Below are 139,310 nucleotides of genomic sequence, written 5' to 3'. Positions count from 1 at the left end.
GGGGGGGGACGACATATGAAAGCGAGTTTCCATTATTTCCTATGGGGAAACTCGCTTTGATATATGAGTATTTTGGTTTACGAGCATGCTTCTGGAACAAATTATGCTCGTAAACCAAGGTTCCACTGAATAAGTAATGGAGAAAGAAGCAGAGATTTAAAAAGTATTAATACTACGAGAGCTTTCTGTAGAACTGTCCAGTTAACCATTTTTGGCTCATCCTGTGCATCGGTGCCATTAGCATGTGGCCATTAGTGTATGGGTCCTTAATGCCACTTAACTAGAAAGTTGGGAGATATACGTCTCAAACTTAAGGCCCAAATTCTGTAACTGACGCTGTCGTCGGCAGTCACATTAAAAGTGGCCACCGATCACGTGTCAATCATGCGATGGTACCTGGTACAGAATCGCACCTCCAGCAAAGGTAGGCACTGGAAATGTAGGCCACGGATTTCCTGGTCTACATTTCCAGCGCCTACCTATGATGTGAATCGCGCCTCTGTAGGCTCTTTAGGCCGCCTAATGCCACTTTCGGTGTTAGCAATGTCCACAGCAGTATTAGGTGACCAAAAGCGCCTAGGGAAGCATGATTCTAGAGACAGTTTTATAGGTGCCAGTAGGTGCCTTAAAACTCAGATAAAAATGTTGTTTTTGTTTTGCTTTTTTTTTTTTTTTTTTGTAAATCTTTATTAGTTTTCAATTATTAACAGTGCAATACAGTGAATTTGAACATAAAAGAATCAAACAAAAGCATTTTGAATATACAAATATTTCAAAAACAAACATTTTCACCCCCCCCCCTCCTCCCCTTAACCAATGAAAATAGAACCACATGTATAATTTCAATAGAACAGATATAATGAATAATGATTATAATGTTTTCCCATCCTGGATGTATAAGGAGGTCAGATAAAAAGAAAAGGTACATGACAGCTATTGTGACTCAATAAATGATGTCAATGGGCTCCACACCCTCTTAAATGCACTACTATATCCTAAAATGTCAGCATTCATTCTTTCATATTTGTAGCTAGAACATAAGTTTGCCCACCAGAAAGTATAATTAAGTCGATCATAACTCTTCCAGTTGCGTGTTATCATCTGGATGGCTATTCCCATCATTATTAAGAAAAAACGGCTTTTATAACGATCCAAAGAAGGTTTAATATGTAGTAAGGTACCACAAATTATGGCTTCATAAGTCAATGGTATGACCCAAGTACAATATTAATTTGGCCCCATATCAACTTCCAAAAATTAAGTGTCAAAGGACAATAAAACAACAGATGTGTAGGAATGCCCCACAAAGGAAACATACATACACGCAATCTTAGAGTCAGACCCTGCCTGTGTTCTGATGCCATGGATCAGAACTTATCAGATCTCCATCCCTACACAGATGATTCAAAGTCCCTATATCAATGCCAGCAAAATGTTGTTTTAACAGCAGTTTTTGACTGAGTTTGGGCACCTATCAGTGCCTTTTAGAGAATCTGGGCCTAAGTGCATGAAAATGGCAAGATGTGGTTTGGGCAGGACAATGACATGGCAAATTGGTACTTGTTTATTTCCCATTTTTGAAGGGGACTAAATAAACATCTATATCCTAGAAGATTGACCTTGGAAGTTATGTCTGCTACCAAGCAAATGTGGGTTTTGACAGCTTCGCTCATAATGCTTCAGTGATTTTTGTCCCCTCCCCCACTCAAACATAAATTGGTAAGGAATATCAGTCTCTATGAGAATGCTGGAAAAATATATATTTACATACTTAAAATAACAAAGATAAGCTTGGCCTGACTGCTTTATTTTATGCACTTTTGTTTCATTTTCAGCACATACAGCACATGTCACCCTTCCTGATGACGCCACTTTTGGTGAAGCTCAGATCTTGGTAGAGTGGAATACGAGGGAATGCAGTATTTTTGAATCTATGATATGGTGCACCTCATTATTGAAGGTGATCTCCTGCTGAGCCGCTTTGAATTGTGACCGTCAATTCAAGTTGGGGCGTTTGAGTGCCTGCAGCCATTCAGATAAGTGCCTGGATCCAAGCTAATATTGATGCTTGAATTATAACACATTGCATAGGGGACAGGGGAGTGTGATGATCGTCCCCACAATAACTCTTTAGCGGCTCACTTGTGTTCTGGGAACTGAACACTTCAGATACAAAACTTTATTGTTATTATTCATTTTGAATTTTGAGCTTCAGTAATTATTTGAGTATTTTCAATATATCCTATACATGTATGTCTTAATTGTGGTCATTTCATATAGGATTTTGTTGATTTTAAACTCCTAAATATAGTGGTTCAATTCTGACTTCTATGTCCTCTATAAAATGAGGCTGTGGCCCTGATATTCAGACCATGGGAGGCAGCCCAGCTACCTCCCATGGTGGGTGACAGTCCCAGATATTCAACACCGGGGACCAATGTTCCCTCTAAGGATTGATGAGGTGTGTGCAAAAAAAAATATGCATGAGCGACAAGTTACATACTCCACAAATTTATGAGCAAGCGCGGAGGACGCATTTTTAAACAAATGTAGTTTATCCTTGTACTCCTTATGTATTTTTAATCATCTATGGATATGTTTGTATGTTTATTGTTCAAATGGTTTTATTTATTTCCCCAAATTTATTTTTGTTATACGCATTGAAAATATTTGATATTGCGTTTAAATCAAAATCTCAATAAACTTGAAACTTGAAACGACTGCCCGTGAGATTGTGGGAGGGTTAAATACTCAAAACTTAGAAGAATAACAATTTACTTAAAGTTCTTTTAATTACGTAATATCATCAGTTCTTCAATCTTCACAAATATTCTCTTCGATTCTTTTCAGTTTTCCAAAGATTGTAGACCTTTTCAGCATTTACAGTTTGTCCAGAATTTAAAAAGAGCTTTGTTTTCATTAAATTGTCCAGATGCTCAACATCTAGTCTGTTTCTGTGTTTTGTCTTTATGTTGTTCATCAAACTGAATCCTCTTTCACAGTCAGCACTTGAAGCCTGGAATGTACCGCAGATATCCAGAAGCAAAAATAAGTCTTGAAGTTGATCCTGCTGTTTTGTGAATGCAACTAGATCTGCAATGTCTTAACTGCTCCAGTTTGCAATTTTCTCATTAACAATCAATTTAACTTCTGGAAACTGCTTACAAAGTTCTTTCTGGAATGCTTTGTTGTCTTTTTCCAGAAGAACATGGTATCGGTTTCCAAGCCTCTTCATCTGCTCAAGACCAAATGTATAATCCTCTAAGTTCACAGCTGTTGAAAAACATTCTTTGTCAAATACTGCCCAATCTTGTAATTCCTCATCTAGAAATCTATTATCCAAATGTTCACATGTCTGCTGAATGAACTTAATTATTGACTTTGTGTTCACTAGGTGCTGAAATGACGAAAGCAAATGGCTGGCATTTTCGGTGTAGTGAGGTTACTCTCCAAGATATTGTGATCTGAGTTTCTTTATTTTTGCCTTTGCAAACTGAAAGGCTTCCACAGTAGACCACAAACTTCTTTGAAAAAGTTTACACAAGTAATTGCAACATGGTGTTCTGGATTCTGTAGTTTCTCTAGGCAGTATTTATGGACCGGGTCTTTATTCTCATCAACCTGTTTTCTACAGTATTCCACTAAAATATCATAGTTCAAAACCAAAGCATTGACAGCAAAATGCCTGGATAACCACCGAACTTTGTTGAGTGGTCTGAATGCAACCACTTCTGCTTCAGCAGCTTTGGCCAAGGCCTCAAATTTATCCTTCTTGACAGATGATCTGCAGAAAATTGTGTAAACAGTTCTCAGCAGAGTTTCTATCTCCTTCATCAATGGTATATCTTTCCATGCATCATCTATTCCCAGATCCTCTCTTTGTGCCACACAGTGTTGTTCAGACAAATGTGGAATTAACTGGTGAAGAAATGCTGCTACCCCTCTCTGCTTGCCTAGCATAACTGAGGCTCCATCAGAGGTAAACATAACCATCTTGTTCAAATCTAATTCGTTGTCTGCATAAAATTTCTGAATGGCTCCAAGGATTGACAAGCTATCACAAGCTGTTAATTTAAAAATTCCAGCGAATACAGTTTTATGGACTGAATTATTGGCATTTCTAAATTTCATGTACAGAACTAACATTTTGGAAACTGAAATATCAGTTGATTCATCCACGATCAAGGTATGGTAAGCTGCATTTTTAATCTCCAATAATATTTCCGACCTAATGGTTGAATTTATACACTCAACAAATTCAAAAGCATAGTTTTTGCTTCGCCAGCTTTCTGGTATCTTTACATATTTCACAACATGGTCATGAATTGCCTGCACCGATAGCATTGAAGAATTTATATTAACAGCAAGTAAAACGTTATCAATGAGTATCTTTACCTCATCAGGAGTCGCTTGTTGCCTATTAACTAATTCTTTTCTGTTTTCACGATCTTCTTTCGATTCTGTCAGCATGTTTTTCAACAGACTTCTGCTTTTGTTTTTCAGTTTCGTGACTGCTTCAATGTGCGATTTTTGGCTCAAATGCCGTTTTAAATGATCAACTTTCCAATCGGTCCACGTTTTTCCTGATGTCCAGTCGCTATTGTATTCCGCTTTCATGCAAATTTTGCACTTAACACCATCAGTTTCTGAGTAATAAAAAATTTCACCAAGTAGCACGTGCTGTGCGGTGCCATGCGGTAAATCCGTTTCAACATAGCATTCAGTCAACCACTCTGTTTTAAAACCCAAGCACCTCTTCTTGCCTGTGTTACATAAACTTTCCTCAGCTCGCCGCTTAGACATGGCCATGAATTCTTTAAAAATAGTGAATTCTTTGGTATTTAAAGTAACTTAATCCCTATGTTCCCTCTAAGCTGAGCACATGAGCAAATGCTCATATATTCTAAGAGTGTCACTCACAGATTTTATATGTTAATAAAGCAAGATGGCTCCATCACCACATCCCCCCCCCCAAAAAAAGATTCCTTACAGCACTGGGGAGAAGGAAGAGGAGCTAAAGTGCTACGATTGACATCTTCTGCAGTATGCTCGCAAGCATGCATGGATAACCCTACAGTTCAGTATACCATTCCTACTGCACTGGAAGAATTTTTAGGGTTTGGACAAAATGGTCTTGTAAACCTATTAATAGTAATGTTTAAGGCAGAGGGTGCTGGTGCAAATCTATTAAAAAGGAGAGCTTTGGGAGGCACTAGTGAGCCCATTCAAGATGGAGGTCTAACATTGTTGCTCTGCTCCATCAGCCTACCTTTTGGGATAGCCTGTATTCTAGAGGCACATATCAGTAGTCTGGTTCATTTCTCCAATGCCACAACACAAGCCCAGTAAAATAGAGGCAGCTTTTGCTATGAACTCAAGAGCAAAAAGACCTAAACAAGATCCACCTTCACCGATCAAGGAAACGTCTCTCAAACCACACAAGGACAATATGGGTGAGGTGGCGACAACTGCAGCGTATCTCTGATCGCCTTACGGAAAGTAAAGGTGACATGAAAGAGCAGGGCAGACCGCCGCCGCCGCCGCTTCCTTTCACCTCCGCTGCCAACACTAAGGCGAGCAGGGCAGACCGCCACCACCGCCGCCGCCACTTCCTCTCCGCCGCTGCTTCCTCTCACCTCTGAGCGACACGAGAAAAAGCATGAGCGACGCCACTGAAAAGAGTGAGCGATCGCTCATGCGCTCACCTTAGAGGGAACACTGCAGTCGGGGACATATCTGGCCACCGGCATTTGATTATGTGTTTTGTATTTATGTTAACTTTTGATGACCAGAAAGACAGTGTATAAATAAACCTCAGGTTTTTAAATACTTCTCTATACTGTTTTATGACACATGGTTCCATGAAGTTACTTCCCTTCTTTCAGTTCCCCCTTTTCTTCTTATCCACTTTCATAGAAAGATTGATGCAAATACTTCCATTTACAAATGCAATAGCTCTTGCAAAGGTATCTGTGCTCACAGGGGGTTTTTTTCCCCCTAAAGCTGGTTCACACATCTTGCCCTGAAGCATGCTAGACAGAAGTTAAGAAAAGATAGGTTAAACAAATGTTTGTCACTGGGGCTGTGGTCTGTGACTTAATAATTGTGATAAAAGGAAACAAGGGTGGGCCTCCTAGTCAGCTGAGATAGAGAGATGTGCCCACAACACTTTTTTAGCAGAGCAGCTCACTGATGCCCGAGGTCTGCAGTTTCTGAAAGGCACATGGCTGAATTTTATCACTTTAAATAAGTTTTGCAGATGAAGCAAATTTGTATGAGTTTGATTCATCCCAAATCAAAAATTTTAAAATACAGTATTTGCGCCCCAAAGATTGTGGCAAACACTGTCAAACAAAAACGTCTCATATTAAAACAAAAAGGCCAGGAGAAGGGCGAGAGCACACTGCAGGAAGTGGTATTTTTCTGGTGTTTATCCAATAAACAACTATTCAAAAATGTTTGCATCGGGGATGTTTTATTGATGCGTATCAATTAAAAACCTAAACTCGGGGAATGCTTTGTTGTTGTTTTTTTGATGCCAGATCACATTTTACTGTAACTGGGAAAAACACACACACAAAAAATAAGTGGCCAGATAACCAGGGCCACAATTACATGATGTGTACAATTCTGCAGATCGGACCTTCAAAAAGATGCAAACAGGATAGAGTCAGTCCAAAGAGCGGCTGCTAAAATGGTTAGCGGTCTTCAACATAAAGCATATAGGGAGTATGTGGTGCAGTGGTAAGAGCTACAACCTTAGCACCCTGAGGTTGTGGGTTCAAATCCCTCACTGCTCCTTGTGACCCTGGGCAAGTCACTTAATCCCCTCATTGCCCTAGCTCTTTGGAGAGAATGGGATAGAAAATGAATTAAATAAATAAATATCTCCCCTCTCCTGCCTTTCCTCCAATGTATGCATATTGAGATATTTAAGTCTGTCTTTATATGCCTTATATGACGAAGTTAATTAACACCGAAGTTCCTCAGTATGCCACACTTAAACTCTCAACTGGAGAGCCTGTGGTGTGTGGTGTGTGGTGACTGTCCTCATCAGAACTTAAAAACCAGTGTTTTATCAATTCATCTATATCTAATTATAATTTTATAAGATTTTTGTAGTTATTTATTTCATTTCATTTCCTTATTAAAGTGCCAGTGCTTTTCTAAAGTTCAATCTGTAAATATATTTATAAATACGTTTGTAATTTTTATGAAAAGTGAGACTTAGCTTTGAATCATTACTCTTTCATTCCCCACCGACACATTTCATTCTTCTTCAGGGTTGGAGAAAATACAGGAATATTCAGGCTATTAGCGTTTAGCTTATTCCAAAAAATATCATGCCAATGATAACAATCCCAGCATGATTTTTGGAATAAGCTAAGCGCTAATAGCCTGAATATTCCTGTATTTTCCCCGATCCTGAAGAAGAATGAAACGCGTCGGTGGTGGTGCAGGCCTTTTGGGGGGGCAGGCAGGGTTTCAAGGGTGGGGTGCAGGACTTCAGAGGGGACAGGAAGGACTTCAGGGGGGACAGGCGGGCCTTCAGGGGTGGGGTGCAGACCTTCAGGGGGTAGTGCAGGCCTTCAGGGATGGGGTGCAGGCCTTCACGGGGGGACAGGCAGGCTTCAGAGATGGGGTGCAGGCGTTCAGGGGGGTGCAAGCCTTTGGGTGAGGCAGGCAGGCCTTCAGGGGGACAGGCAGGCTTCAGAGATGGGGTGCAGGCCTTCAGGGGTGGGGTGCAGGCCTTTGGGGTGGACAGGCAGGCCTTCAGGGATGGGGTGCAGGCCTTCAGGGGAGGTGCAGGCCTTTTTTTGGGGGGACAGGCAGGGGTGGGGTGCAGGAGTTCAGAGTGGACAGGCAGGACTTCAGGGGAGACAGGCAGGCCTTCAGGGGTGTGCAGACCTTCAGGGGGTAGTGCAGGCCTTCAGGGGTGGGGTGCAGGCATTCAGGGGGGACAGGCAGGCTTCAGAGATGGGGTGCAGACCTTCAGGGGGGATAGGCAGGCTTCAGAGATGGGTGCAGGCCTTCAGGGGTGGGGTGCAGGCCTTTGGGGGGACAGCCAGGCCTTCAGGGGTGGGGTGCAGGACTTCAGAGGGGACAGGCAGGCCTTCAGGAGGGACAGGCAGGCCTTCAGGGATGGGGTGCAGGCCTTTAGGGGAGGTGCAGGCCTTTTTTGGGGGGGGACAGGCAGGCCTTCAGGGGTGGGGTGCAGGAGTTCAGAGGGAACAGGCAGGTCTTCAGGGGAGACAGGCAGGCCTTCAGGGGTGGGGTGCAGACCTTCAGGGGGTGGTGAAGGCCTTCAGGGGTGGGGTGCAGGCCTTCAGGGGAGGTGCAGGCCTTTGAAGGGGACAGGCAGGCCTTCAGGGGTGGGGTGCAGGACTTCAGAGGGGACAGGCAGGACTACAGGGGAGACAGAGGGGCCTTCAGAGGTGGGGTGCAGACCTTCAGGGGGTAGTGCAGGCCTTCAGGGGGGGACAGGCAGGCCTTCAGGGATGGGGTACAGGCCTTCAGGGGTGGGGTGCAGGCCTTCAGGGGGGACAGTGCAGGCCTTCGGAGGGCACAAACCTTCGGGGGAAGAGGTGTAACAGGGAGGGAAGGGGGGGTTCAAAGAGATCTGCATATGCCGGACTTTGGGGGGAAGAAATAATGGGTCTAAAAACAGAGGAATGGGAGAGAGATGGTGGACAATGGGATTTAGGAAGGAAAGGAACAGAAAAGGAGACAAGTTGGACAAGGGATGGTGTGGAGGGGGGCATAGAGATACTGGATAGGAGGGTAGTTGGAAAAAGAAAGGGAGAGATGGTGGACCCTGGGGTTTTGGGGAAGGAGGGAGCGATGCTGGATGAAAGGGTAGTTAAGAAAAGGTGGATCTGTGGATGGAGACAAAAAAGGAAAGATGCCAGACTTCCAGGGGAGGGAAGGGAAACGGAAGGGGAGGACAGAGATAGAAGATGGATGATTAGCACGGAGAAAGAAGAAAGAAGGAGACCCTGGCAAGCAAGTTATCAGAAGACAACCAGAGCCGGGGACCAACAAGATTTGAATAATGACCAGACAACAAAGGTAGGAAAAATGATTGTATTTTCAATTTAGTGATCAAAATGTAGCTGTTTTGAGAATTTATATCTGCTGTCTATATTTTACTAAACCGCAATAGCGTTTTTAAGCGCAGGGAGCCTATGAGCATCGAGAGCAGCTTAGGGCATTCAGCGAAGCTCCCTGTGCTAAAAACTGCTATCGCGGTTTAGTAAAAAGGGAGGAGGTATATTTGTCTATTTTTGTATAGTTGTTACTGAAGTGACATTGCATAAAGTCATCTGCCTTGATCTCTTTGAAAAAAAAACCAGAATATAAATGATAATTAACATTTTCTCTGCGTACAGTGTGCTTTGTGTTTTTTTTAATTTGATTGTTGGTAGATCATTTTGACTTGGTCATTATAAAAGTAGCTCGCAAGCCCAAAAAGTGTGAGCACCCCTGTCATAGAACCTTCAGTCTAGTCTGGGCCGCTTTTGAACTTGGTATGTTTCTTTTCACAGTTTTTCCTTCATACCAGATTTGGTTGTGTTCTGCTAAATTTTTGAAGAATTATTTTGCTTCCAGACAGACAAGCATTTTTTTTTCAATTGAGTATAGTTGTGGGGGAGGGGGTAATAAATCTATTGCTCTGTATATGAAGTCTTAATTTTAAAAGTATACATTTCTAATAGAATGAAGATGGGAACATGATAAGGTCTTGGTATGGCATCTCATGACACTGCATGGTCAATCACAATTCATGATTTCTCTCTATCTACTATTACTAATAATCATTTCTATAGCACTACTAGACATACACAGCACTGTACATCAAAACACACAAGAGAAAGTCCCTGCTCAAAAGAGCTTACAATCTAATCAAGACAGAGAAACTGGACTAGAAGGTGCATCGATACACTGTGCTCAGGTGGGGGAATTACAGAGGGAATGATAAGACAGATAGTGGGACTTAGAAGGTGGGTTGGAGTTTGAAATTGAAAGCATCCAGATTTGGAACTGCAGATAGCTGCACATCTAGCATCATGGATAGTTTGACTATCTATCACAAATACAAGGCCCTAGAGAATGCAATAAGACCTAGAAAGATGCATTTTTGTAACATCCGTATTACGTTTTTTGTCTATGAAATTTTGTTAAAGAAACTTCTTACTGAGGTGCTTTTATTCACAGATACGGATGGTATTTCCATCTCTAGATGGTATTATGTATCTGTGAATATTTGTCTTGAAAATGAGTTTGAAAGGGGGTGGTTATGATTTCAAAATCAGACTACTTTGACTTGTCTGGCATTGTGGATATGCCATGAGATGGCATTGCTGAAAATACCACCCTCTTTGATTCATTCATATCTGATCATGATGAAATATTGGTGCGTCGCTTATATTTCTAGAAGTTTGTTATGTGGTCAGAAAGTGCAGGTATTCCCGGGGCTCCTTTTACAAAGCCATGTTAGGCTTTTTTATTGCCGGCTGTGGCAGTATCAGCTCCGATGATCATAGAATTCCTACGAACGTCAGAGCTAATGACACCATGGCCTGCGATTTTAAAAAAAAGCCTAACTAACGTGTCTTCGTAAAAGGGAGCCTTAAAGAGGCAGATTCTTGATTGGGGTTACTTTTTAGTTAAGGTGCCTCATTACTTTTCAAGAGCATAAGTACACTTTTTGGAGTTATCTTAACTGGACTCCGATAAAGAGAGAATGAATCTTGATTTATTTGATTGTAAGGCTGCCTTCTTGACAACTGATAGGGCTATGTGGATATAAGTAGTAATCTTCTTTATTATTTTGTATAGATTATTTTTTTCTTTTATTAATGCTCGCTGTCATTCTATTCATGGATTAAGGGGGCTTACCGTATTTTTCGCTCCATAAGACGCCCTGACCATAAGATGCACCCTAGATTTAGAGGAGGAAAACAAGAAAAAAAAACATTCTGAATCAAATTCTCCCTGCCAGGCTCAGCACCCAACCCCACACTCCTTGCCAGGCTCTGCACCCTGTCCCCCCTCCCTGCCAGGCTCTGTACCCTGTCCCCCCCTCTGGTGGTCTAGTGGTAGGCTTGGACAGGGCACAAGGCAGGCAGGGACAGGGCACAGATGCCATGGCAAATGACTTTTTAAAATATGCAATGTCACCTCAGTAACAACTATAGAAAAATAGACAAATATAGTGCAACATATAGACAGCAGATATAAATTTTCAAAACTGACACATTTTGATCACTAAATTGAAAATAAAATCATTTTTCCTAATTGTCTGGTGATTTCTTTCTTTTCTTCCTCAGGCCCAACAATTGTCTCTTCCTCCCTCCCTCCCTCCCTCCTTCCTGTGTCCCCCTCAATGCCTTCCAGCCTTTGTCCTCTTCCTTCCCCCATTGTCTGGTGATTTCTTTCTTTCTTTCCTTCCTCAGGCCCAACAATTGTCCCTTCCTCCCTCCCTCCTATGCTCCCCTCACTGCCTTCCAGCCTCTGTTCTCTTCCGCCCGCCCAAGCCTGGCTGCCCGCCGCTGGATTTAATTACCTCCCGCTGCTGCTGCTGTGAGGACACGTTGATGAAGCAGCAGCAACGGGGGGTAGGGACCTCCTGGTTCAGCAGCGAGTCGACCTCGTCAGCACGGTACCACAAGCCATGGCCTTGCTGCGGCCCAAGAGTGAGGGACGAACGGAACAAATTTCTAGGAAGGGTCAGGCAGGTGTAGCGATTGCAGGCTGACGGCCCAGAAGTCTTACCCCTGACATCAATTCTGGCCCGGACCTTCTCTCTGATGTCAGAATTGACGTCGGGGGTAAAGCTTCTGGGCTGACGGAGTGCAATCGTTGCACCTACCTGGCCTTTCCCTTCCTTTACTTGCAGCGGCGGCAGCGAGAAACCAGTAGCAGCAGCAGTGGCGGTGGCAGACAGGAGGCAGTCTAAATAAGGTAACGGGGGGTTGGGGTATTTGCTCCATAGGATGCACCCTTTTTTCCACCCACTTTTTTGGGGGAAAAGTGCGTCTTATGGAGCGAAAAATACAGTAATTTTAAGCATAATTTTCTTTGTTATTTTTCATTTGTGGTTTAAATGTATTTTGTTTCCTTGCCTATTATTTGGAACGTATACTTCAACATCCTAATAAAAATAAAAAGCAGACCATCTCAGATGGCCCAAAGGAGAAGAGCCCAGAATAGAAGAAGGCCTCTGTGAGAGCCAAAAGGGCTGAAACACCAAGTACTAGACAGCTGAAGGGCACACCAGAGCTAAGACTGCAAGTGCTACATTTTATCCTATGAATGTCAGAGCTAATACCACCATGGCTATGGTAATACCAGGACAAGGTTGCTGAGAGTAAGAGAGGGAGCATGTTTGCCCAATTTGAGAAAGATGAGTAAAAAATTAAAAAGTTAATTGGAATGAAATAAATCTATTTTTCCTCAGTTCATAACATGATTGTGTGCACTGACACCAACCAAAAGCAGCTTTTCTCAGCATCTGCACCACTGTTCACATATTCCCTGGGATTTCTGAGGTCACAAATCAAGCAAGACTAAGCGCTGGAGCTACGAAGAGGCATAGCAAATGACGGAGTTATGAGTGGTTGAGTGGTGAAGTTTTCCCTCAATGATACACACAACAATCTGTTAAGAAAGCATGCCAGATGCAGTAATGATTGTGTTATGCATCAAAATTGATTTATTTTTCTTCATGAAAAAGCCTATAAAGTTGAAACTCCGGGCTGTGTTAGGGAATCTGTTTTGCATTGTTTCAGGAAAAAGTACTTGTTTCATAAATTTTGTAAAGATGCATCAATAAATAGGGGGTTTCAAAGTCTTATAATTATGGTGAGTTGTTTAGCTATTTCTATCTTATTTGGAAAATAGACCCCCCCCACCCCCCACCCCTTTTTACAAAGCCGGACTAGTCGCTGCCATTTGGCAGAAGCCATGAAGTCCTTTAAATCCCTACGGGCTTCAGGGCAGTTACTGTAGCAGTCCGCAATATCAGGCTTTGTAAAAGAGGGGAAGAATGCTAGGGTATTGGATGACGGAGACTCAGTATTTGAAGAGTTAACAGTAATGCAGGCTGTTAGTTTTGTCAGCAGGTTGAACAATTTCTTCGAATCTGGTTTGTCTGGTCCAATCATATTTGAGAAACACTCCCGTTTGTTGTTTTTTTTTTAATTTGACGGGTGTAATGTGAGAATAGCTTCCTCCTCTCTTTTTGCAGTGGGTCACCTGATTTTTGCCAGGCCTGTTCCAATTTTGGGCATTTTCTTTTCAGGTTCTTCAGCTCTGTAGAGAACCATGGGGGTCCTTTCACTAAGGTGCGCTAACCGATTTAGCACGTGCTAACAATTAGCATGCGCTAATAGAATATAATGGGCGCGTTAGCATTTTAGTGCGCGCTAAATCGATTGATGCGTGCTAAATCAGCTAGTGCGCCTTCGTAAAAGAGGGGGGCATTTTTTTTTGTCATTTCCTGGTAGTTTTCTCTCAGCTACTGGTATGAGTTTAGTGTGATTTGTATGGATTCCATCCAGTGTGTACAGTTTAGATCAGGTTTCCTAATAAATATATCAGTGGTCTCAAACTCGCGGCCCGGTGGCCACCTGCGGCCCGCCAGGTATTATTTTGAGGCCCTCGGTATCATAATCACAAAAGTAAAATAAAACAGTTTCTTGATCATATTTCTCTAGCTATAAATTACAATATTATTATTAAGACTTACCCAAAAGGAAAGATTTATAAACTATAAACCTCATGCAAAATTGTCATTTCTTAAATAAGACATTAACTATTTTTTTCTGAGGCCCTACAAGTACCTACAAATCCAAAATGTGGCCCTGCAAAGGGTTTGAGTTTGAGACCACTGATCTACACCCTCCCAGCTATTGAAGCCCTCCCCAGCCCATCCTCAACCAAAAGGCCATATACAGACACAGATTGTGCAAGTCTGCCCAGTACTGGCCTTAGTTCTTCAATATTTATTATTATTTTCTAATTCTAGATCTTCTGTGTTCACCCCACGCTTTTTGAACTCTGTCACCATTTTCCTCTCCACCACTTCTCTCGGGAGCGCGTTACAGCCATCCACCACCTTCTCAGTAAAGTAGAATTTCTTTACATTGCTCTTAAATCTATCACCCCTCAACCTCAAATTATGTCCTCTGGTTTTACCATTTTCCTTTCTCTGGAAAAGATTTTGTTCTACGTTAATACCTTTCAAGTATTTGAACGTCTGAATCATATCTCCACTGTCCCTCCTTTCTTCTAGGGCAGTGGTCTCAAACTCGCGGCCCGCAAGGTACTATTTTGAGGCCCTCGGTATGTTTATCATAACCACAAAAGTAAAATAAAACAGTTTCTTGATCATATGTCTCTTCAGCTATAAATTACAATATTATTATTGAGACTTAGCCAAAAGGAAAGATTTATAAACTATAAAGAGTTTTACCTCAAGCAAAATTTTCATTTCTTTAATAAGACATTAACTATTTTTTCTGAGTCCCTCCAAGTACCTACAAATCCAAAATGTGGCCCTGCCTAGGGTTTGAGTTTGAGACCACTGAAATAGATGATTCAGTCTTAAAAGACGGATCCTACTCTGATAACTGGATTCCACCCTGTGATGTATCCCAAGGATCACTGATCTCTCTGCTGCAATATAACATCTTCATAACAACACTACACTCAATCACTCTAGACCAGGGGTCTCCAAAGTCCCTCCTTGAGGGCCGAATCCAGTCGGGTTTTCAGGATTTCCCCAATGAATATGCATGAGATCTATGTGTGTGCACTGCTTTCAATGCATATTCATTGGGGAAATCCTGAAATCCCGACTGGATTCGGCCCTCAAGGAGGGACTTTGGAGACCCCCTACTCTAGACCCAGAAGAATGGATGTTTTCTTATGCAAACAACAGCCAACCAAACTAACCAGAGCCTTAACAGTGTACAAAATTGGTCAACTAAATACCACTTTAGACTAAATACTGAAGAAACAAAATTATTATGATTTGGACTAGAAACACACGAGATCCCAACTACTGTTAATCTAGGCAATGGAACATGCCTTAATATTGAGAAATCCTCCAATGTACAAGGAGTCACATTAGACAGATCGTTAAACCTCAATAATCATATCAACTTAGTCCGAAAAGCTTTCTTCAAACTACAACAGTCAGATCTTACTTCTAACATCAAAATTTTGGGAAATTGGTCCAGTCAATGATTCTGTCATTACCAGATTATTGTAACACGCTGTTCTCAGGAATCTCTGTGAAATCAATGAAAATCTCCAACTGATCCAGAATACAGCAACAAGATTCATACACTACAAATCAAGATTCAATCACATTACACCACTACTTATAGAATTACACTGGCTCCTAGTGGAGAAGCAAGTTGAATTTAATCTATGCTGCTTAGCATTTAAGAGTCTATATGGAGATGCCCCCAATGGATTCCCTAGATTCACAAAACTACTAGGAAGAGCAGCCAAACAGCAAAACTCAGATTGTTTGAGTCTATTTTTCCCTTCTCTGAAAGTGGTAAAGTATAAAGAGATGCACCGCAAATCATTCAACTATCAAACTGAAAGGGTTTGGAACTCATTTTCTAGAGAGACTTGAACCACTGTTCTGTTTCGCAAACATTTGAAAACATGGCTGTTTCAAAGCTTATCAATAGTGTTAGACTGAACCTTAATGCTGCACCATATGTAGATCCTATATAAGTAGCGGCCAAGTATTTGTAATAGAACTAAATCTACCTGCTATGTGTATTTACTGCAATGCAGAAACACTAATTGTAACCCGCCTTGAACTCTGTTGTGCGAGGATTTGGCTACATAATAATAATGACTAGCTTTGAATATCGGGCTCTCTCTGTTTTAGAAATTGTCAGTGTTATACCTAGTAGGGCCACTTGAGGTCTCCATATTACCAAAATGTTCTTTGGAACAAATCAGAATTGGTGCAATAACCCTTTACTGTACTTTGATGTTAGAAATGGAAATAATGCTACCAATTAATATACCATCTTTCCAGCTGCTCTAAGCAGGATACTACTGTAATAAACAGACCAAAAATTAACCAAAGTAAAATAAATAATAATAATATATGGGGCAACTGTATAGTAAAACTGAGCACCCTGTTTTAGGTGCCCAGATGTCACGTGGTAAGAGATTATTCAATAATAGCATCTGGGTGCCCAGATTCTGTTATACTATAGAATATTAGTATAACCTAGTATCAGTTGCCTAAGTCTGGATAGACACAGTTACACTAGCCATAGACCTGTTGCCATCGTGGGCGCTTATCAGTAGCATTGACAGATAGCTAATTTAGGGTGGGCCTGAGCCAAAATTTTGCTTCTGGTCTGGTTGATTTCCTGCCCCTCTGCACATAAGTATACATTAAATCTGTTTCTCATTCGCTCCGTAGTCACCACCCTCTCCACCTCTTCATCCCTTTGCATGCCCCTTCATGAGCACTATATATTGAGCCACCCTGTGTTCTGTGTGTCTGTCATAATTTAGATTGTAAACTCTTTCAAGTAGGGACGTCTCTTGCGTGTTTAATGTACAGCGCTGTGTGCATCTGATAGCACTATAGAAATAATAAATAGTAGAAACTGAAGATGACTGCAAATAACATGCACATACGAGGGGGTGATGAAAAGTTCTCAGCCCAACCAAGAAGGGAATGATGTGAATATGGCTCAATCGATCTGAAACAATGTCCGCAGCAGGAGGCTTGCCCAATTCCTCTTGCCGCCATCCCATGAAGATTACCAGCAGGAGTTATGTCCAATCCCTCCTGCTGGAACCCTCCCTCCCTCCCCCTGAAGATCAATGGCAGCAGGGATGCCCAGTCCCTCCTGCTGGAAAACTTGCCCCCACCCCAACACCCCCCAAGTCCAACCAGATCACCTCCCCCCCCAAATCTTTTTCTTGTAGGCCGACTGGAAGGATGCATACTCCCTCCGGCCGTCAAGCCCACCTCCACAGAATGGGGGGCCTACCCATTCCCGGTGCATCCTGGGATGCACCAGGGAGGAGCCTAATGCCCTGATTGGCCCTATAGGAGGGGCCTTAGGCACCTGGGCCAACCGGAATCTTAGGCCTTCCTTCCAGTGCATTCTGGGATGCACTGGGATTGGCCTAAGACTCTGATTGGCCAGATCCCTTAGACCAGAATGCACTGGGAGGGAGGCCTAAGATTCTGGTTGGCCCAGGTACCTAAGGCCCCTCCTATGGGGCCAATCAGAGCCTTAGGCCCTGCCCCTCCCAGGACGCACCAGGAAGAGGAAGGCCAACCATTCCATTGAAGTGGGCATGCTGGCCGGAGGGAGTAAGCATCCCTCCAGCCGGCCTACAAGAAAAAGGTATGGGGGGTGATCCGGGTGGGCTTGGGGTGTGGATAGGTTTTCAGGGGGCGTTTCTGGCAGGAGGGACTGAGCATTCCTCCTGCTGTTGATTTTCAGGGAGAGGGTCAGGCAGGATAGACTGGGCATCCCTCCTGCCTTTGATCTTCAGGGGGGTGGGGGGTTTCCAGCAGGAAGGACTGGGCATCCTTCCTGCCAATGATCTTCAGGGGATGGTGGCAAGAGGAATTGGGCACTCCTCCTGCTGTAGACATTCGGGGGGGGGGGGGGGGGGCTTCCAGCAGGAGGGACTGGGCATCGCTCCTGCCAGCTGGCTTTGCAGGGGGACAGGTTCCCTGCTGCAGCCACTAAACTAATAGCAGCAGGGAGATTCCCTTGTCCCGATCAGTTCAGCTGCCGCATCTATTTGAAATGTAGGCCAGCATTTTGCTGGTCTACATTTCAAATAGATGTGGCCCTAGGGAGATGCCTAAGGCTACTTCAGGGCAAAACCATGCCCACACCTAACCTTGGGCAAGCTTAGGCGGCCCTATACATCTCCCTAGGCTCGCAAAATTGCCTAACTTTCTAATGCTCAGCATAAATTTGCATGTTGTTAGTGTTGAGTATTGGGAAGTTATTTTTGTGCGCTATTCTCTACAGTGTCAGAGTTCTGAGCATCGGCCTAATGGAGTCATATTTTGTTATGCTGATTTCCTTATGTTTTCTTTTCACTGTTTCAATCAATAAATTGTTTGAAATGTGGTACGGAACTATGCCAAAAACCGATAAACAAGAAATACACAGTGTTTCTAGAAAATGGTTGACAATTTCAATATGAATTTTACTGTTCACCTAGAAAAAAGAAAAAAAGAATTAAAACGTCTTTACAATTTCATAAGACAGATTTAAGAAACGAGGGTACATCACAACTTCTCATATCCCTGTCTGGTGCAGACTGTGATTACGATGTAAACATCAGGGGTAATACTCAGCCCACAGTGGTAAGCAGCTTGTAAGCCATGTCCCAGCTGCGAGTTGACCTAACCCTGGATAATCAACACCAGGACATGTGCAGCTCCCGGCATTGAATATCCAGGTATGTGCGCTGACCTTGAAGTTGATCAGCCATCGGCCAATATTAAGACCATTGCTTTTTCGCGCTCCTAACTTTATGCGCTCATGTAGCTGCTTAGCAGATTGAATATCACCAGTAAACAGCTACGCCAGTTAGGGAATGGTGGTTGGCGCTGAATACTGGCATCTGGCGAGCTCAGCAGTGTTTAACCTGCCTGGTTAAACCTTTGAATATGGAGCTGATCATGTATAACAATGCTGAAATATGGTTGATCTTTCTTTTTTGTTTTGTTTTGTTTTAATGAACCTGATTCTCAATCCTGCCCCCTAGATCTGTAACAAAACCTAGAAAATTGCATCCGTATGCCATCATGGCTAATATCCTATAACAATTCCTCCACTTGATTGTTGTGAGCTCATTCTTCTGTCACCCTGAGAATCACATAGAATGAAGGTGCCACGTTAGCTGCCTCTACATCACAATACCCTTCCAGTAGCACCAGCTGCTCACTATAACACTGTATAGGTAATGCCTGGTGCGTTCAGTCAAACCAATAGAAAAGTCCACAGCAGCAGATGGGCAGTCTAGTTCATCAGTCTCATTTAAAAGTCCAAGAATTTGTTTTCCGTTCATTGTTAATTTTTTTTTTTTTTTTTAATGCCGAACCCATCAAAACATTGATTGGTTGTGTGTTTTTTGGATTTCTCTGGTTCTAGTTTGTTCAAAAGCATTAATCATTATTGCTATCAAGTCCTGAGCAGTATTATTCCAAATCGATATTTCCGGCATACAATGTAATCAACAGTATAATGGCGAATCCTGTCAGTAGACCAGCATTTTGGATAAAGAAATAGGTGAAATCTTTTTTTCTTCCGGTTATCTTTTCTTTCAGCATTTCATTCATCTCGGGAAACTAGAAAGGTAGGGTGGAAAGAAAACAAAAGGAATCATCTTTATGTCACTCCTGAGCAGAATATCACTGCTTAAATCTTCAAGTTTCAAGTTTTATTTCAAAAATTTGATTAATCGCTTAATCATACTTCTAAGCGATGAACATGGCAAAAATAATTTTTTACAACGATCAGGGAAGCAATATATGGAATGTAGTCTTGACGTACAGAACATACAGTACAATGAGGAAAAAATGGTAAGAAATACAACAATTGATAGAAAATGAGGCAAATAAGGGATAAGACAAAAGGGAGGGTTAAGTGAGAAAGGTTAAGAGAAATCAGAGGTCAAAATTTGAGGGTACAATCCTAACTTGGGGGCTAACAGTCAAAAGCATCTTTAAAAAGAAAGCATTTTAACTTGCTCTTATATCTGTCTATAAGCTGATAAAAAATAAAATTGTGGAACACATAGACAAACATGATTTAATGAGACGGAGTCAGCAAGGATTCAGCCGAGGGAGATCTTGCCTCACAAATTTGCTTGACTTCTTTGAAGGTGTGAATAAACATGTGGATAAAGGTGAGCCAGTTGATATAGTGTATCTAGATTTTCAGAAAGCTTTTGATAAAGTTCCTCACGAGAGGCTCCTGAGAAAATTGAAGTGTCATGGGATAGGCGGCAAAGTTCAGTTGTGGATTAGGAATTGGTTATTGGATAGAAAACAGAGGGTAGGGTTAAATGGTAATTTTTCTCAATGGAGGAGAGTAAACAGTGAAGTGCCACAGGGGTCTGTACTGGGATCAGTGCTATTTAACTTATTTATAAATGATCTAGAAATTGAAACGACGAGTGAGGTGATTAAATTTGCAGATGACAGTAAACTGTTGAAAGTTGTTGAAATGCATGCAGATTGTGAAAAATTGCAGGCGGACCTTAGGAAACTGGAAGACTGGGTGTCCAAATGGAAGATGAAATTTAATGTGGACAAATGCAAAGTGATGAACATTGGGAAGAATAACCTGAATCACAGTTACCAGATGCTAGGGACCACCTTGGGGGTTAGCGCCCAAGAAAAGGATTTGGGTATCATTGTAGACAATACGATGAAACCTTCCGTTCAATGTGCAGCGGCGGCCAAAAAAGCAAACAGGATGCTGGGAATTATTAAAAAAGGGATGGTTAACAAGACTAAGAATGTTATAATGCCCCTGTATCACTCCATGGTGCGACCTCAGCTGGAGTATTGTGTTCAATTCTGGTCTCCTTATCTCAAGAAAGATATAGTGGCATTAGAAAAGGTTCAAAGAAGAGCGACCAAGATGATAAAGGGGATGGAACTCCTCTCGTATGAGGAATGATGAAAACTGTTAGGGCTCTTCAGCTTGGAAAAGAGACAGCAGAGGGGAGATATGATTGAAGTCTACAAAATCCTGAGTGGAGAAGAACGGGTACAAGTGGAATGATTTTTCACTCTGCCAAAAATTAAAAAACTAGGGGACACTCGATGAAGTTACAGGGAAATACTTTTAAAACTAATGGGAGGAAAATTTTTTCACTCAGAGAATAGTTAAGCTCTGGAATGCATTGGCAGAGGATGTGGTAAGAGCGGATAGCGTAGCTGGTTTTAAGAAAGCTATGGACAAGTTCCTGGAGGAAAAGTCCATAGTCTGTTATTGAGAAAGACATGGGGGAAACCACTGTTTGCCCTGTATTGGTAGCATGGAATATTGCTACACCTTGGGTTTTGGCCAGGTACTAGTGACCTGGATTGGCCACCGTGAGAACAGGCTACTGGGCTTGATGGACCATTGGGCTGACCCAGTAAGGCTATTCTTATGTTCTTATGATTGCTACAGAAGCATTTCTTGCTGTCGCTTTACCATTTTCTTCTAAGGTGGGGATGGGCAACCGTGGTCTTTGAGTGCTAATAGATCTCATCCATATTCATTGTGGAAATCTTGAAAATCCAACTGGTCTATGACCATGCTCACCCTCTGTTCTAAGAGAAGAGCTATGCAAGCCTTTCATTTCATTACATTTCTAGCATAGCTGAGTTTGTTTCATTCTTCTTTGCTTTTGCAACCCCCCCCCCAAAAAAAAAAAAAAAAAAAAAGAAGTCCCTTATTTAGCTCGTGGGAGGTGGTGGAGAGGAAAACGGTGACAGAGTTCAAAAAAGTGTGGGATGAACACAGACGATCTCGAATCAGAAAATAATGGTATATATTGAAGAAATAAGGCCAGTACTGCGCAGACTTGCACGGTCTGTGTCCTTATATTGCCGTTTGGTTGAGGATGGGCTAGGGAGGGCTTTGACGACTGGATGGTTTAGTTGGGCTGGAATGAACTTTGACGGAGACTTCAGTAGATGGAACCTAAGCACAGTATTGGACAGGGCTTTGGTTCTGGCCCAGAAATAGCTAAGAAGGAAAATTTAAATTAAATCAGTAATTTAAAGAATGGGTAAGGTTGGGCAGACCATTCGGGTCTTTATTTGCCGTTATCTACTATGTTACTATGTACATTTGCATGCTAATGCATTTGGAGTGTAAAAGTCCAGAAACACAGTACAGGATAGGTGATGAGACACATGCGCATACATGGAGTGATTATTTGTGATCTCAAACTTGCTAAACAGTTCAAGAATGCAAGTGATCAGAGTTTGAGGATTGCTATGAAAGGTATTATAGAAAAAAAATTAGTTCATTTATTTAAACAAGTTTTTGTATAACCTTTCCCCTTCCCACCCCTCCTTAATAAAACCTTTAACATTTTCTGATTAGAAACATTTCCTTAATTCCTGGCTTTTCTTGAGCTAGCTCTTTAGTACTATCAAATAAATACCACATAAACATCCTTGCACCTACCCCAGTATATTCAGTACTCTGTTGTTATGGATAAAGCCAAGTTTTTAGTGCTTTAAAGACCCATGATGGTCCAGCAGGTATAATTCAGGAGGCAATTTTGTTCTACAGAGTGAGCATCGCTGTTGGGAATGCTCTAGACCAGTGGTTCTCAAACATGTCCTGGGGGACCACAAGCCAGTTGGGTTTTCAGGATATCCCTAATGAATATGCATAAGAGAGATCTGCATGCCTACTTTCTCCATTATAGGCAAACCTCCTTCATGCATATTCATTAGGGACATCCTGAAATCATGACTACAGTAGTTGTAGCTGTAATTAAGCTGTTTTAATGAGATTTATTTTATTTTGCTGCAAATGTGACTCTTTGCTATTTTACTTTGGAGTTCCTTTCCTAATTTTATGTTTTTTAAAATTTTGTTAACCGCTTAGACCCATGTGTTGGACTAAGCGATATAGCAAATGACAAGAAACATAAACATGTTTCAGAACCACTAATCCAGATCTCCACTCAGCAGGAGGGATGCCACTCCCTCCTACCACCACCCCCGAGACATCCCTAGACAGGAGGGATGCCAACTTCCTTCTGCTGCTGAAACTAAACTAAAGATCATGATTATCAATCTACTACCACCTGTGGTGTGGGAATAGTCAGGACTCGGTGCCATGGTAACATTAACAAGATGACTATAGTAAATAAAATATTCTTTATTTTAGATTAACCTGGTTTTAGCCTTTCTAATTCCAAGAACTGTTAATAATACTGTGCTGTCAAAACAATGCAAAGTAAATTTCTGGTCTCACTATCTGATTGGCTCATCTATACTTTATTAGGTACATACATTCAAGCAGTATAATTGGCTTATGTTTATTCAAAATATTATAGTACATTCACATACCATTATGTCAAATAATTTTACAGTTCAACCCTTCCTATTGTGTACCTATGTCAATGTAAGCTGTCTTTCTCATCTTCAGGACAACTGACAAACTGTACTTATAATATCCAACCTAGTAATTACTTCACTAATCTTAGCCAGGGTCACTGCCCAGTTGGTTCACATACACCTGATCAGAAGCATTCACATCACGTTTATTTAAATATACAAACACAATATATTCACAGGAACTTTCTGTGGAATATCTTGAGCAAATACATTCAGATGGACTCCATATAAATGCATTTGATCAGGTGTTTTTGAACCAATTGGGCAGAGGCCCTGTGTAAAATAAGGAAGCTAATATGCATTAAACACAGTTTATCCATAGTTTCAGTAATTAGAAAGGCTTAACTCCTGATGATATAGTTTAAGACACGTGAAGGAGCATTTTCGAAAGAATATCTGAGTCAGATTTGAGACTTCCTGCTCATAATGCCCCCCAAAAACCCATCCCATCTCATAGCAATTTTCAAACAGGAAAAATGTCCTGATTTCCTATTCGAAAATAAGTGAGAAGAATGTCCTTACACTTGGGATTTGATTTCAAGTCACATTGTAATGATTTTTTCTTTGGGGGTAATTCATGTTATCCCTCCAGGCACAGGAAAATACCTAATGTGCCTGAATGTACACTACTTCAATGGCCCATAAGACTTGCAGGTGCCTTATATCTTTATGTACAGCAGGGGTGTCAAAGTCCCTCCTCGAGGGCCGCAATCCAATCGGGTTTTCAGGATTTCCCCAATGAATATGCATGAGATCTATTAGCATACAATGAAAGCAGTGCATGCAAATAGATCTCATGCATATTCATTGGGGAAATCCTGAAAACCCGACTGGATTGCGGCCCTTGAGGAGGGACTTTGACACCCCTTAATGTACAGTGAGTACTTTTCTGTTCCTGGAGGAAGCCCCAGAAATAAAAATGAATATTACAGTGGGATTTGAAGCTACATCCCCTAGTTTACAGTCCACCTTACTAACCACTAAACTGCTCTGACATTCTTGCTGCTCTGTCCAGAATGGTCATAATACCTGAAATTGACATAAAGCCTGGTTTTCCTTTCTGGATTCACTTTCGGGGAGGAGGGAGGCAGCAACCCCTGAGGGATTAAGGAAGGGGCCATGCCTTAATCTTTCCAGTGGTCAGCAGCTCAATCAGAGCACCTTAATGTCATTAGATAAAAACAACCTTCTTTTTTTAGACATGGAACTTTCTTCCAGTTTGAAAATCACCGTTGGACATCCTACTTTTGGGCCCTCACCAGTCCTACCCATAACAGGCTCCCAATATGCCCCTTTGCTATTTGGATGAACTACAGTGTGAAACATCTAAATTCTGACTTTCCCAAATCAGGATTTGGATGGTTTTTATCAGATGAACGTTTTGGTTTTTTTAAAGCATTTTGACGCATCCATTTGCTTTGAAAATAGAAAAGGAATGAGCTATCGGAATGTTTGAAATACACGTGTTAATGTATTCTGGAATATTTTGAGCAAAGATGATTCTATGCACTTTTTGAATGCGTAGAAGCTGAATCATGATATGAATAACACAGTACAAGCAACCTGGGTCAATCAGAGCCTTAGGCCCCTCCCTGGTAAATTTCCCTCAGTTTGGAAGGAACCACGCATTTTTAGGTACTAATTCCCTTAGATCTTTGGCCCCTGCTTTTATAATAAATAGACTGAGTTAGTGCAACCACTTTATTCAGGCCTAACCAATCAACTACTCAGAACAGTGCAATTAAAAATTTTTACAGAGCTCCCCACCCCCCAAGAAAAGCTCAACAAATCGTGCTATCCCTTTGTTTAAAGAGCAGCCGGAAAAACAGAAGCTGTGATAGGTTTTCATGCTCTCTCAACCGGTGCCTCCTTTGTGCATTCCCTGTCCTCCTCTTATGATCTTTACAATCATAGCAGGAACACCTCTTGTTCATATCTCCTTCCTTACATATCTGCCTGCTTTTTCTTACCTTGTCTCCCCTTTCTCTGGAACACATTTTCATCTGAATTTTAAAAAATGAAGATTTTTTTTTTTAAATTAAGGTTCAAAGCTGGTCAGAAGGAACTGTTTGGGATAGCTCTTAGGATGAGCTTTCATTCCTTTGCTTGTAGTTTCCTTCTCAAGGGACTTCACCATGCAGTAGAATCTGTTTTCTGGCACCCACAGAGATTGATGGATACCAGATAACTGGTTTTCTGGTTAATTGAGAGTGTGCTAGAAACCTTGATTAACACAATCTCCCTCCCCCCTCCCCCCCAGAAGCACCAGCATGGCACTGGTCCTAAGCCACAAAGCCCTCCTCCCTCCTTAGTGACAGAAGCAGGTGGCGGTCCTGAGCCACAAACCCCTTTGCTCCCTCTCTCTCTTCCTTACCCGAAGCACAACGGTCAGCAGGAGGCAGAGGCTGCTCATGGCCCAGCCCCATAAAAAAAACAAAAAGAAAAAAAGCACCCCCATCCCCGCCAATGACAACCCTCCCTGATGTTTCCCCCCCCCTCCCTGACGATTCGGCACCAGCACTGGGAACTGACACCCCCCCCCCCTCCGAGGCAGCAAAAACGGAAGGAAGGATGCCTACTCCCTCCTGCCATACCGACCACCTCTTCCCATGGCAGCAAAATGGCAGATGAGATGCCCACTCCCTCCTGCCACTAAAAGGCCCACTCCTGCACCAGGTGTCCACACCCCAAACCATCCCCTACCCTTCCCCTTTCAAAAAAAAGTCAGGAGGGATGCCCATTCCCTCCTGCCACCAGATGCTCCCCAGAACCCCATCCCCATACCTTTTTTTGAAGATGGAAGCAGTAGGGAAGCACAGGTCCCTTCACCTTTATGACACACCAATACAAAATATTGGGCCTTCCCTCCTCAGTGCATAATGTGATGCACGGAGAGGGGCCAGAGGCCTTGATTGGCTCAGATGCCTAAGGCCCCTCCCAAGAAGATATAAACATAGATAAAATAGGGCTTCTTTTGACTAAGCTGTGTAAGAGCATTTTAACTGCAGGCCGGTGAGGTAAATGCATCTGACACATCATTGAATTCCTATGAGTGTGGGAAGCATTTACCTCTCTGGCCCGCAGTAAAATAATTCTTACGCTGCTTAGTAAAACCCGCGATAGTAATTTAAGAATATTGTGGGTAATTCTATAAAGGGAAGTCATTTACTTTTAGGTAGCAAAAATGCATATAAAAGATAGTATTGTAATCATGTTCAATACAAAATGTGAATACAAAACTACAGTAGATCAGATCCAATTGCATACATTTTATGTAAATATAAAATAAAATTAGAATGAACCTTTTGGCTTACCATATCTGCTAGAGAAATATACAGGAACATCCCACCAGCTAGGGCAAAGATAATGTTTGGTTCAAAGCTGTGGCCCACAAGTATTCCAATCACTAGCCCAATGTAACAGGAACATGCTGATAGAAAGTTGAACAACAGAGCCTGTGGAATGCTCATTCCTGCATTTATTAAAATTGCAAAATCCCCTAAAATGAAAAGATATTTAATTTCATTTCATCTCCTTTTTGTGGCTTAAGTCATAACTAAGTAACAAGTTAGTTAGGGGAGGCCTCCAAAGTTATACCACGGACCCTATGCACTAAAACTTAGCAGGTACTCAAGATCATAGCATGAAATATAGGAAGGTCTGTCATACAATAGCAACATCTACTGATGGGTCGAGGGTAGTGTGTAGAGAATGACACAGGGACAAATTTTTCATTGTCCCCGCAAGTTCTGTCACTGTCTCCGACTCTGCCCCATTCCTGTAAGCTCAGCCTTAACCGCACAAACCTCGAACACGTATGATTTTAACGTGTTTGAGGCTCGTGCAGATGAGGACAGAGCTTGCAGCAATGGGGAAGGGAAAGGAAAATGAGTTCCTGCGGGGATGGTGGAAAAATTTGTCCCCGGTCATTTCTAGTGTGTTTCTCGATTTCGTATTGTTGTAATGACTTGGCTATTCTCAAAAATGTAATTCTCACTACCCTCTTTATAATCACTAATTCTTATTATGTCTTGCCTTCCTTATATTAAGTTCCCTGTAAACCGTGCCGAGCTCTATATGGAGAGGATGCGGTATATAAACTTAAAAGTTTAGTTTAGAGTATACTGAAAGAAAGTTGGAACAAGCAAGAAAAGAACCAGCCTCCTTGATTGGCACATCAGCTCTGGAGCCCCCTCGCCAGCCTCTGAATTGAATGGGAGCTCCAATATGCTTCAAGGTAAATTAAGTCAAAGGAACTACATATTTGGTGAATACAAATGTTGTGGGGGTACTTTAATTCTGAGTATCTGGGTGATAGGTTTGTAATCAAAATTGCTAATGCCACCCAAGGAGTGGAATACAGAGGCTGCCAAGGTTAGCTAGTTTAGGAGAGTGATTATAGACCACTCATCCCAAAGTGTGTTATTTTTATCTGCGTTTCCATACTTTGAAATTAGGGTTGCAGGGTACCTATAATGCATGAGTATGGGTTATTAAAGAGCTTACTTAAGAATAGCTATGGGTAACCTTTCATATACCATCATTCGTGGATATTTACTCTAATGCAGGCTACTATTAAGATGGGTTTATTTTACCACTATTTCATGCTATTTTAGCCCAGATCCCATTTTAATGGAATGAGACCCAGTTATTAATAACCAGGGTCAACAGTAAAATACACATCTAACGGCAGCCCGCATATGATAACATCCCCCATTAGCTGAATTGTTATTCTTAACAAAAACAATAATTTCAAGTCTGTTCAAGTACTAGATGAACTTTCTTGTATAAAGAAAAGAGGATTATATGTGGCAGGAGAGGTCTCTAAGCATTGATGAAGTCCATTAGCAAAGGATATCCTCAAGTAGGGTAGATGCAGGAAAGAGCGCCAAAATGTAGACAACAGGATGATGCAAGCTAAACACAAATGTCATTGCCGGCAGTTCTACGCAGGACTGCTGTGATAAAATACTAACATAAGTCCACTAGTTTCATGCCTAGCATTAGATTGTGAGCACTTATGCTATGTCAAAACCTGGTGTAAATGCTCGCGACTCTTGACAGTTAGGCATATAGGTCCTAATTTATAAAAGTGCCTATGGTTAGGCACCTAGATTGGGGCGCCTACCGATCTAGGTGCCTAATTTTATGTTTTAATTGGTGCTAATTGAAAGTGTCATTAAAAGCCAATTAAAGATTTTAAAAATGAATTAGCCAGTATAGGTGTCTAATAGAGAATGGCACGGTGGCTGTTACTTGCAGCTAGCCACGGTAACCCAAAACGGTGGGGGAAAATATTCACCGTGGTACGGGGTGAAAAAATAGTCACCGCGGGTAAGGGGAGAGAGGCCATTCACGCGCTCCGTGGAGCGGTGAATGGCCTTGTTTCTGCAGTTAAGGGAAGGAAACACGTGCGGTCACCGATCATGCGTAGCCCCCTCCCTCCTTCCTAAAGGGTGTCATCACCACCGCAGCCGTCCTACCGGGCACCTCCCTCCCTTCCCCTTCCCTTCGGGCAATTTAGAATTTTTTTCTACAAGCTGCCGGAGCTGCGTGTGGCTGCCGGAAAGTCCTCCTCTGACTCAACCAGAAACCGGAAGTTGCGTCAGAGGAGGACTTTCCGGCAGCCACACGCAGCTCCGGCTGCTTGTAGAAAAAAATTCTAAATCGCCTGAAGGGAAGGGGGAGGGAGATGCCCGGGCAGATGGCGGCGGCTGAAACGACGACGTCGACGTCCAAGAGACATTAGCAGCACTCAAGTCCTCGATAAAGAAGCAGACTTTGGAGAAGAAAGCTAAGTTATTATGGGGGACACATTTCCTTTCTCTTCTCTCTGTCCAGTTTTAGAAGAGTTCGCTGAAATAAGTTTGTCTGTCGCAATTACTTAAGTAAATAAACATGCCAGACAAATAATTGAAGAAGGGGGAGGAGGACTATAGTGTTATTAGTCCTGCATGAAGGCTCTTAGCCACATCATGAGGTCACCACTGACATTCTATTAGCTTGGCATTCAGTCAGTGTTTGCAAATACACATGCAGAACAGAATAAACAGTAAGGGGTTTGGCTATGGTCTTGTGCCACCTTGTGGGGGAATGAGAGAAAGGTGTAGCAGGGAGCTAGGCTCTGCATCTCTGACACTTTCCAGAAACAAAGAGTAACAGCCAAAACATCTCAAGATCGGCCAAACCCTGAGATAGGAAAGTTCCCATTACCGTAAGGGGAAGGGAGTGAGGGAGATGTTTGGATCACATGAAGGGTGATGAAGAGAGGGAGGGGGTGGAGAGGAACAGACACTGAAGGGAAATGGGGAAGAGAGAGAGTGGGGGAGAAAACGTGAAGGGAAATGGGGAAGAGAGAGAGAGTGGGGAGAAGACGCTGAAGGGAAATGAAGAAGAGAGAAAGGGGAGAAGACGCTGAAGGGAAATGGGGAAGAGAGAGATGCCAGTCTATGGGGGGAGCGGAGGGAAGAAGATGGGTGCCAGACCAATGGGGGGGGGGAGAGAGGGAGACAGACAGTGGATGGAAGGAATTGAATGAGGAGATGAGGAAAGCAGAAACCAGACAACAAAGGTAGAAAAAAAAGTATTTATGTTCTTTTTTTTTGCTTTAGGATAAAGTAGTATATTAGTTGTGTTGATAAACATTTATAAACAAAGCCCTGCCAGCTGAATATCTCTTTCTCTAGTTCAGCAGCCAGAACTTTGATTTATAAAATGACAATTGTACAGAATATTGTTTCTTTTTATACTTTAATAAAATAAGTTCAGTACAAAACTATTTGAGGCTTGTGTGGATAGGATCAGATGATTTGACAGGACAGGGATGTGGCCCGAGCTCGCGGGAATGGGACGGTTATGGGGACTAAGCTCGCGGGGACAGGACAGGGACGGTGACGAGCTTGCGGGGACGGGGCAGAGATGGGGACAAATCTTTTCCCCGTGTCATTCTCTAGTAGGCGCCTACAACTTGAATGTAGGCATCTACACTGAGGCGCTTACCAGCAAGTAGGCATAGTTAAGGGCAGATTTGAGGTGGAGTTTGAGCATGGATCGAGTTAGGTGCCAGTAGGAACATACATTTTAGGCCAAGAAAACCATGGCTTAATATACCAGTGCTTAAAGTATACAGAACTACCAATCCCTACCTTGATTTACGGTAAGCACCACTAGGCGTGATTCTACAAACAGCGCCTAACTTTGATTGACATGTAGTAGTTGCCGCTTTTCTAGATGCCTACCGAGTTAGGGACCTTTTATGGAATTTGGCCCATAACTCCTAGTATTCTATAACCTGCACAATCTCTGACCTGTCTATGCCCCTCCCATTGTCTAAGGCCCCCTAAAAGTTGTGCATGATAGAATTTACATGCACAGCTTCTAGAACAGTGATTAGCATGTTTAACTGCTAATTGGTGCCCATTAACACCAATAAACACTGATTAAAGCCAATAATTGGCTGTTAACTCCAACTAACAACCAATTATTAAATTAAGTTGTGTGCAAAACTGACCTTATTCTATAAATTATGTGTACAGATTGTGACCAGTCAGGCTCCATGCCTGCCTAGTGTCCACCAGGGGAGCCAGAGAGAAACCCAGGTTGAGAGCAGGCTCAGTTAAGCAGGGCGTGGCTCCCTCCATGAAAAGCCAGTAGTTTGCACTTGGCCAAAAGAGGTGAGAGGGAAGTTGGGGGAGGGTACGGGCACAAACAAACCTACCTGGCGAGCTAAGCTGCCAATACTTTTTTGAGACTAAGGTAAGTAAACACCGATCTGGGTCACGGGAGAGTATACACACTTTCGAGTCTGGGGTTGGCTCACATTATAATTCTGGGTCACATTGTAATTCAGGGTCTAAGGGGAGTACACATTGTAATTCTGGGTCTAGAGGGAGTACACATTGTAATTCAGGGTCTAAGGGGAGTACACATTGTAATTCTGGGTCCAGCGAGAGAACACACATTGCAAATTGTACTAAAGGAGTTCAAGTAGCCCAAGCGGGAATACCCCCACAGGGTACACACATTTTCGAGTCTGGGATAGGAACACACTGTAGTTCTGGGTCTGGGGAGTACAGGATAGGTGCACGTTGTAACTCTGGGTCTAGGGAAAGTACAAAACATGCGAATAATGCTAAAGGTGTCCAAGTAGCTCAAGCGGGAACATCCCCACTGAGACGTAACAAACATACAACATGGAGGGCTATGTACGTAAACGCCCACAGTCTGGGAAACAAGATCCTGGAATTAGAAACAGAAATGAGGAATGCCGACCTGGATGTGGTGGCGATATCTGAGACCTGGCTCACGGACTTCCACGGGTGGGACATGGTCATACCAGGTTACAACTTGCTTCGCCGGGACAGGGAGGGCAAAATGGGAGGAGGTGTAGCATTATATACTAAAGATGACATTAAGGTCACCAGAATCACAGATATCCACTACACTGGGGAATCCCTTTGGGTAAATTTGGCCAGAGGGAAGGACAAATGCCTGTATCTTGGCGTAATATACAGACCCCCAAGACAACAGGATGACCTAGATATGGAATTAATCAGAGATATAGAGAATATCACCTTGCGTGGGGACACAGTATTGTTAGGTGACTTCAACATGCCTGATGTGGATTGGGACACGCTTTCCTCTGCTTCCAGCAGCAGCAGGAGGCTATTAAACTCTATGAAGGGAGCAAGACTCAGGCAACTGGTGTTGGAACCAACAAGGGATCAGGCAATACTGGACCTGATACTTACCAATGGAGAAAGTGTCACAGAGGTCTCGGTGGGTGACACATTGGCCTCCAGTGACCACAACATGGTATGGTTCAATCTCACGAAAGGTTTCACTAAATCTACCACACTGACCAAGGTCCTCAAATTCAAGGACACAAACTTCAAAGAAATGGGAGACTTCGTTCACCAGGCGCTACAAAGCCAAGCAGAAACCGATAACGTGGAAGAAATGTGGTCGACTTTGAAAGCCACCATACAAGAAGCAACAAACCGCTATGTTAAATCAGTAAGTAAATGGCGAAGGAACAATAAGCCACAGTGGTTCTCTGCGGAGATTTCGGACCTCATCAAGGAGAAGAAAAAAGCATTCATCTCTTACAAACAATCAGGGAAACAGGACTCTAGGGAAGTCTATCTGGCCAAGTCAAAAGCAGTCAAAACAGCAGTTAGGGAGTCTCTAGCGAAGAACATCCAGAAAGGAGATAAATCCTTCTTCAGATATATCAGTGACAGAAATAAGAACTCAGGCGGGATAGTATGTCTTAGGAAACCAGATGGAGATTATGTAGAAGCGGACTCGGAAAAAGCCCAACTGTTAAATGAATACTTCTGCTCAGTCTTCACCCGTGAGGCGCCAGGACTCGGCCCTCAGCTACAGACAAGGGTTGGCGCAGATGACCCATTTAGTAATTTCGAGTTTACACCCAGCGGTGTCTACTGCGAGCTGTCAAAGCTTAAGGTTAACAAGGCAATGGGGCCTGACAACCTACACCCCAGGGTGCTCAGGGAGTTGTGTGATGTCTTGGCGGAACCACTATCCGCGCTCTTCAATCTCTCCCTTAGTACGGGTTGGACTGGAAGACGGCTAACGTCATTCCACTCCACAAGAAAGGCTCCAAGATGGAGACAGCAAACTACAGACCGGTGAGTCTCACATCAATGGAAACTCTAATCAAACGCCAATTGGATACGATCCTGAACGAGGAGAATCTACGGGATCCCCGTAAACATGGATTTACTAAGGGGAGATCCTGCCAATCCAACCTGATCAGCTTCTTTGACTGGGTGACGAGAAAGCTGGATGAGTTCTATAGGATTGGGCGACACATTGACGAAATGGGTTGGGAACTGGCTTGGAGGTAGGCTTCAGAGAGTAGTGGTGAACGGCATCCCCTCCGAAATGACGGAGATAATCAGTGGAGTGCCGCAGGGCTCAGTCCTGGGCCCGATCCTATTCAACATCTTTATAAGAGACTTGGCAGAAGGGCTGCGAGGTAAAATAACATTATTCGCCGATGACGCCAAACTAAGCAATGTAGTGGGCAAAAGCACAACAGACATAAATTCAATGTCCGACAACATGATGCACAACCTAGTCGAGCGCTGGTCTAGGTCCTGGCAACTCAGCTTCAATGCCAATAAATGCAAAGTCATGCACCTGGGAAGCCAAAATCCATGCAAGACTTACACCCTTAATGGCGAGATCCTAACAAGAACTGAAGCAGAACGAGACTTAGGGGTGATCGTCAGTGAGAACATGAAGACTGCCAATCAAGTGGAGCAAGCTTCATCCAAGGCAAGACAAATCATAGGTTGCATACGCAGGAGTTTTGTCAGCCGTAAGCCTGAAGTCATTATGCCATTGTATAGATCCATGATGAGGCCCCACCTGGAATACTGTGTGCAATTCTGGAGGCCGCATTACCATAAGGATGTGCTGAGACTGGAGTCGGTCCAGAGAATGGCTACCCGGATGGTCTCGGGACTCAAGAATCTCCCATACGAGGAACGGCTGGATAAGTTGCAGCTGTACTCACTCGAGGAACGCAGAGAGAGGGGTGGCATGATCGAGACATTAAAGTATCTCACGGGCCGCATCGAGGTGGAAGAAGATATCTTCTTTTTCAAGGGTCCCGCGGCAACAAGGGGGCATCCGTGGAAAATCAGGGGCGGGAAACTGCACAGGGACACCAGGAAATTCTTTTTCACTGAAAGGGTGGTTGATCGCTGGAATAGTCTTCCACTTCAGGTTATTGAGGCCAGCAGCGTGCCTGATTTTAAGGCCAAATAGGATAGACACGTGGGATCTATTCACAGAGAAAGGTAGGAGAGGGTCATTGGGGTGGGCAGACTAATGGGCCGTGGCCCTTATCTGCCGTCTATTTCTATGTCTATGTCTATGTCTTCCCAAGTACAACATTGCTGGCTCAAGCTAGGGTAATGCCGTAACATAGTAACATACATAGTAGATGACGGCAGATAAAGACCCGAATGGTCCATCCAGTCTGCCCAACCTGATTCAATTTAAATTTTTTTTTTTTTTTTTTATTTCTTCTTAGCTATTTCTGGGCGAGAACCCAAAGCTTTACCCGGTACTGTGCTTGGGTTCCAACTGCCGAAATCTCTGTTAAGACTTACTCCAGCCCATCTACACCCTCCCAGCCACTGAAGCCCTCCCCTGCCCATCCTCCTCCAAACGGCCATACACAGACACAGACCGTACAAGTCTGCCCAGTAACTGGCCTAGTTCAATCTTTAATATTATTTTCTGATTCTAAATCTTCTGTGTTCATCCCACGCTTCTTTGAACTCAGTCACAGTTTTACTCTCTACCACCTCTCTCGGGAGCGCATTCCAGGCATCCAACACCCTCTCCGTAAAGTAGAATTTCCTAACATTGCCCCTGAATCTACCACCCCTCAACCTCAAATTATGTCCTCTGGTTTTACCATTTTCCTTTCTCTGGAAAAGATTTTGTTCTACGTTAATACCCGTAGACCTGCATGTGGAAGAGGCTGGACCCACACCGCTATTTGCAGCACAAGACAGTGTGCGTGGTGGACCAGCAAGGAAAGGAAAGAGGCTTGGCAATCATTTTCAAAGACTGAGCAAAGAACTGTGAGGGGGGGGGGGTTTGTTTGCTCTTCTGGCTGAGGTTGTTTTTTTGGTTGTTTTTTTTCAATCAGTTGTCTGGACTTCCTGAGCCGTGAGATTATTTTGCTAGTTTGATTCTCTGCACAGTTTGTTAAGCTGGGAGTGTTTTGAAGTTTGCCAACAACTGGGAGGGATTTTGAAAGCAGTTTGTGCTTTAGCAGGCACACTTTAGGCACTCCCCTAGACCCAGCAGTGCTATAGGATAAGCTGGAGGCTTTGCTAGTTAAGACTGTTGAATAGCAGTGTATGATAGCAGAGAACTTAACTTTTCTGAAACCTGCTAGGACCAGGCTTTGAAAGCCTTATGCAAGAAGCTCTGTGGAGAAAAAAATCACAGAGGAAATTTTGCCATTCTGTTTCATTCCAACATTAAATTTTCTTTTGGAAACCGAACCTGGAACTTTGTACATTGGTCCTGTTTTTGGTTTTATGCATATTAATGCAGTGCCTGCAGGGTGACTCCATACTGGGTCACACGCCGGTGCAGTTTTAGCTGTAACCACTAGGGGCACTGAGGAGTCCTGTTGGTAGGCTCTGGTGCCGGTTACAAGATTTACATACTAAGCTTAAATTTGAGTACACAAGTTTATAGAATAAGTGGGGATAGCCAACTAAAGTGTGTATGAGCAATGGTCAAGGTAATGTATAGTGGGTTATAAATAAATTATTATCATTATTAATGTACAATACAATTAGTGGAATAAATATGAGTGCGATGAAGATAATTTTGTAGAAATCCAGACTACTGCTTGCATCCCATATTTTCCACTTAAAATACTAGCTGGTTCTTTAATGTTTTTATTGTGTGTGTATGGTTGTTCTCCTCTTTGGATAAGGGCGGGCTGCAAATAATAAACCGTAATGTGTTCCCTGGAGAAATAATCATGCTTTTCCAGCTACATCTCATCAGCTGATGCAAGGACCTTACCAAGTTCATGAGGAAATTCTTCACAAAGGATTGCGATGGATGTACTGAGTCCCTGCATAAGGGACAGCGTAAAGGAAGCCCCAATGGCCAGCCCATCAATGAAATTATGAACAGCATCGCTCAGGGTGATCATCCACGCCAGGGTTCCAATTTCAGAGAGTGGCCTCCACTTGAAATATTTACAACAGCAGGATTGTCCATGTTCAGTCTGAAAGAAAATCTATATTGAGCTACCTGCATATGTAACAGTTCTACCATCCAGTACATCCCATTTCGATAATCATATTTTGCCTATTGTGGTTTTGTTGACTCGGGATATGTCATACTAAGAAAGATGCAAAGAGAAAATATTGCCTTACTGTAGTGAACAAACAACGAAGATGGCAAGAGAGATGTTCTAATAACCATATATCAATTTATTATTTAAAAGCATTCTGTCCCAACAAGGATCCAAGTTTCAGCATAAGTTAAAATATAATATGCAAAAACATACATGTTAAAGAACATTAAAAATCCAATAAAGCTAAAAACACATAACGTCAAATAAAGTACAATATGAATAGATTAAGAATATGCTTATTGGGAATAAAAAGCACCAAGTGAAATGCGAGTGAAAGAATAAAATATAAAAGAAAACATAAAACATAAAATATACCCCCTCTTCTACTAAACTGTGCTAGTGGTTTTAGCGTGGGGAGCCGCACTGAATGGCCCACGCTGCTCCTGACGCTCATCGAGCTCCCCACGCTAAAACCGCGAGCACGGTTTAGTAGAAGAGGCCCATAGTGTTTTTAGGATATTAAGTTTTTATTTACTATTTTTTAATCAATGTTTAAATGTATATGCATTTACACTATGGGCTCCTTTTCCGAAGGTGCGCTAGCGTTTTTAGTGCACGCTACAATGCCACGTGTGCTAACCCCGCACTACACGGAAAATACTAACGCCAGCTCTATGGAGGCATTAGTGTCTAGCGCGCGCTAAAACCGCTAGCGCACCTTCGGAAAAGGAGCCCTATGTTTTATTGTTTGACTGCTAAAAAAAATATGTTGAGATACAAAGAAAAGAGACAGGAATAAAATCAAAAGAAGAAACAAGTGTCAAAAAAATTAGGCTAGCTAGTACTTTCAGTGATGCAATAGCTTTAGGATTTTTTTTTTTTAACTTGTATTTAGGATTTATCACAACTCAGGACTACCACCCCAATATCTCAGCATTGTATGTCAAGGATCAATATCTGACTCACAATCATAAAGTAAAAAATATATGTTTGATTTTTTTTTTATATATATCATTTTTATTAAAGTGTCAACAAGAGAAATAAGCATGGTACAAGATAGAAATATGCAAACAAAGGCATCCAGGAAAAGAATACGTCAAAACATTTTATAACCAAAATGATTTTGATAAAAATAAAGTTATCTGGGTTGAAAACATGAATATGCAAACTCGGACCTTAAGTCATTTCATGTTACCCCAAAATAGAGAGAAAGTAACAGTTCCTGGATTTTGTGATCCTACACTGTAATAAAATTGGCTTTTTCTTGTGATTGATATACATATCGGTAGAAGCCCTATTTTCTGAGGCTTTTCCTACCCCCAGTTAATTAATGGAATGAAATGACAAACTAAGTTTTGTTATTCTGGGTTAGTTTGGTGGATGTTTTCTCATGTATTTAGGGCTCCTTTTACGAAGCCATGTTAGCGGCTTTAGTGCGCGTGATTTTTAATCACGTGCTAACCCCCACACTAGCTGAAAAACTACCACCTGCTCAAGAGGAGGCGGTAGCGGCTAGCGCGACTGGCGGTTTAGCGCGCGCTATTACGCGCGTTAAACCGCTAATGCGCCTTCGTAAAAGGAGCCCTTAGTGTATTGATATATGGAGCACCAAAGAATTTTGGGGTGTTAATTCTGTTTAGAAACATTTATTAGAAGTCAGACTATCTTGCATTTCACTGATGCATGTAATATAAATATTAAAAACCATTAAAGAAGTCAAAATGGACTGTAGAACATTTTTTCGAATTAAACAAACAGGAACAAGCCTCAGATTATGGAATAGATTTTCCCATTCTGGGATTTCTTCCAAGAGAAAGACAACTTCTTTTCTCTTACTCCTGATAACATCACCGGCTTGAACCCATCCTCCCTACCATTATTAAAACATTAATACTTGTTCAAAATTAATTATATAAGTTTATATTTTATTCCTTCAATTCATAAATCTCACTATCTAATCTTATTTCATAATCTAATGTAAAAGCTCTTATAACTCAATGATTTCTCATGGTTGGGGATTTTTCATTTATCATTAGAGGACTACAATTCATTTCAACACTCGAAACCGACAGAGAAACTATGTTTATTTAAAGTGCCCTGGTGCTTTAAAGTGCTTCACAGAAAGTGCTTATGTGCTGTAAATACTTAAATTCATTCATTTCATTCAGTTCAATTCAGTATTTCTCAATGCTTAACCTTTTCCTATGATGTGTCCCGGATGATGGGACATTCCAAAAAATGTCGTTGCCATCGTATGTCCCATGGCATGGCAGTACACCTTCTACCTATCATTTGTCCCATCTATTGAGCCATTGTGTTTACAATAGCCGTAAATGATAACGGTGAATAATACAAAACTTTGCTAAAATAATTACGATTGGAACCAGCGTAACGTAAAATTTATTACGATAGGAAAAGGTTAAAGTACTTAGCTTATTGCTCTTTTTTAGGAACCAGGGCCGTTGCTTATATTTTCAATCTTCCGACAAGGCCTGCGCTTCGTGGGATAAAAATTACATCCCCACTGCGTCAGGGATATGATTCATAGCAACGCTTTTCTAAGTTGACTGCACACCACTGCCGATTCTGAGCAAACAAGGTAATAATGGTAGGGAGGATGGGTTCAAGCCGGTGATGTTATCAGGAGTAAGAGAAAAGAAGTTGTCTTTCTCTTGGAAGAAATCCTAGAATGGGAAAATTTACTTCATAATCTGAGGCTTGTTCCCGTTTGTTTAATTAAAAAAAATGTTCTACAGTCCATTTTGACTTCTTTAATGGTTTTTGATATTTATATTTAATTAATAGATAACCGTTTAGCTTTTTAGTTTTTTGTTGTATTACAACTGATGCATGTAAGCCACAGAAGATGAAACTGGTGAACATAATCTCAAGATACAAAAGGTAAGACAGAATAATGAGATTTGTTGGCTGTAATATAACTTTTGCCCCTTCCCTTTCTTTAAATCCTCCCTCCCATATGTTCATGCTTCTCTTTTCCACCTATCTCCCCTTTACCCCCTCCTTCCCCCACTTCTTTGGTACATTCTAATGTAATGTTTACCGCAGTTTTGCAAGGTGACTTCAGTCTATAGATCCTGTGCCTATAAAGATAATAAGGGTAAAATAATAGGATTTCATATTCTGCCTTTCTGTGGTACAATCAAAGTGGTTTATAATTATTATATGCAGGTACTTTCCCTATCCCTAGTGGGCTCAGATCTAAGTACAGTATTCTCCTGAAATTCGCAAAAAACCGCGAATTCGGTTTTGAGTCTGTAAAAAGACAGGAGAGGGCAGCTGGGGCGCCAGCGGGTGCAGTAAATCATACCCGGTATGGGGGGGGTGGGGGGGAGGAGAGAAGGAGGAACTGGCTGTACAGAAGGCTGACTTGCTGACCGGTGGGGGGGAGAGGGGGTGAGAAGGAGGAATCAGCTGTGCAGAAGGGGGGGAGCCAGTGGTTGACCAGGTGGGAGAGGAGGAGGAATTAGCTGTGTAGAAGGCTGATTGGCTGACCAGGGGAGGAGAGAAGGAGGATTCGGCTGTGCAGAAGGCTGATTCCTGACCGGGGGGGAGAGAAGGAGGAATTGGCTGTGCGGTAGGCTGATTGGCTGACCAGGGGAGAGGAGGAGGAATTGGCTGTGCAGAAGGCTGATTCGTGGACTCATTCCTTGTATTTTCTGACCAGTAGAGGCAGTCAAAAAATACCGCGAATAACTGAGTCCACGAATCGCGAATTCACGGGGGAACACTGTATTGTAATTAGGGCAAAGGAGGGTTTAAAGGAGGATCTATACAGAATGAAACCAGTTGCAAAACTAAGCTAACCTTATCTTAACATAAAACATTTTACAATTGCAGCAACATTTCATCTTGCTCAGCAGTTCTTGGTCATATAATTTTATTGTGGGCTAAATGTTTATTTTAGCAAACATGTGGAAACATTGCCAAAGTTATAGTTACAGCTCGTAAATGTGATTTTAATGTACGTGACTAATCTTTCTATACTTGTCTTGACAGATGATGTGTTCAGACTTTTTAAAAACCCACCTGTAATCACCATAAAGGAAAATCAGCAGCAGTTGGTACTTTGACACCTTGGAATAACTAAGATTACAAGGGAAGTGTACGTGTTTGACTTCTTGCTATACTCCTCTAATCTATGCATAGAGATCACAAAACATAAAACACAGCAGGCATTCCACAGGGAAAACATAACTCACCATGCACAGGCCATCTCTATAAGAGAAATGGTTCTAACAGCTTTTTAAACATAGAGGGGAATAATAATAATAATAATAACAGCTTATATACCGCAATACCGTGAAGTTCTATGCGGTTTGCAAAGATTAAGCAAAGGTTACAAAGATTAAACAAATTGATTGACTTTAAGAGGGGAGGAAGAAAGGGTTAATAGGACAGGAAATCCATTTTTGAGGAGAGAGTGATCAATGGAACAAGTTAATCGCTATAGAGGGGAGAGAGAAGAGAGGATCAGTTGTCTAGATACTTTAGGAACAGGAATAGAGGGACAATTCAGCACGGTCAGTTCAGCACGGGCTGTTTCATCTATTAATATTAAAATACCTTCTCGAAGTCAACATAAGAACATAAGAATAGCCTTACTGGGACAGACCAATGGTCCATCAAGCCCAGTAGCCTGTTCTCACGGGGCCAATCTAGGTCCCTAGTACCTGGCCAAAACCCAAGGAGTAGCAATATTCCATGCAAGCAGTGGCTTCCCCCATGTCTTTCTCAATAACAGACTATGGACTTTTCCTCCAGGAACTTCGCCAAATATGTAACCTATCCTTAAAAACTGGAGAGATCCCGGAGGACTGGAAAATAGCAAATGTCACGCCCATCTTCAAGAAGGGTTCAAGGGGGGACCTGGGAAACTACAGGCCGGTGAGCTTGACCTCGGTCCCGGGAAAAATGATGGAAGCACTTATTAAGGACAGCATCTGTGAGCACATAGAAAACAATGGACAGCTAAAGTCGAGTCAGCACGGCTTCTGCAAGGGTAGGTCATGCCTCACAAACTTATTGTACTTCTTTGAGGGGGTAAACAGCCAGGTAGATAAAGGGGAATCCATTGACATCATTTACCTTGACTTTCAAAAAGCCTTCGACAAGGTACCGCACGAAAGACTGCTTAAAAAGCTGTGGAAACACGGGGTGCAAGGGGAGGTCCACCGATGGATCAAAAACTGGCTAGCAGGCAGGAAACAGAGGGTTGGAGTAAAGGGCCATTACTCAGACTGGCAATGGGTCACGAGTGGAGTTCCGCAGGGGTCGGTGCTGGGACCGCTCCTGTTCAATATATTTATAAATGACCTGGAGGCGGGAACAAATTGCGAAGTTATTAAATTTGCGGATGACACCAAACTCTACCGCAGGGTTGAAACCATGGAAGACTGCGAAGATCTGCAAAAAGACCTAACGACGCTAGAAGAATGGGCCAAAAAGTGGCAAATGAGCTTTAACGTAGGGAAATGCAAGGTCATGCATGTAGGGAAAAAGAACCCGATGTTCAGCTACAAAATGGGGGGATCACTGCTAGGGGTAAGTAACCTTGAAAGAGACCTGGGAGTGATGGTAGACACAACTTTGAAGGCGTCGGCACAGTGCGCCACAGCCTCAAGAAAAGCAAACAAAATGTTGGGTATCATTAAGAAGGGTATCACGACCAGGACGAAGGAAGTCATCCTGCCACTGTATCGTGCAATGGTGCGCCCGCATCTGGAATACTGTGTCCAGTACTGGTCGCCGTACCTCAAGAAGGACATGGCGGTACTTGAGGGAGTCCAGAGAAGAGCAACTAAACTGATAAAGGGTATGGAAAACCTCTCATATACTGACAGACTAAAAAAGCTGGGGCTGTTCTCCCTGGAGAAGCGGAGACTTAGAGGAGACATGATAGAAACCTTCAAGATCCTGAAGGGTATAGAAAAGGTAGACAGGGACAGATTTTTCAGATTATGGGGAACCACAAGTACAAGGGGGCACTCGGAGAAATTAAAAGGGGACAGGTTTAGAACAAATGCCAGAAAGTTCTTTTTCACCCAGAGGGTGGTGGATACATGGAACGCGCTTCCGGAGGCTGTGATAGGCTGGAGCACGTTACAAGGCTTCAAAGAAGGTTTGGATAGGTTCCTAGAGGATAAAGGAATTGAGGGGTACAGATAGGAGTAGAGGTAGGTCATAGTGATAGTCTGGGACCACTGCTCAGGCAGTGGGTGTGATGGGCCGCCGCGGGAGCGGACCGCTGGGCGAGATGGACCTCTGGTCTGCCTCAGCGGAGGCAACTTCTTATGTTCTTAACTTGTCCAAACCTTTCTTAAAACCGGGTACACTATCTGCTCTTACCACATCCTCTGGCAACGCGTTCCAGAGCTTAACTAGTCTATGAGTGAAAAAAATGTCCTCCTATTGGTTTTAAAAGTATTTCCCTGTAACTTTATCGATTGTCTCCTAGTCTTTGTAATTTTTGATGGAGTGAAAAATCGATCCACTTGTACCCGTTCTACTCCACTCAGGATTTTGTAGACTTCAATCATATCTCCCCTCAGTCATCTCTTTTCCAAGCTGAAGAGCCCTAACCGTTTTAGTCTTTCCTCATTCGAGAGGAGTTCCATCCCCTTTATCATCTTGGTCGCTCTTCTTTGAACCTTTTCTAGTGCCACTATGGGCTCCTTTTACGAAGGTGCGCTAGTGGTTTTAACACGCGCTACACGCTAACGCCTCCATAGAGCTGGCGTTAGTATTTTTCATATAGCGCAGGGTTAGCACACGCTAATCTTCAGCACGCGCTAAAAACGCTAGCACACCTTTGTAAAAGGAGCCCTATATCTTTCTTGAGATAAGGAGATCAGAATTGAACGCAGTACTCCAGATGAGGTCGTACCATGGAGCGATACAGGGGCATTATAACATTCTTAGTCTTGTTAACAATCCCCCCCTTTTTTTTTAAACCTGGAAGTCTTCCCTTTGGACAACTTTCTGTTCCAATATAAAAGGAAACCTTAAAATGCGCCTGATTGATCTGTGATGATGCCCCACTCCTTTTAAACCTTGAAGTCACCAGTTGACTGGGAAGCAGGAGAAGACCACGGGTAAATAAAGGGAAAGGAAAGAAGCACCAGGGGGGGGAGCTATGCCCCCCTCCTCTTTCAAACCCTGAAGTCATCAGACGATGCAGAGCCAGGAGATGACCATGGGTGGGTGAAGGGAAAGGATAGAAGTAGAGAATGATACGTGGACAAATTTTTCCCCATCCCGTCCTTGTGAGCTTTGTCCCTGTCCCTGCCCCATTCCTGAAAGCTCAGCCTTAACCACACAAGCCTCGAACATTTATGATTTTAAAGTGTTTGAGGCTTGCGCAGATGAGGACGGAGCTTGCAGGAATGGGGCAGTGACAGGAAAAGAATTTGCCAGGATGGGACAGGAAAATGAGCTCCTGCAGGGACGGGGAAAAATTTGTCTCCATGACATTCTCTAGACAGAAGCACCAATGGGGCGAGGGGGGCTAACTTCCCCTCAAACCTCAAAGCTTCAGCAAGGTAAATGCTCACTATTACAATGACTGCGATGAAACAGCTGCGGTTAAACACCAAACCCTACCTGACCACTAACAATACTACCCCCCCTCAGCCATTCTATTAGCAGAACACTTCCAAAGTAAAATTACTAATGCAAGAGCTACCCTCAATGACACCTCTACCCATCCTAACGAATTCACAATTCTCCCCATAGACTTTATACGGAGACAGTCCAAACTACCTGAATAACCGCCTCATCCACAACACCTCAACCAGACATAAGAAAACTCACACCCCATTCATACCCCCCAATTAAGGAGGTCAAACGGAAAAAACTATATGATGGCCTCCTGGCCACTCAAGCAGCCAAACTAGACAACCAAATCGCCAATCTACTGATGGCATCCCTCGACTACAAGACCTTTAGAAAAGAAATAAAGACCATACTCTTCAAGAAAGCCCTGAAAAAAGAAATAATGCCACAAGTTTCAAACTCCACCTCTCACTAAAGCCAACTACCCCAAACAAATAGCCTTACCCATTTCTTACTCTCTTTGAAAATGACCAATTTTCTTTTTTTTTTTTTTTGTAAGTTCTTGTTGTAATACATCCTGAATAATTCATTTGTAATCCGCCTTGAATTGCAAGGTAACGGCGGAATAGAAATCCCTAATGTAATGTAATGTAATGCTGAACTGGCTGAGCTGAACTGTCCACATTGAGACGGCCGTGCTGAACTGGTCACACTGTATCATCCTATACACCCAACAGAGGGCCATAGAGGAAAAGAAAAGCCCTCTACTCACAGTGTTCTAAGGAGAATGGCAAGGGGAAAATAATGTAGTTTATGAAAAGGAAAAACATAGCCAGCAACAGAAGCATTTTGAGAATAAAGTTAGAATTATTATGGTTCATGACAAGCACTCAGGAGGTATGCCACAGGGGCTCCCCCCACCCCAGCACTCATTCCTTTCCTTCCTCTACCTTGTTGCCACAGATCCAGAGCCTCATCTTCTTCTGACCTCAGCATCTCCCTTCCCTGATGCCCTGATGATGTTGGTGCCCCTCTTTCACCAACCCTCTCCTCTGGCAGTCAACCTCTACCTCTTTGCTGGCAGCGGCAGCCATAACAAAGTGCTTGGGCCAATCTGGCACCTTTCCTCTGCATCTGTCCCAACCTTGCATAAACAGGAAATTGCATCAGAAGGCAAGATAGCTGCAGAGAAAAGGCACCGGGTGGACCCAGGGAGTTTGTTATTACTGCTGCTGCCAGAGATAAGGTAGGGTTTGATCGCCAGAGGAGGGGGCTGAAACATCCTGCGATGAAACAGCCTCGATGAATCATCCCATTCCCATCTATGACTGGCATACAACATTTTTGGTGGTTCTGCCTGGCATATCTCAGCTACCTTGGGGCTTCTTCCATCTTCCTGGCTCTTTAGCTATGTTGGGAAGGGAGGAGGTATTTTATCAAGGGTTTTCATGTATAAATGCTGTTTTGCATAGGTAAGAGGCCTTTAATAAAATTGTCTCTAGGTATATGTACATTTAAGTATGTACGCTGACAAGATGGTGCCTATTTGGGGTAAAGTCTGTACAAAGCAGTTATGATGCATCTGCATTTTAAAAAAATGGTTCATAGTTGCGCGCGAGACACCAGCGCACCGACAATGGAGGGCAGACAATTCAGCGGACACCAGCGCACCGCAGGAAAACTTAGTTTTAAAGAGCTCCGAAGCGGGGTGTGAGTGGGGAACCCCCCACACACACTTTACTGCATAGTGTTCGCGCTGCTGTTTGGGGGGGGGGGGTTTGGAACCCTCCATTATAGAGAAAACGGAACTTTTTCTGATTTTTTTCGGGAAAAGTTCTGTTTTCTCTATAATGTGGGGGGTTGCACCCCCCACACCCCCCCAAAGGCAGCGCGAAAAGTATGCAGTAAAGTGGGGGGGTTCCTCCCATACCCCCCGTCGGAGCACTTTAAAACTAAGTTTTCCCACGGCGCGCTTGTGTCTTGCGCCGAATTGTCAGTGCTCGATTGTCGGCGCGCTGGTGTCTGGCGCGCGATTGTCCCGTCACCAAAAATATAGACAAGTACATGCAAACAGTTACAGCAGCTTCAGAACAGATGTAAATGTGTGCGTTGGTATTTGCGCAGCACCAGGACTGGTTCTGGGAACCTGTTTAATAACAGTACATAGACTCCTAGGTTGCCTTTTTAAAATAGGCCCCTTTTTGGACTCTTCACTTCTGTTATAAAATCCAGCAGCAGCTCACATTCCAAAAAGTCTTGATAGAAACAGGAAAAGCCTAAGCAGCTTACTTCCAGCTAAATTCATACTAATCCCTCAGAAATTACACTGAAAATACATATATATTTTTTTACTAATTGCAAACTAATTTTTTGGCTGGACTCATTGAATAGGACATTTATTTGCTCAGAGGGAAAGAAGGTCGCTGTGAGGGGAGGGCAATTTTTCATCTAGGTGTCTGCAATTATGTGCCATTAAAGTGTAAATGTCTGTGGATCCAAATGAGCTGAAGGAGAGCCACAAAATATCTTCCCATGCGAGGCCACGACACTGCTGACCGGTGTTCGAATGACATCCACCCTACCAACCTACTCTCAGACTCAGAAAGGTAGACATTTCCAAATCCATTCTCTTCATCTATTGAGGCATGCCTTGTCCTTCAGTCATGTGGAAAGCATTCTATAACGCTGAGCCTAAATCCTGAGAATGTCCCTGACCCGCCCATGCTCCTCGCTTGGCCATGCCCCCTTTGGAATTCTATGAGATGAATTGGATGCTCAGATTACAGAATAGGTGTGGATCACATATTCACTTGCAATCAATAATTGGTGGCAATTAGAGCTTTTAAAGCCAATTATTGGGTCATGTTTACTAAAGCTTAGTGTGCCTTAAGTGTTGTATGCACTAAGCTTTAGAAAACATGGCCTATTGAATATCACCAATTTAGCCAATTACTTTAGGCAGAGATCTGCAATTCATGCCGAAAACTGCATGCCAAACTTTGGGCAACCTTTACAGAATTTGGAAATAAATCTGTGTCCGACTCAGATCCCAATGCACAAAAGGTTTCCTAATAAGTAAGGAAACCCCCCACCCCTCCCACACACACACCTTTAAACTGCAGATGGGATGCCATCCCTCCTGCCTTTGCCCCCTTACCCCTGCAAACCCCCAGACTTCTTGACAACCCCCCTCTGATCCCCCTGTACCCTTTTGTTGAAAAGTTGGGGATGAGGGATGCCTACTCCCTCCTGCCAGCAGGCTCGCCTCTTCAAAATGGGGAGCCTTCCCAGTGCATCTTGGGATGCACTGAGAGGGGCCTAAGGCCTTGATTGGCACAGACACCTTAGGCTCCATCGAGTGGAAGCCCCAAACAGCTGACAGCAGGAGAAGCCCCGAAGCCAGTAGCTTCGAGAAGTCCTGCCGGCTCAGCTGATCGGGGATTTCTATGCTGTGTTCAACTCAGCCAGCAGGGACAGCAGCAGCAGCAGGCAGAAGAGAACTTTTTAAAGTTTGACAGGAGGGATGGGAGCAGGAGCTGTGCCTAGCGATTGCTCTTTTAATGGGGCTGCTCTGCACGAATACCCTGCATATAATTTGCATGCTATTTGTATAAAGCACCACTCGGAAAACAAAAATTGTTCCTGCCACGGTATTTTTTATCGTGGCATCAGAGCGTTATGCATTGGGGCCTCAGTTCCTGGCTAGATTGTATCAGAGCAGACAAAAAACATGGCTATGTTTTCCTCAATTTGATTTCCTTTTCTCTCTTTCTCTCCCCTCATTTTCATTTGTAGTCTAATGAAGAGCAATTTTGTTATTTAGATTTGAACTTTCTGTTTTTCTTAATTACTTCTAAATATTTGCTCTGTTTTGCCTAAACTAGACACATGGGGGGGAATTCTATAATGGACACTGAAAAATTCACTGAAATGGACACTGAAAAATTCTATATTGGACACTGAAAAATTTGGTGCTAAGTGCCATTCTTTAAAAGAGTGCAGACCCTCTATAGAGGGTCGATTCCTGTATCTAACTTTGGGTACATTATATTATATGACATTATATTAGTGATTTCTATTCCGCCAATACCTTGCAGTTCAAGGCGGATTACATAAAAGTTTTCAGAAATTACATAAAAGTTTACAGGAATAGCATAAGAGATGTTGTAAGAGTTACATATGAATTACCAAAGAGTTGCGAGATCTTAAGGTGATAAATGTTTGGGTAATAAGAATTACCAGAGAGCTGTCGAGATCTTAAGGTGGTAAGTGTTGGGTAAGTAGAGGCAGTTAGCATTAGTTGGGGGCATATTAGAGTATATTAAGGGTATAGAGTGGGTAGGTGGGGTTTGGGTAGGAACTGGTCGTGTTAGATAGGTTTTGAAGGTCGTGTTAGATATTTTTTGAAGCGTAGGGTTTTAGTATCTTTCTTGAAGGTTTTGTAGTCTGTGGTCGATGACAACAGAATGGTGATTTGTCTGTCCAGTTTAGCTGCTTTGGTGGCTATTAGGTTGTCATATTGGTTTTTTTGTTTAACATTTTTGGATGGTGGGTGTGTGAAAAGTGAGTGGGTTCTCCTGTGCCTGGATGAGGAGGATTGAGTTAGTCAGTTATTCCAGTAGGTTGGGCTTTCTCCACTAATAGCTTTGAATAGTAGGCAGTAGAATTTGAAGTGTACTCTTGCTTGTTTTGGGAGCCAGTGAGAGTCATGGTATGCTTCTGTGATGTGGTCATATTTTTTCAATGAGTAGATGAGTCTTAGGGTGCCAGACTTACACCTGCTGAAACCTGGTATACATACTGGCATCCAAGTTAGGAACGACTGCCCAGTATTCTATAACAATACATGTATTTTTTCAGAATGCTCCTCACACACCTATACCCCTTCCATGGCCAGGCCGTCTTTTGAGATACGCGTTATAGGGGTTAGGCATCCTTCCTTACAGAATAGCACACAGTCAGATGTGTGCACAAATTTTAATGAGAGACAATTAACATCAATAATAGGTTGTTGGTACCCAATTATTGCTGGTTAAATGATTGTGAATCAATTAATTTGCATGTGCATCTTGTTAGCATGCACAAATATAGAATCCAGGGGATAGGGCTAATATTCCAAAAATGCTGAGCTCCTAAATTTGTGCCGTTTTCAGCCAAAGTTAGAAATGTAAGTTTTTAGCTGATAATTCATCTTAATGTTGAAGCTTGTAATATCAAGATTAGATTATTGCAATTCTATATATTGTGAAATCAGTGCAGCACTTTTACGTAGGTTACAGACATTACAAAATTCAGCAGCTAGGCTTCTATTCTAGGCTAAGGTATATGATCATATCACTCCTCTGTTCATAAGTTTATGAACGACCTTCCACAAGTTATGCGAAGAGAACTTTCATCTCCAAAATTTAAGTCTATGTTGAAAACTCATTTTTTTCAATTTGGCATTTAATTTGAGGTAATTTTTAGATTGTCAGTAGCCATGAGAAGACTTTATTCATGAAACCATAACAAAAAGAGGTGGTGTGGGGGGGGTTCTCTCCTCAATATTTAGATTAGGTCTTTCCTATTGATAATGGCATTCTTTTCTTGTTTTAACTGATTTTATTGTGTTTTGTAAGCTACATTGATCTGTTGTAAATTGTGGGATATCAAATTTTAATAAACATAAAATTTATGCTTATAATTTTAGGTCTGTCATTTGTTTGAAGCCGATATTCAGACCACTTGGAGGCAGCCTGGCTAAGACCCACAGTCGGCAGTGAGCACAGATATTCAATGCTGGATTGTTTCCGGTGACTGTCAGTGAATATCCATGGTTTTGTTTTGGTTTTTAGGGCCGGCGCTAATTTATCCAGCTCAGTTAATATTCAGCGCTGGCCAGTTAATAATAGCCAAAGATAGGCCTGCTATTTATGTGGCCTGATTTGGCTGCTAAACTTAGCTGGTAAGCACTGAGTACTACCAGTTATCATACGATATAGCCGGTTAAATTTTAGCCACTAACCACAAATATTCAACGTAAGATAACTGGTTAACTCACGCTGAATACTATTTCAACAGTCAGCAGATGTTTCTGGCCAGTCAAATAGCTTTCAATATCAGGTTTTGTCTATATTTATGAGCCTAATTTATGAACCTGGTGCTGAAAAATCAATGCTAAGCTCGTAACTTTTTTTCCCCTCCTTAAACCCACTCTTATTACCACCCATTTTGCAGGCCCATAAATTTTGAGTCATTTGAGCTTTGGTGCTGGAGAAGGATTTTATGTATGGACCGCCAGAAGAACTAACAAATCGATTCTGGAAGAGATCAAACTGGCTATGTCACTTGAAGCCCAAACAATGAAGTTACGAATCTCTTATTTTGGTCATACTGTCAGAAGAGAAAGATCATTGGAGAAGGTCATCATGTTTGGGAAGATGGAAGGAACCAGGTGAAGAGCGCAACCTGCAATCAGATGGCTGAACACATTGAAAACAACCATGGGGATCATGCTAGAGGACCTAACCGAACTAGCACAAAACCAATCTCTTTTTAGATCTATAATTCATCAAGTTGCTACGACTCAAACAAGGGTCAATGGCACCTAACTAACTAGTGGAATTTGAGTAAAAATGTATGCACTCATCCCTAATAAATTTTCAAAGAGGCTAATTTAGAAGCATAAATCCTTTGAATATCAGTTGCACAATGGTGGTGGCAGCTAGAGGCCAATACTATATTCAGTGCTGCTTTACCTGTTGCCAGTATATAATAATTTGAGTACAGCAGCCAGCATTTAAATTAATACACTGACCACTTGCTGTTGAATATTACTCCCAAAGATTTTTAAATATTAAGCTGGTTTTAAAAGGGTGAGTGCCAAGACTTCTTGAAAAGCGGAGCATTTCTTTATAAGCAGGTTTTGCAACAAGAAAGTGCAATTAGTGAACTGGAGAACTCCAAGGTCTTTTGACTTCCTACCTGAACATGTGATAAAGGGAAGCAGCCTGGTGTTGCCTAGCTTTGCTGATTTTGCAATGATTGGAAAAGAAAAGTGATAAAATTGCTCCTTTGGACTATAATGGGAGAGGCAAAGCTTTGGCAGATACTGTAGCCTCACAGTTGTGACTGATATCTACATGTATGGCCCCTTATGGCCAGTTTGTGGATGAATTTTTTTTTAAAAAACTTCAATGAATCCTCTACACGAAACTACAGCGGGAACTCACAGCAGTTATTTTCATTCGTAGCTCTGCACGGAGCAGCGGCATAGGAAGATCGCTCCTGCCCTGCTTCATCGATAGACCACCAGGCTTTAAAAGTAAGGTGTGGAAAGGTCCCAGAGGCAGGGGGGAGGTGGGTGTGGTTCAGAGTCGGCCTGAAAGTTATTCACAAATTTTTATTATTTGCTAGGGGGTTGTGCCCCTAAACCCCATAAATATGGAAGGGGGAGTATATTCACCCTCCAAAGCCCCAGAATAGTAAGGGCTGGGTCCATCACTGTTTACATTCAGCTTCACTTCCTTTGTATCACTGTTCAATGAATTAGAAATGAAAATCAGTGTTCATACCTGAGTTGACTCCATGCTGATGTGGTCTGCAGTGACACTGCCATTAATCCCCGTCACAGATGGGTTTGCATAACATATTATCCCATTTTTGCACTTGGATTCATTACAGATTTCTCGACCATTCACTCGATCAATTTCTAAATGACTATGACCGTCCTATAATGTGTTGCAGGAAATAAAATATATGTATATTACATTATATTTTTAAAAAAATATTCTAGCCTGCACTTATCAATCAGGTTCAAAGCAGCTAACAATAAGAGCAACTAGACTGACCAGGAATTACATCAAATTAAAATTGTTCTAAAATCAGCACAAAACAAGGTTAGATATCCTAAAATCATTGCAAGCCTAATATATGTTTTCTATTATTAATAAATATTTTTTAAAATATATATCATAATACACAGAACACAAATCAACAAGTACATTATAAATGATTAGATATAATTTAAATATAAACCAGAAAGGCTTCTACAAAATGAAGGAATTGATTTGCTGATCAAATTAAGAGCGTTAGGAGAGAGCTTTTGTTTCTTCTAGCCTACTCCCCTCTCTAATACCAAGTATCTCACCCTGGATTATCCCATCTAGCCCCTACCATCCCACCCCCAAACATGTTTTCTAAACAAAAAAATCTGTAGTTCCCCTTGTAAATAAAGGGAAGACAGAAACAAGGCTGTTGGGATTTTTGGTCTCCATTATATTTGAGTCAATTTGAGTCTTTGACTTCTCTATATATGTAAAGCAACTATCACCTTTCACCTATATTCCAGCACCGAGTTTTGTTTGTGTTACAAAACATAGAGGGGCATAATAAAAAAAAAAAAAAATCTAAGTCCCCTTTTGGCCTAAGGCCCTACACATTAAAAGTAGAAGCAGGGAAAATGTCTATTTTCAAAAAAAAAAAAAAAAAGTCCAAAAGGAGGATTTAAAAAAAAATAATGGCTTACCTCTACGTTCAGCTGTTTAAATGCCCAGACCACCCATACATCTACATACATACATACATTTTTGTTGATTATATGTTGTTAGTGTAGATCAGTGGTTCCCAAACCCTGTCCTGGGGGACCCCCAGCCAGTCGGGTTTTCAAGATATCCCTAATGAATATGCATAAGAGAGATTTGCATACCTGTCGCTTCCATTATATGCAAATCTCTCTCATGCATATTCATTAGGGATATCTTGAAAACCCGACTGGCTGGGGGTCCCCCAGGACAGGGTTTGGGAACCACTGATCTACACTAACAACATATAATCAACAAAAAAAAACAATTCTAAGTCCCAAACGCCCAAAGCCAGGCCTTTTAGGCGAAGGAGGAGCCAGTCCTTCGCCTAAAAGCTGGATTCTGTAACCGGTGTCTGTCAAAAACAACACCAGTTACAGAATCCACCCCCCCCCCTCCAGCAACAATCACGGCAGAAGAGATGGCTCGCCTCCCCTGTGCCAAACGCGGCACTTGGGATCACTATCGCGGCAGGAGAGATGAGCCATCTCTCCTGCCGTGATCCACCCCTCCACCCTGACAAGATCCGGGTAGGAGGGAGCCCAAGCCCTCCTACCCCAATGACCACCCCACCCATTGATCTAATCCGGGAGGAGGGAGCCCAAGGCCTCCTGCCCCAGCACCCCCCATCTGCCCCACAACGATCCGAGCAAGAGGGAGCCCATGCCCTCCTGCCCCAGCGACCATCCCACCCCACCCCACCGATCCGATCCGGGCAGGAGGGAGTCCAAGCCCTCCTGTCCCAGCGACCACCCCACCCCGCTGAGCCAAACTGGGCAGGAGGGAGCCCAAGCCCTCCTGTCCCAGTGACCACCCCGCCGAGCCAAACTGGGCAGGAGGGAGCCCAACCCCTCCTGCCCAGGTGATCCCCCTACCCCCCACCCCCACTAAGGTACGGGCAGGAGGGATCCCAGGCCCTCCTGCCCCGATGCAGCCTCCCCTACGACCGCCCCCCAATCAGCCCGCCGAACCCCCCCCCACCCGCCGACCCGTGAGACCCCCTCCGACCTCGCAATACCACCACCCACCCCCGACACCCTCCCCTTACATTAAAGAAAAGTTGGATGGACAGGTCCCAAGCCCGTCCGTCCGGCAGGCCCGCCATCCTGAAAATGGCGGGCCTTACGGCCTGATTGACCCAGGCGCCTCAAGGCCCACCCACAGGAGGGACCTAAGGCAACTTGTTTTGATAGTATCCTTCACAGATATCTTAGTTCAAACCATGTGCTCCTGAATTTCTGTCCGCTTTTCCCCAATTTTCCCAGTGTTTTTCTAATTTTACATGTGCTCTACCTCAGGAGGTTTTTTTTGTTTTTTTAAATGTTTTATTTATATAATGTCAAGCTTTTGTAACCAAGCAAAAATGCTTGCACAGAAAAACTGCTAATCTTAAGATACATAACTTAAAAACATTAATGAAAAAAATAAATTGTATAGCAGTACAAGTCTTCAAAAGGGAAGGAGATCCAATTAGCACCAGCTGTTCGGTTCCATCCCATTTAAAGTAGAGCCCACAGTAACACCTAATGGTCTCAACAAAGAAATAGAATGGACCATTAGATAGTTGTCAATTATCTGTTTCCCGTAATAAGAAATAGGATGTCATTATGACGTTGTTCATCACGTGATTATTTGACGTTCACATATACGTCCATACACCTTACGTTGATTCAGTTCTCTACGTTGAGATTCTCTGGCGGCGTGTTCCCTCTATTAGGAGATCCGAAGGTAATTTATATTTTGAGTTTATAGAATAATTTTTTTCGTATATGTTAGCTTTTGATAACTGCATTACTTCAGGTTTTTATTTTTTAGTTTTCATTTTTTCCTCCTGATGAAGCAACTCTTGGTGAAACACGATCGGTGTTGAGGAAATTTTGGATATTTTACCATTTCACGTTGAGGAGTTCTGGTTATATGGTGATTTTTGTTATGTTCTAGCAGTTTTTTTCGTCTTGGGGACTCACTTTTATTTTACTATTGCATCAAAACCAGCAACATAAATTTGGAGTAACTCATTGCACGATTGTCAGCACCTATAACAGTTAAAAGTATGCATACTTCTATTTCCATCTTGAGAAGACGTGTTTATTGATCTTGGACTTTGTACCTTTCATTTGACAATCATCGTCATCTGGATTCAGCTAAGTACTTTTTACATTGTTTTATTTGTACAAGTCAACTATAATAGTCCAGATTCAATAAGTGCTTAAGGGCTGGTAGGTAGGTGAGTGCAATGATGTAGCCATATTACATCTTTATTCTACAAACCTGCTGGTTTTGAATAAGATATCACACTGAGCACTCTAATTCAAATTTTAGTATGCTTTATTTAATTTAATAATTTATTATTCAATTCACTTTATTTTTATATTATATCAGATTGGTGAATTTATTATTATAGTTTATTTCTTCAATTTATTTATATACTTTGAGCCCATTTTTAGAACATTCCCCAAAATGTTGCATGGTTCTTAACGAATATAAATCCCTCTTCCCTGCACAATTGTCTGCCTTTTGGGTCCTGGAACGGAAGCATTTCTGAGAATGCTATCCTGGATTTCAACTTTCTGACCCAGGCCACAGTCCTCTTTCCCCATTCCCCCACTGACTCTAGTTCTCTCATTCTTCTCTCCCCCTTCCAAGACAATCCCTCTGGCCCCACCTCCTATTGCCAAGGCTGCCTCTTCTGGTCTACATGGACTGATTCAGCCATCAGAATCATTTCCTCCTGCCTCCATCCCATGTGAATCATTGCCTCTGACTTGCAGTCTGCAAAGGGGCCACATAGTTAATTTATAGAGCGTGTATTGTGTGAATCACTGCACCCTTTGTAAACTATGGATCCAGTATCACAAACTGTGCTAATATCATCAGGATGGTCTACTTCCATTTTAGTGCTGATTTCTTTTTTTTTCTGATTTAAGATTACTTCCAAAGAATCAATACTCAACCAGAGGTAAGCCATTAACTGTATGAAGTAAAGTTTTGAGTTTCCATTCCCTTTAATGAAAGTCAATGTGAGGTTATACAGTTTAGTATGCGGAACTCAAATTGAGGACCACTAAAGATGGCATCCTCAAGTTGGGGACACCAAGCCCCAAGCTCCTGGGGCACCCAAGCCAGGGTATTTTTGCTCTAGGTACGCAGCAAAGTAAGCCCTAACCCAGAGAGCCCTTAAACCAGCTGCAATCCTGAATGGCATCAGCATGACCACCACCAGTTTCCAAGATGCGGTTCTTTCAATGGTTTTGCTTTGGCTTCAAGTTTTGGCATTCTACTCAAACTCCCATGGAATCTTAGCAGCATCGATACATTTGCAGGACTCCTGAGTAAGGTATTTTGCCGAAACACGGCCCTTGTAGGGTCAAGATTCCAGTGTGCGTTTTGTGGCAACTTCTAATAAAGTATTGTATATCTTTATTTCTTGGTTCCAAGTCCTGGTTCCATTTTGTGCTTTTTGGGGTATTTGAGGAGGACAATGGACAATGGAGGACCCTTCTCTAGAACTAAGCCAGTATTATTGCACCATCGAAGAGGCTGATAGTTTGGGGGCTGTCTAGTCAAGGGCCTCCTTATGCCGCACCTTGGGCTGGTGATGCCTTGGCAGTAAGGTTCCTATCTTAGAAATTTTCAGAGCAAGAAGTTCCTGTACCAGAAAGCCATCCTAGTTAAAATGAAAATAAAAGTTAGAAGTTCATTTTATTTCCAAATTATAATGCATTAGTTTCAGTTTAGCACTATTTTTTTTTTTTTTTTTTACTTTAGGCTGGTTTTACTTTGCTGCTTTTTTCATATACTGTGGAACCTCGGTTTGCGAGAAACCCGGTTTGCGAGTGTTTTGCAAGACGAGCAAAACACTCAGCAAACTTTTGACTCGTAAACCGAGCACTGCCCCGATAAACGAGCACTTACAGCCCAGGAAGCGCCGCTTCGGGGGATTCCTCTTCCATCTTCCGGCCAGCCTTCCACGTTGGGTGCCTTCCGCAGGTTGGAGGGCCTCTGTCTGGGCCTGTGCAGCCCGGTGCCGTCCCGCCTGCGCGTTGTGTGTGACGCGCACAGCGTCAATCATCGGCATTGTGCATGTCGTGCTCGGCGTGCAGGTGGGGCGGTGCTCGGCTGCGTGGGGGCTCTCCAGCATGCGGGGGGCATCCGACGTGGAGGGCTGGCCGGCGGATGGAGGAGGCATCCCTCTGAAGCGGCATTGCGGGGGGTCTCCGGCAGCTGGCGGATATTAGATGCATCCCCCCGAAGCAGCACTGTGGGGTTCTTCTTCGGATGGCAGATGGAGGAGGCGGATGGAGGAGATGGCGCTGCAGCACCCGGCACCCGAAAGATACAGACCCCGGGTTCTGGAACGAATCATCGGTGTTGCCACTATTTTCTATGGGGAACTTTGCTTTGATAAACGAGCGTTTTGGATTATGAGCTTGCTCCTGGAACGGATTATACTCGTAATGCAAGGTACCACTGTAATTTGTTTATTACATCTGAATTTTTTTAAAAAAACCAACCAACTGTTTTAAAATCTATTTTTAAGCAATGGTAGCCTGTTGGTTTTATAGGATTATTGCCGAGATGGGTGGATTTAAGGAGGTGTGTGGCATAGTGATTAGAGCTTCAGCACCCTGACGTTGTGGGTTCAAATCCTGTGCTGCTCCTTTTGACCCTGGGCAAGTCACTTAATCCCCCATTGCCCTAGATGCATTAGATAGATTGTGAGTCTATAGGGACCAATGGGGAAAATGCTTGAAGTACCTGTATGTAAACTGCTTTGAATGTGGTTAAAACTAAAAAGGAAGTATACAAGTCCCAATTCTTAGCCCTTTTAGGGGACTCCTTTTCTTTTTTAGGGGGGGGAATAGAGATTGGAGTAGGATAGTTCTCAGATCTGTCCTGGGGGACCCCTAGCCAGTCAGGTTTTCAGGAGATCCTTAATGAATATTCATGAGAGAGATTTGCATGCATTGGAGGCAGTGAATGCAAATCTCTGTTATGAATATTCAATGTGGATATCCAGAAAACCCGACTGGCTGAGGGGCCCCAGGACAGGTTCGAGAACCGTGAAATAGGATACTGGCCACCTATCTGGAAATACCAAGGGCTCCTTTTACGAAACCGCGTTAGCGGCTTTAACGCACACACCTTTTTAGTGCGCGCCAACCCCCGTGCTAGCTGAAAAACTACCGCCTGCTCAAGAGGCGGTAGCGGCTAGTGCAGCCGGCAAATTAGCGGGCACTATTACACGCGTTAAACCGCTAACGCGGCTTCATAAAAGGAGTCCCAAGTTGGGTTGTTTTATTTTTCTATTTTAAATCATATCACACTTTGACTCCCATAAAGGTGATTAAATGTAATAAAATAAACAGATTTTTTTAGGCAGTTATATAGCATGAGGCTACAAAAAGCTCGGACCATCCAACAGTCTCGGCAAGCATACACTATATAAGTATACAGTAAATACCTTTTCATACATTTTCAATGCCATTTTAATAATCCGTTCAATAAAGAAGAGAATGTAGAATCCTCCAAACACAGCCACAGATCTCTCAATGTAGTTATCAATCTTAGGATCAAGTCCCAGGGCCTGCAATACAACACAGTGCGGTTCCATTAAGCAGAGAATTTCAACATATTAGACAGATCCTATAAAGGTTCTCAATCTCAGCTAATAACTCACATATTCAAAAGGCCACAAAACAATCTGTAAAGCAGTATTACAAATAAATGTGATACTGCAAAATTTCACTCCCCTGTCCATAATCCACTATTCCCGGAGTAGCATGCCTGCCTTAAACTCCTTTAGGCCACATTTCATAAGTTGTTCATTTCACAATAAAATCTTGTCGACATTATTTTGGCAGTTTCCCTTATCATTCCATGAATACCTGAAACATAAATAAGTAACATAGTAGAAGGAAATGTATGCTTTTTTTGGAGCTCTGCACAGCACACCATAGCACCGTCTGAAATTCAGAATTGTCAGTTATGAATTAATCGTTGAACAAACAGGAACACATAGTTGAAACAAAGAATATATAATTTATTGACTAGCCGAGTTATCTGGTGATGCTCACGAAATCCGATATCTAATGGTCAAAGTCAAATAAACTCTGCTGCTTCAGGGGCCAATTTCTATATATTTGTTTATGACTTTGAATTTATATTGGAGAAGTACATCTCTGGTCTCTTTTCTCTGGATGTGATGGGGAATGATATTTGGGTCTGGTAAATACTTTGGCTATAGACCAATGATAAATACTTCAGGTAGCATGCTTAAAAGTTGGAACTGGAAAAACATTGTATATCTGCACCCCTAATTCTAAAGCAAAAGTTATATATCTCAGTGGTTCTTAATGAAAATCTAATAAGACCATAAGAATAGCCTTACTGGGTCAGACCAATGGTCCATCTAGCCCAGTATCCTGTCATCATGGAGGCCAATCCAAGTTACAAGTACCTGGCAAAAACCCAAATAATAGCAGCATTCTATGCCACCGATCCAGGGCAAGCAGTAGCTTCCCCCATGTCTGTCAACAGCGCCATCCACAGGATTACAATGGGTGGCTCAGTATTTTTTTTTTGTTTAAATATATTTATTGAGAGTCAAAACAGGGTAAATAGCCAAACAAGCCACAACAATTTTCCTCAAACATAGCATATAACCCCCGCCCCCTTCCCCTATAACAGAACAGTCGAGGAGCACAAAAAAAACAAAAACAAACAAACCACATATTATAAGTTCAATAGTCAACTTTGGGCATATGGAGTGAAGTCCATCCAAAAATGTTCCCAAATTGAACAAAAGCGACGTCGCATAACAGAATCAATATCAGCAAAATCTCTTCTTTCCAAGGAAGCATGGACTATCATCAGCGATCTCCAGTGACCATAAGTCAGCGGTTCGTCAGAGAGCCAACTGGACAAAATAGCTTTCTTTCCCATCAACATCGTTCTTGCCACAAAGGCAGACAGACATTCCTTTATATTTAGGGGAGGCTATAATATAAAAGCTAAATAACGCTCTGGGAGTTGGAGTCCATCGCCTGTCCCATAAAGAGGAAACATATTGTCCCAATTGGTTCCAAAACAAAGTAATATGGGGACAGGACCAAAACATGTGCCCCAAAGATGCACAAACTTGAGGACACTTAGGACAGCCATGGGACTGGGTAATACCCATCCGGTAGGCTCGCATGGCGATATAAAAACGCGTAAGATGATGGGTGGCTCAGCATTTAACTCTAGCTGGTCAGCAGCACGAATTGATAAACAGGGGTGTTAGTTAACTTACCCCATCTTTTATGAAACTGCGCTAGAGGTTTTTAGCATGAGCTGGTGAAGTTAAGTGCGCCAAAGCTCATAGGAATTCTATGAGTGTCGGAGCACTATAAACCTCTAGCGCAGCTTGATAAAAGCTGGCCTTAGATATTGTTTATGAAATATTAATTTTATTTTGTTTTATATGACACATTGTATATATTATATTTATTTTTTAGATAACTACCCCTCCCCCCCCTTTCTTTTTACTAAGCCACGATAGAGATTTCTACCGTGACTTGGAGCGCTAAATGCTCCAACGCTGCTCCAACGCTCATAGAATTCCTATGAGTGTCAGAGCATTTAGCACTCCAAGCCGCAGTAGAAATCTCTATCATGTTTAGTAAAAGAGGACCTAAGTTTTCATGTTTTGGCCATTTTCTAACTTTACATATGTGCTTATATATCAAAATGGTTTCATTTGTATTTCATGTTTATTTTAAATTAATTCCTGTGGGTTCTATTTATGTATTGATTCCTGATGCAGGTGTTTAGCCAAAACATGATCCATGTCAAGTCAGAGATTTCAATAAGGAATTTGAAGCACCGTTCATTGGCTTTGTCATCTCCACTGATTTTGTTTTGTTTTGTTTATTAAAGAAACCTGACTATGACTAAATCTTGCTTGAATTTTTAATAATCTTCTCAACTTCATCTACTATAATTGAGTCAGATTTAAAGTTTTTAAAAAAATTAACTGTGATGCCAACACTTATGTTGGAACTGTGGCTAAGAAAAGCAACACCTCTTTCTAGTCTTTGAATTATTTGGCTTCACTATTCAATACTATGTGTCCTTGTAACAGACAAACATGTCTTCAATTTTACACCACACATCCCCAAACAGTAGTTTGTTAATATTTTTATATGCATTTGCATAAGTAAATTTATTGCTCATTGTATTGCATATGAATGCAGTACAGGCAGTCCCCGGTTTAAGAACGCTTGACTTATGTCTTACTTATGAACCGGGGTTCTGCCTCTCCCTTCCTGTGCCAACGTGCTCTTTATAGAATCACACCTAGTGGCGATAAAGTGGGCTTAGGCATCCATTGACATCCTAACCTTAGGTGGACCTTATTTATGCCAGGGTTTTCTTGGCCTAAATGAGTGCCCTAAGTTAGGTGCTTACTGGGACATAAGTCCAAAACAGGCGCCTAGATGAAAAACATACCCACGATCTGCCTCCTAACCATGCCTACTTTCTGGTAGGCACCTTGGACTAAGTGTCAAAGTGGTAGGCGCCTACCATCTAATCAAGTGCAATTATTGTCGATTACATGTTATTAATTGCCAATTATTGGTGTTGATTAAGCCTTTTAATCAATTAGGTTAGGCACTTAGATCATCTAGGTGCGCCAATCTTGGCACCTAACTTTAGGCATCATTTATAGAATCTGGGCCCGTGCGCTAAGCCTTCCTGTTTTATTATATTGGTTTCTTTGTTATTTTTGTGCAACATGTAACAGTTTTGCCTGATCACCACATTTCTCAAACCAATATCCAAAATAGTAACCTACACATCACACAAACGCATCGAGCCCACCATATTCTGGTCAAAAGTAGATGAAACAATCCAAGAAGATAACCCCAAAGACTTCATTTCACACTGGGGCAAATTGAGCAATAACATCCTTGATGAACAAGCCCCACTACGAACCAAAACCAGAACCTGCAGACGATCAGACCAATGGTTCGACAACGAATTACTCCTACTCAAGAGACAATGTAGACGTCTAGAAAGAAAATGGAGAAAATTCAACCTAGATCACATGAAAACCACCTGGAAAAAAATTAACAAACAATACAAACTTCTATCAAAAGAAAAGAGAAAAAAACATTACACCAACCTAATAGGCACGGAAACCCAAGACACCAAAAAACTATTCCAAATATTAAAAGATCTAACTAACACCATACCCTATATGACCACTAACAATAACCCCTCCCCTTCAGCCTCCCTCCTAGCAGAACACTTCAAGAATAAAATCACAAACACCAGAGCTACTTTCAATAGTAACCCAGACCACCTAACTGAAGTTACAATACTTCCCACAGAAAATGAATCTTGTGCTGCAGACAGAACTTAGTCCCAATTCCCTAAGATACATTGGACTGAATTCAACAAACTCTACAATAAGTACAGCCACGCATCCTGTGAACTCAACCATTGCCCGCCATATTTCCTGTCATCAGCGAGCACTAAGTTCCGTACCTTATTCCTACACTGGATACAAGCCATGCTCACAGACGGCATTTTCCCGACTGACCTCAGCGAAATCATCATCACCCCAATCCTAAAAGACCCAAAAGGACCAACAGACCACCCATCCAACTACAGACCGATCGCTTCAATACCTCTATATATCAAACTAACAGAAGGATTAGTAGCTAAACTCCTCACCAACTATCTCGAGGACCATAACTTACTCCATCCCACGCAATCTGGCTTCAGAACTAACTTCATTACAGAGACACTACTAGGCTCCCTTATCGACACAGCAAGACAACACCTCAGCGTTGGGAAAAAAATGCTGCTCATACAGTTGGACCTGATGGCGGCATTTGACTTGGTAGATCATAACATCCTACTGCAAATCTTGGACTCAATAGGCATCTCAGATAAAGTATACTCATGGTTTGAAGGTTTCTTAAAATCCAGAACATACAAAGTAAAATCAGACAAAGAAAAATCCAAACCTTGATCCAATCCCTGTGGCGTACCACAAGGTTCCCCACTATCCCCTACTCTCTTCAATCTATATACGGCCTCTCTCGGCATTTTCCTGAACAAACAAGGCCTAACCTCTTATAGCTATGCTGATGACATCACCATCCTCATTCCTTTCGACCAACCAAAGCTCTCAATGACAGACACACTACATCAAATTCTAGTTACAGTTACGACTTGGATGGAAGACCACAAACTGAAGCTCAACCCAGACAAAACTAAATTCATCCTCCTAGAAAATAACAAAATCCCAACCATAACCAACTTAGAAATCAACTCTATCAATTACCCTTTGCAAACCACCCTAAAACTACTAGGTATGACTATTGACAGAGGCTGCACCATGCAACCACAAATAAACAAAACAATACAGAAATCTTTCGCAGTTATGAGAAACCTTAGACAAGTTTGAAAATTCTTCAAAAAACACAATTTTAGCTCATAGTACAAGCTCTAATCCTAAGTATCCTAGACTACTGCAACATCCTCTACCTCCCCTGCCCAGCAATAATGATTAAACAACTACAAACAATTCAAAATACAGCGCTGAGACTCGTCTACTCATTGAAGAAACATGACCACATTTCTGAGGCATACATCGACTCACATTGGCTTCCAATTCAGGAAAGAATACAATTTAAATTCTACTGTATACTATTTAAAACCATAAACGGAGTCAGCCCAATCTACCTAAACAACCGCATCATCCAAACTACCTCTACCAGGCATAGAAAAACACACACCCCATTCACCTACCCTCCAATCAAAGAAGTAAAACGGAAAAAACTATACGATGGCCTACTAGCCACTCAAGCAGCAAAAATAGATAACCAAATCTCCAACCTATTGATAACAACCCCAGACTACATGATGTTCAGAAAGGAAATAAAAACTATACTCTTCAAGAAATCCCTTAACAAAGCTTAATACCACGAATACCCCCTTCTTACCATCCCCTCCCTCACCCCTGATCCTACTTATCCCTCTCTTGGAAACAACCTCTGATCTAACTTTGTAACCCTTCTTCCATAACTCTTTTGTAATCCGCTTTAAACCAAAAGGTAATGGCAGAATAGAAATCTGTAATGTAATGTAATGTAAATTATGATCTGATTGGCAATTAATCTTTTTTGTTTATTTTTACATTTATTAACCACGTGTATGGGTTTGCATCAAAAATTCAAATAGCTTTGCAATCGCCAACAATCTTGCCACTCAAATGAACAGATAGCACAGTTACTTACCGTAACAGTTGTTATCCAGGGACAGCAGGCAGATATTCCCACACATGGGTGACGTCACCGACGGAGCCCCGCAGCGGACAGCCTCGAAAGCAAACTTGCTTGAAGATCTCGATCTTTCGAGCACTGCACCGCGCATGCGCGCGTGCCTTCCCGCCTGAACTAGGGGGCGCATCTCCTGAGAGGATCCTCAGTTCAGATACCTAGCCAAGAAGCCAACCAGGGGAGGTGGGAGGGTTGTGGGAATATCTGCCTGCTGTCCCTGGATAACAACTGTTACGGTAAGTAACTGTGCTTTATCCCAGGACAAGCAGGCAGCATATTCCCACACATGGGTGACCTCCAAGCTAAGTAGAAAGGGATGGAGGGGAGTTGGCAATTTACGAAAAGAGATTTTGCAAAACAGATTGGCCAAAGTGGCCATCCCTCCTGGATAAAGTATCCAAACAATAATGAGAGGTGAAAGTATGAACCGAGGACCAAGTGGCAGCCTTGCAGATTTCCTCAATAGGAGTTGATCGGAGGAAAGCTACAGATGCCGCCATAGCTCTAACTTTGTGGCCCGTCACTCGACCTTGCAAGGGAAGACCAGCCTGAGCGTAGCAGAATGAAATGCAAGCAGCCATCCAGTTGGAGATTGTGCGTTTTGATATAGGACGTCCCAACCTGTTCGGATCAAATGATATGAAAAGTTGAGGAGATGTTCTATGAAGTTGAGTGCGTTGGAGGTAGAAAGCCAAAGCACGTTTACAGTCCAAAGTATGAAGAGCCGCCTCTCCTGGATGAGAATGAGGCTTTGGAAAAAATACAGGCAGAACAATAGACTGATTGATATGAAATTCTGAAACAACTTTAGGCAAGAATTTAGGATGAGTACGGAGAACCACCTTGTCATGGTGAAAAACTGTGAAAGGTGGATCAGCAACCAAAGCCTGTAACTCACTGACTCGTCGAGCAGACGTGAGGGCGATCAGGAAAACAGCTTTCCAAGTGAGATACTTGAGATGAGCTTTGTCAAGTGGTTCAAAAGGAGGTTTCATAAGTTGAGCTAAAACAACATTGAGATCCCAAACCACAGGAGGTGGTTTAAGAGGTGGATGGAGATTAAGAAGTCCTTTCATAAAGCGAGAAATCATAGGATGTGCAGAAAGGGGTTTTCCATCCAAAGTCTGATGAAAAGCAGCTATAGCACTAAGGTGGACTCGTATAGATGTAGTCTGAAGTCCAGATTGTGACAAATGAAGTAAGTAGTCCAGAACTGATGTCAAGGAAGCAGATCTGGGTGGTAAGTGACGTGTAGAACACCAAGCAGAGAATCTAGTCCACTTCTGACCATAACATTGTCTAGTTGATGGTTTTCTGGAAGCAAGTAAGACATCCTGAACAGACGGAGAGAATTGAGAAAAGTCTGTTATGCAGAAAGGTACCAGGCTGTCAAATGTAGAGACTGCAGATTGGGATGAAGTAAAGATCCGTGACTCTGCGTGAGTAGAGAGGGAAATATTGGTAGAAGAAGAGGCTCCCTGGTGCTGAGTTGAAGTAGAAGGGAGAACCAAGGTTGCCTGGGCCACCGAGGAGCTATCAGAATCATGGTGGCATGGTCTGATTTCAGCTTGACTAGAGTTTTGAGAATCAGAGGAAACGGAGGAAAAGCATAAAGGAACTGGTTTCTCCAGTCCAGTAGAAACGCATCCGCTTCGAGACGTTGAGGAGCATATATGCGGGAGCAAAATTGAGGCAGTTTGAAGTTGAGAGGTGACGCAAACAGATCTATCTGCGGAGTTCCCCAACGAGTAAAAATTTGGCGAAGAGTAGGAGAATTGAGTGTCCATTCGTGAGGTTGTAGAAGATGACTCAATTTGTCCGCCAAACAATTGTGTTGACCCTGAATATAAACAGCTCTGAGGAAGATGTTGTGAAGAATCGCCCAATTCCATAATTTCAGAGCTTCTTGACAGAGGGAGTGAGATCCCGTCCCTCCCTGTTTGTTGACATAATACATGGCTACTTGGTTGTCGGTACGTACAAGAATCACCATGTCGTGAAGTAGATGCTGAAAAGCTTTGAGAGCATAGAATATCGCTCTGAGTTCCAACAGATTTATATGACATCGACGGTCTGCTTGGGTCCAAAGCCCTTGAGTGCGAAGACCGTCCACATGAGCTCCCCATGCGTACATTGACGAGTCGGTTGTGAGGACTTTCTGATGAGGAAGAGGGTGGAACAGTAAACCTCTTGAAAGATTCAAAGAGAGCATCCACCAACGGAGAGACTTCCGCAATGAAGGAGTGATGGAAATTAGTCGAGTCGGTGGATCCACTGATTGTTGCCATTGGGATGCCAGTGTCCATTGAGGAATACGAAGGTGAAGTCTGGCAAAAGGAATCACATGAACTGTAGAAGCCATGTGACCTAGCAGAACCATCATCTTCCGTGCTGAAACAGTTGAAAGATGGAAGACTTGTTGAGAAATCTGAAGAAGGGCGACCTGACGTGGTTGTGGAAGGTAGGCTCTCAGATTGATAGTGTCCAGAGTTGCTCCTATGAACTGGAGAGACTGAGAGGGAGTCAACTGAGATTTGGGAAAGTTGATGTGAAATCCCAAACTTTGTAGAAAAAGAATAGTCTGTTGGGTCGCTGCAATAACCCCTGAAGAAGAGGGAGCTTTGATGAGCCAGTCGTCGAGGTATGGAAATACTTGGAGACCCTGGTTGCGAAGAGCTGCAGCCACCACCACGAGACATTTTGTGAAAACTCTGGGAGAAGAAGCCAACCCGAAGGGGAGAACTCGGTACTGCAGATGAAGGCTTCCTACTTGAAATCTGAGGTACTTGCGAAATGCTGGATGAATAGGGATATGAGTATATGCCTCTTTGAGATCGAGGGAACACATCCAATCCCCTTGATCCATTAAGGAATATAAAGTCGGCAGAGTGAGCATTCGAAATTTCTCTTTGACTAGAAATTTGTTGAGAGCTCTGAGATCCAGGATCGGTCGCAAATCCCCCGTCTTTTTGGGAACTAGAAAATAACGGGAGTAGAATCCCAAGTTCCTTTGTGGAAGAGGAACTTCCTCCACAGCTCGCAGGCGCAGCAGAGCCTGAGCTTCTTGAAGAAGAAGGGGAAGATGCGACTGATTGGAAGGACACTCTCTTGGATGGCGATCTGGAGGAACCTGAAGGAGTTGAAGAGAGTATCCCTCTCGTATGATGGTAAGCACCCAGAGATCTGATGTAATGAGCTCCCACTGGTGATAAAATGTGGACAGGCGACCTCCTATGGGGAGGGGAGAATTTGGAAAGAGAGAAATTTGAATTCTCAGGTCGAGATTGTCAAAAAGACTGAGCAAGCTTGGTGGCAGCAGGGGTCTGAGACTTCTGTTGTCGCTGTTGTGGGGGAGGACGACGAGGAGGAGGTCTGGAAAAAGCAGGAGTTGTTTTCTGCGGGTAGCGACGTGGAGTCTGTTTGAAACCTCTAGTTGGTGCAGGTTTAGGTTTTGGACGAATGAGGGAGGCAAAAGAGCGCTCATGTTCTGAAAGACGCTTGGTAGCCGCCTCAATAGAGTCATCAAATAGCTCATTTCCCTGACAAGGAAGATTAGCCAATCTATCTTGAAGATTAGGATCCATGTCCACAATACGTAGCCATGCTAAACGACGCATGACTACAGCAAAGGCAGATACTCTAGACGAGAGTTCAAAGGCATCATATGAAGCTTGTAACATGTATAGTCTCAATTGAGAAAGAGTCTTAAGGATGAGTTTAAATTCCGAGAGACGAGTGGTAGAGATATCTGGATAAAAAGATGGTAAAATCTTCAGAAAATGGTTGAAGTAGGATGTAAAGATGTAGTTATAATTAAGAACTCTATTTGCCATCATAGAGTTCTGGTATAAACGACGACCAAACTTATCCATGGTACGACCTTCTCTACCTGGAGGAACTGAAGCATAAATTTTTGAAGGATGTGCTTTTTTTAAAGATGATTCGACAACTAGAGACTGATGAGACAGTTGAGACTTTTCATAACCTTTGCATGGAACTGTCCGATAACGGGATTCCAATTTAGATGGAATGGCAGTGATGGAATAAGGAGTCTCCATATGACGAGTAAATGTCTATTTCAGGACAGGAGTCATAGGTAGCCTGAGGGACTCTTTTGGTGGATATCTGCTAAGTATTCAGGAGTATATTTAGAGTCTGAATGAAGATCTAATTTGAGAGCTTGTCCCATATCAAAAATGAATTTGGCAAAAGAAATGGATTTAGGATCAGACGTTTCCCCAGGAGAGACACTGCGAGACTTAGGAAGAGCTGAGTAGGATGGAGAAGCCTCTCTAGAGTATGGTGAAAGCGGCTCTGAATCCAGACGTAATGTCATAGAAGAAGCTGCACTAAGAGGTGGAGTAAGAGAATGTTTTCTCTTTAGGCTCCTGGATGGAGAAGTACCAGGTGTACGAGGTACAGAATGAGTCGAGGTGTGAGGTGAATTACCTCGACGAGAATGCTTCGACGGTGATGTCTTCGAATGAGAAGGACTTCGAGGTGATGCTCGATGGTGTCGGGATCGATGCTTCTGCTTCGAAGAATGAGGCAGAGAAGTCTCAGTATCCAAGGTCGAAGACTCTCTCCGAAGCTTGGTAGCAATAGGCTTCGATCGATGCTTCGGAGGAGGTGAATCTGGAGAAGAGTCCGACGAAGAAATGTTCTTCGGTGTCCTGGATCGGCCTCGAGATACTGGAAGCGCAGGTTGTGTGACAGGCTGGTCAGTCCGAGGCAAGGTCGAGGACGGGACCAATTGCGCCACTAAGGAGGAAATCTGAGTAGTGAGTATAGATTTTAGCATGTCCTCCAGCATCGGCACCGAGACAGAAGATTCTGATCTCGTAGGTGCAGCAGTACGCTCCGAAGAGGGCGACCTCGAAGGTGAGTATTCCCTTATCTTGGAGGCACGCTTTGAGGATGGATGCTTCGAGGACTCTGGTGGCTTCTTGGGTAAGGTACCTGAAAGAGAACTCGGAGACTTACCCCCCGTAGAAGACTTCGTGGAAGTTATCGTCTTCGAGGGAACCGAAGCTGGCAAGGTCGAGGCCTTCGAGACCGGAGCTCCAGCCGGAGCCTGGGTCGAGGCCTTCGAGACCACCAAGGTCGATGTCGTCAGAGTCGAAGCCTTCGAGACCGGGGCAGCCGCCAAGGTCGAGGTCAACTCCGAAGGTTGCTCCATGCCAAAAAGTTGAAAAAACTGAGCTCACCGGCGCCGAAAAGCTCGTGGAGTGAGGGTGAAGCAACGATGACAGTCTTCTGGGGAATGAGTGGAACCCAGGCACTGTAAACAACGACAGTGAGGATCGGTGACCGAAATCACCCGATTACACTGACGACAACGTTTAAACCCGGTAAGGGGCCGGGACATGGAAAAAACAAAGTCCGTGTCGAACGAAAGAGCTAATGGGCCTAGGCCCAAAGCTCACCGGCCGGACAAAAATAAAAGAAACTGGTTTTTTTTTTGTTTTTTTTTTAAGAAAAGAAAACTAAAAAAGAAGGACACAGCGACCGAACTTAACTTAAAATAAAAGAAAAGAAACAGCCGCGGTGAAGAGAAGGCAATTTACTGCAGAGATAGAAAAAACGTGTCTTCTTGTCTCCGCGGAAATTAACGAACTGAGGATCCTCTCAGGAGATGCGCCCCCTAGTTCGAGCGGGAAGGCACGCGCGCATGCGCGGTGCAGTGCTCGAAAGATCGAGATCTTCAAGCAAGTTTGCTTTCGAGGCTGTCCGCTGCGGGGCTCCGTCGGTGACGTCACCCATGTGTGGGAATATGCTGCCTGCTTGTCCTGGGATAAAATAGGTTAGCAAACATTTTGATTCCTTAACTGAAATGCAGTAATCATTTTCACACAAAAAAATTAAGTCTTTACCTCTGGAATGAGCTGGAAAATGGCATTAGAAAAGAGAGTCCCAATGGCCAAACCAACAAAATAGGTCAAAATCTTGGAGAAATATGACTTCTTTACCACAGGTGTAATAAACAATCCCAGAAGTGATGCCAGACTGATAATAGTCACTGATAGGAACCCAAATCCCCAAACTGTGGAAAAATAGGAGAGTGATGACAAAGGTAGAAGAATATTAATAATATAATGACTTGTTTTCTAGTGTTTCTCTGCTAGTTTGAAGAACTAAGAGCCTGATTAAAACATATATGCCATCTGGTAAGCATGACATTATCCCTTCATGCAAAATAACACTGGATTATGTTTGAGCTCAGATTTAAATCTTGGCATTCATGTATTTATTTGGATTTAGCTCACATTTTTTCAGCAATAATTCAAGATTAGTTACCTTCAGGTACAGTAATATAAAATCACGCAGCCTTTTTCCTGCATATTTTTAATTGCGTTGGATATTGGGTGAATTGGCACTCACTCTATCCTCATCCCACAAGGAAACAATATAAACCATGAGCTAAAAGTTTTGTGGGGGGAGGGGGATTGGCAGGTGGGGTAGAGTAAAGGAAACGGGGAAACAGTTTCATTCTATTCTAGGATTCTTCACTAATTTGTAAGTTTGAGCCACTTTGGATCTAAATGAAGTGAAGGAGAACCGCCAAATATCTTCTCATGCAAGGCTACAACAATGCTGACCAGTGTGTGCCAATGACATCTGCCCCATCAGCACACCAAACCTTTTATTGAGGGTATTCTGAAGGAGGTGGGCATTTGCAAATCCATATTCTTCATCTACTGAGAAATGCCTTGTCCTTCAATCATGCGGCTCTTCCTATCATCCACTTTCCCTTTTCTGTCATGAGCTTGGGTGGTAGAGTGGCAGAAAATAATCCAGAATGATGATGGGTGCCACTCCTCAGGTAGGGTTACCAGATGTCTGGATTTACCCAGACATGTCCTCTTTTTAGAGGGCATGTCCGGGCGTCCGAACAGCTTTTCAAAACCCGTAACTTTGTCCGGGTTTTGAAAAGCAGATCGCATCAGCAGGGACGAGATCAGGCTGAGGGGGGCAAGAGGCGAGGGGTGAGGCTGGGGCATGGTGTGGGCATAACAGGGCGGGGATGGGTGAAACTGGGCAGGCCTGAGGATGGGTCTATGGGTTCATGAGGTTTCTGAGAGCCACTAACAGGGCCCCCCAGGCATTTGCACTGAAGAATACTGTCCTATTCCTTGGGGTTTTATCTTTCATTCACAACTACCGGAAGATTTTGACCACATCAACAGTCTGGGGCAAAATTTTAAATATTGCCCAGACGATGCAGTTCACGGACACAGGCAGGAGTTAGAGTGAAGTCTGTTAAAAACCACATAGAAGATTGTAATAAAGGAAAGGAGTTACTGGGGGTAGAGTTTAATTCAACAAATGTTAACCAGTGAATCACATTTGCAAGAAATAAAGCACTAAAGGGTCCTTTTATCAAAGTGTAGTAACTATGACATAAATGCAAAGGAGGCAAGTCTCTTTCAGTTCAAAGGAAGCTCCAGAATGAAAGTGAAATGGGACAAAGTTGGGATTAATCTAAGGAAATACTTCTTTACAGAAAAAGTGGAAGATGTGTAGCATGGCCTCCCAATGAAGGTGGTGGAGATGAGGGCTATATCTAAATTCAAGAAAGCATAGGACAAGCACATAGGATCTCTAAAGGAGAGGAAGCTGTAGCAGACGGTATGTGTGGGCTGACTGCATAGGCAAGGGGTAGGCAATTCCAGGCAGGTTAGGTTTTCAGGATATCCACAATAAATATGCATGAGATAGATCTGCATCTCAAGGAGGCAGTGCATCCAAAATCCATCTCATACCTGTTCATTGTGGATATCCTGAAACCCTGACCTGCCTGTGGCTCTCGAGGACCGGAATTGCCTACCCCTGGCATAGGCCATACAGTCTTCATTTGCCATCAATTTCTATGTTTCTTTATTACATGTAGCAAGGGCATCCATTTTAGAATCCTGAGGCCCTCTTTTACAAAAGCGCGCTAAGCGTTTTAGCGCGGATTTAGCACATGCGCTAACCGTTAACGCATCCATATGATAACATGCACGCGTTATCATTTAGAGCGTGTTTAGCGTGCGCTAATAAGCTTAGCGCAAAAGAGGGGATAAATGTCTGAAATATCAACAGGATTGGCACGACAACATAAACATTTAAGAAACGGAGCATAATTGTTTATGTCAGTCATTTTAGAAACATTCTTGTTTATTTCTTCTGTAACTATCACAGGCTCTGATACTCCTTGTCAATTTCACATTTAAGGAGATGATATCAACTACTGTGTGATTAAGGGCGTGATCTCCCCTCATCCCATCAGGTTGAGCAAAGCTCAAAACAAACACTCTTCTGAAAACTACACAGGCATGCGTTTCATTTTTAGGCTAGGAAATTGGGATTGCAAATGATGACCAATTGGGCTATGAGTTCTGTATGTGAAACTGTTAAGACTAAACCTTATTAGATTGCCATGTCAAAAACACTGAACCACAATAAAACACTTTTCTATATCTCACTTTCAAATGTTATTGGTATAATATTATCCTATAACAAGTATTTTTGTACATATCCAGTGTTGGTTCTGTCAAATAATGATTCACACACAGAAATAGCTATATTCACAAACACAATGTACTGGAATTATAACCCTATGGTAAAATCATTGCAAAAGCAAGTGATAAAAATATTTTTGTCAAATGAACTGGACTTCAGAAACTATTGTAGTGCTGGTAGACTACATGTTGCAACAATATAACCATAAACTACTGTACTTACTCCCCCCCCCCCTCACCCATTTTTATTTATTTTTTTACAAAACTGTAGCGCGGCTTTTAGTGCCAGCCATGGTGGTAACAGCTCCGATGTTCATAGAATTCCTATGAGCATCGGAGCTGGTATCGCTGCAGCTGGCACTACAAACAGCGCTACAGTTTTGTAAAAGTTACCAGGCATATAGGGATGCAAAATCTGTCACACCTAGCACTTATTTCTAGGCATACTCAGCATCTCTGCAACTTAAGGGGTCTTTTACTAAAGATCAGTGCATGTTGTTTGCAGCTGGGGCCGTGGGAATAAAGTGGGTCCTATGGCAGATAACATACACTAATCTTTACTAAAAGAGTATCTTTTCATCTCAGTGCTGTACGTGTCCATTTCTTCAGCAATATGTAGGTGAAATGCAATGGATCAGGATCTTTTATTTGCAATAAATTGCCCTACATAATTCTCTGCTCCCCTAACTGAGGAGTTTTAAATTCACTTGCAATACATTATTTGAAAATGGGACTCTTGTTTTTTGAAAGGCACCATTTTCTTTATTTTGTTTTAAATATATTTTAGCTTTAAAAAAGCGAGTATAAGAAGTTCCCATGCCAAATCAAAACCAGTGGCCAGTCATGCTCCTACAGTGATAAATCTAGGTCACTTGGAAGCACTTGCCATATCCTAATGGGATGAATCAATCTATGCAATGTCAGATTTCGATTTGGAGAGGTCCCAAATTATATAAAGCTTGGAGGCCCCTTGTTAATAAGTTACACCATATCGTACACCCTTGAAACAATACATAAATTCAATTTTTTAAACAATTTTAGCATATATATGTGTGTGTATGTGTGTGTATACACACATATATATTGTGATAAGGGCGGTAGGTCCCGTTTAGTTGGAGGAGAATCGGGTCTAATCTAGAGAGTTGCACGGGAACAGAAATCCCACCCATCCCCGCCTGTCCCCGCCAGGATCCTCTCCGTCCCCACCCATCCCCATCAGGATCCTCTCCGTCCACACCTGTCCCTGTCAGGATCCTCTCCATCCCCACCCGTCCCTGCCAGGATCCTCTCCATCCCCACCCGTCCCCGTCAGGATCCTCTCCGTCTCCACCCATCCCCGTAAGGAATTACCTCCATCCCCGCCCGTCCCCATAAAAAGCAGCAATTACTTCTGACAGGATCATCAATTCCAGTCTCTTTTGTGCTTGCGCTGCTGTTTTCCTTGTGGAATCTCTTTGGTGGAACCCTTTTTTGTTTTCTGTTCAGGTAATTAACTTATAAACCCCCTCTTTTACTAAGGCTGACATGAACGAACCCTGCTTCCAAAGCCTTCCATCCCCGTGGGAGTCCCGTTGGCTAGAGGGGGGTCCCCGTGGGAGTCCCGTGGGCCAGAAGGGGGTCCCCGTGGGTTGGGGGGATTTCCACTGGACCCCCGGGATTCCCATGATCCCAGTTCCCGTGCAGACCTCTAGTCTAATCCCTTAATTGAAAATTCCCCCAAAACCACACAATTCCATGAGACTCCATCCCAGACACCTCCCTTAGGACAGAAGTGTTCCCAGATAATACTTAGATCCTGGGGAGCATTACCCTACCTCAAATGTAACTATCTCAAGGATCCCCGAGGAATAAAAGGAGGATCCAAGAAAAAACCCATGAGTTACCAGTCCCTAGGGAGAGAAAGTGTATGTGAGGAAGAACTGTCTGGTGGGGAGGAGGAAATTATCTGGGAATCTCAGAATGACAAGTCCGATAGCCCCATGGATGTAGAGGAAACGGAGGTGCAAGACAGTATGGAAATAGCCCAATAACCCTAAGGTCATCCAAGAGCCAGGGGCAGTAAGTTGTGTGGAGGAGAACACTGTGAGTGTCCCATGTGGGTGGTGACTTTCTCCCTTATACTTGGTGCTCAGGAGATAATGTGAATTCTAGCCAACCTGAGTATCTTCTTGAAATCTCCATACAAGTATCAGTTTTATGGACTGGTTAAGCCCCTGTATGATTCAGAGTGAGTTATGGACTAAATTTGCATATGGACTGATTTGAATAATTATCAGTCTCTCTGGTCTAGGACTTTTAACTGAGGAGCTATCTAAAAGTGGACAAAGTGATGGGGCCAGATGGTGTACATCCGAGAGTACTGAAGGAACTTAGGGAAGTTCTGGGGGCTCTGCTGGATGACCTTTTCAATGCTTCTCTAGAGTATGGAGTGGTACCGGAGGACTGGAGAAGGGTGGATGTGGTTCCTCTCCATAAAAGTAGAAGTAAGGAAGAAGTAGGGAACTACAGGCCATTAAGTTTGACTTCTGTTGTAAGAAAAATAATGGAAACAAGTTTAAAACAGAGAGTAATGATATTTCTGGAATCCTATGGATTACAGGACCTATGGCAACAGGAATTCACTAAAGGCAGATCTTGTCAGACAAATCTGATCAATTTCTTTAACTAGGTGACCAGAGACTTGAATAGAGGGAGAGCGCTAGATGTGGTGTGATTTAGATTTTAGCAAACCCTTTGACAGTGTTCCACACAGGCGTCTAATAAAAAAACTGAGGGCTCCTTTTACAAAGCCGCGTTAGCGGTTTTAGCGCACGCAGCTTTTTAGCACGCGCTAAACCTGCGCTACGCAGCTAGAACTAACGCCAGCTCAATGCTGGCATTAGCGTCTAGCGCGGCCAGCAGTTTAGTGCGCGTTAAAACCGCTAACGCGGCTTCGTAAAAGGAGCCCTGAGTGTTCTTGGGATAGGCCCCAAAGTGATGGATTGGGTCAGGAACTGGTTGGGTGGAAGGCAACAGAGGGCAGTGGTCAATGGAGATTGCTCTGAGGAAAGGGGTATTACTAGTGGTGTGCCTCAAGGTTCAGTTCTTGGGCCTGTCCTTTTTAACATTTTTGTAAGCAATATTGCTAAAGGGCTGTCAGGTAAGATTTGCCTCTTTGCGGATGATACCAAAATCTGCAATAGAGTAGATACCCATGATGGCATGAATAATATGAGGAAGGACCTAGCAAAGTTTGAAGAATAGTCTGAAATTTAGCAGGTAAGATATAATGCTAAGAAATGCAAGGTCATTCATTTGGGCTGCAAAAACCGAGGGAACAGTACAGTTTAGGGGGTAAAGAACTTTTGTACATGAAAAAGGAGCGGTATTTGGGAGTGATACTATGTGATGATATAAAGGTGGTCAAACAGGTTGAAATGATGACAGCGAAAGCTAGAAGGATGCTAGGGTGCCTAGGGCGAGGTATAGCCAGTAGGAAAAAGGAGATATTGATGCCCCTGTATAAAACTCTGGAGAGACCTCATTTAGAATATTGTGTACAATTCTGGAGATCACACCTTCAAAAAGATAAAGGATGGAATAGGTCCAGAGGAAGGATACAAAAATGGTTGATGGTCTTCATCATAAGGTGTATGAGGACAGACTTAAAGATCTCAATAAGTATACTTTGGAGGAAAGGCGGGAGAAGGGACATATGATTATAGATGTTTAAATGCCTAAATGGCATAAATGCGCTTGAGGCAAATCTATTTCATTTAAAAGGATGTTCCAGACTGAGAGGGCATAGGATGAACTTAAGAGGTGTTAGGCTCAGGAGTAATCTAAGGAAATACTTTTTTACAGAAAGGGTGTTAGATGCATGGAATAGTCTCCCAGCAGATGTGGTGGAAGCAAAGACTGTGTCTGAATTCAAGAAAGCGTGAGATGGGCAAATGGGATCTCTTAGGGAGAGGAGGAAGATAGTGGATGAGCAGGCTAGATTGGCCATTTAGCCTTTATCTACAAACACGTTTCTATGTTCCAGTTTCTATGCCCATGATACTTTTAGTGTAGGCGCTTGGGCTATAGATGACTACTTTTTATAGAATTGTGTTTTATCGAGTTAGGCATCTAACTTTCAGTTAAGTCCAATTAAAGCCGATTATGAAGTGCCAAATGCCAATATCAGCACTGATTAAGTCTGTTGATTGATTGAGGCACCGATATTGGTGTCTTAGACACTTTATAGCATTAAGGCCAAACTGGCAAGGGCTGTGGTTCTCCAAGACAATATCAAGAAAATGCACATTTATATTTCTAAATAGGCAAAGATAAACGTATATGTGCCGGCACGTTTATGTGTTGGTTTTCAACTTAAATTTTCTACATTTATTTTTGTAAAATGGATGTTTATGCAGCACATATTGAGTGCATAAATGTCCATTTCTCCTGTATTTTAGAAAAGCCTCTACATCAGCAGATTCTGTTCTAAACTAATAGTAAAACTGGAGACATCCTGACCTGGATATCTCAATTCTATGTCCTTTCTAAAATGGGGTTGCACATCTTTTTTTAGATGAGGTGTCTATGTAACCTCAAATATTTGTGCAGAACAACATCTTTGAGGATTATACTTATTGTGGTCCAATAAAATGTGTTACAACATTTAAAAAGTTTAATTTTATCCATCACCAGCATAGCTACAAAAACTTCAAAAGATAAAGTACAATTACAAATGCTTTTTCTCCTCCTCTTTTTCCACTCCACTTCACTAGCAATAAAATATTTAAATTTACATGATGCATCTGGTGCTTTTCAAAGTTCATTATATTATACACAGTTTAGAAAAAAATGCACCTGGAGAGTGCCTCAATAAACATGATGCCTCTATGTCACAAAGCGATAACTGTGATGCAATAAACTTGCAATTCGAAAGCTGGCAGTTCACATGGTCATAACTGCAATATTCATGTGGCAAGACAATTAAATGAGGCCAAGATGAGGGGCTGGAAGCAGTTCTCAGCAGCAGTCTCACCATTAAGATAACAGAACAGTTTACTGAAGCAATTTACTTATAACATATGTGCCATAAAGTATATGAGCAATGGAATTGGACAGAATATGTGTAATTGCACATGAAACATATTATGGTGGATCTGAAGACTTGAACTTATTGCTGAGTACTGTACATGCACCATTGCACAGCTCTGGTTTCTTTACAGCTTTATGGCACAAAATCAGATTTTTACAGGTAGTTTAGTGAAAGGCCATTGCAGAGACAACACATTCCTGGACCCAAAGACACTGGTACTAGCCAATGAAATGAGGGGGAAAAAATAGTTTTCCAGTTGATTTACAGAGCTGTATTCTAGTTTGTGTCTCTCATTATTTCCTGTAAAGCAGCGTGATAGCCATTTTAGTCTACTTTAAAAGGTTGGTAACCTTTAAAGCAGCATTAAGTTATGTTAATCAGGTTTTCTATGCTACCTTTACCTATTCAATTGAAGGTCAGATTACATTACAAGAGGTTGAGTCAGTTACCCAGGAACTTACAATGGACAGTTTGACACAGACATTCATTATGATTGCTAGTACAGGTAGATCACTACAGCTATTAATATAGTTAGGTCGTAGTTACAAATACATAGTTCCAAGTACAAGTAGATCATCGTTGGCTCTTCATTTTGTCCCAGATGTTGCATTAGACAGTTTAGAAATGAGCTTTTAAAGTTGCCATTCAGTTACTTCAGGGTTGTCTCTCTATCTTGGTAGAGAAATGCTTTTAAAAGTTTTCTTAAAGGCACTGATGCCTAATTTAAACTTAATCCTTGTGGTTATGGACACCAATGTAGTTTCATATAGTAGGGCTCTAGTTGTTCTGATTTCCACAATCCATATACGAGTCTTACTGCTGCATTTTGAATTAGTTGAAGACACAATAGTAATGTTTTAGAGCAGAGAACATTACAGTAGTCTAGTCAAGATAGGATTAGGGATTGAACTAAGATTCTGAAGGTCTCCGTTTCGAAGTATTTTCTGATGGATCTTAACTTTTTCATCACATGGAAAGATTGTTTTATTATTGATTGTATGTGGTTTTTCATGGATAGTGGATATCAATGTCTACTCCTAAGATTTGGGATTGTAGTTCTAATGGAAAGTCTGCGTTGTCTACTGTAATTCTCAGAGTGTAGCATGGGTCAGTCAAGGGTATTAGCCAAAAGAATTTGGTTTTGTTCTTATTTAGTTGAGGCAGTGGGTTGAGATCCAGATTTCAATGATGTGGACACATTTCTTAACCGTGGTAAGGGTATTGACTAATGCAGCAGGTAGTATGATCATTACTAGCTAGATTTCTCAAAATAAAGGGGATTGATATTCAAAGTGATTTAACTGAACAGGAGAGGCTCCCAGCCAGTTAAACTGCTTCTATGGGGCTATCCACTAAAATTCAGTGGCACTAACAGCTAAAGCCATAGCTAGCCATTTTTTAGGCAGCCTGGGGTGGAGTTAAGCGGACAGATTGGACCACATTTAACCAGATAAGGGATAATCAGCCACAAAAACCCAGATATTCAATCCAGTGCCCAGGAACCAGGAACTCTTAAACCTGGACCAATGACCAGGACCAGGTCGCCAGAACTTGAAAACTTGTTTAGTTCTCTGCTGTCCGACTCTATAGTCTCAGTTATGGTGTGACCTTTATTTTTGGGTGAAATACTGGATTCTTCAATATCTGGCTCATCAAGACTTGCTTTCTCTCCTGTAGCAAGCTGACTCCTTTTCTTAAATTCTTCCATTAATCTCTCCATCATCTCCTCAAAAGCCATGATCACTTTACAGTTCTTTTCTTCCCATAGATTTTTTCTCGCTGTACCTCTTAATATCCCTCTTCTACTTTCTGCTCGATGCATCTCCTGGTGTCACTCTCTGCTCTCTTGCCACTCCTTCTGTTCTCTGTTCTTTTGCTCACTACTTTTCCTGGTACTTTTACTCTATCACATACCTCACTGGACAATATAGAGGTGTATGTGACAACTTCCTGATGTCCCATGTCAATTTGGCAATAACAATGGATATATCCAATTCTCCCACAATGGTAGCAAGATATTAGTCTTCTTTCTTCCTGTTAGCTTCATATGCAAAACTTCTTCTATTTTCCCAAAACTCCTCCCCTTGCCTCTGATTTTTCTCCTGGTAGAGGCTCTACTCCTCATGAAGGACTTCCACGACTGTCTTCTTGAAGTGCTCTGAACTCACTCAGGGAAATAGTATGTTGCTCTAGAGCAGGGGTGCCCAACACGTCGATCGCGATCGACCAGTAGCTCAGGAAGGCAACGTGAGTCGATTGCTAGAATCGTGTTGCCGTCCTGATCTACCGGGCCGATCAGCCTTCTTCCATATTCTCCCTAGGGCCCAGCTGTCATCTGCTGCTGCCGCCGCCGCTGCTGAAAATTTTAAAAAAAAAACCGGCTTGGAGATTTCAGCCCGTAGCGAACTTATGCTCTGGGCTCTAACGTGTGCGTGCCGGCTTCTCTTCTCTTCCCTCCAAAACCGGAAGTTATGTCCGGGGGGGGGAGGGAGAAGGGAAGCCGGCACGCACATGTTGAGAGCCCTGAAGCAAGCGTTCGCTAAGGGCTAATGCGGGAGACAGGTTAGTGAAGCATTTCCTCTTCTTGCTGCCGGGTCCTGCCTACTTTCTGTTTCCGCGAAGGCAGGACCCAGCAGCATTTCCCCCAATAGGTTGATCACGATGCTGGTCGGCTGAAGTAGGGAGAGCTTGGGGCGGCGGCGGCGGCGGCTTTCGGGCCTGTTATTGGTGGCGGTTTGGGTCTTGGTCCCCGATGGCAGTTTGGGTCCTGGTCCCCGATGGAGTGGCAGTGGCTTGGGGGAGGGCAGGGAGAAAGAAAGAAAAAGGGCAGGCAGGGAGACAGAAGGAAAGAAGAGAAACAGAAAAAAAAGAAAGGGAGGCAGAGAGAAAGAAAGGGCAGGGAGAGAGGAAGGAAAAGTTTAGGTCTGGAGAAGAGGAAGCATACAGGCTAAAAGAAGGGAAGAAAGATTGGATGCACAGTCAGAAGAAGAAAGTGCAACCAGAGACTCATGAAATCACCAGACAAGGTAGGAAAAATGATTTTATTTTAAATTTAGTGATCAAAATGTGTCTGAATTTATATCTGCTGTCTATATTTTACACTAAGGTCCCCTTTTACTAAACCGCAATAGAGATTTTTAGCGCAGGGAGCCTATGAGCGTTGGGAGCAGCGCTGGGCATTTAGCGCAGCTCCCTGCGCTAAAAACTGCTATCGTGGTTTAGTAAAAAGGGAGGGCGGTATATTTGTCTATTTTTGTATGGTTGTTACTGAGGTGATAGTGCATAGAGTCATCTCCTTTGACCTCTTTGAAAAACCCTGGAATAGGAATGATAATTAACATTTTCTATGCGTACAGTGTGCTTTGTGTTTTTTAAAAATTTTATTGTTGGTAGATCATTTTGATTTGGTCATTTTAAAAGTAGCTCGCAAGCCCAAAAAGTGTGGGCACCCCTGCTCTAGAGCACCTGCTACTTGCACTTCCAAGGCTAAACACACACTCTAGCAATCAAAAATGCCAGCTAATGTATGTCAATTCACATTCTTGTATTCCATAACTTTCTGACCAGGTTCAGTGTGGATAACATTCAAGAAGACTTTTTCATTTAAAGGGAAGATTACAAATCTAACTTTGCCCAAAAATTCTCCATTTATCAAGTAATTGAACTATACAGACAAGTTTTAAGTGATTTAAGGGACAATTGTTGGGCCTGAGGAAGGAAAGAAAGAAATCACCAGACAATAAAGGTAGGAAAAATGATTTTATTTTCAATTTAGTGATCAAAACGTGTCAGTTTTGAGAATTTATATCTGCTGTCTATATTTTGCACTATATTTGTCTATTTTTCTATAGTTGTTACTGAGGTGACATTGCATATTTTAAAAAGTCATCTGCCTTGACATCTGTGCCCTGTCCCTGCCTGCCCTATGCCCTGTCCCGGCCTACCACTAGACCACCAGAGGGGGGACAGGGTACAGAGCCTGGCTTGGAAGGGGGACAGGGTGCAGAGCCTGGCAAGGAGTGTGGAGTTGGGTGCAGAGCATGGCAGGGAGAATTTGGTCCATAATGTTTTTTCTTGTTTTCCTCCTCTAAATCTAGGGTGCCTCTTATGGTCAGGTGCATCTTATGGAGTGAAAAATAGGGTATATGTTTTTGAAGAGAGAGCATGACAGAATGTGAGAGAGGACTGGTAGTCTCCAACTCTGCAGAGGGACTAAAAAGTTGTGGCATGGAGAAGGATGCCTTGGCAGGAAGTGGGGGTGGGGAGTGGACAACGATCCCTTTCTGGGCAGAGGTGGGAAATTTCAATTCAAATATCTAAAATGCTGCTATAGCAAACTTCTGTTTAAAAAATATAGTTCAGGCCTGGTCTGGATATCTATGTAGCAAAGCCTAAACTTAGCCTAACTTCCCTAAAGACTATAGGCCCAAAAGCACCCCAAAACTAACTTTAACATCTCCCCCTTTATATCCGAAATGTTGATACTTGTAAAACTAGGTTACCATATGTCCAGGAAAACCCGGATATGTCCTCTTTTTAGAGGACTGTCCGGGTGCCTGGAGGGATTTCCAAAACCCGGCAGTTTGTCCGGGTTTTGGAAATCCTGAGCTTGGAGGCCGCGTCTGGAAGCCTTTGCACATGTGTGGCCGTCACCATGATGGCATTATATGCACACACGTATGCATGTGACGTTATTGTGTCGACGTCCATGCATGTGCGAAGGCTTCCAAATGCGGCCTTCGAGCTCGGGGAGGTTCAAGGTGGGCCGGGGTGGGACTGGGAGAGGAATGGGGCAGGGCCTGAGGTAGAACAGTACGGGGCTGGGGACGACGCCAGGCATCCTCTTTTTTTCAAAGAGGAAATCTGGAAACCCCATGTAAAATAGATGTTCTCCACCACATGTAATCAGAGCATACACATTCATTCCTGGATGTATTTCAGAACAGGCTCTACGTAAGCAAGATTCTATTCTAAAATTCTAATGGAAGGTAAACAAATGTCCAGATTGGGAAATGTTATTAGATTCTTCATTTACCATCTTTCTGGCGTACAACCAAAGCGCTTTATCTGTCCCTAGTGAGCTCACAATCTTTGTACCTGAGCAATGGGGAGTTAAGTGCATTGCCCAGAGTCACAAGGAGCTGCAGTGGGAATTAAAAACATTAGGGCTACTCCTCCTCTCCTCAATTCTGTTTTGGGTGTCCTTTCTAAAATTTACCTCCACGTGTTCACCATTTTTTTTTTTTTTTTTTTTACCAAAGTATGGAGTAAAACACTGATATCTGTGTGAATGAAATGTGTTTATTCCTTAGGCTGAATGAGAGACTTTTCTACCACACCAAACAAGTGAGAAATAACCTTCTCACACTGGAGAAACCAAAAAAGGATAGTGAAGGCGACCTCAGGGTGCTGTAATACTGTATTCATTCCAATAAAGACTTTTCTACCAACTATTCTGTTTTCAGTTGTTGCATATATTTAATATTTAGTGGCTGGAATCACCGCTTTCCAATAGTTTTATCTGAAAATGCTTTTCTGGAAAAGTAGCCTAATGGTTATTGCAGTGGCGCAAGAATCAGGGGAACCGGATTCAATCCCCGCTGCAGATCCTTGTGACTCTTGGCAAGTCACTTAACCCTCCTTTGAACCAGGTACAAAATAAATACCTGTAGATAATATGTAAACTGCTTTGATTGTAACCACATAGACGTCTGGATTTCCCCGGACATGTCTGGGGGTCCAGATGGCTGTTCAAAACCCGGCACTTTGTCCAGGTTTTGAAAAGAAATTGCAATCGGGAGGGGGCATCCGCGCATGTGTGGATGCCACGCGGCGACATCACGCGCATGCTCGCATGGACGTGACATCATGATGTCATGGACGTGACATCATGATGTCACATCCGTGCATGCGCAGATGCCTTCCTGCCGACGAACAGGCAGTGGGGGGTGAGGCTGAGGGCGGAGCTGATGGTAGAGCCGGGGCGTAGCGAGGCGGGGATGGGTGGAACTGGACAGGCCTGGGGGCAGGTCTAGGGGTCCAGATTTTACTGACCTAAAATCTGGTAACCCTAGTAACCACAGAAAGGCAGTACATCAAGCCTCATAATCGCCAGGGTCCACTATAAATGCGCCTGTTTAACTTTCAAAATCCTATATGGTATCCTCCCTCCCTTTATCCCTCTTTCTTGGAATTCCTCAAACCCTAATACCACCAGATCCTCCCACAAATTAAAACTATCCTTCCCCTCGCTAAAAGGCATTTCCCACACAGGAAAGCTAGGGACCTCCCTCCACTTCAAAATCACTGAGCTCTGGAACAACCTTACCTCCCCTCTTCGGAACTTGAGCTCTCTCCAAGTTTTCCGCAAACATCTGAAAACCTGGCTTTTCTCAAAAAATGTAAGTCTCCCTCCAACTTAGGAATCAAGGAAACTCTTATATCTTGGCATCCCAAGTCCTCTAAATTTTCTTCACACTTCTACCTCTAACCCTCTGTTGTAGTTCCTTCCTATTTCTCCTACTGTAAACCGCGTCGAGCTCTACGAACGTGGAGATGATGTGGTATACAAACCTAAGGATTAGATTAGATTAGATAGGAGAAAAATTAGCTCATCATGACTCATTGTGAATCATGTAATAATGGCAGCCTGACCTGAATAAGATAAAACTATCCCTTGATAGAAAGTTTGTGACTTTTGAATAAAAAAAAAAAGTCTCTGTTACAATACCTTGTGCAGCACTTGACCTGGGTTTCCCCTCTATAGCAGTTCTAGAATCGCATGGGTGGAAAAACATTTGCTGTAGAACTGCTGGGCAGATTGTCTTGAAATTAGATTCCACTATCTGGCTCTCGTTTTGCCATCCGTAGCGACTGAAGATCTGTTCACTGGTCAAGCACTGAAACAGAATAAATGAAGGGAAGGTCATCTCTGTGCACTGCACTACTATAAGGCTAGGAAGGGCATTTGTGGGCCGGTAGCCTTTTTTCATCTCTCACCATCCTCTATGATCTTCCTCCCTCCCATCCTTCCCTTATCCTTCCTCTGCTCTCTGGTTCTCCCTATTCCACCTCGCCTTTGCACCCTAGGCTTCTCTCCTTCCTGTCTTGAGATTTCTTTTCCCTTTCCTTTTGAGATCACTTCTGCCTCTCCATCATCTCCCTCCACCCTTCCTAGCATCAATCACTAACCCCCTCTTTTACTAAGGCGAGCTAACCGATTAGCGCGCGCACTAAACGCGTCCGTAGACTAACATGCATGCGTTAGCGTTTAGCACCGCTAATTCGATTAGCTCACGCTAGTTTGATTAGCGCACCTTAGTAAAAGAGGGCCTAAGATTCCTTTATCCAAAAAAAATGACTAAAAAATTAACAAAGCAAACAAGAAACACAAGAAAAGGACTATAATGTAAAAATACATAATAATTACAGAATTCATGGGCCCTTTTACTAAGCTGCAGCCAAAAAATGTCTTTTGTGAACCCTTGAGCAAGATTTCCCCAGGTGTCCAATTTTCCATTTTTTTTTTTTTGTATTAATGGCCATATGCTAATGTTGCCATTAGCATATATGAATCAACAAAAGGAGCATAGAAGATCAGACCTTCAAACTGAAGCTTTAATGTCACCAATAGGAAGTGCAACAAGAAAAAGGGACCACTTCCTGTTGGTGACATTAAAGATTCAGTCTGAAGGTCTGGTCTTCCCTGCTCTTTTTGTTGATCCGTTTAGTTTTGTGCAGAGTTTTGTCTTCTTCTTTTTGCTTACCTTTAGCTTACAGTCATTAATAAAAAAAAATTAGAGGGAAAGGGGATTTGTATACTGCCTTTTTGTAGTTTTGCAACCACACTCAAAGCAGTTTACATACAGGTACTTCAAGTATTTTCCCTATCTGTCCTCATGGGCTCACAATCTATCTAATGTACTTGGGGAAGTGACTTGCTCAGGGTCACAAGGAACAGTGTGGGGTTTGAACCCACAACTTCAGAGTGCTGAAGCTGTAGCTCTAACTACTATGCCACAAGTGAGACTTACTGCCACCTGTTTTGTAGGGTTCAAGCAGTAATCCTGCACTAACTAGCTAACATGCAGTAATGCAGATGTGCTAACTGATTAGCCCAGAAAAAAATAGAAAAAGTTTTGAGCACAAGGACTAGTGTATGCTAAAACGGCACTTATAGCGTTTGGCGCCCTTTTTCAGAGAACAAATGCCGGAACGTTTTGGTAGAAACGCTGCCAAGCTACACAAGTCCTTTGTTGTCCCCTGAGGAAGGCGGCAGAGTCTCCGAAACATGGATCCTTGTCAGGACTTTACTTGTACTATATGTGAAGGACTTTTAAAAAAAAAAAAAAAAAAAATTGGGGACACTCGATATCAATAAAGCATATGTAACTTAAGGTTGGTTCAAGACATCTCCTGTGCCTCTTTTGTGTTGTTCCGTTAGACTAAGAGGGCTGGGACCTTCTTTTCCTCTTTCTGCTTATAGTAGGACACCTGAGCACGTCCCGCAATACGCCATTTTAAACCTGCATTAGATGCAACTTAGAACCTAACACAGCTCAGTAAAAGGGTCCTTTAACATGCACATTTATGAAAATGAGCCACCAAATTTACAAAGTTGCGCTACAGAATCTTGAATTCTGTTGCTGAAAATTGGCAGCTGTGCAAGTTTCCTTTACATAAAAAGGAAAAATGGAACACCACAGCAGGCAAAGTAACTGGGGTAACCACATAAATATAGAGGGATGAAGTATCATATATCTTTATGTGGATTTTCAGCAGCCAAGACCAGTTATGGATAATGGTTGCATATCATCTTTTCTGTATAACTTCTAGTCCCACCCTAAGTTATATGGATTGGATTGGATATATTGAATTTTGATATGCCACTATATACAATAATGTTAAGTGGTAATTATTAACCATGAATTCCACAACAATGCCAATGAATCATATACAGTATAAACTCAAATATAAATTCACATGAATATAAACAGAGATACCATTTTAACCCCCTTTTTAGGGGAAAAAACAGTTACTCGAATATAAAATGAGGGGTTATATTCTACCATACCATTACATCCCCTCTGGTGACAGGAATTCCTATCCACCCTCCCTCCCAGTAGTGTCCCTCCTCCGCACTGGCATTCTCCCACATCAGCCTCCCTCCTCCCCTGACCCAGCAATTTCCCTGCTGTCAGTACACCCCTCCCTCCTTCCCTCTTTTCCCTACCCTGAAAAGGCATGACCCTCCCCCTCCCAGACCCAGCGGCAAGACCCTCAGGCTTATCGTGCTTCCATGGTGGTCTAGTGGGGGGGGGCAGGAGTGATTCTTACTTGCTCCTGCCTGTTCTCTCAGCTTTGAAAATAGCTGCCAAGACTTCTAGCTCCTGCCCCAACACATCTGGCAGTGCTATAGAAATGATAAGTAGTAGTAGCAGTAGTAGTAGTGGTAGCAGAAATATTTTTTTTTATTAGATAAATGCAATGTTCTTAAGGTAACATGCTTAGTCAATATCTTAGATACTCTGGCTGACCCATGTACAATACTTTAAAGACAAGACACAATAATTTAAAATCAATAAGCTTTAAAACTGGTAGCCAATAGATATATTTTGGCCCCATAGCAACTTATGCATCCAATATTCTTCCACTCTCTATACTGGAAAATTTCAGTCCCTGATGCCAACCACATAAGTGCTTTTGAATACTGACCCAATTTCTTGAACGCAGCAGGCCATTCTCAATGTTTTATTTACTTTTTGTTGTAAAAAAAGCAATCTGAAAATAAATAATGTTAGAATTTTTTCCTCAATACTATTACGTATGGACAGACATCCTCATCACAGCCTTGTAGATCAGTTTTACAGAGGCTGATCTTAAGTGGGTGACTGATATTGCCTTGGCTCTGACACTGAGAGCTAGATGCACTGCAAAGGATGGGTCCGCTACGATCTGATTTTTGGCCGATTCTAAAAAGAGCTATTGATGCACTAAAAATTTTGCAAGCAAATGATTTGCGCAGAGGTTCATCGTAATCCCTATCTCTCCCATCCAATTGATTGCTGTGAGAGCGACTCTCACCCATGTATAGAGCCAAAAGGGGAAATCCGAACAATTGAGAGGCAGAGGAAGCCTCCTGCCACTCAGCTGGAGGCAGGAATCCTTTTTTTTTCTTAATGGACAGATGTTGTGGGTGTGGTACACACACACAATATGTCTCACTACAAAGAAAAAAGCACCCCCCCCCCCCCCCCCGGCTGATGACAGCCCTCCCCGAAATCCCTCAACAAACCAGCACCGGAGACCAAATCCCCCCCGTGGCAGCGAAAATGGCAGGAGGGATGCCCACTCCCTCCTGCCATGCCAAACCCCCAACCACACCCCACCTGAGAAAAAATTGGCAGGAGGACTGGCTGTTGTGGTATCAGCTCAGACGCTCATAGGAATTCTATGAGCATCGGAGCTTTTACCGCCGTGGCTGGCGACAAAAAAGCCTAACGCCAGGACAGGCGGAGGAAACTGACTCAGAAATGATAGAGGAAATCAAACAAGAATGCAAGACGGGCAATGTAATAATATTGGGAGACTTCAATTTCCCGAGGATAGACTGGAAACTAGGAACCTCCAACTGCGGCAAGGAGGCCAAGTTCCTGGAGGCGCTAGGGGATTGCTTCCTGGAACAAATGGTAAAAGAGCCGACAAGAGGCAACGCCACCCTGGACTTGGTACTAAATGGCCTCACGGGACCGACAAAAGAAGTAGAAGTTAAGGTACTGCTGGGGACGAGCGATCACAATGTGATCAACTTTAAGCTTGACATCGGGAATAGAAAACGTGCCAAAACCTTAACCAAAACCTTAAACTTTAAAAAGGGCAAATACGATCGCATGAGAGCCATGGTGAAACAACGACTCAAGAAAAAGGTGGACAAACTTGAAACGGTAGACCAGACATGGTCCCTACTGAAAAATACTATCACAGAAGCACAAAATCTCCACATTCCGAGGATCTCCAAAGAAGGGAGAACAAAAGGTAAGGGAGAACCGGCATGGCTTACCAGACAAGTGAGGGAAGCCATAAAAGAAAAGAAGGACTCTTTCAAAAAAATGGAAACACATGAAAACGACCGAAGCATGGAAAAAACATAAAGATGATCAGAAGAAATGTCACAAGGCGGTGAGGGATGCCAAAAAGGACTATGAGGAAAAAATAGCGCAAGAGGCCAAAATCTTCAAGCCCTTCTTTAGATACGTGAAAGAGAAAAAACCCGCAAAAGAGGCGGTGGGACCCTTGGACAACCAGGGAAGAAAAGGGTACATCAAGGAAGATAAACAAATTGCAGACAAACTAAATTCCTTCTTTGCGTCCGTCTTTACGGAGGAGGATACCGCAAAAATACCAGAAGCAGTGAAAGTGTTTAGTGGAGTAATAGAAGACAGCCTCACCACAGTTGAAGTGGAGTTGGACCAGATATACTACCAGATCGACAAACTTAAAAGTGACAAATCCCCTGGACCGGATGGAATTCACCCGAGAGTCTTAAAGGAATTGAAGGTTGAAATCGGAGAGTTATTGCAAAAACTTGCCAATCTGACAATCAGAACTGGACAGATACCAGAGGACTGGAAGATAGCGAACGTTACGCCAATTTTCAAAAAAGGATCGAGAGGAGAACCGGGCAACTACAGACCTGTGAGCCTTACGTCTGTCCCTGGAAAGATGGTTGAAGCACTGATCAAGGATAGCATAGTCCGGCACCTAGATACACACGACTTGCTGAAACCCAGTCAACATGGGTTCAGGAAAGGGAAATCATGTTTAACGAATTTACTTCAATTTTTTGAGACCGTGAACAAGCAAATTGATAGTGGAATGCCGGTGGACATAATATATTTGGACTTCCAGAAAGCATTCGACAAAGTTCCACATGAAAGACTTCTCAGGAAACTACAAAGCCATGGAATAGAGGGAGATATACAAAGGTGGATAGGCAAATGGCTGGAAAACAGAAAGCAGAGAGTGGGCATAAATGGGAAGTTCTCAGACTGGGAGAAAGTGACTAGTGGTGTGCCCCAGGGTTCAGTACTTGGGCCGATCCTATTTAATATTTATATCAATGACCTGGAAGACGGAATATCCAGTGAGATCATTAAGTTTGCAGACGACACAAAGCTATGCCGGGCAATCAGATCGCAGGAGGATAGCGAGGAACTCCAGAGCGACTTGTATCAGTTAGAGAAATGGGCAGAGCAATGGCAGATGAAGTTCAACGTGAAGAAATGCAAAGTAATGCATTTAGGTAGTAAGAATAAGGAACACGACTATAGAATGACAGGCGCAACTCTGGGTAAGAGCGAACAAGAAAAGGACCTGGGTGTACTGATAGATAGGACCCTGAAGCCATCGGCACAATGCGCGGCAGCGGCAAAGAAAGCAAACAGAATGTTAGGCATGTTGAAGAAAGGAATCACGAGTAGATCGAAGAAAGTCATAATGCCGCTTTATAGAGCAATGGTCAGACCACACTTGGAATACTGTGTCCAACATTGGTCTCCCAACCTAAAGAAGGATATAAAACTGCTGGAGAGGGTGCAGAGATGAGCAACGAAGCTAATAAGAGGTATGGAGAACTTGGAATATGAGGAACAACTCAAGAAACTGGGACTGTTCTCCCTTGAGTAGAGGAGGCTGCGAGGGGACATGATCGAGACGTTCAAAATACTGAAAGGCATCGATAAAATGGAAAATAAATTATTTACATTGTCCAACGTGACACGGACAAGAGGACATGGTTTGAAGCTAAGGGGGGACAAGTCCAGGACAAATGTCAGGAAGTTCTGCTTCACGCAGTGAGTGGTAGACGCCTGGAATGCTCTCCCAAAGGAGGTTATTAAGGAATCCACTGTGCTAGGATTCAAAGGCAAATTAGATGCACATCTCCTTACGAGAGGCATAGAGGGATATGGGTGACTAAAACTACATCAGGTGTATACCTGACTGGGCCTCCGCGTGTGCGGATTGCCGGACTCGATGGACCATGGGTCTGATCCGGAGATGGCAGTTCTTATGTTCTTATGGGATTAGAATGCAAAAATTGTTATCCAACTTTATCCTGTTAGCTATCCAGTTTATGATTTGAAAATCATACATTGCCCCAGGTGCATTAGATAGATTGTGAGCCTGCCAGGACAGACAGGGAAAAATGCTTGAGTACTTGAATAAATTCATGTAAACCGTTCTGAGCTCTCCTGGGAGAACGGTATAGAAAATTGAATAAATAAATAAATAACCAGAAATCGCCTCCAGCCAGCATTAAAATCAGATATTCAGCAATAGCTGGTACCTGGATACCAGCACAGAATTATGTTTCATTTTAACTGTGGTGGCCAGCATTTTGTTTCAATGTTAATCACTTTTATAATAGCAACAGCTCCTGTTTTTAAAAGTCTCCATTCCCAAACCCCAGGAAACAGGGATTGGAATTGTATAAGAGGCTAAGAGATTACATGTTCAAAGAAAGAAAAGAAAATAGATCACAAAGGCGAATGAGGTTGTCAAGGAAAAATTAGGAGAAACAGGACATTCAATAATCGTGAATGCTTGCAAGATTTAAACTTTTTAGTTAGTGAGGTCACCACATGGAGGACCAGAGGCAGGTTAGACATTTAGGAGGTGATTTTAGAAGGATTAGACATGGCTTACACTGGTTAAAAGCTGATTTGCATGTGTACATTGGCAAAGACATTACATATGTATATATGCTGGTGGCACATAGAGATTTGAAAGATGCATGTTCAGGATGTGGTTTAGGCAGGTTTTCAAGCTATACATGTATTCTATATTTAGGACAGCAAGTAGAGTGGAGGAGTGGCCTAGTGATTGGAGCTACTGCCCCGGCACCCTGAGGTTGTGGCTTTGATCCCTGTGCTGCTTCTTGTGATCCTGGGCAAGTCACTTAACCCTTCATTGCCACAGATATTAATGTTAATCAGGTCATCTCAATAATGGCCAAGGGAGTATTGCATTCAATTCTGGTCTCCTTTATCGCAAGAAAGATATAGGGCTCCTTTTATCAAGGTGCGCTACGGGGGTTAGCGCATCGGACATTTCATCACGCGCTAACCCCCGCGGCACGCCAAAAAACTAACGCCTCGTCAATGGAGGCGTTAGCGACTAGCGCGGCAGGCAGTTGAACGCGCAGTATTCCACGCGTTAACTGCCTACTGCAGCTTGATAAAAGGAGCCTTTAGTGGCACTAGAAAAGGTTCAAAGAAGAGCGACCAAGATGATAAAGGGGATGGAACACCTCTCGTATGGGCTCTTCAGCTTAGAAAAGAGACGGCTGAGGGGAGATATGATTGAAGTCTACAAAATCCTGAGTGGAGTAGAACGGGTACAAATGGATCGATTTTTCACTACGTCAAAAATTACAAAGACTAGGGGACACTCGATGAAGTTACAAGGAAATACTTTTAAAACCAATAGGAGGAAATTTTTTTTTCACTTAGAGAATAGTTAAGCTCTGGAATGCATTGCCAGAGGTTGTGGTAAAAGAGGTTGTGGTAAAAGCATAGCTGGTTTTAAGAAAGGTTTGGGCAAGTTCCCGGAGGAAAATTCCATAGTCTGTTATTGAGAAAGACATGGGGGAAGCCATAGGTTGCCCTGAAATGGTAGCATGGAATATTGCTACTTCTGGGGTTTTGGCCAGGTATTTGTGACCTGGATTGGCCACCGTGAGAATGGGCTACTGGGCTTGATGGACAATTGGTCTGACTCAGTAGGGCTGTTCTTATGTTTTTAAACCCTGCAATGATAACTGATTTCACTACATTCTTCTGCAACAAATTCCAGAGTTTAATTACACGTTGAGTAAAGAAATATTTTCTCCGGTTTGTTCTCTCAGGGTTTCCACAGCTGGCATCGTGCTTGTTGCAGCTTTCTGGGTCTCGCTGCGTCTTGTCAGGTAGAAACAGATGTTTCAGCCATCATACTGTAGTTTTCTTCAGGGTATGCTGTGAAGTCTGCCGTTTGTCTTTGTAAATTGAAAAAAAAAAAAGAGATCAACTGATTTTCCCACCAAAATTCAAATTGTTGACCAACAGACTGCCCTGTTCCCAATCAGGTCAGTGAACCCACTATTTACAAAGACAACTGTAGGGTGCCTACCGCTGCCTAACTTACGACACCATTTCTAGAATCCGGGCCTTCCAGAATGAAGCCAAGGGAGGACAGTACCACAAATGTAATAATCAGAGAGATGCTGGAAAAAAACTGAATGGTCAACCAAATAAAAAGTAGCAAAAAGATCCAGGGAAATAAGCAGAACATCTTTATGAATATCTACACACTTCGGTACAGTTCTCATTTGCTCAGTCAAGAAACAGAGGGAGAACCTTATTTTAAAATGAACTTAATAGGTTACCGGACTGAATTATATAAACGTATGAAATCAGAAATTGTACTGTCAATTTCAAATATTTTAATGTGATGATTAATGTAGAAGCTATGCTGGAACACCTTAATATAGCCTGGATCATAGTTCTTTTGAAAACAGGGAGAGACCCAACCCAGCTGGAGTCCTACCGGCCTATTTCCTTGCTTAACTTTGAAGCTAAATTGTTGGCTAAGGTATTGGCCAGCCAGCTGGCGAGAATACTCCCGAAACAGCCTGAAAGCCTATTTTTTTTACTTGCTTTTTCAAATATGGCCACTTTGTAATCTTGTAATTGCTTGGCTTTAATTATTTTAAGGTATAGTTTTAAAGCTGTTTACTGTATGTTGTTAATTTTGTTTTATTATGTATGTATTGTTGTTATCAAAAAGAAAAATAAAGAGGAACCGGAGCAAAAATCCACAAACACAACACTTCAGCGTTTGAACTGGAGGATATAACACTTGTATCCTCCAGTTCAAACGCTGAAGCTAAAGCTCAAGGCTTAACTATTTTATACCTAAAGCATAAAGTTAAAGCACATATGCAGGGGAATTTGCCTCAGAAGCTACCGGGCAGTCACTGCTCCAGAGCTAGGAAGGAGAACCCAAATTCCTCATTGGTTAACCTTCAATATTCTATCATAGGCAACCCCACTGTGCCAGCTATACCGGTAAGGTGATTAAATATTAATCTAACAAAGTGCAAGCCACACTTATCTGTTGCTTCATGGCAGACAGGCTTGATATTGTGGTACAGGCACTAGTGAAAACTTCCTCTCCAAACAGCCGACAAAGGCCTACGTTTCATGATTGCAAAATCATTTCTTCAGGGCTCTGCAGTTTACTAATGCTCTCAGTAAACTGCAGTACTATGAAAGTGCTTTAGAGCTTACTATACTCAAGTGCCGATTGCATAAAATGGGAGGTATTGAATCCTCTCTGACTTAAATGTGGTAGAGAACCTAACACTCTCTCCCATTCTTTTTGAGAATGTTGGCATATTCAGAGGTTTTGGACATCCGTTGTGCACTATTTGCATACCCTGTTGGGGTGTACGATTGCGAGTACTGTTGAACAACTGGTGGTGGATGTTTGGGGGAGTGACTAAGGGAGGGGTTTTGCTGTGTTGTAAGGTGTATCTTCTAGCTCGCAAATACATACTACAGTCATGGACATCTTCAGATCCCCCATTGTTCTAGAAGTGGTAGACACAAATCTACACCCTGGCTACTTGGGAGGCACGGGAAGTGGAGGGCCATGCCAGCAGGTGAAAAAGATTTTTTCTTATTTGGGATATTTATCTAGCTTTTTTTTTTTTTTTTAATTCCAAGAGGGCATAGTTTACTTTTAAACACATTATCATAGTGGGATTGGAAAGTTCTGCAATATTTGAGGACTTTCCTACTGACTTTCTTTCAGTAGGGATGAGGTTAGTTGACATCTTCCCGAGGGGCTATAAGAGCCCAGTCCCTTGAACGAGTTTTGCCTCGGAAGCTTTTTTTCTCCCTTCCCCTCAGTGGATTTAATTGGGGGGGGGGTGAGGGGAGAAGACGGGGTAGGCAGGGGGCATGTAGTGGGAAATTTTATTATTAAAATGGTTCCACTATTCGTGGAGTTATTATCTCTTATCAAGCTCGTAAATCGAGAGTCCTGTCCAAGCAACTGGCTGACTTTGAGAAGACCATCAAAGATTTAGAGGGACGACATCAAACTAACCCTGCGGACATGGATACTCTGAGGTTACTGCATCAAGAGAGACTACAATATAATTTGTTACTTAGTAGACGAGCGGGTAACGCAATCTTCATGCAAATGGCTCACTATCATTGTGAGGGCAACAAAGCTGGCAGAGCTCTAGCACGATTTGTAAAGGTTCATGAAGAACGCCTAAACATATCTGCCATTCAGACGGATGAGGGTTGCCTTACCACTGACCCCTCTCAGATATCACAGGTTTTTCATCAATTCTACGAAAAACTGTACACCTCAGAATTGGCAAATACAGACACATCTGCAATATTGTCTGACTCCGCCCATCCTACTCTATCCACGGCTGACAACGAGTCGTTGGTGGCAAACATCACCGAGGATGATATTCGTTTGGTTCTTCACCAAATGTCCAAGCGGAAAGCGCCTGGCCCGGATGGATTTACCTCAGAGTTCTACACCACTTTTCAGGACCTTCTGTCCCCTTACTTGGTCTCTCTATTTGATCTCTTCATCAGCACTGGCAACGTGCGGGGCACATTTACTGAAGCTAGCATAATAGTGCTACCGAAACCTGGCAAAGATCCGCTACTGGTCTCCAATTATCGGCCTTTGGCCCTTATTAATGTTGATGCCAAAATATACGCAAAGATAATTGCCACCCGTCTACAACAGTTACTACCCAAACTGATAGGTCCTGAGCAGAATGGTTTCATGGTGAACAGGCTCTCAAGCGACAATACTCGCATGTTTGCAAACGTCATACATCATGCCAATACCAACCAATCCCCACTGCTAGCAGTAGCCTTGGATGCTGAGAAATCATTCGACCGAGTGGAATGGGGTTATTTATTTTCTGCCCTAAAATGGTTTGGTTTCAACGAGTCAGCTATTTCCATGATAAAAGTACTATACTCAGCTCCTAGAACGAATGTTAGAATCAATGGATTTGCTTCTGCTAACTTCACGCCATCGAGAGGTACAAGACAAGGCTGCCCACTTTCGCCTCTATTGTTTAACCTAGCACTGGAGCCTTTTCTGCATTCAATCCGCCTTAACAAAAACATACACGGTGTTCGATGTGGTGATCTTGAAGTCAAACTATCGGCCTACGCTGATGACGTTCTCTTGTATCTTACTCCGGACTCTATTCCTGCGTTACTCACCCTCATTAAAGATTACTCGGAGACATCGGGTTACAAACTCAATACCAGTAAAACGGAAATCATGCCACTAAACTCTTTGGTCCAACAACATTTGGTTACGCATCATGGCTTTCAATGGTCTGACACTAAACTGAAATATCTAGGCATCCGCTTTGGAAATACCATCGATTCAACAATAGAAAATTGCTCGTCTCATTTATTGCAACTTGCTAAGGATCAAATTGCTAAATGGTCTCCTCTTCACTTGTCCTGGTGGGGTCGTCTGGACTCGATTAAAACGGTTCTTGCTCCTAAACTCCTATACACCTTGAACATGCTTCCGGTTTTGCTACTACCCTCGCATTACAAGCGATTAGAAACTATCTTGTCCACATTTTTATGGAACAACAAATCTCCTAGGATTGCTCTGCATAAATTGAAGCAAAAAAGACAGCAGGGCGGAGTCAATTTTCCCGATTTGTTTGATTATCATTGCGCTTATCTGCTTCGTCAGAGCTCTTGATGGCTTTTCATAGATACTCCGAGTTCATCCACCAACTCCTGGTTACTCTTTGAAAAAATCAAATATCATCCTCTACAGCTACAACTACTACCATTTATGTGCCCATCGGCGTCAGCGTCTGTACGTGATCATATCTTACTCTCGACAATAACTGCTTTTAAACATGTGGAGCAATATCTTGACATCAAGCAGTTAGATACCCTACACTCTCCGATTTGGCGCAATAAATTCCTACTTATACAGAATCGGCAGATTGAATGGAAACAATGGCAGAACATTGGAATACATCAGATACGACATTTATTTGATGGTGAAACCTGGTCATCATATGATCAATTGAAAACTAATTTTGACCTGCCGAACACTCAACATTTTCGTCTTATACAATTGAAGCATGCCCTGGTTACTCACGTCAAATCTCATTCCTTAGTAGCAGATAAGCCTTCAATACTGACGATTGGATTATTGATGCTTACTGGGAGGAAAGAGGCGTCAAACTGGTACAAGTTCATAAGACACCACAAGACTACTCAACCACTGGACTTATTAAACAAGTGGTCTTCTGAACTTCAGTTGGAGATGGAAGATCAACAATGGGAATACATATGGTCTCGTACCTCTACTGCCTGCAAAGCGGCTTCCTTCCTCCAAACTTCTCTATTCTTGCTACATAGAGCATATTGGACACCCAGTCGATTAGCCAAATTCACTCCGGGTATGAAAGATAACTGCTGGTCATGTGGTTCACCGCAGGGCACATTACGCCACATGCTATTTGATTGTCCGCTACTACAGACCTTTTGGAGCACAGTGTGGGCGGATATCAGCTCAATGTTAAAATTACCCACACTAGTTTCACTATCGTTCAACTTAGTTGTTATTGGTGACAATGGCTTTAATCTATCTTTAACTAAAGAACAAGACTGTCTGCTGCACTAGCTAATCCTCATAGCCATTAAACATATTCTTTCCAACTGGAAAACGTTAGAGAATGTGAATTATCAAACGTGGTGGAACACTGTATGTTTAACTGCTAAATTTGAACGTATATACGCTGAAAGAACTGGATCTCTGGTTCGTTTTGAACGGATGTGGGCTCCTCTCATTGACTCCACTTGCCTGTCACTTGGTACAATCCTATGAGTTTCTTGCATACACTATGTCCATGTAGTATTATATGATCCTTTGCATATTATAGCTGCCAGGCTGCACTCTCCGTTACTGTCTGACATATTTGTAAACATCTATTGTGTCATATTACATAGCATACAGATGTTGCTTTAACTTTAATAAGTGTATCAAGTTTTGATCCTTTCTCCATATTTCTTTATCCCACTGACCTTTTGATTGTCATATTACTGTGCAACAAATTTGTACTGAATATTTCATTTTTGTGTTTTGTAAAAATTTCAATAAAAAAAACTTTTTGAACTGAAAAAAAAAAATTATTAAAATGGTTGATGACTCAATGTTTATCATTCTGGTAGTTTGTTAGCCTTGTCTACTATATTATTTCAGCAGCTGTGTCTATGTTTTGAGTGACGTACTTGTGGCTGGTCATCAATAAAAATTGTTTTCAATCAAAATGAACTTAAAAGCCTGTTTTGCAAAGACTGTTGAGACCAACATTGAGATGTCCAGGTTGGGATGTTCTCATTTTTGGACACTGGGGAGGAGCCTAAGACTCTGGCCCAAACACATAAGGCCCCACTCATAGGAGGTGCCTTAAACAACCTGGGCCAATCAGAGCCTTAGGCCCCTTCCCAGTGCATCCCAGAATACACGGGGGAGGGGAAGGCCTGCCATTTTGAAGAGGCAAGCTGGCCGGAGGGAGTAGGCACCCCTCCGGCCAGCCATCTAACCAAGTTAAGGGGGAGAGGGCGGGGGTCATAGGAGGCACGGGGGGAATGTTGCATGGCAGTGGAAGAGCATTGGCATCTCTCCCGCCGCTGAGGGGTGTTGGGGGGTGTTTTTGGGTGGCAAGAGAGATTGGGCATCTCCCCTGCTGTCGGGGGGGGGGGGTTGGGAATGTGTCAGTTGGTGGCAGGAGTAGTGGGTGGCTCAATTTTTGTTGTTGGGGGGGGGGGGGGTTTTGCGTTTATTCTGTGCATGTGCCCATCACTATCACCAGCGATGGGCACATGCAAACTTAGCAAATTTTCATTCCTCTCTGCCAACCTCATTTGCATGAGTGTATTTGGAGAATAACTCACTTTTTTTTTTAATTGGTACTATAACGGCTGTGACAGCACTCGTCGTTTTTTTTACACGGATTTTTGAGAATCCGGCCCTGTGTGGTTTGCATCTCTAACCTTCTCTTCTATAAAGCCGCAACAGCCCCGAAACCCTTTAAATCTCTATGGGCTTCGGGGCTGTTACCACGCAGCTTTGTAGAAGAGGGGGTAAGTGTAAACAGCAGCTTTTTGAAATCACCATTTACACATGTACATGAAGTCTATTTACATGTGGAGATGTTTTTTAAATAAAGACCATAGTTTCAACTGTAGCGATGACAGCAACTTTGCACTTAATGCCCTGTGAAGGCTACTTTAGAGACTGTCACTGCCCATGCAAGAAGAATGAAAGGATTGCCCTCAGCATGTACAAATGATTAAATTGTTACATAGGTATGGGAATAAAATGGAAAAAAAAGAGAAACTTTTGGTAATATACACAAAGGGCCACAGTGGAGCAGGAGTCTGGCACAATAACGACATATGGAATATGAGGCCTGATTTATCCTATGTTTGAGTCTCTGGGAAAACCCCTCAGTGCATTATATCCCTTATGTTTCAAAATAAGGAAAGCTACAGGCTTGCACAGGACAGGAGGCCGTACCATCATGTACCAGATTGTTTCAACCATTGAATCAGTTTCTGTCCGTCTCCAAACAGCTCAGCATCCTCCCCCATGATTACAAGCAAGTCTCCAAACAGGTTGTTGGCATATTTTAGAGACACGGAGCAGATAAAAATGTCTTTCGGGATGAGAAGAAAAATTATTTTGCACACAAAGAGCCATCAGTTTACATAACAGTGCACAAGATAAATGATCTGGCACTACAGAATCTATGACCAATGCCAAGCATTGCCTTTTTTAATGATAATAATTTGGCAACAGTTTGAGGTTGGGAAATAATATTTATTTGATTGGGGGAGGGAGCAGAGTTTATTTTTAGTTTGACAGTTCTCTCCTGCTCATTTTTAAGGTTTCAGATGTATCTGAACAAGTCTCTGTTGAGATACCATGCCATGAGTCTTCATTTGCAACTACTTGGGGAGAACGATCCACAATTTCTATAAAAAACAGAATACAGTACAGCCAAACCTTTTTGGATACACAATAAAACCTTCTGAATACATATTCCTTTAACAGATGTGGCTTTAAGGCCTGTAAGGACATCAGATATTTCAATTTACAAGCTATTCCATATTCAACGCTATATAACTTTCAGTATTCGTCATTTTATAGAAACCTTGAAACGTGACAGCCCAACCAGTCTGCCCACCGCAGTATCCACTATCTCATCCTCTCCCTAAAAGATCTCATGTGCCTGTCCCACGCTTTCTTGAATTCAGGCAGTCCTTGTCTCTACCGCCTCTACCAGGTGAGTAATATAAGCCCCTGCCTCATAAAGCTGACAGTCCCCACAAACTGAATGAGCTTTCAATGAGTACTTTAGCCCATAGGGTGGGCAATTTTCAAATATACTATTTACCCCCCCCCCCTTTTAACAAAAGAGCAGAAGAGGTTTTTAGCGCCAGACGGCGCACTGAATGCTCTGTGCTGTTCCGATGGTCACAGAGTTTCTGAGTGTCAGAGCAGTGCAGAGAATTCAGCGTGCCGGCCAGCGCTAAAAACCTCTTCCACGCTTTTGTAACAGGGGAGGGGTTAATTAGGTAAATAGACATGTAACTTGGAAAGTACCTGGGGGGGGTTTGAGCAAGTAATTTCATAAGAGAACACCTAAGATTTTTCAACTTTACATCTGCTTTATAAAGGAAATATAAGCACCCAGATGCTTTTATAAAATAGGTCCCACAAAGACCCATAGTGGTATACAAATTCTCTTGCGAAGATTTATTCATTCCAATAAAGTTCCTGTGCTTTGTACATCCATTCTGCAGTTCTCTTTTTTGCTTTACAAATGGTATGTAAAACATCAATCAAAAAAAAGAAAGGATCAAAAAGGAGAAGGGAAGGCGACAGGGGAAAAGGGAGAACCAAAATCATTATCATCAAGGAAGGTTACTGGTGTATGACCCCCCCAACATCCCTCCTCAGTAATGCCTGAACAAATGGAATTGTTAAAGGGACATTTTACTAAAGCACGTTAGATTTTGCAGTTACTATGACTCAATGCAATAAATCAGTGTGCGATATGTGCAAATTTCATATGGCAACCATTTGGAAGCAGAAACCAAGAAAAAGTGGGGAAGGCACACGGCACATCAGCCTCGAGAACAATTTATTTAAAACATATAAAACATTAAAACATATGTATGGAATAATGCAAGCCTATTAGAGAGTCTTTGATCCTTTTTATACTGGACCCCAACATGGTTTTTTAGCGGCGACGCTGTTTGCAGATGCACACATTCGCAGCACTTTGGATTTGATACTATGTAGTAGTGCTGCCCAATTCACGATTCGAATCGATTCACCAATTAACTTCAGGTGAATCGATTCAAATCGGTTTGTTTTTGCAAAAAATCAAACTCACCGATTCATCGGCCCCCTTGCTAGAGACCCGTTCGGGCTTTCCCTCTGCCACCAGAATCCTTCTGTCTAATGTAACTTCCGGTTTTGCGAAACCAGAAGTTACATCAGAAGCAAGGACTCCGGTGGCAGAGGGAAAGCCGAGCGGACCTCTGTGTGCAGATCGGCGGCAGCAAGGTGATTTTTAATTGGTTGGCTAGCAGCAGATTCCCGCACCTCATCTTCCCACATGCACGCTCATGCTTCCCCAGAGCCTGGCAAACGCCCCCATTCCACCACCTGCATGCACTGTTCTTGCTGCTGCTTCTCAGTGGCACGCGCCTGCTCTCCTGGGCCCTGCCAGCAGCCTTTCATGGCAATGTGGTGATGCGCGGGGGCTCCTGAGGAGCAGCGCGAGCACATTGGAAGTGCTGCGGAGACACTTCTCATTCGGCTTTTGCAAGGCCACTTCTGCAGCTCACGGGAAAAGCGTTTGTCCTCTGTGCAATGCGCCTGGAGCTCTTGGTAGGTGCCACAATGCACGAGTGTTGCCCTCTGCCAGGCTTCTGTGTTGGGAGTCAGAGATGGGGGAGAGGGGAGATGGGAGATGGACTTGTTGGAGCTGGTGGACTGGAGAAGGAGACCTGGGGAGAAGATTGAGGGGGGAAGATAGATGGTGGAGGGGGGAGATGGACTTGGGGGAGATCATGGAGAGGGGAGATGGACTTGGGGGAGTTGGTGGACTGGAGAGGGAGAGATAGGGAGGAGATGGATGGGAAAGATGAACTTGGTGGAGGGGGAAAATGGATGGAGGAGGGGGGATGCACTTGGGGGAGATCATGGAGAGGGGAGATGGCCTTGGGGGAGGGAGAGATGAACTTGGGGGATATCATGGAGAAGGGAGATGGGGTGAGGGATAGAAGCCATAATGGATCTAAAAACAGGAGAGGGAGAGAGATGGTGGACAATGGGATTTAGGGAGGGAAGGAACAGAAAGGGAGAGAAGTTGTACACAAGATATGGTGCTCCACCAGACCTTGAATTCTACTTTTGATAAATTATTCCAGGAATGCAGTATGTTCTTAATAGCCAAAAATAATAATATATTGAGGAGACGAGCATTTGGTTCTGAAAGAGGCTGTGTAGGGCCCTGTTGGCCAAGGACAATAATTTTAAGATGTAACGGTTCGTGGATCTTTAATATGGATGTGATGGTATGCCAAACCTTATCCCAGTAAACTGTGAGATGAGTGCATTGAAATATCATGTGGGGTAGCGTTCCTACTGATATCCCACAGGACCAACTCAAATTAGGAACTTTGTGTGAGAATTTACTAAGCTTATTTATTTAATACACACAAACAACATTCATTTAGAAACATAGAAAATGACAGCAGAAAAGGGCCACGGCCCATCAAGTCTGCTCACTCTAATGACCCACCCCCCTTAATTTCTTCCATGAAGAGATCCCACATGCTGATCCCATTTTTTTTTTTTTTTTTAATCTGGCACGCTGCTGGCCTCAATTACCTGCAGTGGAAGATCATTCCAATGATCAACTACCCTTTCGGTGAAGAAATACTTCCTGGTGTCGCTATGAAATTTCCCACCCCTGATTTTCAACGGATGCCCTCTTGTTGCCGTGGGTCCTTTAAGAAAAAAGATATCTTCTTCTACCTCGATACGACCCGTGACATATTTGAACGTCTCAATCATGTCTCCCCTCTATCTGCGTTCCTCGAGTGAGTATAGCTGCAACTTACCCAGCCGTTCCTCATAAGGGAGATCCTTGAGTCCTGAGACCATCCTGGTAGCCATTCGCTGAACTGACTCAACTCTCAGCACATCTTTTTGATAATGTGGCCTCCAGAATTGTACACAATATTCTAGATGAGGTCTCACTATGGATCTGTACAACGGCATTATAACTTCGGGCTTTCGGCTGACGAAACTTCTTCGGATACAACCCATCATTTGTCTAGCCTTGGATGAAGCTTTCTCCACTTGATTGGCAGTCTTCATGTCTTCACTAATGATCACTCCCAAGTCTCGTTCTGCTGCAGTCCTTGCTAAGGTCTCACTATTTAGGGTGTAAGTTCTGCATGGATTTCTGCTGCCAAGGTGCATGACCTTACACTTTTTGGCATTGAAACTTAGTTGCCAAATCGTGGACCAATGTTCCAGTAAAAGTAGGTCCTGTGTCATACTGTCGGGCACTGTGCTTTTGCCTACTATGTTGCATAGTTTGGCGTCATTGGCGAATAATGTAATTTTACCTCGAAACCCCTGAGCCAGGTCCCTTACGAAGATGTTAAATAGGATCGTACCCAAGACCGAGCCCTGCATATCTGAAAAATACTCAGTCATGAGCAACATTCATTTGTGCGTATATATGGCAGCCATATATCCAGGGCAACATGGAAATTATTTGTACAGTTTGTTCCATCAGTGATACAAAACATTTTCATTGAGGTCACATATCCCACTCCCATTTCCTTAACTGCTGTTAATTTCATTCCCCCCTCCCACCCCCTCAGATCTCAGTGTCTTTCCAGGTTTATATATCTCCCATAATGCATCAAAGCATGCCGGGGCTGACCTATATAGAACTTGATGGAATATAGTGAGGACTTTGTGCTGTACTCTCTGTCTTACTGGAAGCCAATGAAGCTGTTTCAAGGCAAAGGAAATGTGCACCATTCTAGATGTATTTGTAATCAGCCTTGCATGTGTCAATCCGAGGTAAAGTGAATTACAATAATCCAATTTTGGCAAGATTAAGGGCTCCTTTTACGAAGGTGGGCTAGCGTTTTTAGCGCACGCACCGGATTAGCGCGCGCTAGCAGAAAAATTACCGCCTGCTCAAGAGGAGGCGGTAGTGGCTAGTGTGTGTGGCATTTTAGCACGCGCTATTCCGCGCGTTAAGGCCCTAACGTACCTTCATAAGAGGAGCCCTAAACTCTGTACCACCATCCTGAAATCATAGGATGTTAGCACCAGTTTCAATCTAAACAAGTACGTAATTGTACGTGCCCCCCTTGGATAGTTTTCATAATCTGCTTGCCCATAGTAAGTGCTGAATCTAAGCAAACTCCTAATATAGTCAGTTCCTGTTTTATTTTCACTTATATCCCCAGCATATCCAAGAAATCTACTTGCAAATCCTCCAGGTTAAGGGCTAGATTCACTAACCTCACGGATCCGATCTGATCCATTAGCGATCCGATCCGTGAGATTGCTAGCCGCCCGATTCACAACGCGTCCTCATGCAAATTGGGGCGATCGGAGTCACGCCCCTAACCGACCGCACAGATCACTGAAGAGTGATCCTGACGCATGCACAGACCATCTTCTTTGCCTGAAACTTTTTTTTAAAACTTTTTTACTTCGCGAGCCTGTAACGGAACCACCGCGAATATTGGGGGAGTACTGTATGGGCTACTATTAAAATCTTTTACTTTACCGCTAACTTGTGCTATTTTACCACAGGCTATGCAGCGAAATCTAGTTACTAATAACCCAGGTTAACAGTAACATAAGCCCATGCTTATAACTTCCACTTTTAGGGCTGGATTCACTAAGCCCACTGATCGTGTCCCAACCACTTAGCCACCCCAAACCGATTCACTAACCTTCCTCCCAAGCGTATCCGCACTCGATCTGAGCCGCGCATGCAAATGAAGGGGGACGGCATGCAAATGTAGGCAGGCAGCGATTCACTAAAAAAAAAAAAAAAATGAGGAACACCAACTTGTCTGGCCGATCCAAAACCAAGCAAATGCTGGGGACCAGTCGCTCATGTCCCTACCGACTCTCCTGCCCCTCAGAAGCAGTATGCAGATGCCAAATTCTTGCCGCTGCGACTGTCCTGCTCTGCCGCCATTCCCCCCCCCCAAAAGCGGGGCTGCACTATAGTGTGTTCTCTTCTGTTCCAGAACACGCCGCAGTGCAGCCCTGCTTTAAACCCACCACCAATGTCCGAAGGTCTGCAGAGCCTCCGGGCACCTCTTCTTTGTCAGCTCCCACTCCTGAGTCTCCCAACTCCAACCCACACACGCAGCAGCCCCCTAAAGCAGCCTGCAACAATAGAAGCGAGCAGGAGAAGAGACATTTTTCTCCAGCCCCAATTCTCCTGGTTGCCGACCCGCTCTCTCTGCCCCGACTCTTGCTGGACGCCCCGCTACCCGACTCTACTGCTTGCCACCCTTTCCTGCAGCGCGAGCCTGTGGTTTTAACCTGCTTTAAACCCATGGATTAAAGCCACGAGCTCGCGAATAAAAAAGTTTTTTTTAAAAAGCACGGACAGCAAATGCATGCGCAGACCATCTACAGGCACAGAAGATGGTTTGAGCATGTGTCCAGATTGCTCTTCAGCGATCCATGCAGTCAGTTGGGGGCGTGACTCCGATCGCCCCAGTTTGCATCATGAATCGAGCAGCCGGCAACCTCACGGATTGGATCAGATCTGTGAGGTTAGTGAATCTAGCCCTTAGTCTTCAAATAAGCAACTGCCCCAACTCATCTGACAAAATCCAATTTGAAAATTTTGATCTTGTATCAATTAGTGAGAAAAGTGGCCTCAACGACACAGGTTCCTCATGGCACATGAAATGACACACGCTGAGGGGCTTTTGTTTGTCTGATTTTGTTTTGATTTTTTTGTTTAATTTTGTCTTGGTTTTTTCCTGGATTTAGCTCATTTTTTCAGAGGTAGTTCAAGGGGAGTTATATTCAGGTACAGTAGCTATCATTGTGTGTTAGGTGCCACCAACTCGTGTTCGAGTCCTAGTGATTCGATGAATTGCAGAATAGATCTAAAAATAGATCAGTTTTGTGCTAGTCCAGTAAAGTCCTCCAGCATCATTCCCATGATTGTTTTCAACATGTCCAACCATCTGATCTTTTTAACAAATAGATAAGTTTTAAGTAGCTTTCTAAAGGTGTGGTACTTAAGTTCTGTTCTTAAGGGTACTGGAAGGTCATCCAGGTTCTGGTAGCTGCAAATGTGAAGAGGGTGTTGAATATTTGTTTGTATTTCACTCCCTTAGATAAGGGGACAATCAAGTTGTAGAGTGTTGTTAATCTTCGATGAGATGAAGTGGGAGGTGGAGAACATATTGACTATCTGTTCTGGCGAGTTGGCATTTAGAGCATGGTGCACAATGCAGGAAAGCTTAAACAGAATTTGAGCATTTACAGGTAGCCAATGAAGCCTGCAATAGTACTCTATCCCCCATCTGGTGGTCTAGTGGTAGGTCGGGACAGGGTACAAGGCAGATTTAGTAGTAGGCAGCTCCTCCCCCAGCCCCCCTGGGCAGGTCTAGTGGTAGGTAGCCCCCTCCCCCCTCCCTCCTGTCCCCACCCCCACCCCCACCCCCGTACCAGGCATAGCAAGTCCATGCAGATGGCCCTGGTCACTGCCTGGACATCTTTATATGCCGCTTACTCAGGCAACCCCCTGATCCTCAAATTGCACCTTCTGGGGCGATTCTCCCGGTCCTCAGTTTTGTCCCACACAGCTTTCTCACTCTGGTGTGTAGAGTCCAATTGCTTTTGTACTGCAATTGCATCTTCCGCCCCCTCATCTAGCTGAGTCTCCACCATCTCATGTCTATTCCGCAGGACTGCTATCTCAGATCAAAGACTGCTTGCTTTAAGTCAGAGTGCATCGAGTGCAACTCCTTTCATCTCTTGCATCAGCCCCAACAGAGCATTCCACATTTTAATCCACAGCATCCTTGTGTTTTTCTATCGGCACCATTTCTGCTACCACACCGCATCTAGAGCCAGGAGCTACGTTGAATGCTGCGCGCTGCTCCCAACACTCATAGAGTTCCTATGAGTTCGGGAGCAGCGCTCAGCATTCAGCATGGCTCCCAGCGATAAAAACTGCTAGTGAGGTTTTGTAAAGTTTTTTGCGCCACCATCCTGGATGCCTTCGTGGGACTCGCCAGTGTGTCTCTATCGGCTCCAGCTACACCACTTGCATAGTGGTAAGGCTCTAATTTTTGCTGCGTTGTCATCGGCACTTTACGAAGTAGGGTAATGCTTATCTGAGCTTTTATGTTCAGGGGAGTAGGTCAGGTTTGCAAATGTTTGCTAGGCCCCTACAGAGCTTCCCTCTTAGGCGACAGCCATCCAGCGAGGGAGGGGCAGGAGCGAGGAAAGAGGAAAGCTCCTGCTGATGCAACATTGGAGTAGTAAAAAAAAAAAAAAAAAAAAAGTACCAGGAAGTGTGTGTGTGTGGGAGGGGGGGAGGTGAGTATTCGCTCCATAAGACGCATCCTTATTTCAACCCACTTTTGGGGGGAAAAATTGAGTCATATGGAGCAAAAAATGCGGTACTAATGTTTCCAGATGTTTTGTGAGTAGAAGTATTCCAGCAATAGGTCTAAAATTGGAGGATAAGGATATGTCAGCCCTTGACTTCTAGGGATAGGCGTGAGGGCAATATGACCCATCTGAGCAGGTAGCTGACCTTCTGGCAGTAAGTTATTTAACAATGTAGTTAACCAGGGAATGAGGACATTTGGTATGTGGGCATAAAGGTATGATGGGCAAATGCTCATTGCACTGCTTTTAGTGGACAGTTTGTTTAATGTGGGGTGCAACTCATGTTGGGTGAGTATTTCAAACATGCTCCAGATCCGGTTAACTGTGTAGGGTTCAGTGGCAATGAGGTTGAATTGGATAATTGTTTATGGAGGCTGGTGTTTTACTAATTTCTGCTTGAACATTCTTAATTTTATCTTGAAAATAGTTTGCTAATTCTTGGGCACTGGATTGGTTGGTAATGATCACTAAGCCTGGTCTTGGAGGAGCAGTTATTGTGGGCATTATTTGAAACAGTTTCTTGATATCAAAGGAGTGGTTGTCTATTATTGAAGAAAAGTAGGTTTTTTTGGCCTCAGCTACATGGAGGGGCATAATTTTAAAAAACATCTAAGTCCTTTTTGGCCTAAGTCCCTAGGCGCACAAAGTAGGCAACAGGGAAATGTCCATTCTCAAAAAAAAAGTCTAAAATGTGTTTTTTTCGAGAATAGCCTACCTGTATGTTTAGCAGTTTAATCGGCCAGACCACCACTACGTGTATGTTTAGAACACATTCCCGACCAAAAAATCACCCAAGTCCCAAATGCCCAAAACGTCCTTCTCCTAAAAGCACGATTCCCTAACCGGCGTCTGTCATAAACAATGCCGGTTAGAGAATCCTGGAACTGTTCCTCCCCCTCCATCCCACCCCTGGCAATGATCGTAGCAGGAAGGATGCCCGAAGCCACAGCAACTCCCTTGATTTTCCCCCAGCTGGAAAGATGCCCAATCTCTCCTGCTGCAATCCCTCCTCCCCCCACCAACGAATTAAACTCTTCTCCAGCAGGAGGGATGCCCAATCCCTCCTGCAGGCCACCCCCAGAAGCGGCGCGATTTTCAATGGCAGGAGGGATGCCCAGTCCCTCCTGCCGGACTCACACACTCAAACCCCCCAACGAATTAAACTCTTCACTGGCAGGAGGGATGCCTAATCCCTCCTGCCCAGCCCACCTCACTCAAGTTGAACTGGATTATGATTGCGTTGTGACCCTTGCTTAATAGTTCTTTGCTATATGTTACTAATGTTACAACCACCATTTCAATGCTGTGATTTTTCCTGAATCCAGATTGTGAAGGGTAGAGGATACTGAAGCATTGTTAAGAAGCATTCGAGTTTTTCTGTGACATGTTCTTCCATTATTTTGATAAATAGAGGGATTGAAGCTACTGGGTCACATTGGAAGGGTTGAGTTTAGGGTTCTTGGAAATGGGCATTAGGAGAATTCATCCTCCTGATTTGGGGAAAAGGCCAGTTTTTAGGTGATTGAGACATTGGGTTATTTTTCCTATGTTTGTTGGGGTGGCTGCTTTGATTAGGTAAGGTGAGCAGGTGTTGAGCCTGCAGTATACTTTGGAATATTCTAGGAGAAGCCGTTTTGTGTCTTTGAATTTAATCTCTTCAAAATTGTTCCAAAATCTGCCCACTGGTATTTCCATAATTGGTTTTGCTGTGGTGGATCTCTCTGGACTGGTGGGGGCTATAGCTGGTCTTATATGGATTGAATCTTTGTTTTAAAATAGTTAGCTAGTTCTGAGGCTGTGATCTTGTTCATGTTAGTTAGGTTATCTAATTTTAAGAACAGTTTGTTGATTTTAAGATTATCTTCTGTGTTGATTTGTTTAAAGTAGTAATCTTGATTCCTTTGCATCAGTAGTGATTATATTCTAGGATTTTATCGTGCCATTTAGTCTTGTTTTCTGGGGAGGGATATTTACACCAGTAGCGCTCAGCTGAGTCAAATCACTTCTCTGATGATCTTTGGATTCTTTTGCTGGATTTGAGTGGGGCCAGAGGATCTCTAATCAGAAAATAACGGGTATACATTGAAGGAACTAAGGCCAGTACTGGGCAGGCTTGCACGGCCTGTGTCCCGTATATGAACATTCAGTGGATGACGAGCTGGGGAGGGTTTCGATGGGGCTGGGATGGTTAAGATGGGCTGGAGTGAGCTTTGATGCAGACTCCAGTAGATGGAACCTAAACACACTACTGGGCAGGGCTCTGGGTTTCTGGCCCAGAAATATCTAAGTAAAAGGACCATTTAAACTAAATAATTAATTTATGGAGCATATATGATTGGGCAGACTGAATGGACCACTCGGGTCTTTATCTGCTGTCATTTTCTATGTTACTATGTTCACTGATCATTTGCCAATGGTCCAGAAGTCTTGGTCAGGGAAGGGGAGGGATGGTAATGAGTTATCTATTTCATTCCAGTATGATTTAGGGCAGGGGTGCCCAAATGGTCGATCGCGATTGACCAGTAGATCGCAAAGGCAGCATGAGTTGCGCCAGGCTTGACTCAGGGAAGCAGGGAGAAATCAGCGTGGTGGCTGGGGGAGGGGCAGGGAGTGAGAAAGAATAGGGGAAGCGGAGAAATCGGTGCAATGGCTTGGGGGGGGTCAGGGGAGAGAGAAAGACAGGTAGGCAGTGGGAGAGAGAAAGAGAGGCAGGCAGAGGGAGAAAGAAAAAAAGACGTGGGGAGAAAGAAAGAAAGAGGGGGCAGGGGGAGAGAGAAAGAAAGAGAGGCAGAAAGAAAGAAAAGGGGGGCAGAAAGAAAGGCAGACAGAAAGAAATATTGGATTTACAGTCAGAAGAAGGAAGTGAACCAGAGACTCATGAAATCACCAGACAAAAAGGTAGGAAAAATGATTTTATTTTCAATTTAGTGATTAAAATGTGTCAATCCGCTGTCCATATTTTGTACTATGGCCCCCTTTTACTAAACCACGATAGTGTTTTTTAGCGCAGAGAGCCTATGAGCATTGGGAGCTGCAAGGGGCATTCAGCGCAGCTCCTTGCACTAAAAACCACTATCGAGGTTTAGTAAAAGGGGAGAGGGTATATTTGTCTATTTTTGTATAGTTGTTACTGAGGTGACATTGCATATTTTAAAGTCATCTGCTCTGACCTCTGAAAAAACTCCGAATACAAATGATAATTAATATTTTCTCTGCATACAGTGTGCTTTGTGTTTTTTTAAATTTTATTGTTGATAGATCATTTTGACTTGGTCATTTTAAAAGTAGCTCACAAGCCAAAAAAGTATGGACACCCCTGATTTAAGGGCTACTTTGTTTCTATAAGAGACTACTTGGGGGTCAGTTTGGTTACTGATATCTCTTTCCATAATACGGTGAACTTTAGGAATAAGTCGTCTGACCAAAGATACTTTGAATAGGGAATTAAATTCTAGGTAGCTTGTGCTTTTTGCTGATATGAAGGAGGCGAGTAGATCCAACTGATAGCCCTTTTCGTGTGTGTGTTTGAGGTCTAGCTCATTTAAGAGGTCAAGGAATTTCAAGGTTTGAGAGTTTGAGGTTGAGTCTAAATGGAGGTTGAGGTCTCCTATGATGAAAGTGGAGTCATACTGTACCATGGCACTAGAAATCTCTTAAAAGCTTACAAATAGGGAGCCATAAATCAAAAAGATTGATTCAGATTGTTACTATTGCATTGTTAGCAGGGCCACAAATGGGTGGCTAATTCAAAGAGATGATTCTGTATACCTGCATACATTTAACAATACAATAGAAGAAAAACTTTCAGCATGGGAAGGGAGGGAGAGGAAATGCTACAGTTTGCCCTGGCACATTAGTATCCTTAATTATATTGTGGAATTCCCCGGCTTGCACAAGATTCCAAAACCTGACCCACCGGTTTTCTACTGCTCATAGTCTAATATGCTGATCTTCTTAAGGTTAATTTTTGGGTTAACTCTCATTCACTTGTGTTTATTTGCCAGTCAACGCAATGGAAAGGAGAGAGGGGGGGGGTGGAGAAAAGCAACCAAATGCAATCCAATAATATCACACTAATCTTTAGCCACACTCAGGCTGACCAAATCAGTAACGTCTCAATTTAAAAAACGTCTGTAACTGCCAGCTTAGAACAACTAAAAGCATTTGTTTGTCACTCGCTAGGGGTAATACTTTTGTTGCTGTATTCATCACAGAGTAAATTGAAAGAGAAAAGTAAGAAATGTCAGGGTTCATTTCATAAAAACAATACGATGAAACCTTTCATCCAATGTGTTGTGGCGGCCAAAAAAGCAAACAGGATGCTAGGAATTATTAAAAAATGGATTGTTAACAAGACTAAGAATGTTATAATACCCCTGTATCGCTCCATGGTGCAACCTCTTCTGGAGTATTGCATTCAATTCTGGTCTCCTTATCTCATGAAAGATATAGTGGTGCTAGAAAAGGTTCAAAGAAGAGCGACCAAGATGGTAAAGGGGATGGAACTCCTCTCGTGTGAGGAAAGACTAAAATGGTTAGGGCTCTTCAGCTTGGAAAAGAGACGGCTGATGGGGGCGATATGATTGAAGTCTACAAAATCCTGAGTGGAGTAGAACAGTTACAAGTGCAAATATTAGGGGACACTCGATGAAGTTACACGGAAATACTTTTAAAACCAAGATTGTTAATCTGTTTGCACTATGTATTTGATTTCAAAAATTAATAAAGAATTTATAGGAGAAACACTGATGTATACCACTGTGATCTTGCTATTGTAAGCTAAGAGGTATAGCAATAAACTACTGTATAAACTATTAAAAAAAACAAAAAAACAATAGAAGGAAAAAAATTTTCACTGGAACGCGTTGCCAGAGGTTGTGGTAAGAGAGGATAGGATAGCTGGTTTTAAGAAAGGCTTGGACAATTTCCTGGAGGAAAAGTCCATAGTCCATTTTTGAGAAAGACATGGGGGAAGCCACTGCTTGCCCTGTATCAGTAGCATAAAATGTTGCTACTCTTTGGGTTTTGGCCAGGTACTAGTGACCTGGATTGGCCACCGTGAGAACAGGTTACTGGGCTTGATGGACCATTGGTCTGACCCAGTAAGGCTATTCTTATGTTCTTAGAATAATCACCACAGAGCACTTAACTGCCAACATCTTATATGGTCAGGTTTTCCTCATAAAAACACCGAGGAAGAGGAGAAGAGATGTGGGTATAAATATAGACAGCATGCTGCCAGTGACGCCTTTTAATACTTTTATCAGATGCCAGCAGAAATATATGGTAAAAAAGTTTTTGAAAAATATTACCTGGATCTGGAATGAAACTGCATTAGTGCTCTTGAAAGGGTTCACACTGCTTGGAATGCAAACAAACCATATTCCTTCATTTATCCAATGTCTATGAGGCAGAGTAGTGAAGACGCAGGAGGACTGTGATCATCAGCAACGTGATATAAACACACTTGTGAAATGGACTGCGACATGGCAGATGAGGTTCAACATGGATAAGTGTAGGGCAGGGCTGCCCAAGTCCGGTCCTCGAGATCTACTGGCAGGCTAGATTTTCAGGATATCCACAATGAATATGCATGAGAGAGATTTGCCCGCACTGCCTTCTTGATATGCAAATCTCTCTCATGCATGTTCATTGTGGATATCCTGAAAACCTGGCCTGCCAGTAAATATCGAGGACCGGACTTAGGCAGCCCTGGTGTAGGGTGATGCATGTCAATAACACAAATCTTATACACGAATACAGGATGTCCGGGGTGGTACTTGGAGAGACCCCCAGGAAAGAGACTTGGGAGTACTGGTCGACAAGTCAATGAAGCTGTCCGCGCAATGCAAGGCAGCGGCGAAAAGGGCGAACAGAATGCTAGGAATAATTAAGAAGGGAATCACGAACAGATCGAAGAAGGTTATCATGCCGCTGTACCGGGCCATGGTACGCCTCACCTGGAATACTGCATCCAGCACTGGTTGCCGTACATGAAGAAGGACATGGTACTACTCGAAAGAGTCCAGAGAAGAGCAACTAAAATGGTAAAGGGGCTGGAGGAGTTGCCGTACAGCGAGAGATTAGAGAAACTGGGCCTCTTCTCCCTTGAAAAGAGGAGACTGAGAGGGGACTTGATAGAAACATTCAAAATACTGAAGGAAATAGACTTAATAGATAAAGACAGGTTGTTCACCCTCTCCAAGGTAGGCTAAACGAGAGGTTATCTCTCTAAAGTTAAAAGGGAATAGATTCTGTACAAATGTAAGGATGTTCTTCACCCAGAGAGTGGTGGAAAACTGGAATGCTCTTCCAGAGACTGTTATAGGAGAAAACACCCTCCAGGGATTTAAGACAAAGTTAGACAAGTTCCTGTTGAACCGGATCGTATGCAGGTAGGACTGGTCGCAGGGCACTGGTCTTAGAACTGGAGGCCACCGCGAGAGCGGATTGTTGGGTACGATGGACCACTGGTCTGATCCAGCAGCGGAAAATTCTTATGTTCTTATTAACCTCGCCATGAATAAGAAGGAAACGCAAAAATATATTGCTTTACTGGAAGAACTTATCCAAGGTAGAGTTCATGGTATGGTGGAACACAGTATGTATCACTACTAAATTTGAAAGGGTGATTGCAGAAAAACATCATTCCACCAGCTCATTCCTTAAAATCTGGAGTCCTGTCCAAACTTACTGTGATAACCTCCTCTTCTACGAAACCGCGCTACCGTTTTTTAGCACAGAGAGCCACGCTGAATGGCCCACGCTGCTCCCGACGCTCACTGAGTTCCTATGAGCGTTGGGAGCAGCGTGGGCATTCAGCGCGGCTCCCCGCGCTAGAAACTGCTAGTGCAGTTTCATAGAACAGGGGGTTAGACCACTGACAAATAGTAATTCAGAGCATGCTGCACAATATATATATTAATCACCTCTTTTTTAGATTAAGTTAATACGTAATACTCATTGGAAGTTTATTACATGTTCACATATATACCCTTCACTGATAATGTGTGTACTGACCCTACTATATATATATATATATATATATATATATATATATATATATATATATATATATATATAGTTGTATTTATTAGACATAAAATAACTGTTTTTTGGTTGGTTTGTTTTTTGTATATATCACCCATGATTTGAACAGTTGGATTGTTTTATGTCCTAGATAATATCTGTATATCTTGTTAATTATCATATAAAATTAATCAAAATACTTGAAAATAAAAAAGAAGGAAACGCAATGTTCAGACTATTTTCAGCAAAGAAAGGGAAAGGGGATGGGATTTGATATACCACCTTTCTGTGGTCACAATCAAAGCAGTTTGCATATTATATGTACCCCAACTTCTCCTTCCCTAGGCAAGTCTAGCTGGTGGTGCTTATTCCAACTCCAGACATCTATCTCACTGGAAAAAAAAAATTACCTTTTCAAGTATTGACCTATTTCTCACACTTTGGCTAAAACTCCCTCACTTAGGCCTGCTCTCTCCTCTCCTGATTATAATCAATCTAAGTCTCTCCATAGGCAGTTTCCTGTCAACCTGGAGGTTAGCAAGTATTCGCCCAATCCTTAAAAAAGCCCTCACTTGACCCCTCATATACAGTTGATTAGAACTGTTTCAAACCTATGTTTTATGTCCGAAATCCTAGAAAAGATAGTTTTCACTCAACTCTCCTCTTTCTGTGAAAAAATCTTTCACGCTTCACCCAGGCCTAGAGAGTCAGGATTCCGAGCCCAACATAGCATAGAAATTTTGATAACCACCTTGAGGGATACTCCCATCTTGACGACATCATATTATATTGGCAATCTTACTAGAGCTAAGTGCCGCCTTAGATCTGATAGACCATCACCTTCTTCTTCAACATTTACAATTACACAGGTCAACACATCATTTTCATCACAGTTAATGTTGGTTGGGTTTTGTAGTATTTTTCATGCTGATTTCAAATCTGTGTTTAGTTTTTCACTAGCATGTCACATTTTTGTAATGAGGCTCATTATGTATAATTATAAACGTTAATTGGGCAATATATCATGCATTATAGGATAAACGTATAAAGAGAGTTAACAACAGATGTCTTTGTTTTTTTATGCTACAGACGGTGATTAATATCGAACTTTATCATGCCAAGACATTGTACTAATCATTCAGATAGTTTCTTTTACATCTGTGGTTCATTCACGATGAAAGCACAACATCGCCCAATTACTGTAGATCTGAAGACGGTATGCCAATTGAACTTTGGCTGTCTACTGGCTCAATCAATGAAAGGTAGCAATGTCATTTGTAATCCCAATGATATGGAGGGAACCGCAAGACCATATTAAAGATTGCTACTTTTGCCTTGTGAACACAAGTGGATTCTCAGCTAAAACTAAGCACAAAATTATAAATCCTACTCTGGATTCTGCTATTAGAGGAGGAGACTGAGAGGGGACATTATCGAAACGTTCAAGATACTGAAGGGAATAGACTTCGTAGATAAAAACAGATTGTTCACCTTCTCCAAGGTAGGAAGAACGAGAGGGCACTCTCTAAAGCTGAAGTGGGATAGATTCCATACAAACGTAAGGAAGTTCTTCTTCACCCAGAGAGTGGTAGACAACTGGAACGCTCTTCCGCAGTCTGTTATAGGGGAAAACACCCTCCAGGATTCAAGACAAAGCTGGGCAAGTTCCTGCTAAACTGGAAAGTACGCAGGTGAGGCTGGACTCATTTAGAGCACTGGTCTTTGACCTGAGGGCCGCCATGTGAGTGGACTGCTGGGCAGGATGGACCACCGGTCTGACCCAGCAGCGGCAATTCTTATGTTCTCACTGCCTTTCCTGTACCTCCACAAGATGGACTTGCTTCTGTGGAACATGATGAGGAATGTGATGATGATGCAGTAGCTGGTCACAATCCAGAATTATCTGATCCTGATGATATGAATGATGAAGATTCAGAACCAGAGACCTTTACACAAGCTGAGCTCAATGATCTTATTCGTGATCTATATCTTTCAAAAGAAAAAGCAGAACTTCTTGCTTCAAGGCTTAAGCAAAAGCACATGCTTGCAAAAGATGCTAATATAACTCATTACAGAAAAAGGAATTATAACTTAACAACATTCTTCACTGTAAATGGTTCATTGTGCTTTTGACATGACATCAACGGGCTCTTCAACAGTTTGTCACAAGTGCATTGTCCAGATGAATGGCGTCTCTTCATTGATTCTTCACAGAGAAGCTTGAAGGCAGTGTTACTGCACAACGGAAATTCCAAACCAAGTATACCAATTGCCCATTCTGCTCATCTAAAGGAGTCTTATGAGAATATGAAGAATTTACTAGAAGTAATCAATTATAAAACACACCAGTGGAACATCTGTGGTGATCTGAAGGTCATTGACATGCTAATGGGAATGCAAGGAGGATTCACTAAATACTGCTGTTTCCTGTGCTTATGGGATAGCAGATCTACAGAAGGAAGGGGTAAAATGCGGACCTCATGGATCTCAACTGCAGGTCCTTAAAAATCTTCATTTGACAGCTGAGATTTCATATTTCACGCATGCAGGTTCGAGTTTCAGCCCCTCATTCCACCGCTATATCTGTTGCTGACAGTTTTTATTAATAACACTTCAGCTAAGGGAGTTCTGATGGACCCAAATTTTTCTACCTCCCTATGCTGAGACTAAAAGTGGCAAAACTTTTGCCCTGAGGTCAAAACTTTTGCCCTGCACACAAACCTCAGCTGTCAAAAAATGAAGATTTGGTCCACGAGGTCCGCGTTTTACCCCTTCCCATCTACAGCTGAACATTTTGTCAAGCATGTCTGGCAGCTGAGGGATACCTTTAACCCATGGATAAGCAGCGTGAAATTTATGCCTGGACGTCCAAATGCCAATTTTCATAACTGTCTTTCTGGACATCTTGCAAGGCATCCAACCTGCTGTGTGTTCAAGACTAAAGGGAGCATATTAGAGGCGTGTTCTGGATGGGCTTTAGGAGGGCTTAGACTTACATAGAAACATAGAAAATTGGACATCTTGTGGTGATAATCAAACCTTTTCCAATATGTCCTGGATGGAACTTAGACGTTCTGAGCTAGACCTTTTTTAAAAACATCTAAGTGCCAAAAAGGTACCCAAACTGACCAGATGAAAATTGGACTCCCTCAGTGGTCACTAAGCCCCTCCCACTCCACAAAGCACAGTTACTTACCGTAACAGGTGTTATCCAGGGACAGCAGGCAGATATTCTTTACGCATGGGTGACGTCACCGACGGAGCCCCGGTACGGACCTTTTTAACTAGAAAGTTCTAGTTGGCCGCACCGCGCGTGCGCGAGTGCCTTCCCGCCCGACGGAGGAGTGCGTGGTCCCCAGTTAAGATAAGCCAGCTAAGAAGCCAACCCGGGGAGGTGGGAGGGACGTAAGAATATCTGCCTGCTGTCCCTGGATAACACCTGTTACGGTAAGTAACTGTGCTTTATCCCAGGACAAGCAGGCAGCATATTCTTTACGCATGGGTGACCTCCAAGCTAACAGAGAGGGCGGTGGGAGGTTGGCCATTAAGAAAATAAATTTTGTAATACAGATTGGCCAAAGTGCCCATCCCGTCTGGAGAACGCATCCAGACAGTAGTGAGTAGTGAATGTGTTAACTGAGGACCAAGTGGCAGCCTTGCAGATTTCCTCAATAGGTGTGGAACGGAGGAAAGCAACAGAAGCAGCCATAGCTCTGACCCTGTGGGCCGTGACAGCACCTTCCAGTGACAGACCGGCCCGAGCATAGCAGAACGCAATACAGGCAGCAAGCCAGTTGGAGAGCGTCCGCTTAGAGACAGGACGACCTAGACGGTTGGGATCGAAGGTCAGAAAGAGCTGAGGGGACAAGCGGTGAGCCCTGGTACGGTCAAGGTAGTAAGCAAGGGCCTGCTTACAATCCAGCGTGTGCAAAGCCTGTTCCCCAGGATGAGAATGAGGTTTTGGGAAAAAGACAGGCAACACAATGGACTGGTTGAGGTGAAAAGCCGAGAGCACCTTGGGAAGGAATTTAGGATGTGTCCGCAGAACCACCTTGTCGTGATGAAAAACAGTGAACGGTGGATCGGCGACCAGTGCATGCAGCTCACTAACCCTCCTGGCAGAGGTGATGGCAATGAGGAAAAGCACCTTCCATGTGAGAAGTTTGAGCGAAGCTGTGGCAAGAGGCTCAAAAGGAGGTTTCATGAGGGCTGATAAAACCACATTCAGGTCCCAGACGACAGGAGGAGGCTTCAGAGGTGGTTTGACATTGAAGAGGCCCCTCATGAATCGGGAAACGAGAGGATGAGCCGTGAGAGGTTTCCCAAGGATAGGCTCGTGAAACGCAGTGATGGCACTGAGGTGTACTCTGATGGAGGTAGACTTGAGGCCAGCCTCGGACAGAGAGAGCAAATAGTCCAGTACAGTTTCCACCGCCAAGGAGGTGGGATTGTGATGATGTAGGAGACACCAGGAGGAAAACCTGGTCCACTTCTGATGGTAACATTGAAGAGTGGCCGGTTTCCTGGAGGCATCCAAAATGCGACGTACAGGCTGAGATAGATTAGCTGGAGAGGTCAGCCCAAGATAAACCAAGCTGTCAGGTGGAGCGAAGACAGATTGGGATGTAGTAGAGACTGATGCTGCTGCGTAAGTAGAGTAGGAAACACAGGAAGAGGAATGGGCTCCCTGGAGCTGAGCTGAAGCAGGAGGGAAAACCAGTGTTGACGAGGCCACCGCGGAGCGATGAGAATCATGGTGGCCCTGTCCCTGCGGAGCTTGGATAAGGTCCGCAACATCAGAGGCAGAGGAGGAAAGGCATAGAGGAACCGATCCGTCCAGTCGAGCAGGAATGCATCCGGGGCCAGACGATGAGGGGAGAAGAGTCTGGAACAGAACTGGGGCAGCTGATGGTTGTGAGGAGCTGCAAAGAGGTCCACTTGCGGAGTGCCCCAGCGAGCAAAGATGGAGTGGAGCGTGGAAGGGTCCAGAGTCCACTCGTGAGGTTGAAGGATGCGGCTGAGATCGTCGGCCAGGGAGTTCTGTTCGCCCTGGATATAGACAGCCTTGAGGAAGAGATTGCGGGCTGTGGCCCAGGTCCAGATGCTGAGCCGCCTTGCTTGTTTATGTAATACATGGCGACTTGATTGTCTGTGCACAGGAGAAGAACCTGAGGATGGAGAAGGTGCTGGAAGGCCTTGAGGGCATAGAACATGGCCCTGAGTTCCAGGAAGTTGATGTGATGCCGACGCTCCTGCTGGGTCCAAAGGCCCTGGGTGCGGAGATCTCCCAGGTGAGCTCCCCACGCATAGGGGGAGGCATCCGTGGTTATGGTCATGGAGTGAGGGGGTAGATGGAAAAGTAGACCCCTGGAAAGATTTGAGGAGTTCAACCACCATTGAAGAGATTGCTGAAGAGACGATGTCACAGAGATGGGATGAGAAAGAGGATCCGTGGTCTGTGACCATTGGTCGGCAAGAGACCATTGAGGTGTCCTGAGGTGGAGTCGTGCTAGAGGGAGCACGTGGACTGTCGAGGCCATGTGTCCCAAAAGGACCATCATTTGTCGTGCTGGAAGGGAGTGGCGGAGGGTCACCTGACGACAGAGGTGGAGCAGGGCCCGTCGACGGTCGGAGGGAAGGAACGCCCTCATCAGGTTGGTGTCGAGAACTGCTCCAATGAACTGAAGTCGCTGTGTGGGAAGCAGATGCGACTTGGGGTAGTTGATCTCGAACCCCAAGAGATGGAGGAGAGAGATGGTGTGATGAGTGGCTTGTAGTACAAGCGGAGACGTAGGTGCTTTCACCAACCAGTCGTCCAAGTACGGAAACACCTGGAGGTCGTGAGTCCTGAGGAAGGCCGCCACTACAATAAGGCATTTCGTGAACACTCTGGGTGAAGAGGCAAGGCCAAAAGGAAGCACTCTGTACTGATAGTGACGGTGCTGTATCTGAAATCTTAGGTAGCGACGTGAAGTCGGATTGATTGGGATGTGAGTGTAGGCCTCTTTGAGGTCCAGGGAACATAGCCAGTCGTGCCGAGAGAGCAGAGGGTAAAGCGTGGCAAGGGAGAGCATTCTGAATTTCTCCTTGACCAGACATTTGTTGAGGTCCCTGAGATCTAGAATGGGACGAAGGTCTCCTGTCTTTTTGGGAACCAGGAAGTAGCGGGAGTAGAATCCCTGACCCCGTTGTTCCGGAGGTACTTCTTCGATGGCATTGAGAAGAAGGAGGGATTGGACCTCCCTCAGGAGGAGGGGGGTTTGCGAGGAGTGAGAAGCAGACTCTACAGGAGGATTGTCTGGTGGTAGCGTCTGGAAGTTGAGAGAGTAGCCGTGGCGAATGATGTTGAGGACCCACTGGTCCGATGTGATGACCTCCCAACGGCTGAGGAAGATGTGGAGCTGACCTCCGATTGGTTGAGGAAGAGGCAATGAAGGCGGGAGACTGGCTATGCCCTGGAGAGAAGAGTCAAAAGGGCTGAGATGGCTTGGCAGGAGGAAGAGGCTTGGCAGGTTGGTTGGACTGAGTACGAGCCTGGTTGTGGTGTTGTTGCTGACGGGGCCGCCTAGGTTGTTGTGGAGGTGGAATGAGCGGCCTTCCAGAGAACCTGCGCTGGTAGGAGGACTGTGGTCTGTAAGGGCGAGCAGGTGGGGCCTTTTTCTTAGGCTTTATTAGGGTGTCCCATCTGGTCTCATGGGCTGAGAGCTTTTGGGTGGTGGTATCCAGAGACTCCCCAAATAATTCATCCCCAAGACAGGGAGTGTTGGCCAGTCGGTCTTGATGGTTGATGTCCAAATCGGAGACCCTCAGCCACGCCAGGCGGCGCATAGCCACAGCAATGGCAGATGCACGGGAGGTGAGCTCAAAGGAATCATATATAGAGCGCACCATAAATTTTCTCAGTTGGAGCAGGCTGGATATTTGTTGTTGGAACATGGGGACCTTGCGGTCCGGAATGTACTTCTGCAGGGCGGAGAGTTGAAGGACCAGATGTTTCATGTAGAATGAAAAATGGAATGAATAATTATTGGCCCTGTTAGCAAGCATGGCATTCTGATAAAGTCGCTTGCCAAATTTGTCCATTGTTTTGCCCTCTCTGCCAGGAGGGGTGGAGGCATAAACACTGGAGCCCTGCGTCTTTTTTAAAGTGGACTCCACCAGGAGAGACTCGTGTGGCAACTGGGATTTGTCAAATCCTGGGATTGGTATGACCCTATACAGACTATCCAGTTTACGGGGGGCCCCAGGGACAGTAAGCGGGTTCTCCCAGTTTTTATAAAAAGTTTCCCGTAGGATGTCATGTACGGGTAACTTCAGGAACTCTTTGGGAGGCTGATCAAAATCTAATGCCTCCAAAAAAGCTTGTGACTTCTTAGAGTCAGACTCCAGGGGGAGAGATAGAGCCGCTGACATCTCTCTGAGGAATCTAGAAAAAGAAGATTGCTCAGGTTTAGATGTGGCATCGGGGGCTGAGGGCTCCTCGTCCGACGACGACGCATCCTCGTCGGTACCGGGAGGGGATTCTTCCCACAAGTCCGGGTCTCTGACATCGGTGTGTGCGTGCCGAGATACCGGTGTGGAAGGCTCGGTATGGTGGGTCTTAGACAGAGACTTGCCCGAGCGTACCGAGATGGTACCGGGGGATGAAGACCGGTGTCGGTCTCGGTCCCGGGAAGAACGGTGCCGGTCAGGGTCACGGGGAGACCGGTGCCCTGCCCGGTCCCGAGGAGGATCGGCCGTCGCCTGGGCTTGAGTCACTGGATGGAGATGTGACGCCGAAAGAAGAGGCATGGACGAGTCCAAAGGTACCAATGGAGTGGATACCGGTTGGACGGTGCGGGGCTCAGGCCGGTCTGGTACCAAAAGGAGCGGTGCCAATATAGAGGGCAAGAGCTGCTGAAGTTGCTGTTGCAGCTGTTCTTGCAACTTGTCTTGGAGGATGGCCGCGATGCGGTCATCCAGGGGTGGCACCGGAGCCGCTTTTTTCTGCTTCGGCTCCATAGGTGCCGCTCCACGCCCCGGCGATGAGGAGGCCGAAGATGAGGCACTCACCGAAATCGGGGCGGAGCGTTTTTTGGGTCGGCGTGGAGCCGAAAGGGCGGGTGTCGCCACCGAGGTGGGAGGGCGCTCAAGGGTGGAAGGCTTCTTAGCCGGCTTACCTGGCGCCAGCGGCGCCGATGACGGATCAGGCGGTGTCGAAGTGGTCGGTGCCGATTTGGTCGGTGCCGCAGATGAAGAAGTCGCGTCCATTGCAGAGCCGGTACCGAAAAGTAGATTCTGCTGGATTTGGCGATTCTTTAGTGTGCGTTTTTTAAGAGTGGCACAGCGGGTGCAGGTGTCCGCCCGATGCTCAGGCCCCAAACACTGTAAACACCAATTGTGTGGGTCAGTGAGGGAGATCGGGCGTGCACACCGCTGGCACTTCTTAAAACCTGGCTGCGGGGGCATGAATGGAAACACGGCCTCCGCAAAATCAAACCCGGAGGCCTGGATAGTGACAACAGGCCCCGCCGGGGCAGGAACGAAAAGTAAAGGAAAAAACAAGTATATTTTTTTTTTTTTTTTTAACAGAATATAAGAAAATAAGAAAGCACCCGAAGGTGAAAAACCGAAAAAATACGCGAGCGGGAAGGCAAAAAGTTATTTTCAACGTCCGTTGAAAAAACACGCGTCTTCTTCGCTCCGCGGAAACGAAGAAACTGGGGACCACGCACTCCTCCGTCGGGCGGGAAGGCACTCGCGCACGCGCGGTGCAGCCAACTAGAACTTTCTAGTTAAAAAGGTCCGTACCGGGGCTCCGTCGGTGACGTCACCCATGCGTAAAGAATATGCTGCCTGCTTGTCCTGGGATAAAGATCAGAATAAAACAATGCATACCTGTCTCATACTGCAGCATCTGGTATGGAAAAGCTTAGTAGAGCTGCACACAGGTGTCTTAAGTTGAATGGTGGGTGGGCTAATGAGCCATAGAGAGGAGGACCCAGGCCCATAAGCCACTCTAACCACTACATTTATGGTGGAAAGTGTAACCAAAACCCTCCAAAATCCTATTATACTGCCATATAGGTGCCACCTGCAGCCATAAGGGCTATTGGGGTGGTAGTCAGGTGAGTATAGTAGGTTTTGGGGAAGTACTGGAGGGCTCATCATACATTATAAGAGGGTTATGGTGAGATGTACGCCTGGCACTCTTTATGTGAAGTTCACAGTAGTGCCCTCTAAGGTGTTCCACTGCTTTGTTGGAATGCCTGTTGGTCAGTCCATTACAATGTTGGCTCCTCCCATGTCCAAATGGTCTGGATATGGACATTTTGCATGTGGACATTTCTGTGGTCAAAAGGAGGGAAAAAAATTAGGCGTCCTAATATTAGATGTCCTGTTAGCAAAGACTAGGTAGACAATTTAAAAAAAAAAAAAAAAAAAAAAAGTTAGGGGACGTCTAGCGGTTTTTTCAGTTTTGAAAATGAGCATTTGGACGTCTTGCGGGAAACATCCAAAGTCAGACTTAAGATGTCCTATTAAAAATGTCCCTCTGTGTGTCAGGAGTGGTTGAATTGAAGGGAACAGGGAGTTTGGTGTGCATTTCAATAAGTTTACTCTTTTATTTTTTTTTTATAAATCTTTATTGATTTTTAAACTTTGACAATGCAATACAATTATCTGAACATAAATATTTCATAAAACGCATTATTAAACATACAATTTATACTCATTTTCTCTCCCCTTACCAAATTACTACAATAAGACAAATTATGTAATTATAATATTATAATTAAGTATTTTAATAAACAAAATATATTTCCCTCCCCCCTCCTTCCCCTGGATGTGTAAGGAATTCTACCAACCTCAAAAAAAAAAAAAAATAAATAAACACATTACAATTATTATGATGTTACAAATATGGAGGGGCATAATCGAAAGGGACGTCTAAGTCCGTTTATGTCCATCTCGCAAGTCGTCCAAAGTTAAAAAGAGCCTAAGACACATTTTCAAAAGATACGTCCAACTTTTTTTTACTTTCGAAAATCGTCTAATTATATGTCCTGCCGATCTGATCGTCCAAGCCACTAAATCGTCTATCTTTATACCACATTTCCGTCCAACTTTCCGTCCAAGTTCAAAATGCCTAGAACAAGCCCTGTTGGACGTGGGAGAGGTCTGCAGAGTCATGGGCTGCACACCCAGACATGGCACCTAAATAGTGGGGTACCTTACAGGGCACTGCTGTGAACTTCACAAAAAGGGTTCCATGGCTTCTCCTCACTACAGCTCCCTTATAGGTGACGGTGAGCCCCCCAAACCACCTGCAGAATCCCCTAGACCCACATATCTCCCACCCCAATAGCCCTTATGGCTGCAGGAGCCACTTATATTCCAGTACAAAGGGTTTTGGGGGGTGTATAGGGGAGTGCACATGTTTAAGTATCAATGCAGTGATTATAGGGGCTTATGGGCATGTGTCCTACTCTCCATGGGTCCCTAACCCACCCCCAAGACGACTTAAGCTGCCTCGGGGCTGGCAGACTAGTCTTTCCTATGCCAGGCGGCCAGGTGGTGATGGTCTGTAGGCTGAAATTTAAAGTTATGAATAAAATTTTTATGGGGGGGGGGTTGGTGACCACTGGGGTAGTGTATGGGGGTCTGTGTTATGTGTTTTCAGTGCTTATCTTGTGAGTTTAGGTGGGTTTTTGTGACTTAGACCATGTTTTACATGGTTTAAGTCACAACGTCCAAGTTCCGTCTAGGCTCTGTTGTTAAACTTTTGGTTTTACATGCTGTACAACTAAGTCTAAGCCGACCCATGTCCCACCCAACTCCCGTCCTCGACATACTTCCCGAAATGCCCCATTTAGCTTTGGACGTTGAGCGTCACTATGAAGGCCTAAGTCATTTTTAAATACGTCCAAAACCCGGTTTTATTATTGGCGCTTGGACGTTTTTGAGAAATGTTCGTCCAAGTGCCAACTTAGGCCGGTTTTTGGACGTTTTTCTCTTTTGATTATGAGCCCCATAGTCAATGGACTCCACACTGTTAAACCCCAAACACTCTGCATTCATTTCAATAGGTTTATTCTTAAAATGTTCAGCGAGATGCTGAGCTGATGGGAGAGTGGGATTGTTGATTCTAGTTTTGTGCTTTGTGGTGAGCATTTTGAGAATCTTGTATAGCAGTGGTCCCCAACCCTGTCCTGGAGGACCACCAGGCCAATCGGGTTTTCAGGATAGTCCTAATGAATATGCATGGAGCGGATTTGCATGCCTGTCACTTCCATTATATGCAAATCTCTCTCGTGTATATTCATTAGGGCTGGCCTGTAAACCCGATTGGCTTGGTGGTCCTCCAGGACAGGGTTGGGGACCACTGTTCTATAGAGTTGGTGAAGTAGGGGCTTTGGGGATTTGCATAGAATAGTACCTTTTCTTGACATTGAGAACAGCAGATTTGTCTGTCTGAGTTGTATCTTTTAGTGTAATAAATCGGAGGTGGACAAGGGTTCTTTAAATTTAAATGAACAGGATGACGGATGAGTCCCGATGGGTACTAGACCAGTGGTTCCCAACCCTGTCCTGGAGGACCGCCAGGCCAGTCGGGTTTTCAGGATAGCCCTAATGAATATGCATGAGAGAGATCTACATATAATGGAGGTGCCAGGTATGCAAATCTGCTCCATGCATATTCATTAGGGCTATCCTGAAAACCCGACTGGTCTGGGGGACCTCCAGGACAGGGTTGGGAACCAATGTGCTAGAGTGTCAAAACATGAGAGAGGCATTTTCAAAATAGCATCTAAAAGCAAAAAAACAAACAAACCTCAAAACAAAAAACTTCCGGCACATAGAGGTCCTTTTATTAAGGCACATTAACCGATTTAGCGCACACTAAAGATTAGCATGCATTAAATGCTAAGGCATCCATTATATTCTATGACCATTTTAGCATTTAGCACGCACTAAATCAGTTAACGCAGTGGTTCCCAACCCTGTCTTGGAGGACTACCAGGCCAATCGGATTTTCAGGCTAGCCCTAATGAATATGCATGGCTCAGATTTGCATGCCTCTCACTTCCATTATATGCAAATCTCCCTCATGCATATTCATTAGGGCTAGCCTGAAAACCCGATTGGCCTGGTGGTCCTCCAGGACAGGGTTGGAAACCACTGGGTTAGCGCACCTTAATAAAAGGACCCCAAAATATATATTTTTAAAAATCTATTTCATAGCCATTTTTGAACAAGAAAAACATTGGGGTTTCCTGTTCATAAATATGTAAGAACATCCAAAATGAACAGCTATTTTACAAATTAAAATGTCCAAATTATGAACACCTAGAAGCAGGGACAAGGGCATCTGCCTGGCAGCATTTGTACATAGATGGTCACACTGGCATCCCTGCAGATCAGAGGGATAGCCTAGTGGTTAAAACCTCCCCCCTTCTCCTTTTTACAAAACCATGATAGCGGTTTTTAGCGCAGGCCAGCCCGCTAAATGCTCTCGCTGCTACCGATGCTATAGGAACTCTATGAGTGTCAGGAGCAGCGCAGAGCATTCAGTGCACCAGCCGCTATTATGGTTTTGTAAAAGGGGAGGTTAGTGAGGCGGAGTTTAATCCACTGCCCAGGGTCATATTCCACTGCAATTATGTTATTTTAAATGGTGAGCCCACCAGAAACAGGGAAATACCTATGACTGAATATCCAAGACCTCAATAGCCCTCAGACTTTCAGGTGTCTTTAATATTTAGGTACAGTAGATATATCTCTGGGTCTGGAGAGCTCCCAATTTAAATGGAATTTGAACCTAAGTTCCCAGGTTTACAGACTACTGCACTGCCCGCTAGGCTATTCTAAAGACCTGCTTGCAGCTGTGCTCAGAATGCCTATAATATAGTAGTCTTGGTTAACCGGCCTTTTGATTATCCGACTATCCGACTCTCCCACTATACCTCCTACCCCCCCCCCCCCCAAAAAATATGCATCCTACTCTTCTCACCCTCCCAAACAGATGCAGCTAAAGTTTCTCCCTACTCGTCTCAACTGTAGCCATGGGGAGGGGGCCTGGGCCCCTTTGTAGGCAAAACTGGCATCTGCTGCTATGGCTAGAGGGGATCCCGAGCCCCACCTTGCATGTAGGCAGGAGCAGTTAAGAAAATACCAGTAGATAATCTCTTCAGCTAATTTTCTGGTGCCTCAACCTGATGAAAAGTTGAAACATGGATTCACATCAGGAGAGGTGGCCATATTAACTGATCAACTGACAAATTGAATGATTAAAAATAAGCAAGATATGCAAAATATTCAACACAAAATGAAACATTTGGCTAGAATATGTGTATGAGAAATTCTGCTCATTTGGCAGTCTGAGGACCCATTTAAAAATTTTATTCAGAGACTGGTGTTATTTAGGGCTAGATTCACTAAAGCCCTCTTATCTGTCCGATCCGTGGCCTCATCTTTCCCGGGCGACCGATCCACCAAGCCTCCTCATGCAAATGACTCTGATCGGGGGCCCGCGGGTTAAAAGCAAGGGCTCGCACTGCGGGGAAGGGCAGCAAGAGCAGGAGCAGTCGGGGCGGCAAAAGCAGGAGAGGCAGAGAGCAGGGTTTTTCAGGGCTGGGATTTCAAGGTGGCAGAGAGCAGGAAAGAACATGAATGACTGGTCGCTTCTTTTTTGATCGGCCACCCCAGTTGCTAGGAAGTTCTTCTTTACCCAGCGTGTGGTGGACACCTGGAATGCGCTTCCAGAGGACGTAATAGGGCAGAGTACAGTACTGGGTTTTAAGAAAGAATTGGACAATTTCCTGCTGGAAAGGGGGATAGAAGGGTATAAATAGAGGATCACTGCACAGGTCCTGGACCTGTTGGGGCCGCCGCGTGAGCGGACTGCTGGGCACGATGGACCTCAGGTCTGACCCAGCAAAGACATTGCTTATGTTCTTATGTTGGTGCTCCTGAACAAGTTTAGTGAAGCGAGGCCCCTCCTACTTTGCATACCATTTCCCCTCATTTGCATGCCGCACATCGGATCGGGTGCGGGAGGAAGGTTAGTGAATTGGGTTGGGGTCGCAAAGTGGTCGGGACACGATCAGCGGGCTTAATGAATCTAGCCCTTAGGGCTCCTTTTACTAAGATGCGCTAGCATTTTTAGCGCGTTGCATCGCCACGCGTGCTAACCCCACGCTACGCGCCAAGAACTATCGCCAGCTCAATGGTGACATTAGCGTCTAGCGCGCGCGCTAAAACCACTAGCACAGCTTAGTAAAAGGAGCCCTTAGTGTTTGACTAATTTACTGATGTTTTTAAGCCAGTTTCATATACCCACAAAAACTATGTTTTTTTGAAATATCAACCAATAACACAAGCAAAACAAGTAATTGTTTGAAATTAAAAGTCTTCATGGTGCCTGCTAAAAAATAAAAGAAAATGAATTCAGAATACTCTGGGCTCTGTTTAAGACACTTATGTGGCAGTGGTGTCATGGTGTCAGAACTGTCTTTTGGAAAACCGAGTCTAAAGCGTGAAGTTCACGCTTAAAATTATCTTTCTCTTTCAGAGCACATTACATAGTAACATAGTAGATGACGGCAGATAAAGACCCGAATGGTCCATCCAGTCTGCCCAACCTGATTCAATTTAAATTTTTTAATTTTTTCTTCTTAGCTATGTCTGGGCAAGAATCCAAAGCTTTACCCGGTACCGTGCTCCTCAATTGTTCCTTTCCAATTAATCCACTCAAGTTACATATATAACAAGTAAATCAAGTTAGAAACATGCTCAGGAAAAGTTTAGAAAAAAAGACTCATCGTGACTACTTCCCAGCCTGGATGTCACAAAAGCTACTGACATTGTAACTCTACTGGTAAAACAGATTCACTATCTTAAAATCTCCTGCCCTCTTCTTATCAGATAGTAACACCTCACTCCCGTCTGTTTGTCCCATCGCTTGCTTTTTTGCTCCAGATGGATTTTACAGGTTTTTCCCTTTAAGTGCAACGTTGCCGTTCATTTGCACATTTTGGAAGATGCTTCCTACAACTGCGCATGAATCAGGCTAAAGAAAAACTCTCTAAATCACATTTTTAGGATCTTTTACTGTAGTTTTCCCGTAAACTAAATATTTTAGGGTCACGTTTATTGTTTCTACCTATGAAACACAGCCCTACTGGAAATCAGTCCACTGTATGGAGCGGATCTACTGTAATTTTTCTGTAAATCTTTAAAAAGTACTCTGCCAAACATTTTGAAAATTAATTCTTTTGAAGTTTTGCTATTTATCATTCGTAAATCATTCCCTGTTTATTTAATTGCTGTAAACCCAGTCGAGCTTTCTCAGAATGATGACTCGGTATACAAAGTTAAGGGGAAGGGGTAAAACACGGACCTCGCTGATCTAAACCCGTACGGCCTTAAAAATCTGAGGTCCGTGTCGGTCCGTGTCCATGGCGCTTGTAGTTTCTGTCGCTGACAGACCTTGATGAGATTTTTGCACTGACGGATCTGTCTCAGCATAGGGAGGGAAAATTGTTAGGATCCGTCAGCGCTAAAATCTCTTCCAGGTCTGTCAGAGCCAGAGACTCGTGCTGGAGTTTGGAGACTTCTTTTCCATAACGCATGTCCAAAACCTATGTCCCCGCTCTCTTGGCTTCTGCTCTGCCGCTCCAGCACTAGTCTCTGGCTCTGACAGACCTCGAAGAGATTTTTAGCGCTGACGGATCCTAACACTTTTCCCTCCCTATGCTGAGACGGATCCGTCAGCGCTAAAATCTCATCAAGGTCTGTCAGCGACAGAAACTACAAGCGCCACGGACACGGACCGACACGGACCTCAGATTTTTAAGGCCGTACGGGTTTAGATCCGCGAGGTCCGTGAGGTCAGCGTTTTACCCCTTCCCAAAGTTAAGCTTTAGTTTGGACAATTTCCATAGTCTCTTATTGAGAAAGACATGGGGGAAGCCACTTCTTGCCCTGGATCGATAGCATGCAATGTTGCTACTCTTTGGGTTTTGGCCAGGTACTAGGGACCTGGATTAGCCACCGTGAGAATGGGCTACTGGGCTTGATGGACCATTGGTCTGACCCAGGAAGTATGTTCTTAGGGGGCAAGATCAGAGCAGTTCTCCCTCCTCACCCTACTGCCCTTCTTACTTATCTTTTTTTGTTCAGTGCAACTGATGAGGGAATATGACAGCGGAGCCCCCTCCAAACTACCGCTAGGATCTCTCCCCCGGGAGGGTTTCAGGAAGAAAAAGCGTCGGTGGACCACGGCTGCTGACCTTACCTGGTTATAGTGCAGCTGCGAGTAGTTGCCGCCAAAGAGCTCCTCCCGTCCCGAAGAGGCTGCCCGCATCCCTAGGCTGTCCAGCAGAGAGCCGAGCCGGGCGGCGGAGAGGCTGCCGTTCTCGCCGTACAGCCGGAGCGCGTCCTGCGTGAACTCGTCCGCGGCGCTGTCCCTCTGCGCCGAGCCCTCGCCCGCCAGGCTGAGCCCGAGCGCGAGCGCGGTCACGAGGGAGCGGGCTGAGAAGAGCATGATGGATGGACCCCCGTCTCGGTCTGCCTCGCGCGCCGCCTGGGTTGAAGAAGTGGCGCGAGGGTGAAGCGACTGGACAGACTTTTGGAAGGGGGCGGGGCGGCTCACACAAAGGACTCCCAGGACCGTGCAAAAGCGCTTCTTTTATCTAGTCGGGGGCAGATGCAGCCAAACTCTCCGCAGGCCTGTGGACAGATAAGAGGGAGAGAAAAAGTTCACTTTTTTTTGCATCGGGCGGGGGTTAAGCGTTTAAAAAGCTCTGAGATTCGTTCCTGCCAACCTCTCGGCTCTTGCCAGTTACCCAGATGGACAAGGAAGAGGTTTTTACAAGTTTATTTATGGAACAACAGTGTCTCCCTTCTTGGATCCAGCAAGAGAACTCCTTATTCTAAAGCGCTTCTCTTTAGAACTCCTTCCACCTCCCCCCCCTTTCCTTCTCTAACAGCTGGAAACGGTTTCTTCTTGCACCTGCACTCACCCCATCCCCTGGAGAGCAGGGGAATGTAGTGGGCAGCCTGCTTAGCACTCTCACCTCTGCCTCTGTCCTTCTGTCCCCCATCCAGCTGCTGCCTCCCAGATAAGAGTTCCGGAGGAGGAGGAGCGGGAGGGGTGGAGGTGGGGATGGCCCTCACCCTAAAGCTGACCCCGCTCTGACCTTGAGCTGGGCACATGCCCCCTCATCTGCTGCATTTTGGACCGAGGGACGTTGCCCTGATTCTATGGTCCAGTGAACCATCGAATTACTTATAAAATAGCACTACTTACTCATAAAATACTCACAAATAAAGCCCCGGCATTCTTAGAAAGATATTTAATACCATACACCCCCTTAAAATCTTTAAGATCAGAAGACAAAGCCCTACTAACAGTCCCTTCTTTAAAAGTTATATACTCTAGGAGAGACATGATTTTTTCTGTTTCAGCTCCTCAAATCTGGAACTTACTCCCACTTAACCTAAGAGAACTATTGAACAAATTTAAAAGTCTCCTAAAGAGTTGGCTATTTAAAGACGCTTTTTAATAGACCAATCTTATTATACTTTAGGTTAGGATGAGGAGGTCATAGAAATAGGTGGGTATTTGTTTCCCAACCCATGTGTCCTAAACCTATACCCGATTTTATTTCTGGTTTTATTTTTTTTATTATTATAATTAAGCTACCTCCCCTCCTAATGTTCTATTGTCGATTAGCAGTGTATGTCATGTATGTGGATTTTATTATTTGATTGGATTTCTAACTGATGTAAATCGCATTGAAATTAGATTATGCGAACAAATCAAAGAAACTATTAAACTTGAAACTTGAAACTATTACCCACTGGAGAGGATGTGAGTGTGCTTTCGGCAGGATCCTGGAAACAAGGAGCTGAGATGGGAACTCATTTTTGCAGAAAAATTCCTGCTTCTGCCCTGGAACTTTTGGTAATCCCTATTCTGTTACATTAGGTATCATTTCTCAATCTTTAAATATACAATTAGTGCACTTTTCTTTTATCAGTGCAGCTGTTTTATAATTCTTTTTTAGTTAGTTAGTTTGTTTTTTTTAACTGCATGAGCAGATCTGGGAAGTCCAGAAGCTTTCAGGTGAAGGCAACAACTATACAATATTAATCTTGGCAACTAAACAGGGAGGTTATTGTGAAACTATAACTTGATTTCTGTCTCACAGTTCATGGTTGCTCATTCTGTTTCTGACACTGCTCCCTGATTGGATGACCATAGTGGATGCACATGAACTTCCCCCCCCCCTCCCCACTTAATTTTCTGAAAATTCTAAATAAAATATTTGGCTGGATTTATTATTCCACTTCCACTCTGAAAAGTGAACCCATACATGATTCATTGTTTTTCGACATCCCTTCTTCCACCTTGCAAAATTTATTACAACTCCTAATTCTCTACCCTCCCTGAAACATTATACAATCCTCCCACAACTGTGAACAAAATGTAGAATGCCTGAAATTCAAACGAGTGATTATATGTGTGAAAGCCACATCTTTTTTTTTTTAATTGAAACTTTAAATATAACAAACAAGCAAAATAAACTTGCAACAGGATTGGAACATTAACATCCTAAGTCACAATGACTATTCCATGTTGAAACATAATAAAGGAGATAAGAAAATAACATAACATAGTAACATAACATAGTAGATGACGGCAGATAAAGATCCGAATGGTCCATCCAGTCTGCCCAACCTGATTCAATTTAATTTTTTTTTTTTTCTTTTTTTTTTCTTCTTAGCTATTTCTGGGCAAGAATCCAAAGCTTTACCCTGTACTGTGCTTGGGTTCCAACTGCCGAAATCTCTGTTAAGACTTACTCCAGCCCATCTACACCCTCCCAGCCATTGAAGCCCTCCCCTGCCCATCCTCCACCAAACGGACAGACACAGACCGTGCAAGTCTGCCCAGTACTGGCCTAGTTCAATATTTAATATTATTTTCTGATTCTAAATCTTCTGTGTTCATCCCAAGCTTCTTTGAACTCAGTTACAGTTTTACTCTCCACCACCTCTCTCGGGAGCGCATTCCAGGCATCCACTACCCTCTCCGTAAAGTAGAATTTCCTAACATTGCTCCTGAATCTACCACCCCTCAACCTCAAATTATGTCCTCTGGTTTTACCATTTTCCTTTCTCTGGAAAAGATTTTGTTCTACGTTAATACCCTTCAAGTATTTGAATGTCTGAATCATATCTCCCCTGTCTCTCCTTTCCTTTAGGGTATACATATTCAGGGCTTCCAGTCTCTCCTCATACGCACTCTGGCGCAAGCCTCCTATCATTTTCGTCGCCCTCCTCTGGACCGCCTCAAGTCTTCTTACGTCTTTCGCCAGATACAGTCTCCAAAACTGAACACAATACTCCAAGTGGGGCCTCACCAATGACCTGTATAGGGGCGTCAACACCTTCTTCCTTCTACTGACTACGCCTCTCTTTATACAGCCCAGCATCCTTCTGGCAGCAGCCATTGCCTTGTCACACTGTTTAGTGATTTAGTTCAGAAATAAGATCCAAGAACAAGGGAAACTATACAAAAAATAAATAAGGAAAATTATAAATCGCAATTAGACAGATTAGAAGGCATGATCTTTCCCCCAGACAGCCGGTTCTTTATACTGCAGACATAGCTATGGAACCAATAGTCACCCCTCCCCCTTCTCTAGTTACTATGAATTCTAGCAATTGCTTTGGTTCATAAAATAGAAAATTTTTCCCTTGAAATGAAACACAGAGAAATGAAACGGGAAACTTCAAAATAAATGATGCCCCCAAGGCAATTACCCTTGGGCAATAAAAGAGGAAATCTTTTCTTCTGTGTTTCTTTAGATATTTCAGGAAAAATTCTTACTGTTGAACCAAGGAAAGTGTCCTTCATGTGCCGAAATAAGAACGAAAGTCTAAATCCCTATCAAACTCAAGGGCAAATGTCACTATAAGGGTCATTCTCTCTGTTACTTCGTCCAAGGAGCTTTCCAGAAAGTTTGTCAGGTCTAATTTATTCTCTTGTATCTCAGGTTCTCCTGTTGGAGTGGAAGCTGTTTGCCTCTGAATGCCCATGGAAATTTCTGGACTCTTGTTATTGGTGGTAAACCTTCTTCCGGGGTTAACAAAATCTCCTTCATGTATTTCCTCACCATTTCCAAAGGAGAAATCACCAGAGATTTGGGAAAATTTAATAATCTCAGATTATTTCTTCTCTACCACATCTTTTTTTTTCTTCAGTTCTCCTCACATGCCTTTTAGAATAATTATTCTCAGGTTGCTACTTCTGGATGAAAAGGTTCCTCTCAGATCACACTTAAACACACCTGTTTGTGATCATCAGTAATTCTGAAAAGAAATGACCACATATCGGTATATTCACACACTGTAGATTATATGAAACATTTTAACTTCAAAATTATTGCATTATGACACAGAAAAAGTTAAAAATTCTCAGAAAATATGGTGTAGCAGCAAACCCATATAAATTACGCTTAAAGGCACTAGTTACAAGGCTCCGCGGGAATATTTTACCTTGCAATAAGTTCCCACTACTGAAATCCTCTGTGATAACCAACTGGAATATTGTATTTGGAATTTAAGTGGCTTTTAAGATGCATATTATATAAGGAGACTCCCACAAATTAGGTTTTTCAGTTATTCTAATCGGACATGTATGTGTGTTAGGGCAAAAATTTTAGGTTTGGTTCAGTGTTAATTTGCTTTGGGGTCTGTTTTTTTTTGTTTGTTTTTTTATTTATAAGTTTTCACATTAATTAACAAGCATATCATCTTGTACAGAAAGTGTAATTAAGATAACATAGTATTGAAATTACCATCCAAAAAATAATTCAAATTATAATAGGAAATTATTTCTCTACTTAATCACACACTAGTCCTCAATTTATTAGGATCCATGATTAGGAAATAGGAGTGATTGAACCATCTAATAATTAACAAGAAAGCTCACTATCTGATGCTGAAACAGAGCTAAATTATTACTCGGACTTAGATATTATTCCATTTCAAGGCGCTTATTGGAGAGGAAAGCCGTCAACTGAGCCGGTTCAAAAAACACATATTTTAAAGTACGATACCTCACTACACATTTACAAGGATATCTGAGGAAAAATAAACCACCAATTTGAGTCACACCCGGTTTCAATAATAGAAATTCCCTTCTTCTCTTTTGAGTCTCCCTAGAGACATCAGGAAAAATTTGAATATGGAAACCCAGGAAGTCTCTGGATCTATTTTTAAAGAAAAGTTTAAGGATCCAATCTTTGTCTGGAGCCAAAGCCACAGACAATAAGAGAGTGGCTGAAATAGCCACTTCTCTATCTGATTGTTCCAATAAAGCGGAAACATCCAGGGAAAGTTCCTGAGGTTTTCCAACACCTTCTTTCTTCTGAGAATCCTGAGTCTTTGTAGGTAGATAATACACTCTTGACAAAGGTGGTAAAGAGTTCTCAGGAATTTTAAGTATTTCCAGAAAGTAACGCTTTATCATTTCACTTGGGGAAATTGACGGAACCCTTGGAAAATTAATTAAACGTAAATTATTAATCCGGCTATTGTTTTCAAGTACTTCCAATTTTCTCCTTATAATCAAATTATCCTTTACAAGTAGATCATGATGGCTTCCAATCATTTTTATATCCTTCTTTTCTTCTTGCATATCTGATTTCAATAGTTTAATATCCTCTTTCAAAGTTTTTATTTCTTCTTTCTGGTCTTTCAATTCTTTATCTAAATTTTTAATTTGGGGATTCAAGGAATTCCCCAATGCCAATACTAATTCCCAAAGTGAATCTAGTGTAACTTCTGGGGGCTTAACTGGAGCAAAAGGAACTATTAGTGTAGTATAAGCAGTCTCAGGTGATTGGTTTACCTCCCCAGTGCCTTGTTCCTCCATAGCAGAAGATGATCCGGTCGCTGGTTTTTCCAAAAGAAGCAAGTCCTTTTGAGCCATTTCCTGCAGCGAGCCCTCCAATTCACTGGCCTCTCGAGGGGAGAATACTGCCTCTTCGGACACACTCTCCTCTCGCGGTGAGCTGGCTCCCAACGGCAGCGGCTGGAGGGGAGGCGTCCTGACGTCGGGGCTCAGAGTGACGTCTAGCCCGTGGGTTTCTGCCGAGGCACTCCTCTCTGCCGGCACTCTCAACGAGCGATTCCCCGAAGCAGCTGGCTCCGTTTGCAGGCATCTGAAAATGTCCTCGATTGTAGGAACTATGGGCACTAATCGCTGGGAGGCACCACCAACGCTTTTGCCCCGTCTTTTCGGCATCGTTGAAGGGTAAGAGAAAAAACACTCTCAGACGATCTGGCAGCATTCAGATAGCGGCAGCCATCTTGGATCCCCCCAACTTAATCGGTGCTGTTAATCGCTTTGGGGTCTGTTTTGAACCTTTTGGGACTCCGTATTTGGATGATGATGTCATTACGTTGACATTGTGGAATTGCAGCATTTAAAGCAGTGGTCTCAAACTCATACCCTTTGCAGGGCCACATTTTGGGATTTGTAGGTACTTGGAGGGCCTCAGAAAAAATAGTTAATATCTTATTAAAGAAATGACAATTTTGCATGAGGTAAAACTCTTTATAATTTATAAATCTTTCCGTTTAGCTAAGTCTTAATAATAATATTGTCACTTATAGCTAAAAAGACATATGATCAAGAAACTGTTTTATTTTACTTTTGTGATTATAATTAACATACCGAGGGCCTCAAAATAGTACCTGGTGGGCCGCGAGTTTGAGACCACTGATTTAAAGTAATTGATTCGGGAGTTTGCGATGCTGATGTGTTTTACAACCAGTGAAATGAGAAGCACTTTTTGAATCTTCCCCTGACGCAGTAGTGGAAATCGCAAAATGGGCGTCCCTTTGGAAATTTGACTGCTTGGCCATCAGTGGGAGAACTGAAGTCTCCTGAGATAAGTGTGATTTTTGAACCTTTTGAATCTTGTGACTATGTTTTACATCCCTGGTGGCTCTGATTGAAACTAACAACAGTCTGAAACGTTTTGATTCTTGAAGAATCCATTTTACCAGTTCACTGCTAACTTTTGAAATGCTATGCATCCTGGGTGTTAAATTTGGGTATTTTGATAAGTTATTAGACATATACTGATTAGACTGAATGTTTGCTAGTATGGGATGCATGCAGTGGAGTTTTTTCAGCCAATGAATGAAGGGGAGCCATGCTGTTTTATGTTCCCCATAGGGGTTCAGCAGTGTTGTGCTCGTTACATCTGAGTCTTTTTCTCCACTTTTTGATGGGCAGTGCTGTGTGCTTGGGTTCTAAGTGTGATTGAATGTGTATGTTGTAGTGTGATTTCAAGTACTCAAATATTGACTGGATAAATATATCATCAGGGCATGCTAGGGAGATAAAATTCTTTGATGGAATCAAGGACTGCTTTGTGGAGCAGCTGGTTCAGGAACCGACAAGAGGTGAAGCAATTCTATATCTAGTTCTTAATGGAGCACAGGAATTGGTGAGGGAGGTAATGGTACTGGGGCCGTTTGATAACAGTGACCGTAACATGATCAGTTTTGATATAATCCCTGGAATACGTTTGCACAGGAAATCCAATATAACAGCACTTAACTTTAAAAAAGGAGACTATGATAACATGAGGAGAATGGGAAAAAAAGAACATTTTTAATATCTGATACTTATATGAGAAATTTCTCACATGAGAATTTATCAGATTTTGTTTCTGCCAAATGTCACTCAGGCCCTAATGCTCTAAAGTCGCCATTAATATCCTGTGAGCTGTTGTCCTGCCGGTAAATTTTCTGATTTCTAAACGATGAGTGATGCTCTACATTAGCCAGACTGGTTATATCTGGAGTGGAAAATCATGTCCCCGATGCAACTTTCTCATATATTAAGTATTAAAATACCTAGTTATGCTAAGGACAATGTAATTTTATTGGACACCTGGAAAACAATTAAATTTATTGATAAATTAACAGATGTCCCTATTATGAAATCACTTTACAGTCCTTATGGTTAAACTCCAAGATTCAAATAGGCGGTGCTGGGATCGCTTGGAAGAACTGGATGCAGGCAGGAATTCGGACATTAGATGATGTTATATCTAATGGAAATCTGCTTGATTTTTCACAACTGCAACAATCATTTGGAATTTTAAAATCACAGCAATACAGGTGGTTACAGTTGAAGCAGGCTATTCAGTGTGGGTTCCCTGAATGGAAAAATTTAAAAACTTATTTTAGTCTGCAGATCCTTTCCTACCAAACTGATCTAGTAGGACATCAGGCTGCCCAGTGGTACAAATTGATTTCTGGACTTTTAAACCAAAAATTAAAAAAACAGTCTTAGAGACATCTGGAGCATCGAGATAAAACAGTATATATCTGTGTCTCGTTGGCCACGAATTTGGACTTGGAGATTGAAATGTACAGCGTCAGCATCTATGAGGCAAACATGGTTATTTTTGTTACATAGGATTTTTTGGACCCCGGTTCGATTAAATAAAATAGATAGCTCTAAGTCTAGTAGATGCTGGCATTGTCATATTGATATAGGGACTTTGGATCATCTGCTATATTTTTGTCCGTTTATATTTATATTTTGGAAGTCAATTTGGGGACAAATAAATTTAGTTTTGGATTTGAACGTTCCACTATCATATGAGGCTATAATTTGTGGAACAATATTACATGTGAAACCCACTCTAGATCAATATGAGTCGACTATTTATGATTATGACAGGTATAGCTATTCAGTTGATAACGAATAATTGGAAGAACCATAATAGAATAAGTTATACTTTTTGGTGGGTGAACGTGTGCACCGCTTACAGATATGAAAGAATTAATGCAGAGTGTAGGGGATTTAGTGGTGTGTTTAATAGTTTGTAGCCCATTGACTAAATTTGTAAAATTATAATAATTTATATTTATCTTATCTTTCCTTTGTTCATTTACCTTTACACATCCATGGGGGTGGAGGGTTGGAGGGCGGGGAATAAATATTGATGGGGATATTTGAGTAACTTTATTTTTCATTTATATTATATAATATGTTATATTAGGTTATTATTACATGAAGGATTACTTAAAATCTTGAAAGATATATATGTTACCTGTACAGATATTAGTGTAATGTATGTAATACCTATTGTTTTGATCATTTGTATGACACTGTTTTAGATTAAAAATCAATAAAGATTTAAAAAAATTAAAAACTTCACATGCAAATGAGGTTCAGAGAAATTCACAGAAATTCCTTCAGATCATTCGCTGGAGAAAGTGACTGATATATGTGCACAATAGTTCACAGAAAACACATAAATGTGCACATGAGGTAG

General features: G+C 43.2%; 1 protein-coding gene across 2 annotated transcripts; it reads right to left on the bottom strand.

The window, feature by feature from the left end:
• Positions 1-18,207: 18,207 nt before the first annotated feature.
• SLC39A8 (solute carrier family 39 member 8) lies at positions 18,208-131,031 on the bottom strand. Of its 2 annotated transcripts, XM_033956899.1 has the most exons (9): positions 130,956-131,031; positions 130,229-130,662; positions 83,813-83,981; positions 69,381-69,550; positions 57,636-57,758; positions 51,164-51,319; positions 35,759-35,966; positions 26,482-26,666; positions 18,208-19,378 (listed from the first exon to the last, which is right to left on the bottom strand). In XM_033956899.1, exons 2-9 carry the CDS (start codon positions 130,475-130,477, stop codon positions 19,229-19,231), a joined length of 1,410 nt encoding a protein of 469 aa, XP_033812790.1. In that variant the 5' UTR covers positions 130,478-130,662; positions 130,956-131,031; the 3' UTR covers positions 18,208-19,228. The 2 variants fall into 2 exon arrangements, with proteins under 2 accessions (XP_033812790.1, XP_033812798.1); XM_033956907.1 differs by lacking the exon at positions 130,956-131,031 and having other exon boundaries at positions 130,229-130,793.
• Between the last annotated feature and the right edge of the window lie 8,279 nt (positions 131,032-139,310).

This window comes from Geotrypetes seraphini, chromosome 1, assembly GCF_902459505.1.
Source record: "Geotrypetes seraphini chromosome 1, aGeoSer1.1, whole genome shotgun sequence".
Lineage (NCBI taxonomy): Eukaryota > Metazoa > Chordata > Amphibia > Gymnophiona > Dermophiidae > Geotrypetes > Geotrypetes seraphini.
This window is presented reverse-complemented; position numbering and strand designations above follow the sequence as displayed.

What these genes read in the sequence shown, in the direction of transcription:
- SLC39A8 (XM_033956899.1), bottom strand. Translation starts at nt 130,477, where the DNA reads ATGCTCTTCTCAGCCCGCTCCCTCGTGACCGCGCTCGCGCTCGGGCTC. An exon ending in CAGGTCAAGTGCTGCACAAG is followed by an intron (nt 69,551 to 83,812) that starts GTATTGTAACAG and finishes ATTTTTCCACAG; the next exon opens with TTTGGGGATTTGGGTTCCTA. An exon ending in ATATTTCTCTAGCAGATATG is followed by an intron (nt 19,379 to 26,481) that starts GTAAGCCAAAAG and finishes CTACCTTTCTAG; the next exon opens with TTTCCCGAGATGAATGAAAT.